Source organism: Tauraco erythrolophus, chromosome 10 (genome assembly GCF_009769465.1).
Source record: "Tauraco erythrolophus isolate bTauEry1 chromosome 10, bTauEry1.pri, whole genome shotgun sequence".
In the NCBI taxonomy this organism is placed as follows: domain Eukaryota; kingdom Metazoa; phylum Chordata; class Aves; order Musophagiformes; family Musophagidae; genus Tauraco; species Tauraco erythrolophus.
This window is the reverse complement of record NC_141474.1, coordinates 22,862,097-23,006,275: the sequence shown is the minus strand read 5'-3', so window position 1 is coordinate 23,006,275 and position 144,179 is coordinate 22,862,097. Positions and strand designations below refer to the sequence as shown.

The 144,179-nt window shown below is 38.6% G+C and overlaps 1 protein-coding gene across 1 annotated transcript; it reads left to right on the top strand.

Moving 5' to 3' along the window:
* The first annotated feature begins 61,212 nt into the window (after positions 1-61,212).
* On the top strand, positions 61,213-131,524 carry ST6GALNAC3 (ST6 N-acetylgalactosaminide alpha-2,6-sialyltransferase 3). Its single transcript, XM_086617571.1, has 3 exons — positions 61,213-61,571; positions 129,624-129,731; positions 131,338-131,524. The coding sequence occupies exons 1-3, from the start codon at positions 61,213-61,215 to the stop codon at positions 131,522-131,524; spliced, it is 654 nt and encodes a 217-aa protein (XP_086473697.1).
* The last annotated feature ends 12,655 nt before the right edge of the window (positions 131,525-144,179 follow it).

The following is a 144,179-nucleotide window of genomic DNA, read 5'->3' as shown; positions in this document are numbered from 1 at the left end:
CAAACCGTTTACCCCTGCGCAATAGAGGAACAACATTTCACGCTAGTCAGCAGCGCAGCCTGCTGCAGCGTGCTTTTGCTGGAGGTGGCAAAGGGTGTCTTTTAAGGTCTTTATTTTTTCCGTGGTGCAGAGGAGATTTCCTAACTGAGCTTGCATACCAGGACTGGTTGTTTAATTGCTGTATGTTTTTTTTTGCCACATAGCTGATTTGTCAAAGACTCTGATTCTCCTTTCTCTTAGGTCTCTGTGCAGTAAAATAGTCCAGTAATTTATCCATGATTTTTCTATGTATAAATATGTAGGCAATCTGTCATGTAGTCAGGGAAGACAGAGAAAGCTCTGAGATTTTTAACCAGTGCAGAACTCTCCTATAGATTTCAGTAGTCTTTGGATCACCAAAGGGAAATACTTAGGGTGTAAGAGAGGAAGCTGTGTTACTTCTCCATTTCTGTGAGCATCCAATAACAAGAAGAGACAAAAGTGAAAATGAGCAGCAAATGTCTTTCTGTACTATTGTTATTTACACTCATTTTATCATCCCCAGTTTTATGAGGTCACAAAATCTCTTTTTCCTTTCAGTTTAAAGGGATGTGTCAGCTGCTGTCTCTTTGAGGTGACAGTATGAGGCTTTTAGGAGATGACAAGCTCTGATGCTTAATAAAAAAAAACAGAAGGATGAAATAACGTGTGCATAACCCTAGTAGTTTATTTCATCCTCTAATGCTTTGTACACTTTCACCCTTCAGTGGACAACATATGGTGTTCCTTGGTAAAATCTTGGTCAAGATTTGAGAGGCTAAATCATTTAATGTGAAAATTCCTCTTAACTCTGTTTAAAAGCATAGTGAATAGCCTTATGTAAAGAGGCCTGACTGTGGCAGGTTTTCTGTCATGGTGCAGCCTGTGCACAATGTGTTTCCTTGGGTACTTCCTAAGTAATATGAGTTAAGGCTGGCCATTGCAAATTGCTTTTGAAGTACTGTCTAAAGACTTGAAAATAGATTGAGAAGCTGTTTTCAAGACCCGTTTGTATAACTTCTCTGTCAGAAAGGGGAGAGCACTTTACAAAAATCTGACCCTAAACCCAACAGCTCCTATTATTCTAGCTGCTGTGGCCTCTTCTGTCCTGCCTGGCATTACTGAGACCTGAGCTTTTTGTAAAAACTTTCTGGAGGTCGTTTGGCTCCTGTAGTTAATATTAAAGCTATAGTTACAGAAGACTCTAAGGTTGTTCTGCAATGTGGGGAAAAAAAAAAAAAAAAGAAAAAATTATCAATTAGTCCTAGAAAAACCAAGGAATCAAACAGCCTCTGCTCTTGATATACTGGCAGCTCATTAGATGGAAACAAATTATATAGGACTCATTATGGGTATGCTGATCACTTACAAAATGATCAGGAATCTAAATAAAATTGAACCATGAAATACCTTAGTTCAGGGAAGTTTTATGGCTGATACATGCACACTAGTGAGATCCTTTTTGAAAGACTGCGTGCAATACCTGTAGTCAAGGAAGATGACCTGAGAGCAGAAGAACAGGGGCTGAGAAGCTACTGTATTAGTAGAATGGAGAATCTGCTTATCAGAAGATGCAAGAAGAATTTGGTTAAACTGGCTTGCTAAAACTGGTTGAGAGGAGATACATGAAAGGTGAGTTTCTGAGAATGGCTAGAACTAATAAGATACGTTAAATGTGATCTGTTGTTTAGAAAACTGCTTCTTGTCTACTGGCCTTTTATTTAGAATAATACTTTCTAGGAAAACACGTTATGAAAAGGCGGTGTCCTCAGTAATCCCTCAAAGCCTATACCATTATATGCTTCCACCTGTGTACTTCTTGCTGTAGAGGGTGCTTCGTGGGGCCTAAGTGGAACAGTACTTTCTCTTTCTTAATACAGCACCTTTTTTCTTAATGCAGCACCAATCAAAACTTTTGGATCTCAGTAACAAAGGCTTAAGAATATTAACAGGGCTGAAATACAATTATGAAAGGAGAAACTGTCAGGAAGGTTTAAGACTTAAACAGGAGGCTGGGGCATAACTGCAGAAAAACTACGGGATTAGACAATTAAAGAAGGCAATTCATGAAGGTCAATAAAATAAGAGAATTTGAAAACAGTGTCATTGGGTATCAAGAAATTGCTGAAGCAGAGGTACTATCCAGCACAGCAAAATGGGGAGTACTGTATGACTTTTTTGAGGTTTAGAGTATTTAAGAATGGTCAGAGGGCATAAAATTAGATGTTGTGGCACTCAATGAGGTAATAAACTTTCAGGAAAATGGAGTAAGACCAGCTGAAACTTGACTGGTGATATTTGTGGTGAATGCTGAATAACTGAGAATGAGAAATTGAAAATACAGGATTTAATGTCTTGGAACGTTAACATGTGAAGTTAGATCTTCTAGCCAAAAAAGTTGTTGGAATCCCAAAAGACCTAGAGTTTACATCAATTAAATCTATTTTCTAGTACTATGGGGTTACTTACATGTGCAGAAACAAGAGAATTACAGAGAAATATTCTGATTGCTCGCCTACTCTGCTTCTGATTTAATGAAACAAAGTATAAAAAAAGAGATCTAATGAAAAAGGAAGGGCATCATAAATTTTGGCATCTAAAATCAAATGAAAAATGATCAGCTGATTAGTGATGTGCATTTTGTTCTTTTAATTTCTTCAGTAATGTGTGAATGTCACATTATATAGCACTTACAATGAATAAACCTGGCAATGAAATAAGTTAGGATGGATCTTTGTGTTCCTCCCCTGACTAGTGGACAACTTGTCTCATTAATCTGCGTAGCAGGGTTAAATTAAACAAGCAGCAAGATTTGTTGAGATTTATGGCTAAAAGACTTAGAGGTTCACTGAGAAAATCTTGTGCTGCTTTTTTCAGAGCACTGGAATAATTTTTAAGATTTGTAGAACAAATAATAAACTCTCATAACTTGTAATGACTGTACAAACTACTACAAACCCAAATACTGTGACAGAGAACGTGGGAATCATTTAAGGTGGTGGGATACATGTAGCCACAGGACAGTGGGGTACTCTTTTATTGGTGACTGCTGTTTAAGCAGCACTGAGGTAAAGCCAGAGATAAAAACGCGTAACTATTACCTAAAAAATTAAAACCTGTGAGAAAAATAATGGAAAATATTGAAAACAGACAAAACAGTAAATATAAGAGTAACACTGCCTTTATTATACATGCTTCTTGAATATCATAGATCCTAGGCACTCCAACAATAAAATACTGCTTCATTTTAGAAATAACTGAGTATGATTCTGATTCTAAATGAACTTTAGGAAACAGCTTTGTGTAGTACTTCCAAGGATTGTGGGGCACATTATTTAATCTCAATAGTGTCTCTGGCAACTACCCTGACAGAAAGGAAAACACCCTTTTGTAACCTCTGGGATGTTGTGATGAGATCATTAGGGTTAAGTGGCCTTATTCTACTGCTTTAGACCAGAATGATGTTAAAGAGAATTGAAAATAAATGGCCTCTGGGCTGTTAGTGTGTTGGAGACATTTATATCCTACAGAAAGCTCGTGGGCAGAAGCTGCTTCCTGCATTGACAGCAAAACTAAGGGCAAGAACTGATTTTTCATATCCAGGTCAAGGCTTGCATAGTTGACAAGTTTCATCAGGGCTGTAGGCTACAAAGATGCAGTATTTGGTCCCTCAGACCTCAACAAGAGTGTTCAGGATCTGGGTTTGGTGACACCAGACTTGACTCAAGTGCAAGTTGAGGGAGGGATTCAGAGTTTGCAAATTAAGTAACTGATACACAAAGTTTCTGGGAAGGAATAAAAGTAAAATTTTATAATTATGTTTTTCTCACTGTTCCTTTACAAGTTTAATTGTGCTTCTGGATTTCTCTTGCTCTCCTTTAAATCAATTAGATCTTTAAATGAAAGAGGAACAGGATTCAACAGTTGTTTTTGTTCAGTGCAAGTAGCTAGATATGGTGGCATAGAACCGAGTACCCAGACAGTAGGTTATGTCTTTGATTAAAATACTTGGTGAAAACACTTTTTTCTAATTGGATCAAGCTTTGCTGTCATTTCAAAACAATATGCCCTGCTGGATGCTAGGGTATTTTACAGACAATGAAAATGAGGAACAGAGAAGCAGTGACTTGCCCAAGGTCAGGCAGCAGAACAAGAACCATCTGTGTCTGTCCATAGCAGAAGTGCGTCCGTTATATCATGAACATACCGTGTCTTCTCTGCTAGAGAACAGTCTACAGACTGTATGAGGCAGTGTTGCCATTGTAATTTGCGTTTACAACCATACAAAAATTAAGCTCAATTTGAATGTTTTGGGATTTTTACTGCTTTTATTTCTTGCATGCAAATAAGTAAAATGTGCGTGAAGATAACAGAGGTTTGGAATAATTTCTGACACCTGACAGTCCCGCTGTATTTTGTGAACTTAAGGATGGAAGAGTCTCCTAGGTGCACTTTTGTGTCACTCTTACATCAGAATCTTCTGACAGAGAGGCTAGGAGTGTTTTCTTTTAAATTTAAGAAAGACGCAAAAAGGATATATTTGCCTTTTCATGTCTAGCACTTTTAGTTTTTAATATAGATTCATGTCCAAATGTATTTTTATCTAAGCTTTATTAGGCAGACATTGATAATCTTTTGTATTAATTTTCCATAAGGTTTTCCTTGTGTATGTGCTAGTTCAATGATGCATTTTCGTATGAAACACATGAAGCATTTTTAAGCAAAAATAAAAGCACAGAAAATCCAAATCAGTTCAATTACACTTGCAGATTAAAACAAACCTGTAATATATATCTATTGTATCGAAATGTTAACTCTATGTATTTTTGATCTGCTTTAAAAATGTAAATCTTGGATTTGATTAGATTAGCTCTGGAGTAATCTACACTGAATAAATCTGTCTTCCTTTCATGTGATTTGTCAGTGTTTATAGTAGGTTTGTACACAGCTTTCACCATTATTTTCTAGGCAATAAAAGCAGCCATGCAGAAAAGCCACCCATAAATGTCAAAAAACAGAGATATTTTGTTGCATTCCAAGGGCTTTGAAGGTCAAGTTCAATTCAGTTAGCTCACTCAGCGTGAGAGGAGTGTGATATGATGATAGAATGTGTGTTTGGGTAGGATATATATGTTACTGTCCCTCTACTATTCTATCAGGATAACAGATCAGTAAGAGATTAAACTTTATTGCTTGGAAGAATTTCTTTGGAAAACTATCAATGTTTATGATTTTCTCTAGCTCCTGTTGAGATGCTCTGCAGAAATAATGAATCCAAAGAATTTATAGCTTTTAGCACAATGGAGATTCGCTCCTGATTGTGGCTTTTGGGTGCTATTCCACTGCAGGTAGGTATACCATTCTGCTGTGTGTATTCACAAAATAGGTCTCAGATCATGGATTTTATTGTGAATGTGAAATTGTATTTTGCTTCCTTCTGATGAAAACTAGCTCACGTAAAATTATTTTTATAATTCCTAGAAGTAAGAAGTCAGCACAAAAGGTAAAGATTGTCCACTGTGGATTTATCAGAACAGCCAAGGAGTCTGTTCTGCAGTGTCCCACCAGGCCTTGCCACAAGCTCAGTGCTTTGTGGATGCCTTTTTTTTTCTTTTTTTTTTCTTTTTTTTTTTTAATAAAGAGAAGACATAATCAATAAAGCTCATAATTAAATTGAGGCCACTGTCTCGATCAGTGCTTGTATTGAATTTCAGTGCCCTGATTTAAGGAGCTCCCTCGTCAACTGAGGGATATGTCATCAACTTCTTGAGCAGGATGTGAGCAGTCATTATGTTCTCTAACTGTAATGCTGGATATTGCTTACTATCTGGGGAGTCTCCCTTGTGGCAACTTCTGATAACCTCTTGCTCATGTTATCTGAGGATGAATAATGAACAGACTCCTACATGTAGAAGGAATGCAATTGTACTCAACGGGCAAGAAATCTTGGTTAAGTTCCTGCTGGTTTGCGACATTTTCCTGTGATTGTACCAGTAGGAGTGAGTAAAGTGGAGTCAGATCATCCCAGTACTTGAAAGGAAAGTCTCTTTCAAAAATGTACAGGCCATTTGCCCCTCTGTGTGGATGTTGTGGTTTAAAGTAGCTGACCACTAAGCACCACACAGCCACTCGCTCACCCTCCCCTACCCTTGGGAAGTGGAGAAGAGAATTAAAGGGAAAAGAGAAGAGTTGTGGGTTGAGATAAGAACAATTTAATAATTGAAATAAAATTTAAAGTAATAATGATTAAAATTATATCAATATATGATAATATATAGCATTATCATAATATATACAAATGAGTGATGAACCTGCTGATCAATGCCCAACCCGTCCCCAGCTAGTGATCCCAAAGAAGAGAGATCCTGAAACCACAATTGTGGAAGAGCAAGAGCCCCAAATAATGATCTGAAGAGAGAGTGATCCAAAGAGAGAGCAAGCTAGCCCCCCAGCCAACCCTCATCTATATACTGAGTTTGATGGTGCATGATAGGGGAATATTCCACTGGCCAATTTAGGCCTCAATCCTAAAACTAAGCTCAAATCCTAAACTAGAAGTTGTGAGTTCTTTGCTCCAGTTATGCTCCCTCCCAGCTTGTGTGCATCTGCACGCTGGCAAAACATGGGAAGCTGAAAAGTCCTTGATTTCTTCAGCAAGAACTACAACCATCAGTATGTTATCAACATCCTTCTCGTACCAAATCCCATACTAGACCCGAAACACAACACTATTCTGTCTATTAAGAAAATTGACTCTATCCCAGCCAAAACCAGGACAGTCAGTACAGATGCTACATTGTTCAGTGCAGCCCTTCCTACAAATGAGTTTTAGGATGTAGGCCTGCTTGCTATTTTTCATTTGGATCATAACGTTGTTGAGTCTGCTGTTATGAGTGTACAGTGTTTAACACAGTTGATCTGTATCCTAGATGGAAAGCACTATGCTGTAGTGCTGTAATAATAGTATGATTGTTAATGTATACTATAAAAAGTGCCTTGCTGAGTTCAGCATACCATCATCCAGAAACAACCCCCTAAAAAACCCACCCCAGAAATTAATTCAATGTATATCCTACAGCTGGCATGTTGCTCTTGCACTGGAAAATGAACTCATTGGGTAGAATGAACCCTAGTGCAACCACCCTAACAAATACCACATCCTTCACATGCCTCTATTTGCTCAAAAGTTTGCTTCCCTGAAGGACTGTATGCTACAGAAGTAGCTTAACATCTACATCTAAATCTCGGCTTTGAAGATCTCTTCAGAGATGACACTGCCGTGCTGGTGTCTAGCTTCTTTATCAATCCTTTTTTTTATTATCCCTCCCACCCCATCCCCAAAGCCCATTTTTTCTAAGCTTCCAATAGGGAAAACAGCGTAAAGAAAAGAACAAAAATTAAAGAGGGGAAAGTGTGTTTTCCTCACTAAAAGTAGTTTGTTCCCAGCTATATGGCAGAAAATTTAAAATTCCTGTTATGAAATAGCTGGTCTCAGCCTAGACTTCTTTGTAATTAGGTCTTGCTATTTGTCAGCTATAAATGATTATGCCTGTTGAAACGTTACTCCATGTGCCAGAAGCAGACAATGCTCAGAGGCATTGAATAATATATTTTACTTTTCTGATGACATATGTGGCAACTATGTATGGAAGATGTAGGCTAGAGCAGGTTTATCCAACAAAAACAGGGAGATTTCTGCGTCTGATGAAGGGAAAGCACCTTGCCAAAACAATTTAGAGCCTGGTTTACTGGGTTTATGTAGAAGGCTGTCCATGGAGGCTGCTCTTGCCAACCCAGAACAACAAGGCTACAGCTGTGCTGGAGAGCCTCTTGATCAAATGCAAAAAAGAAGGAAAAAAAAAAAAAAAGAAAAAGAAAGAAGCTCCACAACTCAAGGAACAAAAGACCTCCTGCAGGCTGGCTGAAGAGCATCATCTCCTCTAAGAATAGCTCCTTTCTAATTCACAATGGTCCTCCTTTTTTGGGGGAAGACCAGTTTGAAAAAACTTTCTCTCTGCTCTCTGAATTTGGACCTTTGCCTGGTGGCTGTGACGGAGGTCTCTAACCCTCATATTCAGTACTTGTGTCTTCTTACGTTTCAGAGGAGAGCCAGCCGTTCTGCCAGACCTTGAAAGAGCCCATATGCCTCCTCACACCAAGCAGTGTTTGCATCCCTGCCGCTGGAACAAGACATTAATCTGCGTAGTGTTAGGGTGTGCTGGCTGTCTCAGGGTGCCCAACACAAGACTAAAATGAATAATGACCACCTGCTTCTGTTTTCCTTTTCATGCTTCTGAGTAGCAGGTGTGCTGCATACACTGTGGCAGAGACGGCACCCAGAGCAACTTTCCAAAAGTGCTGGCCTCCCAAAGAACAGTGTGGGATGAAGCTGGTGTGAAGGGCCAGAGCAAGAGTCCTGCCAAGTGACAGACTGGGCAGGATCTCTTTTGTCTTCCAGTGGTATCTGGCTTTTAGAAGGAAACTAAGGCATGGGGCCAATTTGTGTTAGCTTCGAGTCCAGTGTGGCAGTCAGGGATCTTTACAGAGAAAAATTCAATGGAGGAAGTTTGGGCTTGTCCAGATGGCAGTGAGCAATTACATTTCACTTGTGTGAATTTCTGGTTATGCAGTTCTTGCTCTGTAGCACAAACTTTCCCCTGCAGGTAGAAGTGAGCTGCAGGCAAGCAAAGGTTTCCAGCAAAAGGCGTTTTCTTCACAGATGTGCAGCCTAAGAATACTGAGAATATGGGATTGTTACAACATTTTATTTACTTTCCTTTCTTCTGCCTCTGGGCTGCTGTCATATGTTTAATTTTATTTGTTTGATTTTTTTTTTCTTATCTAGAAGTTAGTACTTCCGGCGGTTACATTCCAGTGTAGTGCTTGCTAAACACATAGGTGTGTGATTAACATCCATTCCTCCTGCTGCATACCAAACACACTGATGATTTTACTGCCAGGGGTAGAAATTGAATTTATCTTACTTTCACTTTAGAAGCCATCACATTCCCTTTCCTGTGAGTTTTTGAAACAAGGCATTGAGTATTTCTGGTATTTCGTATAAAATAACAAAGAGATGCAGTAGGCTTTTAATAACTACGTCTTTTTTCATATGTAGAGATCTGCAGACTAGAGATCTGCTGGTATTTTATTGTTTTCTAAGAATCTTTCTTGATGCATCTGTGGGGCTTTTTGCTGTTGCTTTTCTTCTGGTTTATGCATTTTTGAGTCTATTTCTGGTTGAAAGAATCAACTTTTTGAAAGGGATTTTTCGTGAAAATGCTGGCAGCTATAGAGTGTCTTTCAGAGTGCTTGTGAAAACTGCTCAATTAGGGATTCATTCTTATGATGTTGCTTATCGTGAATTTTTATATATTTCTATAGAGGAGAGAGAGAGAGGTCATCTATGTGAGGTGTGTCTGGCAGGGTAGGAGTTAATACTCACATATGGGTGGTTTTTTCTTTGAACTTTTTCTCGGCAGGTGAAAAATAGCTACAATCAGGTGGTACTTCAATAAGTAGTAACAACCAACTGCCAGGTTGAAAGATCACAAATTCTTGTACCAGCAGTTCTATTATAGGGAGGCGTGTGTCAGCTTGTGTGTGTGTCTGAAAGCTTGCCAAGCTATTGATAAGAAAAGCTGGGCAATAATCCAGAGTTAAAAAAAAAAAGAAAGCACCATTTGAGAGCTGTACTGCAGAGGCTTTTTTTCCTTTTTAATATAACTTTATTATGCAGAGACTATATTAGTATTTGTATAATTTGCATCTACAGCTACTGATGACATTCACCCTAGTAGTGAAGGACATCGATGAATCAGTAACAGCAGTTTTAGATTAACTATTCTTGATAGATCTTATAGAATGAAAAGTCGACAGCCTTATTTAAAGTGCGCTTCTCTGCCATGGGCATTTAAATAGGATAGATCTTTTAAGGTACTGGACAGCTTTTTTTTTTTTTTTAGAGTGTAAAATGAAGTAGCAGACTGGCAGAAGGCATGCCTTGCCCAGAAGTTGAGGTTGCCTTGGTGGTACTGTGACTTTGTGGTTTGTGAAGATTGAAGCTGTGCTAATGATGTGTTTGTGCCTTGTTGGGAACAGAGGCTGTTTGCATAGGGAGCTCTAGGCCAGAAATAGACTGCTGAAGGAAATACAAATTCAGCTTTGAGTAAGCAGGAAAGGAGTGAGAGAAACAATTGCTATAGGATATGGAGAACTTAAAGTGCTGGAAAGCCTAAAATCACTTTAAGGCATAAGAATATCTCCAGACAAAAATATCATAGAATGGCATAGGCTGGAAGGGACCTCAGAGATCACCTAATCCAACCTCCCTGTCACGGGCAGGGATGCCTCTCAACTAGACCAGGCTACTCAAGGCTCCATCCAACCTGGCCTTGAACACCTCCAGGGAGGGGCCGTCCACCACTTCTCTGGGCAATTTATTCCAAAGTCTTACCACCCTTGTACTGAAGAATTTCTTTCTGTGTTCTTTCTTATCAGGCTTTGAGTTGAGGGCAAGAGTGAATAGCAACACAGATTAATTCCTGAAATCTGACAACGCTTTGCAATTTGAAGGGCTCAGGATCACTGGCAGGTTCAAATGTAGTAACTTCTTATGCATGATAGCATATGGGAGACCTTCAAAATACTTCAGCAGTAACTCCTTGAACCTTTGAAGTTCTTCACCTTACATAATTTCTTATTGCTACCCAAATACGTGGGCTATTTCTGACGGGAATGGTGTATACAATAAAGTTATGCAGTTACCTGAAACTAAATGTCAGTAGCGATAACGCCGCTATATGTACGCGGTGAAGGCTTTTAATATGAGTGTTGCTGCTACATCAATTGTTTGGACAATACTGTGCTGACTCCTGATTTTGTTCATTGCACAGATCTTACCCCAGTAAGCTTGAGAGGTTTCTGCAGATTTTTGGCTTTAATGAAGGAGATGTTTGAATATGTTTTATTTGCTGTGAAAACACTATGTTGAGCTGTTACAAACCTAGATATACCACCATTTGTGTGGGACCACATTGTGAGTTATGGTGAAAACTGAATTATGTAACAAGTTTTCAATGAATAATAACAATAAAAGAGGTACAACGAGATACCTTGAGAGCTCTGCAGCTGACTTAGCTATAAAAAAAGGCCAGAGCTCCTGCAGAGGAGGCATGCAACAGGTAAGGTATCTTCTATTCATGCCTTCTTAAACATTATAAGCTATGAACACAGTCCTGATTCAGAGTATGTTCTTAGAAGAAATACTTTCCAGCCATACAGAAGGCTAAAAGTCATATGTTTCTTTCATTGTATTTCTTCTATCTGTTTTTGTGTATGCTGTATTTCTTGCCTTGGCTCTCCATCACTGACCTTTTTCTGCTCTTACTCCTCAGCTTCCTGGCTGTGTACACTCCAGTTTAGCAAAGGTGCCCTTTTTCCAGAAAAAAAAAAAAATTTCTTTAATCTTAATTTTACTGATTTTTGAACCCAAACCAGATCTTACTTGTGTTATAACCCCTTACCTGCTTTCTTCTCTTCTGAGAGAGAAACACTGACAGCCATCTCCTGTGGAGCCTTTGAACGTATTCAGGTTAACTTTCACCTCTGGAGGAGAAGAAAGAAAATCTTCAGCTACCGATTTTATGCAAATGTTGTTTGACACATGTCTGTTTCTAAAAGGGTCTTTGCCATATAGTCTTCTTCCCTCTTTGAAAACTTCTAGGACCCCTGCCTGAGTATCCCTCCAGCAGCCCTGTTAAAGGGAGGTTCAGGACAAAAGCAATAGCTGGCAGGCATATTTATTTCCAATACCAGTGAAATCAGTAAGGTATACTGAACTAGTATGCTGAAAGAATTTCATTTTATGCTCTGTTGTAAAAGAAAGCAATATTCGAAGAGGATGCTCAAGACTATAAAAGAGAAGATTAAATAAAACTATTCTTTACATATAGTGGTCTACAAAATGAAACAAATTCAGTAAGTGTTGCCATTATTGTTTTCAATTTGTATTATACTTGAGTAAAAAACCTGAAACCCTGCATCAGTCCTATAATAAAAGTAGTATAATGTGCAGAGATATTAAAAAAGTGATTGAGTTATTCAGTATGCTCATAAAGGTAGGTATTGTGAAACTAATACAATATAACTGCATATTGTGTCATCTAAGAGACTCAAAGCCCTCATGTAAGTCTTTACCTTTGATTTGTCCTTCCAAGTGCAGTGTTATCATGTATCCATGAAAATAACAGAAAAAATGAATACTGCAAAAAATAAATGTCTGAAAAAAGGTTTATTTTCAAACACTGTTTGGGGCATGGAACTTTACTGGTTCCAAGGGTTCTTTACTAGAGTCTTCCATAATATATTCAACTTTGTCACTTAGCAAATTCAGTCAGGCAGTTATAATAGAAACACCAAACTTGAGAAACAACATAGTTCTAGAATAAAAGTTTAGGAGTAGCTTCTGATGAGTTCTTTGTGATCTTAGGCAAGTTGCTTTCAGCCTCAGTTTATGCATCTGTGAAATGGTTTTTACTGTTAATGTCACTAAGATGAGGTTTTATTACTGCTTGTAAGGTGGTTAGATGGTCTTTACCATATAATACATTCTAAGTGGCAGGATGTTGCTCTTGGACTAAGAAGTAGAATAAGGATACTTAGTGCATACCTCAGTAAAATTTACAACTTATAAAATTCTCTTCTTATGCTGAAAATATTTCCTTTCTTCCTCCCTGCTAGACAACTGTATAGAACACAAAAAATGTTTGTCTTATTATTCTATCAGGCATTATTGAACTATAAAAAATGGTCCTGTCATCTCATACTTCTTAACAAATGATGAAAGAAAAATGACTAAAACTTGTTCTGAGTGTCAAGTTCTTCCCAAACTGAAGCTAACGAATCACCCTGGCACTGGTAAATAGCCAAAACAGATGATATGAAGGTTATAAATAGTGTTAGAGACTATGTTGCCAAATATATATATACACACACACCCATCCATGAAAGTACTGACGTTACTGTTTTATTTCCATGAAGTTTTTCTTGTAATCCTAGCCGGCATAGTAGTACAACACTCCTGTTTTTATGTCGATTCTTATTTTAACAATGTAAATATAAATTGAAGCCTTAGAGGTGTGAGTCATGCCTGCTGCTTATTTGATATACACACTAGGCAGAATGAGCCTGGTGTCTGAGAAAACTGAAACTGGGATTGTATTACTGTGGGGAATGAGTAAAAAGAGCCGAGAAGCAGCTGTTTAGTTTTAGTGTGTGCTTTCTGCCCAGCAGGGTCCCAGGTATTGCTCCACGTGTGTTCTGATCTGAAGTGTTTCCACTTTTATCTCTCTTATTTACTTATTTATTTTTTAAACCGTGAATGAGCAGCTACTTTGACTTAGTGTCATTAACAGATAGTAAACTCCATCACTCTTCTGTTATAGGATCCTGTATTCATAAGTATGGTAATCTTCTTGGAACTGTCGTCTAGACTAGTCATGTACTATAGTGAATGAAAGAAAATGTTACAAAAGCTAATATATCGTGCAAGTCGTCCAGCTAAGAGACTGTATAAAGTATGTCTCACTGTTTATTCCTCACTGAATATGTATAAAAATGTTTATAACTGAATATACATTTTTATTAAATATCAGCAGCATTAAAATATCTACATTAGATTAGCTAGAAAAATATAAAGATTGGTTGAGATTTATACTGGGGATATTTCCATGTTAGAGAAACATTTCTTTTGTCAAGAGACTATTTGCAACCACAAGAACTGAAAATTAAGAAGGAATAAGATTTGTTCTGTGCAGACTTGCTAATTAATGTTGGTTTAGCTTTCTCAAATGGTAGGTGGTGTAAGTATTTAAAATGTTGATGCAGAGAAATTTTGAGACAAATTAGGGTCTGGTATTCATCCCTGTATATAGCTTCATACTTCTCTGTCATATCCTAACATCATTTAGAATTCCTGGAGTCTCCAGTGCTAAATTTTAAGTTTTATCAGAGGAAAGACAACAAAATCCATTTGTCTGCAGAAAGGGAGATTTTCCAAGAAGCACTTACTGACAAAGAGCACCTGTATTTTTATTTTTTTTTTTTCCTTGAGCTGGTAAAGGAGGGAGAAACTTAAGGGGAACAAATTACTTTTAGAGGTGCCCTTTAGAATACTGTTGGCCACTGAGCAGACTGTCTTACCTGATGCTTAACAAGGCTAAAATTATGATAAGTAGGTGCTTTGTTGTTTTTCAATATTTTTACAGTGAAATTTATAGAACCACTGAAATTCCAATTTGCAATTGTCTTTCCTTCAGAGAATGCATAGTGTTGGATCTCATGCCTTTAACAAAAATTACAGGGGAACCGAAACCTCAACACAAGCTCCCTTTGTACAAGTTGATAAGTAGACACTGTGTTTGCATATAACTAGGTCTTTTTTTTTTTTCCAAAACAATAACAACAGATGCCTTGATTCCTTTCTGTTGTAAAAATTCCTTTCTCTCATTGCACTGTTCGAGTTAGTGCAGGTTCTTGCTGGCTAAGAACACAGAATAAAATCTGCTGTTTTCTTTTTCAGACAATATTTTCTTAAATAAGAAAGCAGAAGGTGGCCACACTTTTTTCTTTCCTCCTGTAGTACAGTGTACTTAGAGAGAAGGAATATAAAAATCAGATGGCATCCTAATAAAGGCCAAGAAATCTAGCTATGCAATCTGAATTCTTAGGGCAGAGGCTTTTCAGAACAGCTCTCTGTGAGAAGCACACAGTGATTGATTGCAATGTTTTAAAGTTCCAAACGTATCTGTGCAAGATAAAGGAAGTAAAAATGGTATTCAACAAACCAGGAATACAGAACATGTGGAAATCAGGTAGTGGCATCACAGAGGACAGTATTGCTGCTTCCTGCTGTGGATGTTTTGATTGAAGCATGCTCATGTAGTGGAATGTGACTCTAGATTTGCCTTTAAATATTTGCAATGTTTTAGTTCTGATTTGCAATAAATAATATGACTAATCCACGCTCCTTCTCGTTGCTTTATGATTATCACTTGCACTGCACATCTTGGCTGCTCTTAACACTTAAAAGGCCCTGATATATAGCTAAACATTTCTGACTCCATCTGGTACAAAGAGAAGTGACACAGAAGTGCTCCCCAGCCAGTTTACTGCAATTTAATGTAAATCTGTTATGATGCAGCTGATGAAAAGTTCAGTGGCTTCATGAATTCTGAAAGCTGTGATTGGCTTGCAGCTGCTGCGCTACCCTCTGAAGGTTTGCTGGGTTTAATTTTACATTGCACAGCCATTAGCTGACTCCGGTTCCTCACTGAATCGCATTGCCACAGTACTACTTCATCATTCTCTTCCCTTTCTTCTCACAGTGACCTCATTCACCCAAGTTTTCCATCTCAGTCTTTTGTTGCTTTTATCTTATAAATTGCAGCCTCCTAATACATCACAACAGATAGAGCCGTGCAACTGACTCCCATAACGTACTATTTTGTTAACGCCTGTGTGTGGGAATACAGTAATATCCCTTCAAATTTGCTGTGTGGTCTTTGTGATTCCTGCTGTTTTCTGTGCCCAGAAACTGAACTAGAGCATGGCAGCAGTGCATTGCAGGCCTTGTGTGCTTGTGTTCAGTAAACCTTTGTCTGTGTCTTTCCCAACGTGTTTGCTGTGTAAATATCGTTGTTTCTTCTGCTGAACATTTTGAATTTTAGTTTCCACAGACTGTCAAATGAACCTCCAGGCAAAGAACAGATTCATCTTACATGGCTGCAACTGGAGCTTGCCTTTCACCCCTCCATCGCCACTGCAGCATGTGTGATCTTATTCCCATCATACACAAAAGCTGTCTTAAATGTGTACTCTGCTGGTTCCAGTTAGTTGGTGATATTTGTAGACAGGAATCGGGGCGGTTAGATTCTGCCATCTAGCATTGTTACTATTTATTTCTGTAGACCCTTAGGCAAATAATTTTCTCCCCCCTCTATTTTTTGTGTACGTTGCTGTCTAGAAGGATAGAATTAGATTCAGTAGGGTGACTGTGACAAATTAGGTAAAGCTAGAATGTAATTCAAGTATAGTAAAAAGACCTGTAAATGATCATTGTCCTATTCCCTTGGTGCAAATTTTAAAATAACCTTTAGGGTAAAGATTCCAGGCATGATACTCTACATATGCTGACTAGCATGTTTTGTCCTTAACTAATTTGTCTAGAAGTAAGTGATTGCAATATTTTAAAAAATAGCTAAAAATGAGGGGAACATCATCTTTCTTAGCAGTTTTTTCTCCTGCAGACTGGGTAGTTACCCAGGGAAAAAGCTGATATCATTCTGTGGTTACGTTAACCAGTTCAACCACCTGGATAGGTTAGAGGTGTAAAGCAAAGGTTAATTAGGTACAGGCTTCAGATCTGTTACATTATTAACAATGGAGATCATCTTGTCCAAGATAATAATGCCTCACTTTTTAAATTCATGAACCTGGAATAAGGCAGAACGTTGTGCTGACTTCACATTTATCCTAAAATATTTAAGGTTAGAGTACGAGTTCTATTGTGCGGGAATGATTTAAAATTAATGCACAATAAATACAATCTGTAGTGATCATCTTCACAATCAGCTTTGTGTGGTATGGCTGCAAATGCCATTTTCACTTTGTGTATTCGTCGTGTCTAGAGCACTGATGATTTTGAATGGAGACTTTAGTGCGCATGTTTACATAAAAATCTTCTTTCTGAATACAAATAAAATTTAAACCTGTTCTAAAAGAAACTCTCAAAACCTCTGAAATGCAAATTTATGGAAACAAAATGGTCCAGTCACCTCTCTCCTTGTGCTCCAACAGCAAGGTGACTACTATAAAAATGATTTCACATGAAGCTTTCTAAAGTGTCTTTCCCTCATCCTACAATGAAGATACATATTTTTTGTTAAAAAGCAATTATTAATTTTAATAATTTATTTTCTTTCTTCTTTTCATTTCAGAGAAAGTCCATCGTTGCTGTGAGTTTCATTGCAGCATTCCTCTGTCTGATCATCGTTCGTCTCACAAATGAAGTAACTTTCCCTTTGATCCTGAACTGCTTTGGACAAACCAGTGTCAAATGGATACCGTTTTCCAATGGCCAAAGGCAGCCTCTGAGAACTCATTATGGATATATAAATGTGAAAACACAAGAGGTAAGACCTGGTATCAGGAGCACAGCAAAATGAACCAGTAGACTTCTCTTTCTTTGATCCCACATAACTGCTTTTCTACCAACCTACCTAGTGTGAAAACTAAAGCAAGCAAAGTTTCTGAGCAAAGTGTCTTTTAAATGAGTGCTACTGTTTAAATGACCGTTGCATTTTTTAAATTTCTGTCGTGTCTGCAGTGGAGAGTGCAGTGGCATCAAAATCATGTTTGATTGCAGTGAAAACTGATATTTATACAAGCAAGAGATTTTTTTCAGATTAATTTCAACCTTCAGTCCATTTAACTCAAAGGGAAATGGTCTTGTGTGTGTTTGTAGTAAAGTCCTAAAAATGTTTAATTTTGTAGTTTATTTATGCTTGTATGCACATGGAAGAGGAAAAGGGAATGATTTGTTAAATGAACACAGGTGAGTGTAGAAAAGTTACGGAGCCAGAGGTTTACTGGATTTTCCTGAAACTGATGTGTTAACGCTTGGTAGCTGTTTGAAACCCAAAACCACATTTCCAGTCTGTGTTGTGAAATGTTTTGGCTTGTATCTGCTTTGCAAAATACTTGCTGTGTGATAAAAATACTACGTGATAAAATTATATTTTACAGGGACTCCTGATTTAAATTGCCTTAGTTGGCAACATATCTAGTTGCATTGTTGGGTTTTGGTGGTAGTGGTTCTTTTTCACCAGACTCTTCCTCTCTCTTTCTCTGTGTGCTATTTATAACAGATGCAAACATGCAAAATAAGCTAACATAAAAAAAGTCACTTTCTCAAAGTTGTTTCTGATCAGTTATAGCACTTTCAGTCATGAAAAATACTATCAGCCTTCCGCTTACTACTACTTTTCTTTGTAAAATTGCAATTATTATATTCATGAATGAAATTCATTCACATAACAGCTTTTATAGAGAATGAAAATACCACTTCATGATATTCAGTCATGTAAGTGTTTTAAACAAGTTAGTTATTACTTTACATTTATGAAAATCAGAATGAGAGGTTATAGTTTTTAGGAGGCAGCTTCTTTTAAACTTCTTTATCTTTTAATTGTTGTCCATGTAAGGTGCAGCACTGAGTATGTTGAAGGCCAAAGTACTTTATCTACAGAGCAGAAAAAGGACAAGCACCCAAAAGGAAATCTGTTTGAGTCAGGGTGTGAATCCTAGTCCCAGTAAAATGAATGGGAGCTGCTGTTGAGTTCAAAAGGGCTAAGGCTCCATCCAGCATATCTTAAACACAGAAGGACCAGGATTCCACTAAAAATGAGAGCGCAGTGTGTTCTGCATGTCCCTGGGTTATTGCCACAGCAGCAGGTGTGGAATCTGAATGAGGTAGAGCTACCACGGTCACTTGATCACTATCAGTCTGAACTGATAACTGGAGAGGAGCATGCTAATCCATTTTTATTCACCATTGCCTTCATCAGAGACTAGAAGTAGCTTGTGGGAGCCTTAATTCATTCTTAAATTTGATAACACGCTCGGAAGTTCTAACAGTAAATGGAAAATGAATGTCCTGAAAGTTGGTGACCGGTATCGATTAGTAAGATGTTTGTCTCAGTTTCGCTTAGGTCATGAAGGACTCCTTAAACTTACTAATTTTAATTGTTTTCCCCCTTGTATTTGCAGATTACATTAATATTTGCTAATTAAAATGATAATGAAGAAACTGAACATGTCTTGCTAATTGTGAATGCACTATCTTCTGACTTAATTATTCCCTGTGTGAGAGAAGTTTTATTGTGCTGCCCATGTGAAAAAGCTTTTACACAGCCTGTGTTCCTAACTCGCACTCATAGCTTTCTCAGACTACAGTTTTTATAACACATATTGCATCATAAAATATGCATTTATATACTATTTGTATTAAAATGACCAGTGGTTCTCAATTGTTCACAGAGATTAAACCCACAAATCTCTCATTTCTTTAGGTGCCAAATACATTGGATTTCTGCTAATATCATAAAATCAAGATATTATTTTCTAGTTTTTTATGCTAGAAAGATATCTAGCATATCTTTCTATCATAGATATCTAGCAAGATATCTAGATATCTAGCAAGATATCTTATGTAAGATAAGCAGAAGGTCCAGTCTGTGAGTGCAGCTAATGCCGTAAATAAACGTGGCCAAGGCTTTTGCAAAATGAGACACATGCCATCTCATCAACGGGCAAGGACCAAAAGGTGAGGGAAGTATAACACAAGGAATTATCAGAAAATTATGTGATGGAAGGAAAGATAGGAGAGAAGGCTTTTAAAGACATGATTTTGGCTTTCTCTTTTATCTTTTGTTGAGAGTACCTATGCATACCTGTTGACTGTGTTCATAGTCTTCTAGGGAGTGCTTTGAAGCCTGTCACCCCACTGGGTCCTACGTGTCTCCTGCTGTGCAATAGCACTCCCTCCTGTTCATCAGCCACTTCCATCATTTTTCTCCTTTTCTTCACATTTGTTCTCTGTTCTCCTTTACCTGTTCCTCTCAGGCTCCACTCGGAGGCCTGGCTACATGCAGCATGCCAGGGCTCTCTAATCTCAACTTCTCAGTGTACTTACATAGTATGTATACAAGGTCAACAAAACAGAGTAATTTACCACCAACCCAGTCAGTCATCTGACGTGACAGGGGAGCTAGAAAACTACTAGATGAACTACTACTCTACCTTTCCTGTCCTTTCCTTGCATACTTACTTTCTGAGGGGGAAAAAAAAAAAAACACCCCAAAAAAAACCACCACAAATTAAAAAACCCAAGACACTCATTGATAGGAAAAAAAATTGAAGTTAGGAGGAGCTGATTTCTTTTGGAGTAAGACTGAGTGGGATGAGGCTCGAAAACCTTATGAGATGATGAAAATTCAAATATTTGGTGGTTACGGCTGAAGTGATTAATGATTTATATTAAAGATGGTCAGGAAATATGGTGATATGAACATCTGTGTTTATCTCAAGTAAAAAAAAGTGACATGAACATTAATAGGTATGATCAGAATCATGCAGTGGAGACATATTTCAAGGGTGTTGTTTATTTGACATGACACTGATACTATGGAATTTTTATTATTGAAAAGGCAGAAAAAAATTAAGATTACTATAACTACATCTATGGGTGTATTTAATATAAAATGCAGAGAGACATAACTTAATCCCTAATTAAGGCTGTACATAATACAGGGTTGTTGCTATGGTTTCCTTGATTTGTAGCTATAGCAACAGCTTTGGAAAAAATGACTTTATGTACAGTAAACATACTATATTTGAAATATAAGTAGATGTGAAGTGTCCATTATATCCATACTGGCCCATTATGTCTAGAAACATTTTAGTTTGACTTTTGAGATATTTCTGAATTAGATGATTCTTCACCCATAAAATTTGTATCCAGTTCCCACCCTCTCTCCCCTCAAGAGAACAGGATCCACAATGTCATCTCTTTTCCCTTCTCAGTGTCCACATCTGAGGGGATTCCCTGAGATTTGCAAGAGACTACAGCTGCCTGTTCAGCGATATTGCTCTCTTACTAAAGTACATAAATTTTAACCTCTCAGTGAAAAAGTATATGGGCAAGCTGATGTTTCTGTCCCTTATTTCCTCTACTTTGCACCTATGGATTTTCGGTGATAGGTCCCATGATATCAATCTTAAAGAAATGTAATGCCTATCATGTGTTAGTTAGTTTTATCCTATTCCCGGTATTTTTTCGTAGAAAACATTACTTTGATATAACTCCACAGTGGTTACCTAACTGAAATCTATTGTCATTTGAATGAACTTCACCCCTCACCTCAGGCTGATGTAATGATTCTTCTTGTGTATTAAAAATGGGCAAGCAGAGAAAAAGAAGCAGGTATAGAAAATATAACCTTCCTCCTTCTTTCGTACCACTCCTACTCTACGAAGAGTTCTGGCAAAATTAATGAACATCATGTATTTAAATTGCAGCATTATGACATCAATTTAAAACCCATTAGGAGTCTGAAACTTTATGCTAGGCAAGTGTAATAGTGTTCTTGGATATTTGATTGTGCTTCCTGAAAGGTGAATATTGAATATATTTTTACTCTACCGTCAGTATTAAAATAATATAGCATTTTCTTACATACGTAAAATCTGAAATATAGCTGCAATAACACTTGAAACATAATTATAAGAAGTATATCCAAGTACTACACAAAGATTAAAACTGTTCTCGGAAAAGGGTAAGTTCTGAGGTGACCTAAAGTCCCTACATTAAACTGTAACTGTGAGATCTAATGACTTCATCTGAAATGAATTCTGAGGGAGAGAAGAGCCTTTGTGTCATGAACATTGAAGAATCTCACAGTATAGTGATGAGCACTAGATAAAAGAAACATGCATTATAGAAGTGAAGATTTTTTTTTTTAAATCCTATTATAACAGAAAAACTCATCAATACTGTATTGATACTATCATCCAAATTTATTTCTTCAATATCACATACCATTTTGTCCCGTAACCTAAACAAACTATATACAAGCATTAACCCACACAGCCACATACATGTGTGTAAGCATACAGCCTAAGTCTAGTTTCTTTTTTTTCTTTTTGCCAGAAGTTCTGTGGTAGAGCTCAGCTGAAATGAGTGGAGGTTTCCACAAATGAAATGTCCCAGATATGGATAAAAATAGGAGGATGCTACAGACCTTAGACATTTTTGTGTAGTCCTTTTTCTTTTTCTTTTTTTTTTTTTTTAACAGAATAAAGTCATTGCATTAAAAAACAACAGCACCTGAAATATAGAGGAAAACTAGCATAACATGCAGAAATACAGACTATGTGATGCACTGTCTGACTGTAAGATAAGGCACGTACCATTTCAACAATAGCAAAAGCATAGCTGTCAAACATAGCTGTTAGGAGTAATCATAGGAAGGATCTGTACCAACCCTGAGAGACCATGTTCTTATAAAACTTGCATAACTAAGTTAAAAAATGCACAAGGAATACGTGATAGATGTTTTAATATTAGTGACTTTCCAGACATGGGAAATAAGAAAAAATTTTAAAAGGATAGAAATTTTTATATGAAATGCTAAAAGTAAGTAAAGCTAGTGATCAGCCTGGGAAAGTTTAAGTTTTGTCTCTGTTAGAGATGGATGCAGAATGACAAAGTGAAGAGAAACTCAGACAATTTCATTGAGCTTCATGTCAAAACAGAAGTACTGGACTGTGAACTTGCATGGTGTATTCAGCTAACTTCAGAGATGTTCGTTTCATGCTCTTGCTGGGAAGAACTAGGTCCTAAAGAGGCTAAAAAGCTACATCAACCGGAACTCACTGTGACAGAAAGTTGCTTTAGTATTTAATTTCTGACAAATTCATGACTTCCATCCTGTCTTTTCCTTTGGGATCTTATTCATTGCTACAGCTTAAGAATTCATAGGATATTTTGTTAAGAAAAGGTCATCTACTTCATAGTCATTTATCATTTATATCCCTTCTAAGACACAATTTTATATCAGTTGCTCCATTACATCATTTCAGCCTTACTAATCACGTAATAATAATAATAGAAGTAAAACTAAACATGCCATATATTCTGGGTATTTTTCTGGTTCTGTTATTTAAATTTTCAGGAACAACTTTTCTTGGAAGTATTATAGAAGGTTTGGCTACATAACGTTTTCGATGACAATCACATTGCTTGTTACACTTCTGAGAGAGATTTGTGTGGTGGGTTGTTGGTTCCCATCCCCTCACCTAATGGTTAGTGTTTGCTAACAATACCAGAACTCCCATTCCTGGCTCTGGGAGCCATAGGCACACACTTGAAAATAAAACCCGTTGAAGACTTTAACTACCATATGAGCAACTCTAGGAGCACATCTTATATTACAGAAATAAACCTCACTAAACAAATTAGCACCAGAGTCCCCACTGCCCTCTTCCTCTTTCCAATTCCGTTTTGCCTGGGAGAAGACAGAACCTGCAAAGTCCATTTGAAACCACTCAGACTGTTATGAACCTACAGGAGAGAAGGGAGCACAGATGATGTGTGTCCTCAGTAGAGTAAAACCTGCCAGCTCAGCCTTTTTCCTTCTGTATATATGGAATTAGCTTAGGTGTTTAAAGCTGTCACAACTCGGATGGTGTCTCATGAGGAAAAAGTCAAGTGCCAGGATAAACATATCGAGTATTCTATACAAAAGAATTAAATCTGCTCCACACAGAGCCTGAATGTGATGAGTCAAGCAGTGCTGCCTGTGTGGCAGCTCTGCATTTTTAAAAAAGACGTCTGAGGGACTTGAGAAGCGATTATTATCAGCCAGCAAGCTGTGCCATCAAGAATCAATCCCTAAAGAACCGGGGCTGGTAGAAATAAATGTCTACGATGCACAGTCATGGGCTGGATTGATCTGTTGAACAGATCTTACAGGTTATACTGGAAAAGATGTCTGGTGTCACAGATTTGCCATCCACCTTGGTTATATGTAATTTCCAGAGATTTTTTCCACCTTCTTGAGGATTTTTCTACTGCCAGCCAAGGCAAGATTTCTATTAGGTAATGTTAGGCTCCCTACAAGAAGGTGCCAGTTGTGTTTTCCATGTGAGAAGTGCGAATGATACCTCTCCAAACAAAATACATGACACTGAAAATTGACTTGAGACCATTTGGAAACCAGAGACATACCTAAGTTTTGCAGTTAGCCAGCTTGATAGACAAAATCCTATCAGTAAAGTTTTGTTCTAGTTAAATGGCTGATGGTCCAGACAAAGTGAATGGAGTATTCTTTGAATTGGTAAAGAAAAGAGCAGAGAGATTTGGTGTAATAGCTTCTCGAAGGAGACCAAAGCACTGGGGAAGATAGGAAAGGTGAGATTGCTAGTGTAATGGACAGATGAGGATGAGGCTTGTGGTCAAGGAGACAAAGGAGGAACTTACTGCTCTTACTCTGGATGACAACTGAATTCTGTACCATGCTGTGATTTCAGCTTTTGTCAGTAATAGTTGCTAAATGAAGGATGGGCTGGTTTGCATTAATAGCAAGCAAGATGTTGTCTTGGTGTTCCATTTCGTCAGCTGGGAGAGCGGTGCCCCTATCATTTACTCATGGAATATCCTCCTCCTACTGCTGTTTAAAAATTAAGATGCCTCCATCATAGAAGATCACCCTCCTGAGTTTATATTTGGGAGTCTATTTTTCATAGAGATTCAAGGTATCCTTTGCAGCAAAACGTTGCTAGTTTTGGATGCAGCGATGACAGCTAAGGTACACTGTGTACTGGTGTATAAAATACACCGCAGAGTAAAAAGAGCCAGTGAAAATGGAATTTTGCTCATATAATTGTTTCTACACACGGGGTTTCTGCTGGCTATGGCAATCAGCGATTTTAGCTCTTTGAGCTCTTGCCCAGCATAGCTATTCTGGCAGAGATGCGCAGCGCTGAGCTGACCTGAGGCTATTAATGCTTCCCTGCAGGGCAGCAGCGTGCCAGCCACACGCCCGCACACACACAGTCACACGTACGTGCAACGGTGCGCACATAAACACAGCAGCTAGAAGTTGCTCCAGAGACAGACTCCTAACACTGACAATCATGCCAATTACTGGCTAGTTTTAAAGCCACAGCCATCTTCCTTGAAAGCCTTTGCTTTCCAAGTTTGCTCCCATGGCCATCTGTCATAGCCTGCGTTTGGCAGCTTCAGGTTCTGCTGCAAGGCTCTGTGGATTGAATACATAGTTTTGCCTTTTTTATTGTTCTCTGAGTTGGTGGAAAGTTTCTGCCACGTGAGCCTTTTCTCTTAGGCTTTTTGTTAGATGAAAATGTGAAACTTAAATGCAGTTTTGAGCTATTAATCTGTGCTATCTGCTCGCAGATCAGGCTGGAACAGGTGGACTGGTGTAACTGCTGCATAGAGAGAAATGAGCTCAGAGACTCTCTTAGAGCAGATGCAGATTGCACCAGCAATAATTGCTTTTCTTGGGATAGTCTCTCTTGTCTGAGTGAATACATTAATCCATACTGCCAAATATGTGTTATTTGGTCTGTAAGAGGACCTGTATGACTGTCATATCAAAAACCTCATGACCCTTACTGGCATTACTATGCTGGCGGTATGTGCATCTTAGAACTCTACTTGATAAGAGTTGCAGTATCTGTAACAAGGAGCTACATCTTCTGTGGATGTATCTGTAAATTTTGTCTGCTCATCATAAATCATTTTTGAACTACCTCTGAACCAATAAGCGATATTACCACTAGCATTGAAAAGTTCATGGAAAATTGTGTCCATGGGACTGCACCCTAAAATGAAACCAATTCAATCTGGGGAGGGATGGGGAGAAAATGAAGTTCTGTGTTATTTACAGTACTTCTTTCCTCCATCTTTATTCTTCCTCCTCCCCATTTGATACATTTTTCATATTCAGCTAGTCAGAGATTACAGTAATCTGTTGTTTCCTGTCACTCAGAAAAGCAATTGGCATGCCTATTAGATGTATAAATACAGTGTTAAATGAAATTTCCAAAACGAGTGCAGAGAAATTAGTAGAGTGATTTTGGGATTGCCCACTTAATAACAAGTCATCCTCCATTTTGTCCCCAGCCCCAGGGGGGCACATTACTGCCTTTACCTTGTTCATACCAGTCAAGTCCTCTTTTCCACAAGCATCATTTTTCAAAGTACAGCTTCTTGAATTTGTCTTTAAGAGTCTCCCTGTAGTTAGGACCCAGAGTTTTGGATTTGAAATTGATGCCAATGCTGCAGTTCTTGATCAATATTTCTCCACGGGGCAGAACCTGCGTGCTCCACTTAGAGACTGCAAAGAATGCTCAAGGGCCTTGTATTAATATTACACCAGCCAAAGTGAAAGTTGGTTTGGGTTGATTTCCCTGGTTCTAGTTCAGTAATGCTACCATCCTGCCACCCTTCTACCTTTTTGAGCACTGGTGCCTAGGATTCATGTTTGTAAAAAGAAAATATAATTTCTAGAGTGCATCAAGTTGAAAAAGTGTTTTTCTAAGCTTTTCTTCAGATGCCTTCAGACTCCTGTGAAATGCCTGACTGCGTGCATAGGAGTCACCCCAAAGGATTTCCAGGGCAGTATTTCAGTACACTGAAATATTGGATCAGCACTGGCGAATATCCTACAATAGAAATTAAACACCAAGGTGAAGGATAACATTTGGCCTTTAGGTAAAAACAATAACCCTGTATTTGATGACACACAGTATATTATGGAATTGATCAATGACTGACAATTTTGTTCTCAGGTGTTTTTTGTGTAATTAATTTTATTGATTTATTAACATATTCTAGCTTACAATGCAGTTTCTCGTGTAATCTTATTTCTAGCATGTAAAAGATTTGTAATGCCTAGCCTATTTCCTGTTAGCTTTTCCTTTTTAGATCTAGTGCATGTTGTCCAAAACTGTTGATTTCTTTCCTCAGCCTCTGTCCTCTCTGATTTGGCTTGCCCTTCACTGCCCAAAATTTCTTTCACTAGATCATCATATTATCTCTTTTCCAAAAATATACTACCATTTAGGATGACTTCAAAGTCATAGCTTGGAGATTTAGGAGATAAGAGCTCTTCTTAAGGCAGCTACTGCTGCGTACTGCATGAGGTTTGGTTCCTGAATGGATTTAAGATGTAGCTCCAAAATAAATGCATTCTATTGATCCAGTCTTCAAGTGACAGGCTTCGGAAAAGCAACTGGGAATAGATTTCAAACCAGAAGAACCTATGGCAAAATTGTGTCTCCGGTCAGAGCTCACATTTGTTTTTAAGTTTCTTTCCAGTGTCTTTACTAGCATGACTTCTTTCTCAAATGGAGTGAGTCCCTGAAAAGTTTATTTGCAGCCATACCAGTGTCTCCCAAAGACTGAGTACAGGCACTTTTCAGTGTTTTCGAGGCTATGTAGGCTCTCTAGTTAGAAGCCAGAGAAATGTAATTTTCTCAAACACATAGAAAATAGTGTTCCTTCATTAATCCTCTCAATGACAGACCTTCAGGGAGTCCCACAGTAGAGTGTCTTGGAAGTAGAGGGACCATCCTGTGGGATTCCCCATTCCTGTGAGTCCACTCTGGAGCTGTCCTGTTCATTTCTGCTCCAGTTGGTCCTTGGTGTTGGATGCACCTTGTCATCACGGGGTATCAGTGACAACTGATGGAACTGATAACATTACTGTAAGGCAAATGAAGATTGGTGTTGATCTTTTACTCGGTAGAGAATGGGCAGAGGAACAGGCTGGAGCTCTTATGGACTAGCCTCAATTTCTGTCCTGCTGCTGGCGTGGACCAAAGTACTCTTCACTGCTTGAGGTTCATCATGTTTGCAAAGGATTCATGTTTATTAAGAGAAAGTAACATTTTTGGATCAAGTCACTTCTGGTCATGTTCAAAAAGTAAAATGGAAGCAGTCAGATTGACTGTCATAAAATGATTGGGCACCTACTATCCCTGATGGATTGTCACTTACTACCATTATATTACAGCTAGAACTTTATTGTCAGAACAACAAAAAAAATAGTCTTTGCACTACACTAGTGCTTTATTCTGACTGACAAATAACGAGGCAATCCAGGTCCCGTGGCAGCAGTGTTGGCACATGTTATATAATGATATATAGCAACTTCCATAGACTGCTGCTAATTTCTGCATGAATTCTGTCTGTCTTTGATAAGCATGTGTAACTCCTAATAAATTATTTTGAAGCTGAGCACAAGAATCAAGGAGAAATGGACTTTCGTGGGTATGGAGGCTGGTGATAGCTGAAAATGAGAAGGCAAAACTGACAGATAATTGTAGATGAGAAGTCATTTTCAAGCAATGGATGGCGTGATGTTGTTTCCTGTTTAAAATGTGTTACCACCTCTGCTGGCCACAACGCGAGGTAAATTCTGTTGTGAAATCGAAAACATTTGTTATGTTCAGACGGTTGATAATAACATAGGAACTGTTGTTGTGGAGCTCCTTCCACTTGCTCTTAAATGGCTTGCTCCCATTCTGATGGGTGTTATCCACTCTTCATTTCCTGGGGAAGAAATGACCTTCTGTGAGGTCATTTATCTGAATAGCACAGAAATCATTTTCTGCAAACCTAACTATTATCGTAACAGAATCCTTAAAAAAAAAAGGACACTCTGAGGTTTCTGAGATTAGTGTCTTCCTTTAAGGCCCCTATTTCCTCTGGGATTACTTCCAGTCCTGTTCACTGAAACGACGGTGCATGTCGACCACGAATAGCATGAATAATGCATATATTTCTCTGCTAGTTTCAGTGTATGCTAAGTAGTTGCATATACAAAAAGTAAAATCTAGAGTCGAAGAAAACCAATTGGCTGCTCATCTCCCTGCTAATATGTGATTGACCCATATTCCACATTAACTCAGGTTTTAACCTGTCTGCTTTTATATTTACAGTTCTTTGGCCTTTGCCCACATCCCTTGGAAGATCATACAGTTCACCACTTCAGACTGAGATGTGGAAAAATATTACAGCTGTTTATACCTCTTTATTTCCTGCTTCTTTAAAAATCTTAAATATTTCCACTTCTTATTCTCTTCTTTCTTCCAGTGTGAACAGACACTTGCAGTTCCACCTTTATCACCATGTTATCAAGCAAAACTCTTCCTCCTTTTTCCTAATTTGTCTATAGCAAAAGCCCACCCCCTTCTTACTTCTCAGTTTTCTAGAATTCAGCATGGGATTCAGCTGTAAGGGGCGAATGAGATGATGTAACATTTTACCTCTGCTTCTAGATATCACATTACCTGGGATTTATTTTTCATAAAATGTCTTAGATGTTTTTTCATGAGATGAATTGCCTCATTGTTTCCCAAGATGATGCCCAGTTTGTTACTTTCCTCCTGCTTTTCTGTTCTTTCTGCAAATACCAATTATTTTCTCCTGAAGATTGTCTGTAAAGATAAGGCAAATTTAATGAGAGAAAGATCACAGAGATGCGTGTTGGATGATGCCACTTAAAAAGGTTTAGAACTAAAAGGCAAAGTGGGTTTGTTGTTTTGGTTGGTTTTGGTTTTGTGTTTTTTGTTTTGTTTGTTTCGGTCCATGTGAGAAATCTCAGAGTGATTTGAGTTATTCTTGGAAATAGGATTTTTGGCCATCATTTCTTCCATTCAGTCTGCAGCAGTGTTCTTGCAGTTTAAATGTGTTTGTTCATTAGAGGAACAGCTTTCATAATGTTAGGAAATTAGCAGTTCATTTTACATTCAAAACACCTGATTTGTGTATACATTTGTTGTTCTCGTATGATCAGATTTATTGTTCAATTATCTAGGAAGTCGTATTCTGAATTCCTGAAAATCAATCTTTTTATCAGTCTTTACTAAACACAAAAATGACTTTAGTAACTTCACTCACTAAGCATGTCATTTTTCTTTGAAAAGTCTAGTTTATCTGGCAAGATCTTTATAAATGTAAATATAATTTTAGCAACTACGTATCACTAACAAGCATTTCTATCTTACATGTGAGTGAGTAGATATTATTGCATAATATGTCTTAAAATCTGTTTGAATTTGGAAAATCCATTCATGGATTCATGAATGTAGCATTTTTCTTTCTTTCCAGTACGAGTATCTCTCTATGTAAACATTAGTTATTTCTGGATGCAACGAAGTATTTTCCTACCTAAGGACGCCCTAGATTTCTACTGCTTTTTTTGTGTGTTTGAGATAGGATAATCTTTAAAAAGTGTTCTACACAGAGGTAGTGTCTTATTTAATGACCTAGAGGATTTGAGATGGCAAATGTGTTTCTAGATTGCTTGTTTGAGTTTGCTCCTGATATCGCTGTAAATGAAACCTCAGCTTCTTGTGCTTTGTGGAACTTGTGTTGTGTCTGCAACGCTCCCTTCCTGTTAAATAGATTTGGTGTTTTGTCAGCCCGAATTCTGCCGCCCTTTGCAAAGCACTGGTCACAGCTTCCTCCAATAGTTTAAGAGCAAAAGAAACTGAAAGAAGGTGAGGAAACATCCGTATATTGGCAGCTGTTGTACTTAGTCCTATGCTCAGTGACGTTTTAAAAAGCCGTGTTTTGCCCCATCGTAACTAAACTATGATAATCAGTAGTATTTGTGGCTGTAATATAAATTCTACTGTGAAAGGGTGCCCAGTTTCATTTTGCAGCAGAAAATGGACTTGACATGAGCTTTGGTCCATAGGTAATAGGTTCTTGAAGGCTCAGAGTGTTACTTTCAGCAAAATGCTCATCTGGCAAATTGGTACATTTAACAATCACCCACAAATGCACCCTTTTGTGTAATATGCAGTAGATTGTAACAATTATGGATGCTATTTAATGGTGCCGTCCTTAAACCTTCCAGTATGATACTGCCTAGAGAATTTGTTACTGATGAAATCGTTATAGCGTTATAGAAATGAAATAGGTTGCTACTGAAATCACTCTCAAAATCTAATTGTAACTTCACTGGAATTTTTCCCATGATGGATGTTAAGTATATGCGTATTTCTTATTTTTATAGAAGCAGCATTTTTATTTGTATGCTTAATTTTATTTCACCATCTACTATGTACATATTAGATTTCGCTTCTCATTTTCAGTTGTGGTCAAAGATAACTTTAGTCCAGTTTGCCTTTTAACTGATATTCCTCCATTCTTATTTTCCCTGTCACATGAATGAAAAAAGCAACATATTTCCTCTTTGAGACCTGCCTAAGATTGCTCAAATTAACACAAAGAAGAGTCCTATGTTATCAATGCCTGAAATGATGCAAGTCCTCTCAATTTTTTTTTGAGGGCATCCTTGGAAAGAAAAACATGTTTTATAATTTCTTGCCTGCAAATCAGTTCAGATTCTCTTTTTTTTTTTTTAACCAAATCTCTTGCTGTACCCAAAATTTCTTTATAGGCTTGTGATTCCCCTTCATCTTTGGTTCAAATAAAAAAAAAAAAAAAGGAAGACATCTTGCTTGATTATATTCCACAAAGAATAGATGAAATCCTTGATCAGAATGGGAGAATTCTGCACTGCCCGAGTTCCCCAAGTGCAATACGCCCTGCTTTCAGGCCATCCTGTTACGTTATCTCTCTATTGTTCTGGTTCTTATTAAAAGATGTGATATTTCACCACTTTCAGAGCAACAGCCTGACATCCATTGGTAGTTGCACTGTTCTTTCTTTCTGCTCTTGATCTTACCATATAGATTGATCCTATGAAAGCTAAAAAATGCCCATGTCTGTTCATCAGATTGTCTCCCTGTAGTCACAAAGCCGAGGCACAGAGGGGACAGATGGCCAACAACCACCACTTTTGTCATCAGTCGTAGAATAAACTTGACTGCAGGGCTCAGAGGAAAAGGTGCTTTTATGTCCCATACTCTTATGTTTCTTGGATTTTTCCTTTTTCCTAACGCAAAAGATCGACTGAATGATACTAACTTAATTTGATAATTATTGTTGCAAATTTATCTTCAGGAAACTGGAAATTCATGAATCTGTTTCTAAAAACTTACAAGTATATGCTACATCTATACAAAATATATTAATGTACTTGGACTCGGTGCTCTCATTGTGTTTGGAAGCAGGCTACCTTTCCTCCTAAACAGAGAAAGCTTTGCAAAGCCAGGAGGGCAATATCGTTGACACGGTTTAGATAGTCCCATGGATTTCTATTATTTTGCTTAACAATTGCTTCCAAAGAATATCAGATACCAGAAGCTATTTGTTAGGAGCAAATATTGTGAAGACCATTGTGCTTATGTCCTACTGTTGTGAAAATTGCCATGGGATTGTTACCTTTCACCCAGGTGGTCCTCACTGATGGGCAGAAATGACCTTGATTTAACGTCTCGTCTGAAGGCAAGCAGTTCGAACTGTGCGGTGACATCCCCCAAACACTCTGTTGCAGCGTCAGCATTGGATACAAGCCCACGTCTCAGTCAGAGATGTGCATCTCTGACCTTCCAGCGTAGAGGCAATAGTGCTGCCAGCTGTGTTATGCTGACAGGCAGAGAACTTGTTTTTAAAATCCAGAAGTAAAGAAATTGAGCTAAGCACAACACGGACTTCTACTGGGGGAAAAAAAAGTGGCAATAAACCCCAGCCAGTCTTACCTTCAGTTTCCAAATTATTTTGTTTTCTAGGTTGCTGGGAGTAATTTGCTTCATTAATGCAGTTCTGCAGCATGATCTATTCAAATTTTATCCCAGAACGAGCTCTTTTAGCTGAATAAAAGCCTTTTGAAAAAACTGATTTATGTCACAGTCCCAGCATTAAATAGGCTGATTCTGGTTCAGAGGCAAAGTGGTGGGGTCAAGGTCTGTGGTCTGCATTTTCTAAGTGCTGTGAGTGGATGTGCATGCGTGCAGCTTACATTAGCACTAACACAGTTTGTGCATGTGGCCCCTGTGCAGTACTTTGGAAATGGAGCCCTCAATAGAGGAGATATTTACAGCTTTGAAGCTCATATTGGGAAATGTGAACAGCTGTGTTCCAAACAGAAAACACACACCTGAAGACAACCATATTGCAAATTATGTCCTGGCAGTTCATGTTTTTATTTGTACACACTGCTATGCAAAAGTGAAAGGAAATACCATTCTTTCAGGATTATTATACTTTGTAGAGCTAATAGGAGAAAAAATCCTTCATCAGAAAATACTTTTGCTAATTATACATTTTTCTTTGCTGCAATTCCTGTAGTGTTGGTACAAGAGAAATATAATTAATAAGTAAAAGCCATGTCAACTCCGCTAATTATGTTTTACTAGCAGTGAGATGACCTCTTTATATTTTTGAATAGTCATTTGAAGTCATTCTTCCGGAACATACCTTTACATAGATTTTTAGACTTTACTATTTTTATTTTTTGATTCTAAAATCTGAGCACCTGCTGTGCACTGGAAGTGAGCACCTGAGAAAGGCTTTATCCATCATTCCACTGTAGAATCCTTGCATTTGCTTGCACCATGTCGAGAGCTTACTGGTAGCTAAATTCGTGTCAAGTTAAGAGGACTTTGCAAAAAGAAATTGTAGCTCATTTTAAATTTTATCGATGGAGTGCATGCCAGTGCCTCAGGTTTCCCCCACTGTGCTTCCCTGGAACTGATCTGCCCGTCTCCTCTCCAGTCCCTGCAGGGTGACGCCTGGCAGGTCAGAGGCACAACTCCACAGATCACCATGCGCAGGGAGCAAAAGGGTCTTTTGCAGGATACATGATAATTCTCTAAGTAAATGGACCATGCTAAATACTTCACCTTCACACACAGTTTGCATGTGAAGAGGTTTGAGGTAGGGAGGCTTTTTTTCAATAACACTAATATAACAAGTCCATGAAGTTCTTTTTGAGATCAAGTATCAGTCCCATTTTGCAAATTGGAAAAGTGAGACTTTGAGTTTGTCATTTACCTGAGACCACAAAGCAGGTCAGTACCAGGCCAGACCACAGCTTAGGCTTCCTGAGTCCAAGGCCACTGTTCTGACCTCTAGACTTTTATTTCACTATGCTTGTGGGGCAGTGGGCTTGTATGTCCACTGAATAATTTGTATTCCAAAAAGGAGAAGTGGTGGGTAAAAGACACGAAAAGCCATTTAGAACATTGTCTTGTTAAATACCTCTTAATTAGTTTACATAATTAATTTTGTGTCATAGCTGCCTGTTAGACTCAAAATTTGTTTCTTAATGACATATTTGTTGGTCAGCAGAAAATACGTTATTTTCACTTGAGCTGGTTGGAAAAATATTTTCCCAATAGCAGTCATGATGTTATAATTAAAAAAGAAAAATAGCATGTCTACTGAAGTAGAGGTTGATATTCTGCTACTGCAACTATTACTGTGTTAATTCAAGTGACTGAAATCTGTGTGGTGGATAGGAAGGTTCTGGCCCTGCCTTGGACAGCATAGGTGCGCCTTTGAAGCTGATATAATACTAGTAGGGTTGCAAAGTCAAGGTTCAGGGACTGGGAAATGCCATAATTGAAATCACCTCTCTACTTTTGATTCAGACTTCTTTGATGTATTCATGGCTGTGCATAGTGGGACAAGTTCAGCCTCATTCATTGTCCAGATTTTACCATTTCTGGTGCCAGCTGGAAATGTATAAAGAAGGCTGCTAGGACTGCTGCCTCGTTTGCTGAAGAAATGGCAAGATGTGGAAGAGTCAGGATGTTACAGGAATGGAAGGCAAGGCATGGTTAAGCATTAGTGCTAGCTGCTAAATTCTATTCCTGCCTCTGATATAGAATTTCTGTGAGATTCCAATCTAATCAATCCAAGTTTTTACTAATTGTGTGTTGTGTATTTTCTGAATGCTTAGTCTGAAACCCTTGGGTCTGATTTATGAAGCACAGATCTTTCACAGAGATAGCTTAAGTCAATGAAAATTATTTGAATATACAAATTACCAAAGAATTCTAATTGCTCCAGATTCTGTGTGCCAGTGAGTTTATACTTCTTAATGTAATTTATGACTTTCACCTTAGTTTCTCAGACCCCTTCAGCTGAAGAGGGCCACTACAATCTTTTCCTGTCTCTCTTTAGAATGGTATTTGAGAAGCGAGGAGCTACCAGACTATAAGTACTGTATGACAGCCCAGGCAGAAATTAATAAGTCTCAGAGCAGAGTGTGAATAGTGCTCAATAAATGAGGCATAGGGACACATTGACTAATAACAAGAAAACAAAGGCATTGAGTAGCTGCTCATTATGTCAGTCAGTGCAGGCAGGGGTCCAGTGGAAAAAATAGTAGGTGGTCGGGTAATTAAAGACAGTATCATAATGTGTGCACACAAGGTTGCCCAATTAGGGCTGCACAGCAACCTTAATTCTGACACTTCCCTAAATTTTCAATGCTTGATTTTACACGTTTAATGTTCCCTAGCATATTTTTTGTGTATTTACATATATATGCTCCCCATTGCCTCCTTCATGGCCAAACTGTTAATTAGGTAGAACTACTGAGAAATGCAGTTAGTTGGATAAACAGGGGTTTGCAATGAGCCTTGGATATCATGCTGCAGAGCAGGAAACTTCTGCCTGTCAGAGCTCTGAAGAGTTTACATCAGTGGTAATGATTTTGTTTTCTTTGGTTAAATATTTTTAAGAAGTTAGTTATGTTTTCATTGCAGTCTCTTTTCTTACACGATGTTACATTATTTCTAGTTCTGCTTTTGCATTTATTCTTCACAGCTTATTGTTGATGGTGTGGATGAAAATATTTTTAATGAGAATTCTGTTCCTAAGACTCTTCTCCCTTGAGTGTGAGCAGTCTTTAGCTATGGCCTTCATTTAGAAGATAAATTTATTTCATACATTTCTCCTTTTGGAAAAATATTATCTGGAGCCAGATATTTTGGTTCTAACATGCAGCTTTCTAATTGTCATTAACTTTTTGGGTGATTTGGAACTTTGAATATCAGTGAAGAAGAATAAACATAAAATAGGAAAAAAAGGAGAGACTGGAACAGCAGAACAATGAACAGGAAAGTAAAGAAGGTTTATTCAGACTTTTTGTCTTGTGGGTGCAAATAAATTGTTTCAACACTTCAGTGATGCTGCTCTCCTGAGCTGTGCCTCTACAATTGCACTGTAAGTGGTCTGCTTGAAGTAGGATGTTGTTACTCTGAAATATGCCCTCACCTGAATATGAATATGGCCAAGAGTTGAGCAAGGACTTTGTTCCCTGTGCTTCCTAGTTCAGGTGAGATGTCTGGATGTCTAAATTGCTGTTGTCAGAGGCTGGGTCCCCTTTACCTTCCTGTCAGAGCAAAGGGGTGAAAAAGGGGGAAATGGAATGTAAGGATGTCTGAGTTAGAGCCACCTTTGCCAGCAGGACACCTTCCACTAGATGAGGTTGCTCCAAGCCCCATCCAGCCTGACCTTGAACACTTCCAGGGATGGGATATCCACAGCTTCTCTAGGCAACCTGTTCCAGTGCCTCACCACCCTCAGAATGAAGAATTTCCTGCTTGTATCTAATGAAAATCTCCCCTCTTTCCGTTTAAAGCTGTTACCACTTGTCCTATCACTACATGCCCTCGTAAAAAGTCCCTCCCCAGCTTTCTTGTAGTTCCTCTTTAGGTACTGGAAGGCTGCTATAAGGTCTCCCCCGAACCTTTTCTTCTCCAGGCTGAACAACCCTTTTCTAAGATTTTACCTGAAATAAAAAGCCATTGTCATGCGGACAAGAAATCATGAATGGAGGTGTCAATATTAAGTATCAAGCCATGCAGACATCATCTTTAAAGCACTATTTGTGTTTTTTTCCAGAACCAGTAGTTCTTGGTGTTAGAGTCAAATGTGCTGTAATTAAACATTGTTGCACTGGAATGAAGCAATTTTTTTTTTCTCCTTTAAGGAAATGAATTTTAGTGGAGTAATGGAACAAAAGAAGCATATTATAACAACTTTTTTTTATGACAGAAAATAACCTGCAAGTGACCTTTCACTTGTAGTTAGTACCGAATATTTATTTTAGTTTTCTGTTGGAATTGTCTTTAGTTGCATCTTTTTCGATTGTTTAACATTCCGGAATGGTGCATTAAAAAATCTCTAAGACTGTGAAAGCCTTTTACAAAATACCTAAAGTGGCACTGAAAATAGATGGCTAACTCTGAAATTATATTGACTCTTTTATTGTCGTTTTTATATCGATTTTACCAGACTGTTACAAAGCTTTGTGTTCTTATAATGCTCTCTCTTTTAGAAACTGTATGGAAATAATTTGGCAAAGAATTACATAACAGCATAGACTAAAATCATTGTTTTATCTCATGTTGTGAAGTCCTTTGGAATCTTTTTTTAAGACTTAGGTTATGTGCTGTTTTTGGCTGAGATAGAGTTAATTTTTCTCACAGTAGCTAGTATGGCGCCATGTTTTGGATTTGTGCTGAAAACAGTGTTGGTAACACAGGGATGTTGTTATTGCCGAGCAGTGCTTACACAGGGTCAAGGCCTTTTCTCTCACCACCCTACCAGCGAGTGGGCTGGGGCTGCGCGAGAAGTTGGGAGGGGACAGAGCTGGGACAGCTGACCCCAACTGACCAAAGGGATATTCCATACCATATGATGTCATGCTCAGCGTATAAGATTGGGGAAGGAGAAAGGATGGAGATGTTCAGAGTGATGGTGTCTACCTTCCCAGGGAACCGTTAAGCATGATGGAGCCCTGCTTTCCTGGAGATGCCTGAACACCCGCCTGCTGACGGGAAGTGGTGAATGAATCCTGTGTTTTACTTTGCCTATTAAATTGTCTTTATCTCAACCCACGAGTTTTCTCACTTTTACCCTTCTGATTCTCTTCCCCATCCCACTAGGGATGGGGCTGCGTGGTGCTTAGCTGCTAGCTGGGGTTAAGCATGACAGACTGGTACAGGCTCTGACAGTCTTGGAATATATGTAAATTCAAGAAGCTTTTCAGATCCTTCCATATTTGAATTTTGTGACACGTTTTTCTCTTTTCTAGTTAAGTGTTTTTAGAGTCACATTTTCCTGTAACACCTTGCTCATGTGAATTAAAATCAGAAATGTGGAGAACATAGATGATCAGATAACAAGTAAGGATGACAGGTCAAGCCAAAGGATGTGCAAAGCTCAGTACTTGTCCAGAACTTGGAGTATCTCTGCTGCTACATTTAGGCTTCTTCAAGAAGCTGTTCTCGCAGTGTCCAAATGCTTTCACCTTACGTTGTTTAAAACTTGGTATCTCAGATAGACTAGTAGTATTGAAGTGTTTATATACAGATAGAAATGACCTCTGTGGGATTTTTCTTTCTCTCTGATACTTGTTTAGCAAAACACTTCAACTCATGCTTAGCGCCAGATATATTTAAAAGGGGGCCTCAACTAAAACCAGATAAAGACATTGATTCTTCATGTGTTTTGGAATGGATCCCAAAGCATTTAAGCACATGCTAAATTCTGTGTTGGCTGAATTACCACCAATTTGTAATACATAAAGTTTTAAAGAGATAGTCAATGGGTGTACCGCAAAGGCAGTGAAGCTAAGAGACACTTATGCTGCATGAGGATATTCCCTCAATTCTCTTTCTTTTCCTTTTTTCTTTTTTTTTTTTTTTTAACAACTTCTAACACAGAAACCCATGATTTTGGTTGGTTTCCTGCTATGTTTTTCATCCACAGTAAACTTCCTTCTTGCAAATAACAGAGCTCAGGCTGCTTACTAAAGTATTTCTAATGTGGTCCTGACAGTTTCAGAAAGTGGCATCAATTGAAAATATACTGCACAGGTGGCTTAGTGTGTAATTCATCATCACCTCCTAATCCTTTGCTGTTTCTGGGTGTTGTACTGTTCATTCCTTCCTCTTACAATTTAATCTATAGGATTTTTACTACCATTCCATCTCAGTAGCTCCCACTTCACCATGACGTTCTTTCTGAATGCCTTTGTAAAACATGGGTTTAATCTGTTAAAATGAACCTGGATATGTGTGGTCTTTACACATTTTAATTCCTGGAATGGTTACCGTTAGCATGGACTGGTACCTATACATAATTGTAAATTAAAAAACCAACAACAACTGAACAAAATAGTAGAAGTCAGTGTGTATAAACTGTTACTCCTCATTCTTCATTGTTTTGGTGTCATTATCTACACTGTGGATACAGAGAAGACCATACTGTTTGGGTTTTGGCACTATAGTACTTTGCCAGTGTTGCCTGGTGATTGCATAGGGCTTACTGATATTTTGTCCCAAAACTATGATTTCATTTCTCTGCAGTCTTACATTTAAAAGTAACCAACAGATCAGCTCCTGTGGACCTGAATCTTCCTCTCCACCTTTCTTTCTCGTTCTATGCAAACAACAAGAAGCAATAAAATACGTTTAGAAGAAACTGTAACATGTAGTGAAGACTTTTTCTTTTTTTCTTTCTTTTTTTCTATGTGCTATTTGCATATCTAAGATACATATTGCCCATCATTGACAGAAACTGTGTGTTAGACTGGAAATTACCTGCCATGTCTAAGAAAAGCCCACTGGCTAGCATAGCAGGTTGCCGTTCATTTGTTTCTTCTTAGCAGAAAATTTTTACTATCTTTTTCTATTTTTATATTTGACTTATGTTAGATGCCCTGATTCATTTTCTTTGTAATGGGGACAAATGGTATAAAAAAACCTTAAGTGGTTCTAGTAGGTACCCATATGGCACTACACATTCTCTACACTAAAACCTTGAAACGTTCCTTTTATAGACATCCTTGTTTTCTTCTCTATGGAAAGATTTATAACCTGCTCTGTTTTCTATCTTTCTCAATGCCATGCTTTCCCACTTTAGAAATCAATCTGTTGGACGAAGCAGTATCAAATCATTTTTTGAGATCCAGAAAAAATATGTCCAGCCTTACACCTTTTTCTTTGCTAACAGTGAGAGGATTTCAAGCAATTTTTTTTTACAAACAGCCTTCCTTTTTTTTTTTTTTTTAAAAAAAAAGCTCCCATGACTGATCTTTCCTGTAAACACACTCAGTTGGGGTGACAACTCCACAGCATCTCTGGGCAACATATCCAGTGTTCAACTATCCTCACAATATGTAAGTTTTTTATATGTTTCAAGAGAATTGCCTGTATTTTTTTTTCATGCCCATCGCATCTTGTCGCTGGGTTATCACTGAGAAGAGCCTAGTTCCACCTTCTTAATTCTCACCCACCCCAGTCAGGTATTTATACCAGATCCTTGAAGAGATCAAAGTCTTGGTCTTGCCAGTAAAAATTGTCAATTCAGATTTGCTCCCCTGGGCCAGGATCTACAGGGCATATACGGTTAACTGTCTTTTAGACTTTGGCTCCATATGGGCTCTGCTGTCCCTGCCTACCTTCTGCCTTGTTAAACTTCTGTTCCCATTTCTTCCTTCCTGCATCTGTCTGTGGAGTCTCCCCGTAGGAGAGAGCAAATGTTACACAGCGCAAACAAAACTGCATAAAAAAGAATGTTGCCTCAAACTGCAGTATTCTAGGGTCTGCTGAACATAAGCAGTAGCTCACTCCAGGAATAATGCTATTGATTATAGAAGGCCTGATCAGAAGGAAGTGCTACTTAAAGTGATACTATCAGGCTCAGAGTCCAGGGGAGTGTGAGTTATACGCCATTTGTCATGTGTTTACTCCAAGACAAGAAAAATCTATATTTCTTTGAAAAATAGCTTGATATCAGAAGTAGCCCTGATGGCCAGTCCACTAATTTACAGGTTCAGAATGGATATGGCTGCCAAAATTCAGACTTCTAAATTTGAAAATGCACCCACAGACAGACTCAACCTTTTCCACTCTGTGCTGTTTATTGCTTCTTCACAGGGGTTGTTTCATTACCCTCCTAATTACTCTTCATCTGTACTCTTATGTACTTCTTTAACAATAGCATCTCTTTATAACAAAGGTCTTTTAAACAAGTTGATCTTGGTTTAAAGGATACCTGTATTCATTAATATTTCTCCTGTATCATGCTTTTGTGGAACAGAATTGGTATTTTTTTGTGCCCAGCGAAAAGGACAAAAGTAAAAACTACAATTACAAACCAGAAGCAGTATCGTTCTTCAGCACAGCATTTTTTCAGCAGAAACTTGTGCAGTCTCTTTACCTTTCTTTGTTCAGATCTCTCTGTAGTGGCTTACAATTCACAGGGCAGGTTTTGTACTTCTGCCACTGGCATAAATGACTTACCCAGGATTTCAGGTTTATGTTAGTGTGAAAGGAGAACAAAGTCCTCTGTTCCGTTTCCCTGCAATGATATTGTATACATAAGCAGACTGATACAAAGTCAGGATTTTTTATGTTTTTTTAATTACGAGTCATATAAATCTAGCTCTTTCTGGTCATGTGAGTAATCCTGATGAAGTAATAAGTAAATAAATAAAATAGTGGTCCAAAGGTTGCATCTTAGAGAAAATCTCAGCATCATTGTGCTGAATAGAGTGACCTTGTGCTATCATGTTTAATATTTACAAGTGTAAAGTCAAAGACAGCACAAAAAAATCTTGAGAATCTGGCTCTCACATCCCAGTGCCAATAATTAGAGCACATCAGCTTTTACAGTCTGTCTTTCCCAAGCTTGTAGTATTTATTTGCCTTATAACCCTTCTTCCTGTTGTAGCAGAGCCCCTCCACTGGGTGGCCATGTGTAAGTGGTTCTATTTCCAGGGAGCTCTGGGTGACTGCAGTATTTGTTTGCCATACGGGAAACGGAGTAGACAGACTGATCTCTGTCGGAGTTGTTCAGTATTTAAACTGATTTTCATGTATTGAGGCTAGTCTGTAGTTCACTGGACAAGTTCAACTGTAGTGATGGATGTGGAAATGTATTGCAGCAGAATCCCTACATGTACGTTTCCACAAGTGCTGGGTTTTCTTTGATGGTAAACTGAATGTCACTGATTCACAATACCTCTCTGATGCAGGGGGCATCAGAGATTACACACAATGCACTCATGTTTTATCAAGTTATTGCCATTGGAACCTCATGATCTGTTTTTTCAAGTGAAATAGTGACCTGGTTAACAAATAAGCTCGTAAGAGCTTAGGACCAAGCAACACATAAAATGCAGATTTAGTCTGTTTTGTAGGTCAGTAGACTCAGTCACTTAGCAATGTTTTTAAAGCATTCATAACTACATTTTTCTTGAATAAATTATAGAAAATAGTAGTCACAATTCTTTACCATAGGACATTTATGCTGCCTCTGCAGTAAGCAAACGTATGTTCGCCTTTATGGGAGAACCCCGTGAATCCCACCAAGGAAATAAAGAGCACAGCAGGCTTAGACTCTGTGTTCAGAAACTTTCTGCAGAAGGTTTCTTCAAGGCTTCATTGCCCTTGAGCAATTTGTAGCATCTGATCCATTTTCTGCTGGCAGCTATATATGAAGATGATGCTGACAATATGGCAAAGATTTTGGAAAAGCAGCAGTGCAGTGAGGAGCTGATCAGAAACATGTGAAAATGCACACCCTCAAATTGACTTTAAAAACAACATTTTTTTTCACAGAAAGAAATTCTTGTACTTGAAATATGCACTTAACACCATAGTCAGTGTAGATATATCACTATTCCAGACTGTGGTATGTACATTAGGCAGTTTTCGAAAAGTAACTTGTAGAAAATACTATTTATTTAAGCAACCTTGAAAGCAGGGTCTAATTGCTTGTCATTTGACAGAACTTACAATAGAACAGAATTTGACATCCTTACTCACGATGAGTGATACTTTATTCTACAATTACTGCCATTCTTTCTACTGAAAAAAAAAAGATAGCAAGTCTAAAGCTATCATAAACTAAGAGGAAATACAGCTTTTACTCAAAGACAGCTTTATATCTACTGTTGTCAAGAAGCAGGGGTTTGCTAGGAATACTTCAGGTAACATTTGAATAGATTTAGAGGAAAGAAGGGTTGGTTGCAACTCTTCTGTTGCATTTAAGCAGGATTTTAGCAGAAATCTCAACAGGTGATCGGCTAGCAAATTCCTCCATTTCAGTTTCATTTTGCTGTAGCTTAAACTTGAAAGTCAGAAACACATGACAGTGCTTTAAAACAACCATCAATATTTAGCAAAATATTGTTGACTTTGTAAAATGTTGGAAGTTAATATTGCTGCTACTACATTGTGGAAAACTGGATTTGTTCTTATTTTACTGATTTCTCTATCTGGGGATTAGGGTTTGTCAAGTTGCAGGTTGCTTTACTAGTTCACGAGTTACACTCATACACATGCACGCACACACATACATCTGCCCAGCTGCCTTTTTGCTAAAGGATACCTGCATAGCTACCTTCCCAAGTAGGGCAGACACAGGGCTGAGCTGGAGGCTGTTACCAGAAAGCACAGAGTTTCACTTTCTTTAGCGTCACCTAAGAAGGCTGAATTGTGTAGTGCTGTATGTATATCAGCCTACTAAAACTCACTGAAACACAGAAAATAGAATAAGAAAGGATCTCAGGAGTTATCTAGTTCATACGTATGCCCTGGAAAAATTGTTTATAACTACGTTTTAGTGTATCACTTGCTAGAAAGCTGCTTAAAATCTAACTCAAATCTGTTTTGCTACCACCTTGCTCATGTAGAACAGACATGGAGAATCCTTTGCAGCATGTTTTACATATTTAGAAACATTTGTCACATCTTCTCCATTTTTTCTTCTCTTCTTCGCGCTAACCCAGTTCTTCCATTGCTGGTTAAGTTTTCTAGGGCATGGATTATTCTTTTTGCTTTTTCTGTCCTTTCAGCAGCTGATCCAAATCTGTACTGAAGTCAAATGCTCAGATTTAATTTACTATCATTGCTGCTGAATAGAGTGAAAAGATTATTTCAAAACCCTTTATGTATGTCTCAGGATTATATTTGCTTTTTTAGTTATTAAAAACTGTGTTGATGATTTTGCTGCCACTGAGCACACATTTGTGACTTGTAGCTCAGCAGATGACTGCCATTGTCAGTGAAGATTCCCCCACTTTAGAAGGCTAAGGCATCAATTAAATTAGCTAAATGTTTATATTGCTGTCATTTGGCCCACAGAACGGATGTATCTTTTTTGGAATAGAAATCCATAGAAATCAAAGGTCATGCTCAGAATAAGATTATAGCATCATAATCTCGTTATTTGAATTGGGAGAAGGGGAATGTTGAGATTAAGGAGAGAGAGAGAAACAGAATGAAGGATACCCCAAAACTGGTAATTGTTACAGAGCAAATGCAAAAGGAAGAAATTAGAGGAGACGTGTCTGATTTCAACATCAAAACAGTGAAAATAGCATTTCATTTCTATTTTTATTTCAAAACACATCTGAGAAAAGGAATAATGTAGATGGAGACAAAAAGACTTCTAAGTGCTTTTCTTTTCAGAATTTGTCCTAGTGAGAGATGAATGGCAGGAGATTTTATGCCCCAAACAGCACTTGTAAGTGCTTTTGCTTTTCAATACCATCTTTAGACTGAGAAAAGGAGAGGAAGATACAGACAAGGTGCCCTGACACATCACTTCTAAGTGATTTCTGTCCCAAAAGTATTCAAAAGACTGATAGAAGATTTTTTTTGTTGGATATTTATTTTGTATTTTGTTCTGTGACTTGGCAGAAATGAAATGGGAATGTGAAGGGAAGCTCAGTAAGTGTTTATTTCCCAAGGTCAGGAGAACAAAAGTCAGTTTTTTCTCCTCTTTTTTTTTTTTTGTTGTTTCATTTTGTCTTTTGGTTTGATAGAGATGCAGTAAGGCTACTTTTGAGGAGCTAAGGTAAAAGTAAAATGGAGTTATTTTCCTAATGTTTTGTAATGGTAGTGGCAGTGAAAAAGATACAAGAGTGGTCTCTTATTTTCAGCATAGAACAAAACTGTGAGCTTGCGATTGAGGCAAAATTAGTCCAATGGTATAAGAAAAAGAACAGCTGATCTTAAGTGTTTTGCAGCATCAGAACCTTAAACTAATGTGACTTGCTGTGAGATCACCCAAAAGTATTATGCAGAGACGGAGCATCCTCAGAGCTGAACTCAAACCTAAAGGTAACTGCATATAGAAAACCTCCCCAGCCCTGAAGAACGTAATTCTTCACCTACTTCTTCAAAAAGGGTTGTTTGCACTGTTCTAGAAGATGACCTAGCCGTCTGCCTTCTCCAAAGTGCAGGGACTGTCACTGTATAATGCAGTTACACTGTAGCTGTGCCTTTTCAAAACCACAAATCATTCTTTCATAAATTTGGAAAAAAAATTACTACTACCAGATTTTTCACTTCATGTTCAGGCAACAAAATTTTGTCATCCCTTTGGAATAAATGCATTGCATGTATATTCCTAGGCCAAGGACTTCACACAGCCCTCACTAATTGGATTCCCAATCCTCAGAAATCTTCAGAAATTAGGCTTCTGTTGAACTGTTCGATTTCCAGCTGAAGCTGGACCATTCTTTATCTGCAGCCAGGATTAGGAGTAGTTGGTTTACTCTCTTTGCTTCTCCCTTCAAGACAGTTGCAGATTTAGCTCTGTATTCCCGACTACTTTGTAAGAACACGAAGTCCCAGCATTGGGCTCTGAATTCCCTGTATCATAGCCGATGAGCTGTCACTGGAGAAACCACAGAATACTTCATGGTAAGAAAAACACACAGTCTGTAATAAGGTGGGAATAGTAAAAATAAAGCAGCATATCCTAAAGGTGCAAGAGCACATAAGTTTCTGTGTTGAGCAGTGAAGTTCTGGTGTCCACATTAAAAATGCAGCAAGACTGAAGCTCAGGTTGACATATTTACAGATATAAACATGTTTTCCTTTGACATCAATGTCAAATTACGTCTTATTCATCAGGTGACATGGCAAGGAATCCACTTTGCATCTTGAATGCTTCTGTAAGACTTGGAGATACCTATGGAGCTGTGTTCCTGAGCTCCAATATCAGCAGGTCTCCTGTGTTCACATGTGTCAGCTCTTATTCTTCAAACAGTGCTCTAAACAAGAATCAATATCCACATCAGAGGCTCAGAACAGTCATAGTCTGTTCTACCAAAACCCTCAACCCTCCAAAGAAAGTAATAACAGAAGGCATCTAAAACAAATGGATGAAAAATAAATACTCACTACAGTCAGAAGATTTTTAAGAATTCTAAAGATTCTGAAGAAAATTAAATGTCTTAGCATCATATGGAAGTTCGTCCTGCAAGTTAGCTGGTAATGTGATAGGAAATAAAAACTGAGGACATCAGTTATGATCGCCAAAACTGAGGATCCACTTAGAACTGGGGATCATAAGAGTTTGCAATTTTGGATTTCTGACCTAAAGAGCAGCTAATTTTTTTTTTCAGATTTGACATTAGATGTATCAACATTTTTGAGATGATGAGGCAATGCTCATGAGATAATGGAGGCCTCTACAAAGCTCATCTTGGCCCTCAAGTACAAACCAAAATGTTATCCAGCTCTTGCTTGAGAGCTGTTATTCTCTGTTCTTTGAAAAAAAATACCAAACAACCAAAACCAGAAGGAATTGGCTGCTAACAGACCTTGAAATTTTTAGCCAGTGGTCTCATGTTTACATGCTGACTACAAGCCAAAGAGGTCTTGTTTGTGGAACAGTATTAAATACCTGACTGTAGCTTTAGTTGTGAAAGTGATAGAAAGGGCAACCATCTCTATTTGGAATGACACGCTGCAGAAAATTATTGTTATGTTTTATGTATTTCTCATTGTGGTGCTCCTGTTGCAAAGTATGTAGCTAATCCTAGTCAGGTAGCAAATCCCAAGTCAAATTGTCTCATGCATAAAGAAAGACAGTTTAGAAGGCAGGAGTCATTAGAGGGAAAGGATTTTTCATTTCAGTTGTGAAAATTTCTTTTCACTGTCTTCCCTCCTTTGCCTCTGTGAAATATTGATATAGATTATAATTTCTGACAGTGATGTGGATTATAGCATGTAAGTAGTATCCAACAGTTGAAACAGATGGTGTAATATTGTGATAGAGCCTATCACATAGTGACAAGGTTGGAAGATGCAGCTGAAAGAGTATATAATTTGATATAAATGAGAATCTTGAGCCTGAACGCTCCTGAAATTGGAGAAAGTTCAGTTCTGAACACAAACTTCACAGCATCATCCCAGTTCTGAATTTCAACAGTGATTGTCCAAGTGGGGGAGACTGAGCAGCAGTGTGTGATCATAGAGATAGGAATGAGAAGGAAACCCTCCTCAGCAATATAGAAGAGTACTGAGCAAGCGCATGGATTTTAATCCTGCCAGAAAATGGTTTTGTCTCATGTTGCTTCATGGCAGATCCTACCTTTCCTATTTTGGAGTGCTTTCCACCTCTGTCATTAGTGATGACTACCATCGGAGACCTGTGGTCTCACTGTGATGGCTGATTGATCATGCATTCAAGACAAAGAAACAGCTTGGCAAACCTTTGTTTTTTGTCCTGAAGTTTATTATGGTTTAGATATTAAATTAAACTTTCATCAAGGTTTTTAGAATCATGGACTGGGGGTTACTTTAACAAACACTGGGGAAACTTTTTGTGCATCTCTATACTTTATTTGTGCATGTCTACGCTTTATTAGTTTGGGGTTTTTTCATAAACCTTTTTTTCCAAAACATTTTTTTTTTTCCTTAAAGTTTTTCCAGCTGCTGATAATGTTCAAAATAGCTCTGTGCTACTTGGAATCAAAACATTTTTGACAGCAAAATGAAGCAGAGCAGTAACTGTTTTGTTTCAGCAATAAAATGAAAAATAAATGAATTATTTTGGAAAATAATTAAATTATTGGATAGACAGGACTCTGGAATTAATTCATGAGGTGTATTGGTTATCTCCACAGTTAATTATGTTTTGATTTGAAATGTGTGTATGTGGGAGTAAATAACAATGTGTTTAATAGTTACTGTATCTGGGTCGCCCAAACAGCATTTAATCCACCCCAGGTCTAATGGTTTCTGAGTAAAAGGGTGGCCTGGGAATATCAAGGCCCAGCAAGATAACAGTGATGCTTTTTACATTTAACTTATTAATCAACAGATAAGGAGAAGAAATGGTTTGTGCCTGGTCAGCTACCCATGAGCAGCAGCCAGATGCTTTGCCCTTTCCAAATGTACTCTGAATAAGAATGAAACCATGCTACTTGTTTTGCCCATTAGATAGCATTATCTCTGTGGAATGCCAATTCATATCTCCTTGTGCTGTGTGTGGTTCTCACATATGGGATTTTAATAACCTTCACGCTGTGCTATGAATTCATAAACAGGACTGACAGAGGAAAAGCACCACAGGACTTTATTTTTTCATTCTTGCGCTTTTGAAAAACAGAATCTGTAGGATTTTTGCAAGGATCTTGTCACAGAACTAGCAATGGTTTTGCTGCTACAGTGAGGTTATTCCAAGGGGAGGGGAAAAGTATGGTATTCACTTGTGATATACTTTTTCAGAATTGATTTTCATCATCCTACGTTTCATAGCCACTATAATTCTGCTGTATTATAGTTGGAGCTTTGCAGATCTGATTGTATGGGAGTTTTCCCCATTTTTCTAGAATGCAATGTGCATTTGATTTCTTGCAACATACCTCTTCTTTTCCTCCCGTTTGTCCCAGCCTGGACTTTACAATCTCCACAGCTCTGTGGCTGTGAAGCTACAGCTCTCTGCTTAGTGGTCACTAGCACGTGACAGCAGTCTTGACTTCTGTTTTAGAAAAGATTTATTCATTCTGGATCAGTGGGTCTTTTATTTCTTTTTACACCTCTCCTAACCCCAGAGTCTATTTGAGCTAACACTTTTCCATCTCAGCCACGTTCCCGTACTGGTAGAGACACCGCTGTTAGAGCTAAAAGTAGTGACAAGAGCTCACAGCATCGTTCTCCGGGTGTGACGTGGTATATATCGCCTTGTATTCGTTGCTAACAGGCTTAGAAAGAAGACCTATGAGGAGGACTCAACTAAAATGTACAGTTTCTACAAATATCCTATGAAATAGTGAACCTAAACTGTTTGAAACAGCTGGTTTAGCAGTCCTGGAGCTAGTTCACATATGTTAGGAACAAAATTGCACTGTGTTGCCTGCCCATACCCTATGCTACACTGGCTGGAGTCCACCTGTGGTTATGATCTTAGGTCAATCTGGATTCCAGTCTTGTAGCTGTGCCTAATAATGTTTTATCAGGGATAAGATTTATTAGATGTAGGTTCTGTGCAGGATTGTGATATAACATGCATATCATATCTTATCCTCCCATTTTCATTTTAGGAATGTTTCTCTCTCCTGTTGTATTTTAGATGTGATTTTGTTTGTGACAGGCAGTAGAAAGAACCAAGAACAGACAAAGAAAAATAGTGTTTTTTAACTAATCATTCAACTTTCAATCTTTTGTTGTGGTTTTGGTTTTGGTTTTTGTGTTGTTTTTTTCCCCTCAGTCATGAACAATCCTCATTACTAAAAATATGTGTTGCCATTTTCATTAAAATTCATTCAACTTCCCTTGGCTCTTAAAGTGATAGAATTATAGAATTATTGAAAAGAATAGGTTGGAAAGAACCTCTGGAATCCATCTTGTTCAACATTGTCTAGAAATAGGACTAATGTCAAAGCCAGGTCAGGTCTGTGCCTCGTCAAGCTTTGGAAAACTCTAAGGATGGAGGCTTCAGAACTTCTGGGCACTTGTTCCAAAGCTTAATTGCTCTCTGTTACAAAGGTGCATTCCCTAAAGAAGGGATCTTTTTTTTATGGGGCATATGTAGCCCATCATTATTCTTTCCTCAGCTCATCTTCCTTGGTCCATTTTAGCCAAAAAAACACTGTGCGTGTCTGAGACCATGTATGATGGGGTAGCTGAACCCGCATGCACATACATACATTTTTCTTCCAACTGTATCTGTAATTCTGCAGTAGTATGACTCAGAGAGAGGAGATGCCAAAGCTTTCACATTTGCTTTGTAAATATTTTCTTATAATGAAATTATATCTAAGTTATCATCTCCATATATCGCTCTTTTGCTGCTTCTAATTTTGTTGATACATATATATAGATGTGCTTTTTTTAAAGTCACTAAGCAGACAAGAGAACACAGAACTAACATGACTACAGAAAAGTTTTCAAATATATACTGTTCATGGAAGTGAAGAAATGCTATTTCTGTGCAAGCCAAGATTCAGTGCTGTCCGCTGGGCTTTTCCCTCAACATCATCTATAACCTGGGTGGGCATTTCTTTTGGATGATTACTTTATAAGTTGATTACTTCAGTGGAATTATTATTATTTTTTTTTTTTATTTAGCTCCATGATATAGTCACTCAGACCTTCTTTGTGGCAGTGAGGTGGAACTTAGCTTCTCCAGTTCCCAATATGCAATTGTGAGGTGTTGGGAGAAAGGAGAGGAAAGGAGAGGTACGAGCTGTACACTGTAGAAGGCAATTGTCAGTCTTCCATTGTCTCTTCCTGGTGCTAGGCCACCAGCTGACATGTATTTCAGCATATTCATAGTGCCAAAGCTGCCAGTAGGCAGATGCTATCAGAGGGCACCAAGTTTCCCTCCTCATTGCTGTCTCCAAGAACCTGTTTTGTCAGATCCGTGGTAGTCGTTGCCATATCAGTTGGAGTTACAGAGCAGCTGGTGAGGTTTGATGTTGACCTTTAAGATTGCTTTTGAAGTCATCAAACAGTAAAGATCCTGCTGTCATTACAGTCCTTGGAAACATAAGGAATTGCAAGCTTCATTAAAGTCAACAAGTTAAAAAAAACAGCCGGGATACAGCTTTTGATACAGCCCGGGATACAGCTGGCTTTCTGGCCTGCCAGCGCACATTGCCGACTCATGTTGAGCTTCTCATCCACCAGCACTCCCAAGTCCTTCTCCTCAGGGCTGCTCTCAATCCATTTTCCGCCCAGCCTGTACTTATGCTTGGGATTGCCCCGACCCACATGCAGGACCTTGCACTTGGCCTTGTTGAACTTCATGAGGTTCTCACAGGCCCACCTCTCCAGCCTGTCAAGGTCCCTCTGGATGGCATCCCTTCCCTCCAGCATGCCCACAACACCACACAACTTGGTGTCATCTGCAGACTTGCTGAGGGTGCACTCAATCCCACTGTCCATGTCGCTGACAAAGATGTTAAATAGCACCGGCCCCAGTACTGACCCCTGAGGAACACCACTCGTCACTGGCCTCCACTTGGACATTGAAACTTGACCGCGACTCTTTGAGTGTGACCATCCAGCCGATTTCTTATCCACCGAGTGGTCCATCCATCAAAACCATGTCTTTCCAGTTTAGAGACAGGGATGTTGTGTGGGACAGTATCAAATGCTTTGGACAAGTTCAGGTAGACAGTATCAGCTATATCCATCAATGCTGTAACCTCATCATAGAAGGTCACCAAATTAGTCAGGCAGGATTTGCCCCTAGTAAAGCCATGTTGGCTGTCACCAGTCACCTCCTTACTTTCCATATGCCTTAGCATAGTCGCCAGGAGGATCTGCTCCATGATCTTGCTGGGCATGGAGGTGAGACTGACACACTGTGTGTGTGTGTTATTCAGCACCTCCTCAGGCCTTGTTCTGAGCTCCGTAGTGATGATGCACTGACCTGCACAAGGCTGTGTTGACTTCAGCAAGATTTGGCAAAGGCCACTGTGCTCAGGGGCTTTTTTTTAGCAAAGGCTTTTAAGTGAGGGGGAAATTGGGTTGGTGTGGGATGTGGAAGTGGCAGAAACTACACCTTCCAGCTTCCTGAGGAAGGAGAGCTGATACAGAATGATCTTTGAATTATTTACAAATCATTTAACCCAGTAGTTCCCACTTGAGGGTGCTTACCAAGTTATTGCAGGTAATGTTAGTCCATGAGACAAACTGGTGCCTGCAATGAAATCTGCACTGTTGAAAATTTAGTTAGTGGACGTACGCAGTGAGACAATGATGTAAAAGCAATCAGAAGAGAGTACATATACAATGATTTTTCCATTTGAAACAGACTTTTAGCTTCAGAGTTTTTAAATATGCAGCTGCGCTTCAACAGCTTCCATTAATGACTTAAAAGACCTTTAAATAAATCTTCCTAATTATTTAAGCAGAACTCTCCGATCCAGTTTAAATTTCTGTCCTTGTGCCCAGTGCTATAGTGTTTGGTAGTTCAGATATCTGAAAAATGGTGATTTAACCTTGTATCTTTCTGCAACTCAAATGATTCAAATATCTTGAAATAAGACATTTAAAACAATTTAATTTTTGGACTAAGACCTTGTAAGTGAAGTTTTAACTTGAAATGACATTTTTACAGAAGATTTTAAACATTCATAAAGCTGACAGCCATAAAGTGGTACAGCAAATATTCCCAATGTACCAATCAGACAAAAAGAAATTAATGTAGCCAGAAGCAAGTGTGTATTCTCTTTTAGATAAGGCATCCTGCAATTAAAAACACTGGACTCTGAAAGCTTCTTAAGGCTTATTTTGTCAAATGAAAAATGCTATTGGTTTTAATGCTATTGTAATAAAACTTATTGTTATTCCTGGCATGGATTTTTTTTTTTTAAATTTCAGAAAAATGGATAATTAGCATTTTAGCTTATCGCTTTCCTTCCATGCATACAAATAATTTGGTAGATAGACCACCAAGAGAGACAAAATTAAATAATAGGTCTAGACAGCATGGAATCAAAATAAATTAGAGGTTAGACTTCCAGCCTGTTAGGTGGGTTTTCATGAAATGTACAAAAAAGGAATGCAAGGGACTTTTTCTAATAGTTTTTGCTGCTAACCTCGATATCATTTCTCCCATCAGATCTCGGATAAATTGACCTGAAATAAGATATGGACTTCATATCAGAAGTCCCGTAATTTATTTGAGAGTGCATTTTTTTCGAATGTATTTAGATTAGAGGCCTACCAGGCTTTCCTGCATCTGTGGTTCAGCCAAATAAGTTCCTAGATAATGGCCCATGATTAATGGTGAGTGCTGATAATGAGAGGTTATTAGAGAAAGCAAACTTGGAACAAATCATCTGTATACATTATATACTTTACTGCCATCTGTGGGTATTTATAATAAATACAAATTAAAATCAACGGTTACAGAGTAACCAATGTTTTGCATATGTGATTATTCCTTAGAAATAGTCTTATAGTAGGCAACTTCATAGTGAAGAATTCTCATTAATTTTTTTTTGCACAGATACTTTTTAGAATTTGCAAAGAAAAACCCACTTTTGTGGAGAGAGTCCTTTTGGCCTTGGCTGCTTTGAAGGACGTCATTCTAAAGTCCACTCTGTAAGGAGGGATTTCATGTTAGTTACTTGTGCTCTTCTGCTATACATGGTATTGGATGTGAGAAATTGTTTTCGTCCTTTTCATACTGTGATTCATTTGTTATTCAGCCGATGTGCTAACAGTACGTTCCCCCCTTTTATGTCTCCTTGAGTTGTAAGTGACATTTTACCTCCTCGTGTTGTGTATTGTTTGCTGAGCAAATAAACCTGTATAGAGAAGAAACAAATTTTATCTTCCTTATTGCAACATACAAAAACCAGAAAATAAACAGAGAATTGCAGAAAATAAAGTAAACCTAAATATTATTATACCAATAACTTGCTGGATCAAGTGACAACGTTTTTCGCTGGTAACAAATATACTGTTGCAAATACATTTTGCAGTAGAGTGACAAAAGGGGTGCCATGATTAAAATCATCTGATTGTGTTGTGTTTTGAGTTGTTTTTGAAGTTTGATGGACAGCGTTTGGTTTAAATTGTGTTTGGCCGGTAACTTTTGTGCACAAAATTCAAGAGTCATCACATCCCGACGAGGGCAAGTGAGCGATGTGGTGAATGTTGAGATAAATGACTCATTGGATGCAGCGTTCAGCAAGCACCGTTTGGTTGGAAGAATTCCCGGCTTTTGAACTGTTACAAAACCATGATATTTCAAAGGCTGTATATTTGCAAATGAGTGATAGATGGAGTGTCACAAACATTCTAGTTATTTATGGTCGTCATCTAAAGAACTGGGATGAAGTTAGGCATACTCTAGAACTACTATAGTTTGCTTAGTTTTCCTTTTTGACCAAATGGAATTTTTTTAGTTTGCCTCACTCTCATAACAGTTAGGCATTCAATCCTCAACTGTATTTGACATGAACATTTCCACATATGTTCTTGGGCATATTTATATTTTTATCTTGATATTTTATATACCAAAGAAGGTTCTGCTTTTACACCGCCCCCGTCCCCCCCCCCATATCCCCACTCCCCAATTCAGAGGTGTTAATTAGGTGGATCTGGAAGTGTAGACTACAGACTACATCTGTATGTCTTCAGATGTCAGGGTTTGTGGTTACCTACAAGCTGTAGTACTGTATGCTGGAGTCAATGTATGTTCCCATCTGTTTTTTGCTTGAGTTTAAAGGAAAAAAGCTATTCTCTCTGCCTAATACTGAATTATTTGATTGACATGTCTGATAAAGCTGTCTTCACAACAGTTAGTTTATATCTTAACAAATATCTTTAGGTGTTTTGGTTCTTCTCTTTTGCTAGAATTCTTTCCCAAACATCATGGTTTATCTTACTGGATATATATCAGTATTTTTCTCAAATCCTTTCCCCTTAAATGTCTCTCTTCTAAACATTAAACCATATTCTACCTTTTCATAGTCTGTTTCAGTTCTTTGAATTTTTTCCTCTCTTCTCTTTTGATATCCTGCTTCCACTTATTTCCTTCCCCTTCTGCAACACAGTCATCCATGCTGATAAAAGCACGTCCCTTCTGTCATCATTCGTTGGGAGAGAATTTACCAACCACCTGAGACACAAACTAAAATGTGACTTCAACTGACTAAGAGCGCGCACACAGGACAGGTCCTCACACACCCTTCAGGCAATGCCTTAGGGCAAAACTTTCTTCACCTGCCACTCTCTCAGTGCTCAAAGTCCCACAGGGCTGTTGACCATCAGTCCTCCAGTGCTCTGCCTCTCCTGCGTCTTTCTATTGTACTTGAAACACTGAATCTGGCAGCTTCCTTTCTTCATTAACCCTCCATGCAGACACAGAACAATTTACTTTATTTACTCTTGCCACCTTTCTATTTTTGAGTCTTTTTTACCAATAGAGCTATCAGGAATCTTTCAATAGTTTGTTATTGCAGAAGAAAATACTAGTGTAGGCTTATTTAAAAGGTGTCAGTTTCAATAAAGTTTCAACTGGAAATCATTTTTTTCAGAAAGGAAAAAATGAAAGGAACTGTTCTGTTAATGTGAACTACCATGCTTCAACCTTCTCGTAATACAGAAAAATGTTCAATTGAAGGAGCATTTTAATTCCATTTTAGAAAACTATTTAAACATGATTTTTAAAAAATAGAAACTTAAAATATTTTTATCTATCTGGACCTGGATTTACTCAAATTTTATTTTATGAGATTATCAAGAGCGGTATTATCTTTGACTTTGTAATTTTTGCTTTATATTACAGTAGAGGAAAATACATAAAAAGACCTGTTTTTCTGTTCTGTTCTTTATGGGCCATATGCTTGACTCTGCTACGCGGAGTTTTCGCACGTATATTTGAGACGTTTATTTTTCAGATCTCAGTATCATGAGATGTATTTGATTCTTGCCTTTTTTCAGAGCTGCCTATATTGTTCCAAATAACAGCAGCAAAATCAACAACGTTCTGGTGAGCATTTGCTCTGCTATATCTTGAAAGAGGTACGAGCTGGCATGGAGTAACTGGAGCTGTCTTGAAAGTGAGAAAGATGACACTGCATCACTTTGCACTGTGGTTCATGTTCGGAAGGTTTGAGTTTGTGGTTATTTTTTTTGTTTCCTTTCCATGAGAAAGAAAGATTAAATGTTTCAAAAATACGCTTGCCAAATGGAAGTTTAGTTGGTGCTGGAGACTCTGGCATGCCATTTTCAACCTCTGCCCAAGGTCCAAGCTTCCCTTTTCTGTCTCTTTACCACTGACATCAGGAATCCACAAGATACCTGTTTGTGCAAAGGGCTGGTATAGTCCTTTTAAGGAGCTGTAACATGAGCTGCAAATCAAAGAATAGCAGTTCTGTAGGAACTGGGTCAGTGTATATAGAAAGAATTTCAATGATGGTTATTTATTCAGTCTCTTACTGCAAGATTAGTCCCATTATGTGGCTCCTGTGCATTCCCTTCCAATTCATTCAATTTAAATAAAAACTTCCCGCTAGCACTTATGTATGTATAAGTGACAGTCATCTAAATAAAATATCCCAGGCGCTCCAGTCTCAGGAACAGTCTTATGAAGAGGCACATCATATTCTATTTATTTGGAAATGAGATGCATGTTGACATAGGGCTTATTTCAAAATAATGTCAAAATGTTAAAATCTTTATGAAATCTTAACATTAAATTTTATGAAGACAGAGATGTTTGCTGAGATGTGATGCCGGGGGCTAGGACCAAAATCAACTGTTGAAGATTAAAAAGACACAACACTATCACAGGAGGGAAGGGGGTATAACCGCAAACTCAGGGTAATCAGACCTGTAGTTTTTTATAGTTTTTATTTTTATTGCTTAATGTTAGTTATATAATGTGATTTCTATACAGTGTTTCTAAGTGCTGTATTAAATTGTTAGCTCTTGCTGGGTGAACACACAAATACTATCATTCTTTTCTTTAAATGTGCTGAATTTTGTCTTAGAGAAGCCTGGCAAGTCTTTCCTCCCAGTCAAAGGTCTGCAGAAAGTGAGTAAGCCTAGGTAAAACCACCTTAGTTAATCATCGCTGAAACATAGGAAAAATTAAAATACATTTTTTGCTTGTAAAGTAGAGAAAAGCAATAAAAACAAAGCCAGACGGTTAATGCCTCTCTTTTACCTTTCATTTCAAAGACCTTGAAAGAACATCAAGAAGAATAAAGGCAAAATCTATTCCCTATTGGCATCATTATAAATGTTGTATCCTCTAAAACTCTAAAGACATCCTAGAAGAGTAAAAGAATAAATGGCATTGAAATAAAGAAAGTCTCTCTGGAGCTTTGTTCAATCGGCTTTGTTAGAATTCACTCAAATAGGATGATTATAAGAAAAGATCTCATTTGTTTCAACATTAAAGGAGCAAATTAATATGTGGTGAGCTGCTAATAATTGCCTCATTATTCAGTGAATGGGCATTGCGTCCAATTTACAAAATTACAGTCATATTGTTAAAGTAACGATTGGGAAAGTTTAATCCGAGTTTCCTAACTATCTGTGCGATTAGTTGTGGGATTTACAGAGTGAAGCAGAGTTGGTGGTTGGAGTGAGCTCTCCAGTGCACCACCAGCCTATAGCGTTAAGAAGTCACAAGAGAAATTCAGCTTTTCATTAGCGTAAATTACATCTGCATAGGTCCTGAGCTAAATTTGGTCCAACCGAGGAGTGAATCTGGAAGTCTGCTAAGACGGCAGCTTGGCACATGGCTGGTCTGTCAAGGCATTGTTTTGTTGGACTCTGCTGACTTGTGCTGAAGTTTTGGCCAAGAAGTTGAGATCGGGCCTGAGATCATCCCTGCTTGGGACTTCAGCAGATCTACAGGTCTGTGTCTGGGAATCTCGGAGATGCAGGATCTGTGCCATTGGGAAACCAACCCGTAGAAATGGTCCTGTAGCTGGAATTTCTCTTGGTGGAGACATTTGAAATGATGGGGGAGTTGTTTCAAATTGGAAAGCAGCCAATTTTCCAAATATCAGAATACTCTGTGGAAGAGAATCATGTTTTGTGACCTACTTCTAGTTAGATTTGCTTGTGACCTTTTCTAATTCTGGCTGTTTTTGTTATTTAATGATTTGACCTTTGATTCTGTGAAGCCACTTCAGTGCTAAATGCAAAGATTTAATAACTAGAACTGTTTGATAAGTGACCTTTATTACACAGCTATTTCTCTTTGCTGGAGAAACAGCACTGTTTTGCAAGTCCTAATTCACAGTTTTAATTATCTTTTCTATTGTCTGTAAGCTTGCACAGGAAATGGAAAGGTCAGACATTTCATTTTCTTTACTGATTAAAATATAAGTGCTCCTCAACAGTTACTATGTATCATTCAGGAAAAAGATGGCACAATTTGTCAGAATCATGCCCAGATGCTTTGCTGAGGACTTCTACATCCTTCTGGTCAGCAACAAAATGAATAATTGTCTAGAAGCAATAGCTCAGCCTCCTTGGTGTGTAGAGGTGAAATATGTGTCTGAACACATGAAAAGAGAAGAAAAGGTGAATGGTTCTCTATTTATTTTTCTTTAGCTCATATATCTACAATGCAAGTGAATGAAGGTCTTGTGAAAGGTACAGGTAAACCCTTAACTGATGTTCTCAGTCCAGAGAGCATAAACAGTGACAGCATAGGTTTCTGTATGGTCCTACCAGTCTATATCAATCCCTTTGCTGCTGGATCGTCTCTACAGATGAGAGGGCAGCCTGGACTGCCTGCCAGAACCATTTTTGGTTTCTCTAATAAGGCTGCTGATTAGTGTTTCTTCACAATCCTGGTGTTTGTGATGTGGACACCTGTAAACAGTTACTGTTAACTGCAAAACAGATCACAAAGAAGGCATGTTTTCTCTAATTCTACAGTGTCCATCTCTCAGTATTCCAGTTTGTGTAAGAATTATCTCTCTGCTTCTGTTCATCCTTAGTACAAACAATACAGCAAGTTAAATGAAAAAGTGGTAGCTTCTCATACAGGTTAGGGCTATGCTGGGCAACCTTGCAGCCAAAAATCTGCATATGGGAAAAGGGTGGTGTGAGTGATGTAGGATCCCAGGGTACAGGGCAAAGGGGACAACAGCACATCACTCCAGCTCAAGGGTCATAGGGAGCTGTCAGCTGAGTCCTAGTTCAGTAGCAGAAGTAACAGCCACAACTGCCCAGGTGCTTCCTAATTCTGGCCTCTGGGGCACCCAGATTCCTGTGCCTGAATAGCTCCTGAGGGAGCTACCTGGCAGAGGAGTTACATTTGGGCAGCTTTTGAGTCTTAAAGTAATGGGACAGCCATACTTGAGCTAGGGTGTAATAACAAACAGAAATGTCGTGTTAAATGAGGACAATGGGAAAGCTGTTGTATGCAAATTACTGAAACTGCCCCTTTTGTCTGTGACACTTCTAAACCAACACCACAAGCTGCCAACCTGTCTCCATATGGGGATTCAACGAATGAATATTGGTGTGTGTTTTCTCATGTGTTGAGGAAGATACCCTGCAAAAAGACACTGAAGTCAGTGGATGATTCTGGAATCAGTGGAATGTCTGTCATGGGTCAGCCTCCTAACTCTCTCTGGGATCTCTGTTGGGAAATACACATGTTAGGGCATGTAAAATTTCTCTGCATTGTAAAAATTATTTATTCTGAGGTAGGACTGGGAGGGGTTAAGCCTCTGCCTCTATTGAAGGAGAGCAGATTATATGTTGACCTAGTGCAGGCATTCAATATTATGAAAGCGCTTTATAAATTGGAACAAGATAAATGAATCACAACAAAGGAGCTAGAAAACCGGGGGACACAATTTTAGGAGTGAGTATACTCAGTTTATTCAAGCAGAACAGTTACAGTCAGTGAATAGAAAATGTGCCATGCATTTCTAACTAAGGTCAGAAAATCAAACAATTCTGAATTTAAGAGAGCAGCTTCATTTTAATGGAGAAGGAAGAATATTGGGGGGGGGGAGCAACAAACCAAAATACAACACTGAGGTTGAGACAAATTTAAACAGGACCAGATTCTTGACCAAATTGGCTTTTCCTATCTAACAGTTTCATATTCAGCATTTGTTAGTTTGAAAGTTCTCCCTGAAAGCTCTAAATTAATCTACTGGGACTTTAACAATTCACTTCGTGTTAGGATGTTAGTTTTGCTTATGTATTTGTTTAGGTCACCCAGCCATGTCATCATAATGTATCTTAGAGAGGATTTCTGTAACTGAGTGGTAAACAGAAAGACTGTTGCATTCAGCTGCATCTCCTGGGATTTCACTCCTGTTGTCAGAGCGCTGTGCAGGACAGCTCTCTAAAACTACAACAGCTATAAAAAAATGCATGGTGTTCTGTAAAGGAAGCATTGCCAATACTTTTGCATGCAGTCAGGCATCTTTATTTCCTGATGAAATGAGGAAAGAATGTTTTCATGAACCACTCGCATAGAGAAATCAAACCAATCACAATAGAGACATCAAACCTTTGCAATTGTGAGATTTATTGCAGAAGTCTTGCAGGATGTACCTTAGTTCTGTACAATATTTGTCACCCAAAGATAAGATATTTTAGCTGTTAGAATTTGGCTGTCTTCAGATGCTTATCTCTTGTCCTTATATTATGCACCATTATCAAAGGAATTTGATAGTTCGTCAGCCACCATGTCCTAAGGTTATAGTGGTCAAATGTAGCCAGGATATTCATCCACATCAACTAAATGAGGTGTGATTTTGAAGGGAAACAACCACAAGTCTGATCGGAAAAGCACTTAGCATCCTGTCAGCCTAAATATCCAAAGAACATGAAGGGAAATATTCCTAAGAAACAGTAAACCAAAGTCACTGGCTCCCAGTTGGGAGCATGATAGAAGAGATGAAGTCTGTGACCGTACAAAAAACTGTAGATGATCTGTGGCCTGGACTGCCTTCTCTAGGTTTTTTGATGGATCTAGCTTTCATTTGATTTAGATTTCAAACCAAACTTTTCATACAATTCAACTTAAATACAGGGCATTTCCTTTTAGTCTGTTGGTTCAAAAGGACCAAAAGACAGTTACTATTTATACTCGGACAAACAGAACATCAGATAGATCCCTATAACTCTGCCAGACAGATAACTGTTCTGATTTTCAATTCATACTGGAGAAATAATACCCTAGAACATGCTCAGGAAATACTGTCTTTTACTTCAGTTTGTCCAGGATTAAGTTCCTAGTTCACATGCCACCAGTCCATCTGCCTCTCATTTTTCATGGGTCATAACGGTTCTCTGGAGAGAAGAACATATTCCTCTGTCTACATCTGCTTTCCAACTGCAGGATTTTCATGCCACTAGATTGCTTTTTAGAGTTACATCTCATGTTTGACTTCAATCACAAATTCGGGAACTATTAATTCAGGCACATAAACACAGTGTATAGTTAAATTTCCAGCATTACTTTTTCTGTATTTTTTTCCTATTGCTGGCAACACCTTGTTGAAAGAGGAAAAGGCATTGATCTAAATATTGTTTTCTGCTGCTTTCTTTCGTTGTTTTCTAGTGGAAAAAGTAATGTTTAGAGTTAAAAAAGGAATGATTATTTTTCTAGTTGACTTTGCGAGGTGGAGAACAAAGGAAAAGATTGGAACTGCCACCTTTTTCACTAAAAAGGACTGTATTCAGAGCTTTCAGGGTTTTCTTACCAGCTTTACCACATGGGGATTGTTAGTTTTTTCCAAAGACGAGCATTGCTATCAATTTGTTGGACTGTTCTTGTCTTTCTTTTAACTGAATTTTCAGTCTTCATGTTTTAAAGAGAAATAATGGCCAATATTTTTGTTTTCTTTCTTCCAGCCTCTACAACTTGACTGTGATCTCTGTGCCATTGTTTCCAACTCGGGACAGATGGCTGGCCAGAAGGTGGGAGCCGAGATAGACAAGTCTTCCTGCATATGGAGGATGAACAATGCTCCCACAAAGGGCTATGAGGAGGATGTTGGGAAGAGGACAACCGTAAGAGTGGTCTCTCACACAAGCGTGCCTCTCCTACTCAAGAATCCCGAGTACTTTTTCAAAGAAACCAACACCACTGTTTATGTGATCTGGGGGCCTTTTCGAAACATGAGGAAGGATGGAAGTGGGATTGTGTACAACATGCTGAAGAAAACTGTTGACAGCTACCCAACTGCCAAAATCTATGTGACAACGGAAAAACGCATGAGTTACTGTGATGCAGTGTTTAAGAAGGAGACAGGAAAAGACCGGTAAGTCCTAAATGTGAAGAACAAATATAATGTTTGACAAAAGATACGTGAGAGAAGTCCATGCCGGATGCCAGCTACTAAATGTGTCCCCAGATATGTTTTTAATGGATTGTTATATGGTTTTGACTGTTATAAGCACTTGATGAGGCAGCAGCTAGGCCCCCTTTACCCCACCTACGCTACCTTCTGTTCTTTCCATTTCTGTTGGCTTGAGTCCCAAAAATATTGGATGTCTTCCTGAAACGTTTTCAAAGCTGTGTGTTGTTTTCAGCTCAATTTACTATTGATTAAATTGACATTTTATTTGAAGAGGATAATCCTACACAAACATTTCCAAATGCACAACCTCAGAATAACTCTGGATGTTGTATTTTCTTCTCTGTTGAGATTCACTGTAGCTTTTCTTCAAACATAAACCTCAGGGTTATCCATTATTTCTATTTCTTGGTGAAAATGGATTATCAGTGATACTGTAGTAGATTTCGGTTTTTACCAGAATTATGCTGAAATTCCATTTTCCATGCCTGAGAATGTGTGTTTACGCTGCTCAAGTGGGGACTATAAGGAGATGAAAATGTGAAGGCCGCTGTTTTGGCTAGCATGTTCAGAGCAGAAATTAGATTTGTGGAATTAAGACCACAAATTACAGGATTTTGTAACCGAGCTGCAAAAATTCTGATCGTCTGTGTTTTGGCATGGAAGAGCACCTGTCATGCATACTCACTGGAGCTAACTAGGAAGGAGTTTCCAGATCGCTGCTGTGCCTTAGTGTTAATTTTTCAGTTTGCACATCATGAATTTGCAGTTGTGAAGGACTGCAGCTATTCTGACCAAATTAAAACAGTTGAACTTAGTGTGAACTTTTGACTTAGCTTTTAAAGCAGAAGAGCTTGTTCTCTCAAACTTCTTTGATTCACTTTGTAACTAAACTGTCAAAATTTAGAGTTGATATTTTGTTTTTTAAAAACTATTGAAACATAAGGAAGAGCTTACCCCTCAGCTTGTTCACCATGTGCACATGTTGCTGCTGCTGAGTCGGAAGGAGCTCATATATTTCATAGAGGTGTCAAAGTTATCATGGCTTCTTTAGTTTAATTGAACAAGCTGAAGAACAGAGGCTAGTAGAGAAAATACACAAGATCTGTTCTTCAAAAAAACTCTTTAACTATCCAAGTAATCCAGTTTACATAATAATTGAGCTAAACATAATAATGGATACATTATTGCATTGCTAAACATAAATTTGTTTATATTTATGACTCTTCCATGTTAGCAGTCTGTCGGGTCACAGTGACTTTACAATACTTTCTCAAAATCCTTATTGTGAGAACAGACCTTAGTATATCCTGTCAAAAAAAATCTCATCATCCAGTGTCAAAGTATCCTCATCTCCAGCCTAATCCATTCCTCTTCAACAAATTAACACATCTCAAGGTTTTATTATTATGCGATTAGCCGATACAACTGCTTCTTTCCATGTCAAAGGCAGATTGAACTTCTGTTCTCCCGGTGCCTATGAAGGAAGCTCTCAAGCAGCCTAATGTCAAAGCGGCCCAATTTCTTCCTCTTTAATCTATGACAACAACTAAAATTTTCACATTGCAAACAGGGGCAAATTGTAAAGAGCCTGCCTCATGACCCACATCACGTGTCATTTGCACGTGCCTCCCCTTAACGCTGTGGGAAAAAAACCCACCAGTCTCACAGTGGCAATCGGATAACATCCTTGTATCTACTGCAACTTTCATTTTTAGCCCTACTTTTCCACATCAAATACTAAGTGGTGTTTCTAAAATCCTTTAGTGCACTTGTCAGCCAGAAACAAGGGAAACGATCAACGCGTCACCAGCCAACACCTTCTATATCTGAAGAAAACATCCTGCAGTTTTCTACTTATCAGGGGACCTCCGTTTGAAACTGTTTCATTTTCTGTAACAGCTTCAATTCGCAGGACCCCTGTGCTGTTTCTAGGGAGGGTCATGAGGCTGTTAGAGGTATGTGGCATTTGTGGAACAGGTAAAGGGAGAGCACAAGAGATCTGTGGGTGATGAAAATAGTTTTTGCACGTTGTGCCAGACTATTGCAATACTGAGACAGACTCAGGTTCCTCAGCCAAATATTCTTTCAGTTCCTCAGAGAAACATCAACTCTTTCTTGCAATATTAAATTGAACAGAGGTCTGTTTCAACATGTTCCCAGCAAAAATTCTGGAAAGAAACCAAGTTCAACTCATATTGTAAAATGTACTGAGCGGATTGTAACCACATCTATTTTAGTTTAATCCTAAAATACCGTCCTTATGTACAGTGTTTGCTACTAATGCACAGTAAGTTTGCAACAGATTTCTAGTCTGTCAAGCCTTTAATGAGCTTTCTATTTCTACTCTTTGATGTACTGTCTTTTCAGGTAATTAGTAAGACTTTTCAGTAGTTTCATCTTAGTGGTGCTCAAGTTTTATAGGATGTTATGAGAAGGAGCTAACAGGTATGTGCTGCAGTCACTTCTCCACTGCAGAAAAGCTCTGGTCCTGCATCGCTAATGTGAGAGCTTCATCCCTGACTTCACTGAGTGCAGGTTCAAAACCCATGGCTTTGGTATTGACAAATGGTTTATTATTGGTTCATGGAAGAAACAAGTATTGCCTCTAAACAATGTCCAACAAACAAGTTTGTTTATTTCACAATGAAGCATTTTTTAATTCTAAAACAGTACAAAATACCCTCTGATATGGGCTATCCATGCTGGAGAATTAACCTTGCATGCAGCGTTATGAATCTGGGGGACATATGTTCTTTCTGAGAGTCTTCATTAATGAAGCATTTGAGTTCAAGGCGGTGAATGCTCATCCACTTTGAATAATTGTTGTACATAAATAATATTCATTACCAGACATTCACAATTTTTCATTAATGCATTTTACTTGGTACTTCCCTAGAGGGAGCATAAAGCTGGCAGCTGCTTCCAGTACTTCACTAATGTTTTGGTGTATCATATGTATTGAGTCAAGTGAAAGGCTTTAAAGAAACATTAGGTAATTACTAAATGTTGCATCTTTGTATGTACCTCAATCCAGGTAAGTGGTTCTAAAGCCATCTATATCTTTGCCATGCATTAGAAACATAATGCAATATGATAAAACAACATTTAATTGGCAATAACAGAGAAAACTGTAGTCTTCATTAAAGCAGCAGAGCTAATTCTGGTCTGATAAAGTGCACTGAACAGCCCTAAATAGGTTTTAATTAGCTGGCACCAAAGCTGCACCACCCTTAGGGAGGGTAAAATTAATGAAAAGTAGCAGCAAATAGATCAATGCTACTGAATGTTATTGCCTTAGGTGAAGGTGAAGAGGAAGAAAGGAGTATCTTTTAAGGATCATTTAGAAAACAGTCTGCGTTAAAAGTCACTTTCAAAAAGCAATGATAGAATAGATCTGTGTTAGTATCAGTGAAACAGTCCAATGTCATGCAGATTGCAGACTCCATTTGTGTTTATACTGCGAACATCTCAGACTAACCACTCAGCACAGTCCTTCTGAGTAGTGCCTCTGATGACAAAGCTTCACATCCTCTCTTGAGGCTGACAGTGTGACCAGACCACTCCTGTCCCATCGCATGTGGAGGACGTTGAGCCCCAGCAAACAGCCAGTAATGCCTGTGCCGAAACCACCCAAAGTTCAGCTTAACTTGGCGTTTCTAGTCACACTTCTTATAAATAACTACCAAGAAGAGCCTGCTGAGCTTTGCCGAGGAGACGTATTCTGAGCTCCTAAAGTTCCCATTAAGAGACATGAGATAATGTTCTGAAACCCAGCCAGTTTGGTAGACAATTGACTTTCCACACGCTCTGTCTTAACTCTGACAACACCCATCCCATCCCCAAATATTTCAGTTCAATTCAACAACATTTTACTGAGATTATTAGCTATACAAGCATGTCTACAGGAGGCAGGTTCACTGAGCCACATTTGCAGTCAGATGGCTATTTCTGAAGGGGTTTTGTTAGTATAGAATCATAGAATGGTTAGAGTTGGACAATTCTGAAGAAATTAAATTGCTTTTGTGCTTGCCTTCCTGAAGTTCTTAGTTTCCTCTGTTCGTGCCAGATGGTGCTGTGTGTTAGGTTGTGAGAAAGCTGTTTTATCATTCGAGGCAGAAAGATGGATCATTCTGATCACTGACTTCTGCGTCAAGATTCAGATTTTGGGGGTGTACTCAACCTGCTATTTTACTCAGTTCTGCTCACTAATTATTTATTACTTTGGTGACATACCATATCTATATTATATCTCTGTCACTTAGAGCTAACAAATTATATTCATCTAAAGTTCGAATTGAAACTGTTAGACAACTGCAGTCATCACAGCTTCACCTCAGCTAATATGTGGTTTTTGATGTGTCTGACTAATCTACATGAAGCTGTAGTCTAGTAAAAATGTCATTGAAATAAATGAAATTACATTTTCTGAGGTTCAAGTTGCTGCAACTTTTGTTGTTTGGCGGTATTCTCTGTGAATTGAGGTAGTAGAGCTGTCAGTGGCCAGAACGTCAGAGTTTTATGACATATTTCTGGTTGTTGGCTTGAAAGAAATATTATAGTAATGCTATTTCCACTTTTGCACTTGCCTACATATACGTATTAGTTTCCCTGTCAAGGCCATTTGGATAAAATATAAAATCTTAGCTAGCGTTAGGTAATATTTGCAGAAAGCAGTTTTTCATTGGGAAGTTATGAACATTGGCACTGAATCTGGCTCAGAGTTAGATTTTGGGACTTGGGAAGTACTTCCCATTTGTGCTTTTCCATTAACTTGGTTTTCCAAAAAAAATAAATTCTGGCAGATAAGTAAAATTCATTTCATTTTGAAAGGAAAATGAGCAGAGTTAGGGAACATCAACATCTTTAAATTACAGAACTCCTGGAAGAAAATGACGGAAAATCTGATTCAGACTGACAGAGGAAATGTATAATGCCTATTGAAACATTTTAAGGACAAGTTGTAGTTTACATTTTGATACAGTCTTTATCATGATGATGTAGTGTTTGCTGCTGCACCAATAAAGTCAGCAAAAAGTTCTCAACTACCTGTGAGCAACACAGCAAACTGCAAAATATATATTTGATATAGTGACCATCTTTCAAGTGCTTGATGGTGGATCTTTCTTGAACCATCGCTTGGCATTCCTTTCTTTCTTTTTATAAAATAATTCCTTCAAAAAATCCTAATGGCTTTGTCCATCTTTATTCATAGAGGGTTTAAATAGTTTCTTTGTCAGCTAAGACTGCTTTATTACCTGAAAAACAAGGGTCTAAAGCAGGAAGCCTTAATGAAATAAATAGATTTTGCATTATAAAACACTTAAAACCGCAACATCTATTGCTATTTGTGGTCAATCACTGGATTGCTAACAACTGTTTTGGGGTTTATATTCACTCTTCCACTTCCTGGTAAAACACCAGTTGTGCTGAGTGTCCTAGATTTATTCCCTGCAGCCCATTAGTAACTGCGTTTATATTTCTTTATGAAGATTTTCCTCATTAAGATTAACATTTTTCTCTATTAGGCAGATGGAACTCAATAGAAGTCCGTTTTTTCTAACATGCCAGTAAGTGCTGCACAGAGCATCAGCACTTTTGTTAAGAAACACAGCTCCTACTACATTACGCTAATTACCTAGTGAAGTGAAACTGTATTAAAAAATATCAATATTAGCTAACATTTTGTGATAAAACAGTGGCTGCATATAGATTGGTATGGGCTCAGAGACCTATTGATTCTGTGGTAGTTGCTGACTTTCGCTGTGGAGTCATTTCTTTTTATCTAATGATTTAAGTCAAGAAATACATAATCAGGATCTACTTTATCTTTGTGCATCTTCACATGTTCTTTGAATTAATCCAACATCTATTGCTTTTACTTCATCACATCTTTAAGTGCTGCTGAATCTGTTTTCTGCTCCTGACAAGCCATATGTTAAATCTTTATGCAGTGTTTGGTATTGTCCTAATCACATGCACACCTTTTTCATCCTGTCCTTTAAATATTCTGCAGCTTTTATGGTCATGAGAGTATTACTGGTATCTCTCATGAGCAACGCTGGGATTGTACGTATAGATGAGATTCTGCTTTGAATTTTCTCACGTCTCATGAACATATGCCTTTTGAAAGGATTAGGCAAGTCAGTGATTCATATGCTAGCAATCCTGGTAACAGAAGTCTTGGAGGTAAAAAAATAGTGAAAGCGTAGATTTTGAATGAAGCCTTTGGTCTTCATAGAAGCTTCACTGGATAGTCTTCCGTAGTTCAACACTTTAGGTTTTTGAGATCACAGTGTTTAAAATAGACGTTGTTTTTCCCAAAGGAGTTTTAAATTTTAAAGAAACAGAAATAATTTTAAAAAATCAAGAAATTAATCTATTTTTGTAATCAACCTTGCTGCCAGCTGAAATAGTTGTCTTTAAAAACACAGAGTGATTACCATTGGAGTCTGTACTTATCACCAGTTGTCACACAGCAATACTTTTCTATGATATATCGATTAGCTTAGCAAATAAATGCAATGTGGCTATTATTTTAGTATGATACCTGTTGATTACTGATAACTGGGGATTTTCTGAGAGAAGCTCCTTAAAGTGCACTGAGGTGTGTTTACAGAGTTTAGCAAAAGACAACATACTAAATCAAACTGCATGAGATGCACTGGGAGATTTTGTGTTATAGAGTTGCTGCTCAAGTGAGGATAGCAACTTTAGGAGATAGGGAATAGAACACTACAGTGAGTTGTTGCTTCAGATAGAGAAGAATTTCTGTACGTCTGTCCTCTCACTAGCTAGTAAAACTTAGTAGAAAAGGCTTTTATAAGAAAAGGTGTATGAAAACTGTTTTCAAATATCTCACTGAATGACGTGTAGAAAAGATTACCTTCTCAAAGCTTTGAATGAGTAGGAAACACAGGAAAAGCAAAACTGTTTAAAAGCAGAAACAGTTTAGCTTGAACTGATGTTTACCTTAAAATGTAGAAAGATTAGGAAACAAATACTGCACTGAAAATTTACTTGGTAAAATATCAAGCCTGTATGAGGCTTCATACATATAGGTGGGAGGAAAACTGGGAGAAAACAATGACCTTTTTTTGTCTCGTTAAATTAATTTAGAACTCGGTGTTAACTAGGTGCTTGCTTATGCACATCTTCAATGTGTATTTTTACCTATGTAAAAACAAAACAGATATTCTAAACTGTTTTATTTATACTTCTGTTATCATGTATCCCATATAACGAATTCAGGCTGCCATTTCGGAACAGTGAAACAGTGTAGATATATATGTGTGTGCATATGGATTTATAGCGCACATCTGTAGTGGTTTTAGGCTGATCCAGCAACTAAAACTCACACAGTCTCTCCTTCTCCAGTAAAGTAGAGAGGAGAGAAAAAAAAAAACCAAAGGGACTGAGGGTTGAGACAAGAACAGAGGGAGCACCCACCAACCATGGTCCTGGGCAAAACAGGCAGAGCTTTTCTCAAAGCAAAACAGTTTATTAATGATTACTTAGAAGGACAAAGGGAAACAAAAACCGATTACTTGAGAGGACAGAAAGAAACAAAACCAGATCTTAAAACCGACACCTTCCCCCCCCCCCCTTCCTTTTCCTCCCGGCTCTACCTCCTCCCCCCAGCAGCACAGGGGGCAGGGACTGGGGGAGTGCAGGTCAGTTCATTCCGTGCTGTTACTGCTGCTTCTTTCTTAAAGGAGGAGTCCTTACACCCTTTTCCCCTGCTCCAATGGATCCCCTACCCACGAGGAAAAATCCACAAACTTCTCCAGCGTGAGTCCAGCCCACTGGAAACAATCCTTCCCCACAGATTGCTCCGGTGTGGGCTTTACCACAGTCTCGGGTACTTAGGGAGCTGTAGCCACTCGCTCCGGCGTGGGTCGTCACGAAGACTCCAGATGCCTCTCTGCCTTGCCGTGCACCCCAACACGACCATCCTCGGGCTCAGGCATCTTCCCCCCACGAGCTGCGAGTGGGTCTCTGCTCCACCGAGGCCGTCCTGGTTGCAGGGGGGCAGCCTGCCATCTCACCATCAGCCGCAGGGGAAACTGGGCTCCAGCACACCTCCTCCCACTCCATCCTCACTGACCTGCTGTCGATGCAGCTGTTTCTCTCAGATCTCAGTCCTCTCCAGGTGAACTCAGCCCAGTGGGCACCCCGGGAGTGGGGTGCCCCCGAGTTCCCCAGCTGGCTCCGCCGCCGCCATTCTCCGTGGGCGGCGCCGGCCCGACGCAGGCAGCTGCCCGGCCGGGAGCCAGGGAGCGGGGGCAGTGCCCTCCTCCCTTCTCTGCTCGATCCTGGGCGAAGCACACCTTCCGGTCCCTTTGTCCTGACTTAAATAGGGCAATTCGCAGAGGCGCCCTATTGGCTCAATCCCGAGGGGGATGGCAGTCTGATCTGGTGGCCGGAACCAAACCTAACCCAGTTCCAAAACCGGGGAGGTCGCAGGGAGCAAAACCCCTCTCCTGCCACCAGAACCACCCCCCCCTCCACATCAAACCATGACAACATCTTTGAAGGAAACTCAGGATTCACAGCCACACTTCTCAGAGAGCTTGATGTGCCATTGGGATACGCTACAACCTGCATTTAGAAAACAATCATTGACTACATCCTATACAGTTCCTGTGATGCTCAAATTCTCTGAGCTTTTAACAGTGAGGCAGCTGCGCATTTAAAGAGTAGTATGTGCAAGAGCAGCATGTACAATTTTTCTCAGGCATTCACATCCTAAGTAGGTTTTGGAAGCTGTAACAGCTTGGAAAAACAACTGCAACTGTGGGGATTTATTATGAATCTTGAGGAGGGTCCTCAAATAATTTGTCTGACATCTTGGGATGTTGATCAGCATGTAGCTTAGTTTGGGTGTGAAGGGGAGTGCTTTCTGATGCAGATGTTCAAAGATTCAACCATTCTATTTTCAAAATTTTGTAAGCAATTCTTGTTTGTCATAGCATTCAGCACAGTTGGGACCACATACCAGAGACACCACTCATCTCAGAACCCGAGCAATCCTATCCAGTGCATTAGTATTCAGTAAACATACAACTGGAATAGAAGAAAAGGTTTCTAAATGCCCATATTTGTTCTTTGCAAGTTTGCTGCTACTATGCCATCCTGGTCTTTGGAGACTTCTTTTTCTTTGTTTTTATTTTTTAAAGTCAGACATCCCTGGAGGCATATCCTCTGTGCTATAGCCATACTGGTTACAGAAAGGAGGCGTGAACTCCCTGCCTAATAACATTCTCTACACAACTCGTTAAAATTCCAAAGCACAGGATTTACTGAAAAACTTTAAAAATTGCTGCACATGATGTCACTAGTGTAGAATAAGACACAGAGAAAGGAATGAAAGCAACAGCAAATGAAATCCTAAGAAACAAACAGCATGCTTTTATCTTAGCAATAAAACCAAAGATAAATGTCAGAAATATGTGCTCTGTGTTCAGTTTGCTTTCCATATGTTGTTTCAGAGTTTTCCATTCTTTAGAGATGCTAGTGCTCCTGCCTCTGAAGAGCATCCCAAACATTTTCCATGAGAGCATTTCTGAAAAGATTGCAGATATCACTTAAGCTTCAAAATGCCTTTGTGAGGCAAGGAATATTTATCCCCTTTTTACAATTTGATTTCTCTGAGAAAAGGACGATGGGGGAAAGCAGGAGATACTGCTGTGCAGATATTCATGTCCGTAGGTCTTTTTGAATGTTCTGTGCTTACTATGAAGACATTTCAATCTCTTACAGTGCTAATTTTGGGTTGGAATGGTCTGGAAGGGCAAAATGGAACCAATTTCTGCTGCTCTATAACCTGTTTTCAGCCAAACACGGTAACGTTCTGGTGCTTCCTTCCAGGTGAAATTAGCAGTAGTCAGTTGACATTTTACAATCAATCAGAATATTAGGGAAAGAAAATAATCTGAATGGTATTGTGAAGGAGTATTCCTCTAAAAGAAGAATTTTAGTTTCAATTTGTTCGAGTATTATTTGCTTTCCTATCCTGTGTCCATCCATCTTAGCAATGTCTCCACACCTTCCTCTGGTCTATTAAGAAATGTGAGTAGTGTTTGTCATGTGTAGCTTTTTCTTTTATCAAGGGAGAATGGTGTCTTTGCTGAAGCTTAGTGGGTTGGGTTTTTTGTGCTCTTTCTCTCTGTGCTGCTCTGGTTTTATATTAGTGATGACACTGTTGAAATACGTTTCATATTTGGAATAGAAGAAAGCAGTGGTCCTTAACTCCTCCGGGCTTATTTCATGGTCTTAAATTGCCTTTACCTCCTCTTCCAGGAAAGCACAGTGTTCAACAGAGTTGGATTTCAGCAACAATGTACAGATCCTTCCAGAGACTCTCAGCTGCAGTGACATCCTAGAATCTTCTCACTCCTAGAAGTATTCTGGATGTCGCTTATGGAGTGCCCTACAGATACATTTATATAGGATATCCTCAGGATATACTCAAGCTTTATGTACTGCTTAGACCTGTGTAAGCACCAGTGGCTTTCTGCCAAACTGTGCTGCTTTGCTTGATGAGGAGAAAGACAATGAATGGATGAGTAACTAAGGCCAATTCATCGTATATCAGTGGGAATAAAGTATTTCAGGCAATATTTCTGGGTATGGTTTAGGATGGTACTTGGGGTGATGTATTCAGGGAAGGCTTATTCCAGTTTCTCTTCCAAACTTTTAATTCTGGATCACTTAAAAGTTTTCCCCTCTTTTTGAAATAATAACCACTGGTTTCATATGTATTTGACCAGTTTCAGGATAGCAGTGCTACTGCAAGAGCAGCTCCACATGTTTCCCTTAAACTTCTGTCTGTGTACCAGGACTGAGACTGGCATATTATATAAATATTTTCTTTGTTATTACTTTACATTTTTCCCTGAGGCTATCATATTGATTTCAAAACCATGGTCATCATTATACTAAAATGGTGGCATTAATACATTGGTCTCTGTGGGTAGATTATAATAGAAAGTTTCAAAATAATTGCCCACTAATATGAGAGGTGGAAGTATGATAGCATTATATGGCTTGTAATGTAACCATTAAAATAACAATTATGTGATAATGAAAGACTCATTATGCTTTAGTTTATCTTTACATAATGTTCATAGCTGATGAAAACAGGGAAGATTATATCTAATTACATTTTACAATACTATTGCACTCCCTGTAAAGAGAACATTTTGCATAGAATTGTAGATTTGCATGCTTCAGTAAAGTTTGTGCCCACTCTCTACGTAAATCAAAATATGACCATTTTAAAACCAATGGTTGCAAGTTCTCTTTTGTCAAATGGTATGAATAGTCTTCCCAAAGAACATTTTTGAAATTAAGTTATCAGAGGTAGTCAAATCTTGCATCATTGCTGCGTTGAACAAAAATTTTAAAATAATTTTAAGTCCTTCACCTTTGATGTATTAGAAAAATGAAAGTAGCTTGACACTGTGTCAGTCAGTAGAATACCGTCGCTCTTTTGGTGAATGAGAAATGTTAAGTGTATGCATTGTCATCTGTGGCAGTTTTGAGTAGTAGTGTCTACTACTGAGTAGTATTGTCAGCCACATGAGCAAGTTCCTTTTCTATTGTATCCAGAGGTGGAACATGCAAGAACAAATTGGAAAACAGTGCTTTGACATGGATGGACAAGCCTCTCATTTTGTGTGTTGGAATATTGAGTTCAAAGTTGCAAGTGCTTAGTCCGGGAATGCATAGCTAGAGCTCCCAAACTATCTTAATGGCAAGAACATTAATTAGAATAAAACATTTGGGTATTTGTATATGCAGATCAAACTATGCTGATTTTTAAGGATGCAGTAAGATTGTCCCCAAGTTATCAATAGTTTGAGTATTTTCTGAATATCATGTTATGATTGAATGTTACCTTTAAATGCTGAGCTCATGGAAGTGGGAATTATATCATCTAATCCATTTCACTCCAAACCAGAATTAAGATATATGAATTAAGCATTTATGAACTAGGCATTAAAAATATAATTGCATTGATTTTTCTACATTTTATACCAAGTGACATCAATAGAAAATGTCTTTAGTCTAGCAGTGTGATATTTAATTAGTTTATGTTAATCGCTTGCTTTTCAGAAACAAATGGCTTGATTTCTTTATTCAATGAATGAATTAATGACTTGGCCTTTTGCCATTCCCTCACTGTCCAGTGTCCTATCCCCTATATACCCAGGAAGCACTCTAGACCTGTCTGGGAAGTAAAGATGGTGATAGAAGGGAGTGAGGAGAGCCATAGATACAACTGGTAGCCTCACCACTGCCACAAGTCCATGGCAGCTTGGCCTCCCGCCAAGGAGGTAGAGAAACCTTCCGTGTTGAGGCGAGGGGATTATGAACTTCCACCTTTCTACCATATTCCCTGCTGCTCTTGTCTGTAGCCGATGGGAAGGCTAGGGCATCTCCAGGCTGTCGGGGTGTGAATGCAACAGAAGGGAGGGAGGCCGGAGGCCAGTTGAGTTATTTGATACGTTCAACTACAGGATTGTCTCCTTGGAGGCAGCAGTTCTTGTGTCTTTGCAAGTGCAGGGTTTAATTTTCTCTTCCAGTGAGATAAATGGTGGGTTGAATTTGTGAGCCACAGTGTACATGGCTGTATGGTGGTGTTCAGAGCCCGGTTACTGTCTGAGTCTTCGTTTGGATGCCATGAGACCTCAGTACGTACTGAGGCATATGTTGTCTGCGAGGCCTGAGGCCCAGCCCCAAGCAATTCCTGAAGCATTTCAACTTTTGTGGCCTCTCCTTACGCCCATTCAGACTCTTCCGTCTCAAATCATAGGCTGTAATGTTGGCACTGTACTTAAGTCACAAACTCTTCCTTGTTCATGTTTCTCTTTAAGGGGACACTCCTTTCCGTTTGGCATGCTTCTTGCTTTCCTTCAAATAGTTTTTCCTTCTCTATCATTATTTACTGATATTTTCCACATTTTTTCCTCTTCGATTTCCTGCCTTGTTGTTTCTAGCTATGTCATCTATATAGCTTTCTTCTTTCAGCCTTTTGTCCTTTTGTTGTGAAACATATTGCCTCAAACACACCTCCTGTTTTCAGCACAATCTCTTTAAAACAGCTCACAGATCTGCAAGGTATCTGATGAAGAACCGCTCTCCTCTCTGTGCCCTTACCCTTGCTCTTTCACATTAATTCTGGAGCAGAACACCTGAAAGTCTGGTCTGGAATTGCAGATCCCAACTCAGTACATCCAGTACAAAAACAAAATATCACAGTGGGATGTAGAAGCTGTGCATGATTATTTATTGATGATTGTTGGTTGCAGGAATTAGAACAGCAGGGAGCTCAGATTTTGATCAGAAACCAAGTGATTTTTCTGTACAATTTTTATTGTAAAATGAGAACATGGTATAAACCCGTCGCGCTCGTGCTGTTAAATGCTAAGCTCTGGCTTGACCTGCTGTATGAACAGTGCATGTTCTCTGTTACAGGAGTATATAGGTCTATATATGCAAGTATTGATAAAGGTTTGGAGCTGTTGTACAGCAATTTATCCATTTGTATATGTAGAAATTATCACAAATGCCTCATGTCCGTGCTCAAGTGTACCAAACACCCAGCACAACGATTTCAGTGTGAAAAGGAAAGAGATCTGGTACGTGGCTGTCCGACTGGAGCTAGGACAGCCTTTCTGTGAGCTTCCAGCACAAGAGATGTTCACACAGAGGCTCACTTCATGTGTTCCATAGTGTTAGCAGTGAGCGAGGTCCATCTGATTTGTTTTGGCCTTTTGTAAGTACTTTTCAATTGTGACAGTACAAGATAGCCAGACTGGCAGTGACTTTTAGGTCTTTATGTGCTACAGATATAATTTATTTGCTTTTAGTTTTTGTAACATTACCAACTGCTAAGGGAATTGATGTTTAATATGTTTCTAAATAAGTAAAACTAAAGTATAAATAAATAATGTGTGGTTTATTAGTCCAGGTGTTTTCAGCATTGCTGAAAGTGGTTTGATGACAGCCATCAGCACTAGCAGTGGAAAAAAAACTGATTTCTCAGTGATTATTATCATTATAATAAACCATAATTGAAAGATTACAAAATTGATTCTTTTAAAAATTAATGTTGCATGAGTGAGCAGGCTCTGTGGCATTCAGATTTTTTCAGTGTTACTTGGAAGGAAAATGGCTTGTTTTATTTGCTGGCAGAAAACTGCTGATTTACAAACAATCACATTAGAGAAGACAGTCCCGGAGGGTTACAGGAGACAACAGACCTATGTCATTATGCTTTACCCCTTCTTGATGGATTCGGAGAAGAGCCAGAAACAAAAGAAAGTTACATTCATTATTGAGAGAGCCTTGGGAAAAACTGTTTGGCCAAGCAATTTTGCATGAAACGAGTGAGGAAATATTTGACTGCAAAGAACATAAACTCCTTCCATCAATATGCAATTTTCTGGATCCATTTGTCCAAATGATTATTAAGAACAGTTTCTAAATTTGCAGTGCTTTACAACTTCAAAGGGCTGTGAAAGCATGAACTGGTTAAATGGATGGACATGTTATTTAATAAATAAATAAGAAAAAAGACCAAAGTCAGTTGTAAGACAGTTTAAAGTGCAAAGTATTGAAAACAGCAGGAAACCTGAGGACCTGGAATAGCAATCACACAGTACCATCCGCCCCAATCAGGAAAGTGGAAACCACAAATTTATCTTTGATGATTTCCTGTAAATATGCCCTTTGAGGACAGATTGCCCTGCCCAGTCTTGTGGAAAAAGCTCAGAGTTACATCTCTTCTCACCACAACACATGGATCTCAGCAAGACTTGCTTCTCCATTTCCGAAGTCATTCCTCAGGCAGAAGTCTGAGCAAAAGAGTAGTGAAATATTGTTGCAAAAATGCTGGTTAGCATCCTTCAAACCTGGCCAGTTTAACTGGAAAACAACTTTCTGAGGGCTTTTTTCTGGGCTCTGTTCTTCAGTAAGCTCTGCCCAGTCTTCCAGACCTTCTGCTGTCCTAGTGGAGGTGGTTTTCTTGATGTTTTCATTTACTTCAGAACACCATGTCTCACTTTTCCCTAGGATGCAGCAGTATAAATAGCTTTGCTCCCCCAAAGTGTGCAGCAATGTCTGCTAAGGGTTGGGGAAGGTATGTTTGAGTTTCTTTCTGAGTGTCCCCAGCTGCACATGCTATGAAGGACTACATGTGCTTTGTGATGCTGTTAGCAGGATGGCTGTTCTGTGTTTTGAGTGTGGCTAGTGCGGACATGGAGGTCTGATGTGTCTTCCTCACTGACTCTTTGCAACACTTTGCCTCTTCTGATATTGCATTATTGGGTCTGAAGGTCTGGGATCTGGGCTGCAGCCAGCAGTGTTGCATCTTGGTAGCTTCACAGTCAGTGCCATGTCCCACATTCATGAAACACAAACATCAAAGAAGCTCAAGAAGTTGAGGTTAGCTGTGCTTTATTCTTTTCCCTACGTAACCTGAAGAAAGCCCATGCTATTCCATTGTAAAGGGGGTGTTTATTCACCATTTCACATTGTCCAGATAGTTTGCAGTCTCTGAACAAGTTTTCTGTGCTTGAATTTACAGTGGACATAAAAGCTACCACTTTTCATGTGTGTGCTCTTACTTATGACAGCCTCCTACTGGCCTATGCAATTAAATAGAGGGACAGCTTCCCAGCCTATCTTCCTTCCCAGGATTGAAGTCAGAGTTCTTCTTCCAGTTAAATTTCATTAATAATATTTAGCATTTCATAATGCATATCATCCACAGACCTTAAAGCACTGCAGGACATTAAATCAACTTTAATTTCCCCATTTTCCTGATTGTAAAACTCATGCAGGGAGTCATTTGTCAAGTTGTGCACAAGTATCATCCTGCAAGTATATGGCAGAGCTATGAAGCTATCCTTCAGTCAGGGTACCCAAATGGCCCCTGATGCACTACCCTGGGATTCAGTAAACACAAGAGTGTATTCTTGCCTTTGTAAGTTCATGCTTACCTGGGAGGGAGTCCTGGATGACCAAGTGGTGTTCAAATCCATATCAAATGCATTTTTATAAACAGGCAGAAGTGGAAATTCCTAAGTGAATTCACTAGAAATCACACGTTTCCTAAAATTCTGTATGACTAGATCCAGCTCTTGTGTCTTGGCTTCTGTGCAAACATAGGCTTGTGTTGCTCATCTGAGCCTCAGTTAAAGATCACACTTTGCGGGAGGGAATGATCAATTACATTTGGGTAGGAACCTTACAAGACGTGTTGGAGCACTCCACATCTGAGCAGTTGCATTTCTGCCACTTTCCAGCAGTCAGCACTGCCCATCAAAGAAAATTGCTAAATAGCTCTGCTACATCATTCTTCATTTGCATTAGAAATGGCTCTAAGCAATAACAGGATTACAGCCAAAAGTGCCAGCACTTTATCATTCATCTGTTTGATTTAATATATAGAGGTACCTATTTGAAACAGCATTTACTTTTCTTGAGCTCATCATAAAACCCTCTCTGAATGGAAGTGTTTAAGGTAATGATGACTCCGATTAATTCCCTTAGAACAGCATGACTGGAATCAGATACACTATTTCTCTTTTCATTAGGCATTTCTGAGCTGCTATGAGTGATCTCATAGCATGAGAGGAATTAAATTAGCTGAAGAAAACCTAATGAAAACAGTCCACAATATGCTGCTATTTTTCTTACTCAGCATGGTAAACTGTGAGCTCAGATGCCTTTGCAGTGACATCCATATTGCATTAATAGAACCTGATGCAAACTTTCGTTTCAGGAAAGGTGGAAAAGCCATTTGCTTTCTGTTTGCTTCAGATTTCCCTTCGCCTGCACTGGGAGCCGAACAGTGTTACAGCTTTCTCAGCCAGCCATTATAACACCTTCTTCCTCTCTCCTCACTGCCACCAAATCCCTGTAAACCCAAGCTTGGTCGTAGCAGCAGATCTTTAAGCTGGTTTTCAACGTGCGCATCCCCCACCAAAGTCGGGAGGTCAGATGTTGTGTTGCACTTTTGTTCACAGACAGGATTGCTACATGAGATGCTGCATCAGGAGCTGCTTTCTCTCTTGAAAGTGAGGAAGATATTTCAATTCATTCCAGGAAATTTGAGAGCTGGCAGCTAAGTTCTGCCAGTATTTTATTCCTGTTTACATTTCTTGATCATCGATAACTACTGTTTATAACCAGTGGTCATGGCATAAATCTAGGGAAAAACATTTTCCAAAGCACTTCCTCGACCAAATAGTCTGTATTACGTCTGAAAATGAACAGTTCCTTGAGTAATTTAGGCATCTTGATTTTTTTTTTTTTATACTGACGTATCTGGAATTCCCATTAAATACCTAGAAAGCAGAACTGGGAACTCTACTGTAGGATGTTTTCATTATTTGAAGAAGCAGAGAATTTCTGGCAATATTTGTCTAAATCTCTTGATGCTGTTTTTCCTAAACATGATTATGAAGTTCTGCATGATTGCTGGTGTTGCAGGTGTCTTAGTATTATAAAATGCTAGTAGTAGTAAATAAAAGATGGATATACTGGGAACATATTGAAGATTGATGTTTTGCAGTGTGTCCTGTCTATGTCTAAAAGTAATGTACTCCAATATCACAGCAGAGCAATGCATTTAAATATCTAGATACTATATTTTAAGCAGAAAACATTGTCTTTAATGTCTTGGTCTCTCTGCCCATTCATTCCTTTTCAGGCTATCACAAAGTGTACTTTGAACAGCATGATAATTTTGTTATATCAATATTCTCTGCCTTCTGCAACTACAGACAACAGTTCATCTTGCACGCAGTCGGCCATTCAGCAATACTGACTGTCTCTGTAAACTGGGATCAGATTCCTGATCTGCTTTGACAAGTTGTATCCTTCTTACTCTCTGAAGATCTGAGCTTATGTGTAAATAGCTTGAATTATTTGAGTGCTTGTAAAAGCAGTGGACTGATGTCATGCACCAGAACCTGGTAAAACCTTTTGGGTTCTGTGAGTTTACGTCAGACCCGGTTCACTGTACTGCTGCTGTCCCAGGCTTCGGCTTCTCTCCTGAGCAAAGAATGCTGATCCAACTAGTGTGACCTGGCCTTTTACTATGTACATGAAGCGCGGCCACAGACTGATGAAACTATCAGGTTACACCAGTTTGTTTAATCTAGATTTGACCTTAAGTATCTGAGGTAAAAGACTGGTATAATAAACCAATATAGAGGTTTATTGTTTAGAAATATTATAAACATTTTGAAGAAATCTGCAGTGGCAATGTATACAGTTCAATCATTGCTTTACAAGTGAAAGACTCCAAAGTTTAAGTCAGTCTCTGATGTGCAGAAGCAGTGAATTGAAAGAAGTGGGTAGGAAGGCAATGTGATACAGAAAATCTCAGTTGAAAAACTGAGAAAATGCTGTTTAAAGTCAAACTTACAAAAGGCATACTTTCCTACTGAGGACTAAATCTATTGGTTTTAAATTAAAGGCTCACACAAAAGTTATATCTGCTGTGTGTAATATGCAGTAATTGATTCTTCTAATTCCTAGGGGAGCCCTCTCTACTTAAAGTACAATTGAACTCCAAATTACCTTATGATGCTACAGTTTAAGAAGACATATCAGCCTAGCACTGAGTAGTACCAAGTGGGCTGCAGATGCATGCAGAACGTTTAGACCCTTTTCACTTCTTTGTTTCATGCCCTTTGGGTGCTAAGTAGTCCAGTCAGTAGCCTTTTCCACCTTGTACTTAACAGATGCTTTCCTTTCTTGCCTTCCTGTGCATGACAGCAGAACAGGAGAATTCAAAATTATATGGTTTGCTTTCATTCAGACTGGCTTATAGGTTGGTTTCTCTTTTCTGCTTTCTTGTCTCATTCTTTAAAAAAATGACCTGTAATTACCCATGTAATATCAAGGCTAATGCAATAGCCTGATTTTCATAATTGTTTCAATAAATTTTGGGGAAAACGTTAGAATTCTGCTGGACCGTTACCTTATCTATCAGAGGAAAATGTATTTATAAGCCTCTGTGTGGAAGACTACATGAAGATAAGTTGTATCTCGTCATGTGATCTGCACTGTTACGGATTATAGAAGTACTGGCCCTACAGAATGAGTTTTTAGCATTATTAGCGGCCGTAACTTTAGTTGTCAGTTCTAGAAAAGAATCTGTCTATAACTAACAAAGTGTGTGTATCTGTATTTGTAATGACTGTCTTGATAGTTTCACATATCAGTTCAATAAAACATCTTTCACTCAGGGGAGATATTTAGGCAGGAATATCTCAGTGACATCCTTGCCATTCCCATTACCATCACTACACACTCAGAGCAATATATGTTTTAAAAATTGATTGAGTGTGTATTTACAACATAGATCGTGAGACATGTATTTTTAATGGTGAGAAACTCCCTGTGATGCATTCTGTGATCTGTAGCATTGATTTGGATTCTTTGATTTTAGTGCTACAGAATGCAGTCATAAAACTTTTAGACCCTTAATGTCATAGGGTGCAGCTTCTTGACACAGAATGCTAATGTAAAAGGAGATGGCTACTTCAGGCAGGAGCTCCCAACCCAGTGTAAACCAAAGGCTTGCATTAAACATAGTTAGCTGACTCAATTTGTATTCTTAACGTATGAAATATAAAATATAGAGAACTTCATTGAAATTACATAAGGTTGAGATGTAAAATCACTCATGCGGGTAGACTTTCAGTGGGTTGCTTTGGCAGTGTGGAGGACAGGTATTTGGTTTAAGTGGTTCCCTCACCTCCCTTCTGGCAGTTTTCAGTAAGCATCTCTGGAAAGTATTTTTCTGAAATAATTGTCTAAAGGCAGGTGAGGCAAATTTTCTGCCCCTTCTCTACTGACTAAAGACAGTCTAGATGCCTGACCTAGACACTTAACTCTTCATTAGTGAAGGAAGATTAGGTAAATAGTGGTTAAATGTCTTCTGGTTATGTGTTATGTCTTCTAATAGGTATGTGCAGTCATTTAGCGTGCTGTTGTACTTAGTTCAAGGTTTTGGTAAAGGCGTGACAGAGATGGTATCTTTCATGTTCTTAGTACAGCAGAAAGTGCATGTGCTGTATCATACTCTTTCGATCTGCTTGCCATCCTGGTTCTTAAGAATTACTTAATTCTGGCAACATAAAACTGGGTCTGAAAATGAATTCCACCCTGGGACAGAGGAAGAAAATTACATGGAAAAGTAAGTGAAGGAGGTACCAAAAAAGTAGAAGTTTGGCCAGATAGCTGGCGTGCCTTTTTGCAAGCGTAGAATGATAACTGTTAGGTATTTTTCCATGGAAGTGGTTATAGTGACCAATATCAGGAAGCTTTTGGTTGTTATACAGAAGTCCTACAAACATGCTAGATGTATGAGAGTCCACTTGGATATAGAAAAGTCTTGACAGATCTCACTTCAGTGAGATTACTGTCCAAATTTATCTGGAATCCTTCCAGTGCAAATATTGAGTTTAGAAATGGCTGAAATTGCTTTGTTCTAGTTCTGCAGTGACTAAACTCAGCTGGGACGTTCTCGCAAACAGTCCTGTGGACTTCAGTGTGTGAGTATGGTTGGCAGTTTTAGTTGACTGCCTTTTCTTCTGAAATTCATTCCTCCCATTGGCACAATAACATTTGATCTTCTCAGTTTTTAGAGCATTGGTTGGACACAGACTAAATTTGCATTTTCTTTTTTAAGAGAAGGTGGAAAGCTAATTGTGTTTGTTTGGGAGAATGCTTTTTCTTTGTGACAGGTAGACTGAAGACTGAATTATCTGCGCTGAGCGGTGCATGTTTGCTTAGGAACTCACATTGTAAGCCTTTAGTGCACCAGTAGGTTGATAATTGGGCAACATGAGTGTAGACAGAGCTTACCTTCTCTGTAGCACATTCTCTCCTGACCTTGTATTCTTACCCTGTGGGACCTATAGAGCTGTAGCTGGGTCAGACTTGTCTGTAGGCTGTTGTGTGACTCTACCTGACACTTAACACTGTTACCTGTTCCTCCGTGGGATGTGGGACCAAGGGCAAAGCAGTCAACCTACTGAAGGGAGCGATAGGAAGGAAACTCTCTTTGCAGAGGAGTAAGATAACCTTCAGCTGATGCTCGACTGTATTTACAGTGCCAGTTCAGCCCTATGGCTCTGTGACTAGCCTTTCATGGCATCTGCAGTCCAGGAGTGAATTAACTTTCCCATCTGTTGTGAGCAGATTTCAGCTCTGAATGTTACCATTCCAAACATTTCCTGCTGCTCACCAGCGCTAAAGCTGTTAATAAGAATGTGCCCACTGGCCAGTCTGGGGCCTCAGGAAAGGCATGCAGTAAACCCTCGTGCCACTGCTGTCTTCTCGGCATGTGGGCCTGGGGCCTCCTGCCACCCACCCGCTCACAATGGAGGGCTGTTCCTGGGCTGCTACAGCTGCCCCACAGTAGTTGGGAATACTTGAATCTCCATCACTTTCCTGTGCTTTTGGGAGCTTCAGGTGTTGCCACAGTGGTGGGACAGTTGAATGGAGGGGATCCAGGTCTAGCAGGCTGACTTTTATCGTTCCAGCTGTTCACAACTGCTCTACAGCTGATTGAAGAGGCATTTACTCCCCTTATGGGAACAACTTTGAGGGATCAGAAAGCCAGTTGTGCAAAGCACATGCAGTCAGTGCAAGATGTGTGTCCAGGAGCCACTGCGAGGGTGCTGTCATTGAGAAGAGCTTCTTGGTGGTATTTTAGGGACTGGCAGGTAGCTACAGTAACTCAGGAGAATTTAGAGCTGGTGAGAGAGGTTCAGAGGTTACCTAGCATACAATTATTTGGATTTTAAAAGCTCTGTTTGCACCTCCGTTTCAGAACAATACTGAGCAAACATCCCCTGTAGTTTTTAGTCTGTCAGTTCATCTGTGAATGGAGCAAACGTTACTGTAATTGTAGTTCATTAGTTCCATCTGGTGCCAGGGTGGGGAATGGAGACCCTTTCTTACCTTACAAAACATTATGTACCTTCCCTGCCAAGCTGCTCTACTGAAAATAGATTGTAAAGATTTGGAATTGTTTCTCCATTGGTCTTCCCACAGATGCATGCTTGGCTCCCTGGATCTGGCCACTGTCTAAAGAAATAAAGACCAAGAGTATTTTAAAGCAGCAGTACACCATATGCAAGGCCAGAGATGTTCTCTGTGATACCCACAAAACTGGGTATCTGTCTGCTTTTTTTTGTTTCCTTTAATCGATAAAAATATGATTTCCCCCTAGTTCAAAGGAAATTGACTTTTCACATAGCAGGGGAAAACAAATGCCCTTCAGCATCGCTATCAGTGAATTGGGGCACCAGATGTCTTTTAAACAGGTCCAGCATATTGTCTCTCCATTTCCAAGTCACTCTTTTATGCTTCTATTTATTGTAAGCAATTATGCTTTGACCCAAAGACGTAATCCTAGTGGAATTAAAAAATCATGTGCCCTCTTTGTATAAAAAAGCTGAGTCCGATTTTATGGAAAAAAGAAGTGTAGAGAATGAATCTAATGGGAAATTAGGCAGTAGTATTTGATGACTGTAAATGTATTTATTTATAACAGCTAATCTTGGTGGAAATGAAGAAATAAGATGAAATAATTAACTTTACTATTTATAAAACACTCTCTTTTATCCACTGTGAAATGCAGCCACCTCTGGGATGAAATGCAATGGCTGCTAAACAGTGTATAAACATCTAAGAATGAAAGGAAAGAACAAATGTGTATTTGACACAGTGGGGGAAATGCAGCATGGAAGGAAAATGTTTTCATGAAAATGTTGCCCTTTTTTGTTGAAAAAGTATTTTTAACTGGCTCTTGTAATTATTTAAACTGGAATTTGTTCATAAAAGTAATATGTCTGGCTTTGCAAGATGCACTCTGACATTTTTCATAGCTTCAATACAGAAAAATCGCTTGCTTTACAGTGAGAAAGAACACTTGCTCTCTGAAAGATAAAGGGCTTCATTTTCCTCTCACAAAAAACAGTTTTACTGATGATTTCACTGGAGTTATTGCAGACTTAGAACAGCGCAAGTGCGGGAGGAATCGGGGCCATCACTCCAGCAGCACCAGGACAGAGGTAAGAGTGCTGCCTACTGAATTAACAGCCCTTTCCATAAACCCAGGGAATGAAGGAGTAATAAAGAGGTTGACTGGCTGTTGATGAATTCTCTGACCGTGTGCAGTGTATCCTGGAGCTCCAGTTAAACCTTTATATATCTCAAGAGAGAAAGAGAGCGCATGATATTATAAAGAGCACTTTGCCAAATAAAATAGAAAGATCCGTAGGATTGCTGCACTATTACAAATGTCAGCACACAATTAGGAGTCAGTTTATATATATAAAATGTTTTACTGAGCTTGTTGAATGAAGTTCACAGTTTATAACAGGAGACCTATTGGCAGATAAACTACTGTGCCATCTGTGATACACGTACTAAAAAATTCCTCTGCTTCAATCAGGTCACTAAATTTAAATACAATATATGCTATTTCACATATAACTATTACCCTCAAATCAATCCACATTCAACCAGTATTATTTAACTTACAAGCTGACTGGAAGCTGGAGGGAGACTGAGTCTTGATAAATTGAAAAAAGGCAGCAAAGTAATTTTAGTATCTTAACATTGTTGATTAAATATGTGAAGCTAACTAAGAAAATAATCTGCAAGGAGAGATGTTGTGATAGCGGTCACGTTGTGTCATCGATTTCTATTAAATGCTAGGGAAGAGAGAGAGAGACAACTTTGAAGATTTGCTTTTCATTATGATATGAATTGATGTTCAGCTACTAAAGTGAAATAGGTTTGCATAAGAGTTACGACTGTCAAAAACCATTTGGATTTCATTCTGTGCAGAGAAATTAAAATTTTGAGTGATTATGTGAAAGACTTTCTCTTCTGAAGCAAGGTTATAAAACCACAGCTTTCCCTTGTTACTGGATCTTTAGATTAGGTGAAATTCTTACTGCTTGTTTTATCTCATCTCAAATGGTTTTTAAGTGACTTACTGAATTAATATCATATTAAATTCAAGAACCTATGGCAATGGAACAGTATGCTTGAAATTTTAACTGCATGTAAAATATTCAAAGTTATAGGTCTTACAGTTAATGTAAGTCAGCCATCTGGGTGTATACATACAGGAAATATTTATTTCAGTTTGTAAAAGAAGTGTAATTGAGTACACTGGGCAGATTCATCATTAATTACATATTACAGTACAGTCTGATCTGATCTCAGGAGCAGAACACTCGAAATTCAGACTCTCTTGATATTTTTAATTCATTTCCATAACAATCAACCACTCAAACCACTCAGTTTTGGAGGAAATAATAACACTGGAAAAGGACTGAGTTTTACAGCATCCTTTCAACATCCTAGGTTCAATTAAAATGGAAGAATATATTCTGAAATCATAAGAATTGTCCTTTGAACTAGCATTCTGCAGATGAACACATATGATTCCCATTGGCATAAATTTCCCAGATAAGCTTAACTAAATCTTGGAAAGAAGAGCAATTTTGAGGGGTCTCAAAGTTATAACTGTTAGATTTCACAGCTATGGTATTTTACAGCATTTGAATGTTGCTAAGTGGTTGCTGTAGGAGTTACGGTCCTATTATTATAACTGCATTCTGGAAATAGAGGATTTGGCCACACTGCTTTATCCTCTTAGAACAGTTAGAATGATCAGACAGTTGAATTCACTGCAAGGTCCTAATGGACACTGTAAATGTGCATCTGAATGACCCGATCAGTGAAGAGCTGTCAGATAGTGATGCACCATAGAAAACACATAGGTAAGCTTTTGTGCATTTAAAGCTTTCAGCCTGACTTTGCGCTGTTTGCAGCTATCATCTATTTTAAAAGAAACAATAAAATAACAAAATTACCCACTTGATGACAGAATCAAATATTGTTTTGCATGTGTATAATCAGATGTTGAGATAAAAGCACGAAATGTGTGCACTCTTTTGAATGAATGCCCACTGAAATAATGGCACTTGTGTTTTCCTTTCAGAAAGCGTTTCTAGACATGTAGCAACAAGCCTTACATTTTTTCGCCGGCATGCAAGGTCACAGATTCAGTCGGCTGTCTTACCTTCAAGTTCCAAAGTGTGTTGGTTTTCTTGCTTTTTGAACTTTGGCTCGTTGGTGCAGTGGAACAGTGCTGTTGGAAAAAAACATCAGATGCTGCAGGAAGGTGTCTCTTTGGAAATGGCACATCTGCTCATCATCACATGTGCATTGACACATACTGTAGAGCTTCTCCTCTGAGTCCCTGTGTAGATTTTGGGCCAGGAACAGGAGCTTGTTTGAGGTGTCAGTGTCTTAATGCCATCATTCCCAGTCATTCAAGGCTGCAGCTGAGCATCCCAAGATGATGAGATTTCAGAAGAATAAACATGGAAGTCTATTAATTTGTGCTTTTGTTCTTGGGCTTCCAGAGTGTATGTTTTCCAGCTGTTCTCTGAAATTATGATGGCTAGAAAATGTCTTCTGTTTTGGCAAAAGTGTCACCTTCCATCTAGTCAGCTGATTCCAGAAAGCGGGGCTCAAAGAATGGTAGATATTGTAAAACTTACAGTAGAGTTGTGAAATCTCCCAGCCCCAGGGTCTTGCCATTGAAGAAAAAGATTTGGATCAAGTTTGGATCAAATTTTCCTGTGTTTATGTGGATGATTTACTGCGCTGTAGAGGATAAGACATCCTGGACAATGGTCTTGCTACATTTTTAACGTAACAGCCCATATTTGATTAAATTTTCTGCTGGCTTTTCCCCTGGTCTTTCAGCAGAGGCAATGAGTGAGGCAGACATAGGCCTGTTGAGAGATCCTTGAACTGTGCCAAAGGTTCAGCTCCCCATGCTATTCAGGCATGACTATGCTGATAAATTTGCATTTCCTTCCCCAAGCTCACATCCCTTTCATCTTAACCGTAGCCTTTTGTGCAATTTGCTTTATTGGCTTGCAGCCAGGGTCATGTCCTGTGAGGCTGAGGAAGGTGTTACAAAGACAATACAGCAAAGCGAAACACTTCAATCCAAACAGTGCAAACTTCCTTGGAAAAAAATGGACGTCTAATGGCTCCAACACCACAGTGCCCTCTCCACTCTGCCATGCCACTTACTAGTGGTAATACATTGTAGAAGAGACTGATAAATTTGTCACAGAGCTCAGTCATCAATACATTTCACCAGTAGTAGCTTCCTTCCTTTTCTTGGCTCAGCTGTGTTTAATATGGCAATTTAAGTGATACTAGACCATTGCTTTTGGATTATGATCCAGTGACCTGATGAAAGAGAAGCTGAAGTGTTAAATCTTAGGAAGGGCAAATGCATATGTGTATGCAGTCAAAAATACATTACTGCATCACATCCAGATGACAAAAGTAACCATAAACAAATGGGAAGCAGACCGTATTATTTTTCACAGGCTTTGCCATGCAAAACTTAGAGGCCTGTACAAGAGGCTTTTTAAAAATCCTGTTATTTTCTGGAAATCTTCAGGTGCTCACTCTGGGACTGTGCTGCTGAAATACTGAATCGGCAGTGTCACCTTGGCATTGCTAGGGAACCTTAGGGTAATTTTCCTTTCATACGTACCTTCTAGTATGAATTGGTCCTTTCTGATGACACTGGAGACCAGCTGAGACTGAAGACCAGCCTCACATTGTTTGAAAGCAGAGCCTTAGATGGACAGCATCTCAGTGGCTTACAGTGCTGTGTTATGACACTTACTTGAATTTCAGCTAAGACAACCTACTGTAATTTTTATGTGTCTGTTTACAGCAAGGTACCTAAAAAAGGCTATCTGAAGTTGGCATCTTATGTCTCCATATAGAAACCTAAAATATAGCTCAGTTTTTCAAAGTACACATGCAGCAGTTCCTATATTTTAAAAATATGCTTTTTTTCCCTTTTAGTGGCATTCAAAAATAAGATGAAAATTAGGATGATAATTATACAGTAGAATGCATTGATTACCAGTGCCTGGTGCTGGGTACTGAGCAGAAATACACTTTTAAACATCCAAGCAATTAATTTGGAGATAACGTTTATTGATTGTGTAAAAAGTTCCTACAAGTCGATCTAAAAACGTGTCATCCAAAGATGTATTGTTATAAATACAATAGTGAACTTTGCACTGGATGTGCAGTGAATGTAATGGTTTTAGAGTGATCCCAATTGCATTATTTATGGATCAAGTCACCTCAGATTCTACAAAGATATTTTCCCTGGAGGATTGAAACCATGGCAAATGAAAGCCTGGCAAACCTAGCCTTCGATAAGGTAACATGATGGGGAGATCACTAGAGGTTTCCTCCTCTCCTGTGTAGCTCTTTCATCTCCAGCTATGGGTGTCTGAACCCCTCTCCCTACGTGGGTTGGTACCATTCTACCCCAGCTGCCCCCTTTCTAGAGTAATCTTCACTTTCATGCCTGTCAGACATGGTTTAGAGAAGAGTGACTGCACCTGTGGTGCAAAGAGATGGTGTGCAAATACCAGTTAAAGTCTCCAGGCGCTGACTGACAGTGTTGGAGAGTTGCCACACTAAGTTTGCATTCAATGCACCCAAACCTCAAGATTTGCTGTTGTGCCCCCAAGGTAAGGACCATTCTGCAGCAGGCATTGCCATGGCAGAGTTGTGGTTCAGGAGTCCTTCAGGAAAGTCAGGTTTAGATTTCGACCCTTTCCTCCCAGAAGTATTCCTGAGGGTTTGGCTGTGGATATTTATTTCTCTTACCTCTGTTATAGCTAGCTGCATTCCTATACTGAAGAATTTCTAGTTTTGCGGATATCCATGTGTAGTGCAGCCCTTCTTGTTAAACCCTAGGTGCACATCTAGCCGAGAGCAAAGTAACAGCATTAATCTCCACAAGGAAAAAGTAGTTTTGGACATTAGTGCACATATGGTGAGGATTTTTTAACCTACATTACTGTATGTAACTTTGCAGCTTAATTAATCAATTAGGATTAGTGCAGTTTGTAATCAAGTCCAAGAGTGATTGATGCATGCCGTATTAATTGCAACATTCACATGAAGCATGTCATATACACAGTCATTTTACAGCTGGATTTCACATTGGGTTGCTCATAAGCACTTAATGGCAGGAATATTTTAGACTTGCAATCAGGGAAATTGTATTGCACAATATGCTTTATATGTTGTACACCCTGCTTAGATAATAACTCCTCCATCGCTGATGTATCCTCTTGCTCCTCCCTCCTGGTTCGATAGTTGGCAAAGTAGTCCGTTTACAAAGGCTTTCCTTTGCTGTGGAACAAGAGGTATAATTAAATTGTATCCCAGTAGTGAAGGTTTCTAATGATGATGAGCCAAAACTAATTGTATTGATTTGTTTATTACTGGCTTAGGAAGCTCATCAAACAAATGAACTGAAACTATTTCCATATTCTTATCTGTTTGGTAAATGAGAAACAAATAACACTTCCATATGTCTGTTCCATGGTGTCACGGCATTAATACTAATTCTGAAGATAGGCTCAAGCACAGGAAAGGGAGGTTATCTCAGTGCAATGTTCCTACAGCTAAGAAATGCCACATTTTTTTTCCACACTTGTGTCTTGGGATAAGGAAATTATTTTTTTTCTTTTTTGATATAAATATTATTACTAATGAAGGCTTGCTGACTGCTAGCACTGGAGAGTAGCAGACTATGCCCAGAAAGTGTAAAAGATTGGGGTAAAAGAGAGGAGACTGGTATTACATTCTTGTCTCCATTCACTTGTGTTCCTTGGCCTCTGTATTAAACAAAGCTGGATGACTAATGTGAACTAAAAACTTCTATGAATATTCATTTTAATTTTTAAATTAATTTACTTTGCACTCTTACATTAACTCCGCAAACAGTCAAGCAATCACATCTGGCATAAATGTTTGCAGAAAGTAAATTTTGATATTTCATGTATGAGTTTTTGTAGGAATAGAGGTTTAATTTTGAATGCAAAAAAATTCATGTTAATGCTCATCCAGCTGTGGGCCAGACACAAGTTTCTCTGACCTATGTGAAAAATCACTTTTGTTACATAACAACTTAAAAATGCTGGGCTTTTTAGTGGCAAATATTTGTAATTAATTCTTGGAGTAAGACTGTCCAAGATCATTTAAATGTGCTGATCTAAAACTATTGAAGCCAGCGGTGGTTATTCCTTGGCTTGGGTGTGGTTTAGATCAGTCTCCTCATGGACGCAGTTGAGAAAATCCCGAGCTAGTTAAAAAGACCAAGTTAATCGAATAAATTGTTACTTTAATTGAATTTGGGGGACTGATTGTGTTGATGCTGTGAGAATGTGAATTCCTCCACAGTGTCATGTTGACTTAGGCCGTGTTTTGCTCTTACAGTAATCCAAGAAAAGTGGGTATCCTGATCAATTTAGAACCTGAATCTCCTTCTAATGGAAGCAAAAGCAAGCCTTTTATTCTTAGGAGCTGGATAACTGCTATTTATACATGCAGAACCCTCCCATTCATTTTCTGAAATACAGCTACTTTCCTCTTGCACTCAACTGTGTGTTTTCAATTACAAATGTTCACCACATCTCACATCTCTTGTATGCTGTAGCACATGACACATGGTGGCAATTTTTGTTCAACTAGCAGGTTTTGGTCCAAAGAGGATTCAGTAAAGTTGGAGGGTGAATTACCCTTACATCCCTTGAGAAGCTGATCCTGTCAGCTTGGCAGAGCATTGCTCAAACTGCTGCACTGCATATTATGTCTAGACTGTGGATAAGTTAATAACACTAGAAGTAGAGCTAAAGGTAGAGGGAATTATACACCACAGTTATTAAACTTTGACCTTTATGATGCTTTAAAATCATAAAACATTTTAAAATAGCTATGCTACATCCAGGATAGCACTACTGTAGGGAAAACTGCCTCTCAATACAATGCACAGCATTTGTATCAGCATCTCTCTCCATATTCCAATTTCTGTAAGTGGCAGTTAAGAACTGGTAGCGCCGCCTTCCTTCTAGTTAGGTTATCTAACTAGAGGGTGGTGAGGCACTGGAACAGGTTGCCCAGAGAACTTGTAGATGTCCCATCCCTGGAAGTGTTCAAGGCCAGGTTGGATGAGGCTTTGGGCAACCTGGTGTAGTGGAGGGTGTCCCTGCCCATGGTAGGGGAGTTGGAACTAGATGATCTCTGAGGTCCCTTTCAACCTGAACCATTCTATGATTCTATCTGTGGAGATTTGCCATTAGAGATGGAATCCGGTGTGCTGTGATGTGAAGGATCACATCCTGTCTGTTCTGCCTCTTGTACTCCCATTGCACAGCTGTGGTTTTACAGGCTTCAACATTAGCATCTCAGCCCTGGAGCCAGCAGATAGAAAGGGCACCAGCTCTCCCATTTTGCAGATAAGAAAACTGAGGCACCTGCTCTTTGTCAGGCACAGAGTCTTGCTGAGTAAGCAAAAACAGAACTGAAGGGATTTAAACTCCTACTTGGAAACCTGCCTTAGGAGATTTGGCTTTCTTTCTCCTTCTGTATACATTGGTGAGAAAGTCTCTTTTCACAGCTATTGGAGTCCTTTTGAGAGTCATCGGAGAGAGCGGCGATTACAAAGAGAGGCCTGCTTGGGGGCCCTGAGTTGCCTTGTGAAGTTCTCTCTCTTCAATGGCTGCAGAAAGCCTGGGGAAACGTGTCTCAATTAAGCCGTGTGAATATCCTCTCTCCCCATGCTGTATCTTGTGCTCTAATTATAAGGCAGCCTTTCTTCCCTATTTGTTGCATTGTTATGCACAGGAAGAAACACAGTTATGAGGGAACAAAGAAATTCAAACTCTAGACCTCTGATCTGAGCCTATCTGTTAACAAATATCTCAAAGGTAAATGTTTTTCAGAGTCAGGATTTGGATTTGGCTCATTTTAAAGATTCAAGACCCTTTGCAAAATGTGAATGTTTCCTGGTTTAGATGTCATATGTTGCTGTCTTTCCTCATCCCCACAGGGCTGCCTAAGTACATGCTGGTCTCTGGGTATCAGGATTCACCAACACCCGTAACAAGTTGACATTGACAGAGGAAAAAAGGTGCTTTTTTGTGGCAACAAACAGAGTGCTTTTTCCCAAGCTATCTGAAAACCTGCTCGTACATTGTGTGCACACAATTATTGTGTACAATATTTACAAGACTTGTGGAAGTTTTTGCATTTAAGATGGTAGGTGAATCAGAGGTCTAAAGAGCACTGATGAGCCAATCCTGAAGGAGCCATTTCCATATGTCATGTCATTTGACTGAAGTTTGAGTTCAAGAAAAAACAAGCTCTCAGCCACTTAGTATGCAGACATTCGCACGTGCCCTCCAGTTGCTAAGCTTTGCTCCAAAAGTCAGCTCTGCAGCCATTCCACGCATTAACAATACGAACTCTGAGAGTTCCGTTTTTTCTTTCACCTTGCAGTAGTAAAGATATAAACGGTGAGATTGGTCCCACAGGTAGGAAGCACGTGCATTGAGCGCCAGAGTTCTAAAGCAACAGGAGAAGTGCTCAGCACCAGGAGAGGAGCAGCCAGCAGTTGCAAGATCAGATTTTCTGCACGCAGTTAAAAAGATCCAGTGTCGTTTCATTTCAGAGCTATTAGAAGAGCATAAAGCAAAAACTTCAAGCCTTTGAATAACACGTTTTGATTTTTTGCTTTCACTGTTTTTATGCCTTTGCGTTGCTTTCATGTTGCACAGCTGTGAGTGTTAGAGTGCAAAGCAGCTCTCAGAAGTATACGTGGATATTCTCTTTGCCCACTGTACGTTGGAACAGAAGAAAGCTACTGGCAGCATCTCCTTGTAATACTGAGGAGCAAGAGAGAGAGAAGTTTGTCACCTGCCAAGGCTGTGTAGCAGAAATGACCTTCTCTGTGGTTCACTGGAGAGCGGCAGATATTCCAGGGAGAATCTATCCTGTAGAGCAGACATGCTTGTGGCTAAGATTTGAGCTTCTTATGGTACTTACTCCACAAACATTCTTGGAAAGAAAAAACTTGGAGATGGGATTTACTATCAGCAAAGGCTTATCAGAGCTGCCATTAGGTAAGGGGCACTTTTACCTCCTATTGCACTAGCAGCAAAGTAAACAATCACCTGAATGCTTTTGAAAATCCCATCTTTTGATGCTGGGATGTTTGTAAATATGCAAACAAAGAGGGATGAGAGTAGGAGCAGGAGTATCAAGGGATTTTATTCATGAAGCTATTGACAAATACCTTTTGTTCTGTTTACTCACCTTTTCCCTTAAGGAGAAAGTAGATAATGTCAAGGATCTTTATGAAACCAACTGAAATTCTAATATAGCACCAAAGCCTAGAATTTTCTCTCTTAAATTTCACTGAGATTGATATGCTGAGCATGGGGTGGTGGAGGAGACATGAGAAAGCAACAGAAAAAAAAACCCTGAACACAAGGGCAATTACAGATGGCAGATAGTTTTTTATAGATTAGTTGGTTGAAAAATAAAACACTTCACGTTCATGGAAACCTGTGAAATGAAAGAATCAAAAGCCAATATTTTTCCATGCTTACTGTTATAAAAATGAATCTTCCTCTGCCCATATTATAGCTACTGTCAGTGGGAATTAAAATTCCTGTACCCTGCAAATGAAGAACTCCAAATTGCCTCTTCCTAGATATATCCTCATGGATAGCTCAAAAGCTGAATAGCCTCTGTGAGGCTCGCAGGTGCAGTTTGCACAGTCACAGCCACTGTACCAAGACCAGTAATGTTTCAGCGTGCTTGAGTGCCCATTCCCTGGGAGATTACAGTGAGTCTTGATGCAGACTGGGTAGCAAGGTGCATGAGGACGAGCCTGGTTTGGAGGTGACCTGTCCTCTTACAAACTCACTTTCTTAGTGAATCAGCCAGTGGTAATTCTTTCCTCATGTAGCTTTCACAGACTTTTGTTGCAAAAGAGCAACGCTAATGCTTTCTTTACCTTCCTGTCACAGAGGAGAAATCTTGACCTCAAGTCACAGCTGCCTGACTCTTCCTCTTTATTTTTGTTCTTATCCAGCCTTCTCCTGACAATTATCCAGCTTTGGTGTTGTAGGTTGAATAATTCAGGTGGAATGAACTGTGAGTTGAAACAAGTAGACAGCGTTCCACCACTTGTCCACTTAAGTTATTCACAAATTGTCTTGAAATAGGACCTTTGCTCTGAATCTTAAATGATTACAGGGTTTCAGGTAGAGTTATGACTATGTAGTAAGCAGCTGTGTTGAGTTTCAAATACTCAGGCATGAAATACATTAACATTTTTTCCTTGCCATATAACTGAACATGTATTCTTTAATTTTAAATGCTATTTTGGCTGACACTAATGAGTCATGTCATTGTACTAGATTCTCTTAAGCTCTTTTTTTGAAATGTTTCTTCAGTGCACTTCATATTATTAGCTGCTCCCGTTAGTTCCACCTGCAGTTCGTTACCAAATTCATGTTAAGCCAAGTTACGCGTTTGAGTGTCATAGAGTCAATGTCTTATTTTCTAAAAATCTTAATTTCCCCGAAACTTCCATCAATAACATCTTTAAAATCCATTTGCAATGTAAATGACTCAAAGTATAATCCATCCTGCTGTGTTCCAGAACACTTCCTTCTTATTTAATTGCCATAGACACTTTAGTTACTAATTAAACTTTATTGTTTATGATGTTGCATTTCATTAATAGTTGTGATAAAAATTGCATGTTCCAGCACATTTTTTGCATGTTAATGCCCCTAGTGAGGTAGAATTCAGAATTGATGGGAAAGAGTTCATCTCAGAGGTTTCAAGTTTACACTGCTATAACCACGTAGTGCAACTGCCTCACAAACATGGTCTTGAAAAAAGTGGGTATATGTTTGGAGTGTGATGGAATGAATTTCCATTCAGTGTTTCCTTTCTTGTGTGATGAAATAAATTAAAGCTTCTTTAATTGTAATGAAAATACTGGAAATGTCATCACAGTCATTTGCAGAAGAAATGTTTCCAATTACATACTCATATATATGTTTATATGTATTTGAATGACAAAGTGAATAGTTAGGAAAATTTGGGACACAGTTTGAACTAAGAATTTTTTAGGCTCAGGAGTTACTAAGCCCATTCACCCAAAAACTGTAATTAAAGATATTACGGAAAATGTAAGGCTGAAGCATCAGCACTAGGTACAGGAAGAGAACAGGAAGTGCCTTTGATGGAGGACAGCCGAGAAGTGACTGAAGAGATAGCATATAACTCAGTTCTGTGATAAGGAAGGTACCTTAATTTCTGAATAGATGAGTTTTGCACCTTCCAGTCCCGTTGGTTCAGGGAAAGGATCATTTAGGTCCAGAAGGTCTGAAGCCACTCATCACGAGGCCTCCCTGTCCCCACTGTTTCACGTCCCTCCACAATACCAGTATGGTCCAGTTCTGAAATAGCGTCTGCCCCGAGCTGGGTCACTCAGAGAAAGTGGTGCAATGCAGTACTGCTGGTGTTTGACAGCACAGAAAGCCACACTGATCCAAGTTACTTACTACAGCAGAGCATGTTTATACCAGGATTTGGTCCTAGTGGAGCTCTGTTTGCTTCTCTGTGCAGAACAGAGACCCTGTCCCTTCTCAGACTCCTGTGCAAAAATCCTCAGGAATGAGAGCAATGAGAATCACTCATCTCTGCTGCTTCCTGCTCTTGAAGGAGGAGCACAGCAGAGGTTTCCCTGGAAGACCCGCCCTCGATGCTGGGTGCAATTACAGCACATTCTCTCATTTCCAAATTTCAGTTTTGCCAGTCTCAAACATTATTTCTTAATGGAAACTGATCCTTTCTTGAAAATACAACAGGTAGACTCTCCTCTAACTGGCCTGGGCTGAGTAAAGGTAAAGAATACAGTTAAGTGAGACAACTACTTTTGTATCCGCCTTCACACACTGTTACAGCAGACCTCCAGTACTCACTGGTGGCACATTCGGTACCATTGGCAAGATGCTAAACAATTGGCACAGTCTTAACAAGTTTCTTTTTCTGGGTCCAGAATAATTCTTTCAGGTTGAAGCTGTACTGAACTGATCGTGTGAGCAGAGCAGCCCAGTGCTGGGCACTCTGCCAATCTGCAGTGTGTGGAGTACAGGATTTGTCCTGCAGCTAAACAATAGCTCTCCTTCACCTCCGCCTATCTCACGATGCAGCCCTTTCAGCTCAGAAGGAAACTTTGGTGTCCTAATGACTCGCAAGTCTAAGCTGGCTGTGTGATTAAGAATTATTTCTATTGTGCTGTAGCAGAAAAAGAATTCAAATAGATGTGATAATGGTATTGCATTCAGCATGTAAAGATCATTGAATGTAAACGAGGAACAGAATGTACTTCTGTCTTACAGAAAATTGCATTTAGAACTTGCTGCTACTTTGCTGCTTTTGTAATAATGCTTCAACCTCAGACCCTGGATCTCAACATAAATATGTTGTCGTTTCACACAAAGGAGTCAGAGAACATCTATTATCTCTCAAAAGCTGAGAAATTCTGGAAGGTGTATTAAGACATGATGGGATTTTTCCCCTCGTGACTCCCAGAAAGTCACAGAAGAGGTTGTTTTGGAAGAACTAATTTTTAAAGAACACTTTATGTAACAGGATTATGTCATGATGTTTTTTGCACATACTGTCAGGGTCACAGATCTCCTGCAAGAGGGAGAACTGGGGAGAGAATAAATGCTGGATTAGCAGTTCTGACTTCAATGCTGCCCAAAAGAGTTACTACGTGTCACCATAAATTAATAATTACTTTTCATTTGTCAGCCATTGTGTATAAAACAGTGAAAATATAACCAAGATTTGCACACTTAGGTACCAAAAGTTAGATGTTCGCTCCAGAGTTTGACAGTGATAAGATTTCCCAAGGTACAGCTGGCATTTCTGTTCCCATGACTGCATGTTTTCCTTGGGAAAATCTTCCCCTTAATAAATAGCTTTAGTTTAAATGAATTCTGAAGTACAGCAACTTCACTGGTAGCTGCTGGGTATTCATTACTTCAGAAGGTCAGGCCACTTGGATGGACGTTTCTTGCAATGTTTTATTACTGTGCAGACAGGAGACATGGAACTTGTTTGCACTTCAATCCTCTAGCTAAAGTTGAATATCTGTATTTTGCAGACATATAATATTTTGCAGACATTTTGCATATATATATAATATTTTGCAGACATTTAATCCACCATATCCATTTTCTGAATATAGTATGATTCTTAGAGGTCATATTTGCAGTACGCTCAAAATAATGCGTAACAGAGATTACTGCTGTTTTACTGGAAAAATAATAAATGAAAATCAAAAACTAGTTTTGAAATGGAAATTTAAGGATAAAAAATAGCTGACAACACAGCTTTTAGAGTTCTGCTTTGGAAATTATCTTGATTAGTTTGCAGCTAAATGGAATTTTGGACTGTCAAAAATTCCCATAAAATGGAAATCAAGTTCTCGCCTTGTCTTTTTATTCCAGCACATTCTCATCACTCCCAGAAAGACACCTTGTGGGATATGAGCTGTTCTGACCATAGCCCTTCTCTTTCTTCTGGAAACTAAGTGTTCTACATCACTGCTGATGCTCCACAAAATTAGGGTGCTTGGCAGTTTGTCTTGTCCAGACTGGAGTGTCACTCTGAAGTAGAGTTACAATCTTTGCTTGGCTTTGTAGATTTCAGCAGATTTTTAGTGAATATTTAGAGGGATAAAAAATCCCAAACCTATTTTTGTCTTAATTCAGCTACTCTGATAGCTACAGAGTAAGATGTGTTTTAAAGACACCAGATGTGTCGCACGCATATTTTGTAAAGTTATTCTTTCAGGTATAGAAATATCCAACAAAATAGTGAGTTGTAACAGAGAGAATTTAAGCTCAGATACCAGTGTGTGGATCTCATTATCCATGCATTTACCAAACATGGTCTTTTTTCCTTGAAGATGTATTCTGCATCAGCTTGAGCTGAGGCCGTTTCCTAATCTGAAATCCTGTTCTCATCAATTCAAACCCCTTGCCTATGCACGAGCTAGTTCCAGCCATTCTCTGTCACCTCTCCTTGATGATAGTCACGCTTCCAGCGTATTCTAATAACTTCTAGAAGAAGATCCTGTGGGATACGGGCTGTCCTGACAGTAGCTTTTCTCTTTCTTTAGGGAAGAAAGTGCCTCATCTTCTTCATGCCTCAAGCTACCAGTATCCAGAGTCCCCTGATGCCTCCCAAAGGCAGTTCGGATTGGGTTAGCGGCTGAGCCATTAGACTGACAGCAGAAAACAGGCTTTTGTTTAGGCAGCGTGAGAAGTGTGCAGTGATACACAGTAACCTCCGGAATGCAAATGTGTGTGACATTTTCATTTTTGCAGTTTTCTAAGGAAGTAGCAAGCCAGGTCATTGTAATGAATTGGTAAACATCACACTGTATTATATATGGAATTCATCTCCTAGAGCTCAGAAGCGGGATGTTAATGCAATACTCCCCACTATGATGTTTGCTTTGTGATATTGGTATGATGCTGTGTTCTTAAATATTCGTATCCCAGTCATACCATACCACTGCATTATTAGCCTAAATCTATGAAGACAAAAAAGACCAGGAAGAAAGTTAATTTCTTTTTTGGTTTTCAATTCTTATGGGCTGTAACAGAATGTGAATAACCTGATTACCATACAATTTTTGTGTGTCACATAATGACCTCTATACTAAAGACCAAAGTTTGCATAATTGAGGAGAGGCTCACCTACAACAGTGTTAGAATTCATTAGCATAAGGCTGAAATAATGCTAAGAAAATAGCATTTGGTGCCATCTATTTAAACTGAAGAATTATGTGTTTTCTTTCCTTTGGACTTCTTAAAGGCATATGCTCATGATGGGGAACATAACTTGTCTTACTGAATCTAGCGAATAGTGAGAGGTGGTCCTGTAACTCATCGTCCATTTACACAACAAATGGAAAAGGTCTATTCTCATGTAGCTTTGCAGTTTCCTGCAAATATCAGTGAAGATATTGTTACTTACTGGATTTATTTTTATAGGCGATGGATTCATATATTTAATCTTGACTTTTAAGCATTCATCCTTCATGCTAGGCTGTCTGTGGTAATTAAAATATACCATAAATCATATCCACTGTAATTACCAAAATACACTGTAATTATCTGTTGATCTTTGCGCCTATTAAATAACTACTGGGATGTTTCAAAGCTGAGTTATTTTTGTATTCCTGGAGACAAACCTACTACAAAATGTTGGTAATTCACTTAATATTGCAGCATAGATCAGCTTTGGAGTGTTTCATATCTTCTCCCTCTCCCCACTGTAATGTTATGGCAATTCTATTGACTATCATTTTGTTAAAAATCACGTTTATGAATGACACCTGAATCCTGAATGCTATTCCAGCTGGCGACAATATCCTGTGGTACACAGTTGTTGAGGATCACTCTGCAGGCAGCTATTCCTTTCATCTTTCACTTTGTCTTTACCATGACTGCAAACAGAAATTTTACATGAGTTGAGGGAATTCAAATCTGAGTTAGAAAAAGGAACAACTCTTATCTGAAACCTGCAGGTAGTTAAACCTACTTCGACGCATCTGCTCAGAATGAGAGTTGTGAGCCCAATGGTAATAAGCACAAGTATACAAAAACAATCTGGAAAACAGCAAACCAGTTCTGCTTACCTTCATTGAAATTATAAGTATCCATGTATGAATGTGTGTAAGGTAGTTTTCGTGAGCCTTGGGACAAATTCACCTGCCATTGTTTATTGCAACATTTCCCAAGCTTTTCCCTTTTCACCAGTATTAAAAATTCTAGCTAAAACACAGGCATCTTACCAGACTTTTTAATATTACCAATTCCATGATTGTGTAAGAAGTGTGAGGATGCAATTTGCTGTAGTGTTATATCAGAAATGGAGATAAGCACAAGTGAAATCATATAGGTGTCAGGGTTAATTTTCTTACTCTTCATGGAAAAATCTTACATCAGTTTCCTGCAAACTTGAATTTCCACTGGTAGTAATATCTTGCAGCCGTGGTTGTGTGTAATGTAGCAGTGGTAAATTCTTGTCTTCAGAGATTTATGCAAGTCATTACTTAAAAATAGAGATCTAGGAGTCACAGCTGGGTAATTAATCTGTACCAAGGAAAGTTAAGTGCCTGGCCTTTCAGGCATTCCAGTGATAGCTGAGTAAGCTTGCAATCCCATCAAATTGTCACTTCTATGTTTTTTCTTTTTTTCACCCCTTTTTTTTTGCTGTATAAGAAATAGGTGCTGAAACAATCAGCTTATTGAAGACATAATTTTCAAATAATTACATGAATCTAGTTCAGAATTAGAAATAACCAGTGTACCTCTCTTCACCGTGGACTGAAGATTTGTTATGCATAAGCCTGCAGGAAAGCAGCCAGCCAGATGTCACTTTCAAATTATATATAGTACAAATCTACTACAATAATTCAACCTTATTACCTGATATTACCGTGTTTTGCCTTTGGTCTTGTCATGCCATTCCATGACATCTATTGTCATATTGCAGTTAATTTTAACAGCCCTACGGCCAAACCTGAAAGCTGCCCAATTGTTCAAATAAATTGTTAATATATATATTCTATTTATGTAATTATTATAGTAATTCATACTATCAAGAAATAGAAAAGGTATAACAATGCAACCATAATAGCTTGATTGGAAAAAATAATTTTCTCATAATGATTGATAGGGTGAGTAGCGGTAGTCTCCAATTCCCTATAAACAGAAGTAGTAAGTAACCAAATGGCTCAAGTTCAACTAGCAGAATCTTAGTGGTTTGAGATAATTCTTTGTAGGTTAATAAGCAATTAATTATTTTTACAGTCATAACAGCAAGCGTGGGAATACTCCAGTCTTCATCTGGTTGTAACCTGAATGAAATATATTTCCTGCTATGCCAAACTGGGGATATGCAGTTCACAGAAGTGGATGGTTTTCATGATATCCCTCACAGCCCAGAATACAGCCTCTTTACCCCAAATGCACTATTACCCATTATTTGTTTGGTTATCAGTAACTCCAGTAAGGAATTAAATGAATTATGTTATTTAAAATGCATGTATCTATAAATGGAGAGTATCAATCTATATGTAGGCAGGAATTACAGTCTTTAGCAGAATATTATGTATAAGTTTTGAACATCTATGCTAAGGTTTGAATTTTTAAAACAGCTGCAGGGAGGTTTAGATTTAATTGTAACCACATAAAAAAAGTAGGTATGAAAAGGAGGTTCATGTCAGATCGCAATTCACGATTCCCTTCAGTGAAAACAGGTGCCAGATCCATAATCTTGCTGAATCCCACCCAGGGAAGCTGAGCTTGCTAGCCAGATGATGGAACTGAACTGAAACATGGGTAACAAAACATGTTTTGGTGTACTACAGTAAATACGTGTCTAAACTTAGTAAAAATTCGGTGCTTTTTGAGCCTCTTTCTTCTATATGTTTACACAAAGTCTCTTCTTTCCTGTAACCTCTTCCTCCCGCCAGCAGAACTGGCATAACCTCTGTAATAGCCTTACATGTTTAACATACTCCAGTACATTCACCTTCCAGATGAAGGCAAATGTATTTTCTGGCCTCTATTCCCACAACTGTTTGGAAATACTGTATCCCTGGATCAGTAGGTAAGAAACTACAGAGATCTTAAACCAGTCAGCTTCTATGATGCAGAAAAGAAAGCTGGTAATGCTCTTTCTTAATCAGTTTTATGGGTAGCAAACTCAAATGACAGCTTCTCAATAACCGCCAGTTTTCATTCTTTATCTGAGCATCGTGTCTTCAGCTCACGCATTGCCAGTCTTTCCAGTAAAAGAGTGAGACGCTGTTATCTTAGTCAATTCAAATGATTCAAATTATACAAATGGCTTATTCTGACACAGAACTACGTGAAGACTGCTGTCTTTTACCCATGCTGTATGACTGGGCAGTGCCAAGTGCAAACCATAACCAACTACTCCATTTAAAGATAATTTTGATCGTGTGATTAGATGCAATTGTTCTTATGGTTTTTCTTAGTTAATGCATAGTCTTAACTATTTTTAAGGTGAAGTGTAGTACGTAGGGTTTTCCTGGATTTGAAATCAAAATTTTTGAGGGCTTTCTTCCGTTCTGTCAGCAAGAGTTGTCACTTGATCCAAAGTAGGTTTTTTAACTTACTATTCCTTAGTGTCAGATGAAAGGAAGAAAATATTTCTGTAAAGGTATTTATGGATCTGTAAGGTAGAAGTGAGAACAATGTTTGGTTTTGCAGAGTCATTTGAGGAGTATTGATAGACATCGTGCTAATTACAGTGTGACTGTAACTGTCTGTAGGGAGGAAAGAACTGATGGGTAATGCTAACAGTGGGTGTGAATAGTTTCCTTCTCTATCTGCTTATGGTGGATTTAGCCTTGTGCGTCAAAGTTGATGGAAGGAGACTCCTTAACTCGTATGGGAGTTGGATTAGACTGTCCTTGCGATCCAAGGCAAAATTATCTCAAACTGTGCTTCTAGTGTTCTACATTAGCATTTGTGAAGATTTCACTCCCTCACCTATCTGCATACCTTAATGACATTTTTACAATATCCTTTTCATCTAGCCTCCTGTGGGAAATGCTGCGTGGATATTGGCTAACGCTGATATCTAGGTTTATTTAATGAATTCAACTGTAATAACACATTTTCTAAAAAAACCCCGTGGAGCAAACTGAGATGCTTGTCTTTTCTAAAGTGCTACAGGAATACTGATATGCTGCTAGCTGCCCAACATAGGCAGATATATTGCTTTTTTTGATAGTAAATCGTAATTTTACCATTTCGTGAAATTTAGTTTTTATCTAATATAACTGATCCTTCTGGTGGAAGCCCAGTCCACAGTGGCCTCGTAGGGAGAAATGCTTAGCTCAGTAATTATGACTAAGAAGACTGACCTACAATATATACATTCCTTCCATTCTTCTTTTTTACTTCACTGTTTGCTCTGCACCTTTTGTGACAAGTCTTATGTAGCCCAATGTAAACAATTCTGAGCCCAAAAGAGCAAGAAACACCTACAAATACTAGCGAGAAATTCTTTTACCAGAAGTAAACATGTGCATAAATATTATTCAAATTCATAAAATAAATCATGATGTGTCTGAATCTGTTAGTTTCAAACCATCTTGTGAAATTAAAATGTTTAAATTCATCTTCATGGAGAGATATGCTGCAACTCCCAGAACTTTACCTGCCAGTGGATACAGAGAGCTTAGAATGACCTCCGGTTACATTTGTTTACTTTTTATTTGTGAAAAATGCAGGGAGGAGTGATACAAAACTCTCAGGAGTTCACTCCATGATTAACCATGACGTAACTGACAGAGGAAAACAGCAACAATTCATACAGCCAGTAATTAATCTCTACCTTTATGGCCTACATTTACCAACTGTCTCCATATTTGACAGAGAGAATGACTTGCTGAATGTTTAATTTCCTCAGTGACAGCGAAGGTATGAAATCAGATTTGAAGATAAACATCTTCTGTGCCTTCTGCTTACAGAAAGAGTAGCCAATTAAGTATGCTTGCTTAGTCCTTGCAAATATTTGCCATGGGATTGACATAGGAAATAGAACGTTTTCTCCCTTTCTAGGTAGGAGCTCCACTTCACTAGCTGCTCACCCTCTGCAGTATGTGTTCAGGAGGATTCCTTGTTTCATGCACGTGAACCATGCAAGTCTTTTATTTTGGGTTTTTTTTTCTTCTTTTCTTGCCTCTGTGTGTTAAGGGTTAAATCACGTGAGATGCTGAATATCTCCCGTGAGGAGCTGCATACCCTAGCAGGACCTGAGGAGTTCGACATATCCCAGGAGACAATTTGCACCTCTTGGGATTGGTAAAACAAGTAACTCAGAGATCAGGCAGTGAGTGATTGCAGTGAATTCTTTCCAGAAAGATTTTCTCTGTGTAGTGAGGGGAAAGATTTTTATTTGCATGGTTTTCATGAACAGGCAAACTTGTCTATCTGACCCGGACCACATACTGCTGATCTGCAGGAGAAAACTTCTCCCCTCTGCTCTCCCCTGAAAAATTGAGATTCTGTCTGCATTCTGTGTCCTCTGGACAAGTCAAACAATCTGCAAACAAACTGACAGCTGCAGCCTAGAAATGAGAGAGGAATTTTACCATAGAAAAAGAAATTAAACTAGTGTCCTGCTCACCTGCATTTCATTTTTAAAGTAAATACACTTGAGATGTCTCCCATTTAGTACTATTGAAAGGGTAGTTTCTTGACACCATTTCACATAAAACAATCAGGAATGTGGACTCAGGCAGCTGTATACGTAACAGCACTGTGCTTGTCAGAATCTTCTTTATTAAGTTGGAGTTGGTAAAGCAAATAGAACTATTTTTATTCTTTAAGCTTTAATGTGCTTTTGTTTTGAACTTGTCATTTTGATTTGCCTCTGAGCTTCGTTTTGATTTTCCTTGAAGATTTCTGGTAACAATAATTGTTTGCAACAGCAAGATTCATGTGAACTGACTTCCATTTTAGACTTCAATTCCTGTAAAATGAGAGGGGATTGCAATGTGGATGTGAGCAGAGAGGACTGATGCTTCTGTACAATGCGCTTCTGCTCCAACTGTAAATATATTTTCATGATTAATAAAAAGAGAGTAGAAGTCATTGTGCTCTGTTAGAGTTTTATTGATGGCTGCTCCCCAGAATACTGAGAAGATGCTATCAATACTCTTGACACTCTGCTTAATCAAGATGTGACCCTCCAATGCAACCAGACAGTGTGCTCGCTTCAGAGATAGAACAATACTACAGGTTAGGGAAGCGGTGGTGGTTGCTATTTTTGGTTGAGGTTTTTTTTGTAATTTCGTTAAAATGTAATCAGTGCCATTAAATAATATTTAATGCCACTAAAGTGCTATTGGACGTAAATAGGAAATCAATCAGCTTGTTCTCTAGTTCAGTGGCCTTCAGCCGTGTGAACTGCATAGGTACCTTGGGGGAAAGGCTGCACCTTGCACAGCAGACAAAATCAGATCAATAATAGTATGTTAGGTTTAGGTTTTAAAATTGCTCTTGCTTGGAATGTGCCAACGGGCGCATTCAATATCAGATATCTGGGCTTGGAACAAGAATTTTTCAAGTGCACCCTTAATGTTTGCAACTTGCTAAGTATTTTTGTTCTGTAGGTGCTGCACATCAAAAGCCAAAATGATAAAAGTGGAGGTTCCCCTGGGCAGGCTGGAAAGACTGTGCTTACTGTCAAATATACAGCATGATCTTAGCCCAGTGGTGAGATTAGTCAGGCATGCTCCTTGATGTGCTTTACAGTTTTAACAGTAGGTAATCTTCATTGGTTCAGTGCCTTCAGCCTCATTCGTGTGCAAAGATGCGTTGGTAAATGGCGCCCTAAGAAATACTGTGGCAATTGAGATAGGTTAGGAATTGAGCCACACTCTGGCCTCTGTTACAACCGGTCCCCGGTGGGTTAATGGAGTAGGAGAGTTGCCTCTGAAGGATTTAAGATGATCCCATTAACTGCAGTGGATATTTGTTCACATTCCCTACCTGTGGGGGCATGGGAAAGAGATTGCAATCAGTAGCCACTAGCAAAGGAGAGCTCTGCTAACTGTTAGTAATGTCTTCACAGGACTGGGGAAAACTGAGCAGTTCTGTAAAATTTCAAAAAATCCTGACCGGAGACCTGTATATTCCTTCAAAAAGCCTGTGTGAGGTGAGTTTTCACACGAACTCGAACTATTTCAAACACTCCCGCTGGGTCTGGCCAGAATCCATTTGACAATTCTTTGCAATTGTTTAATTCCAACATAATTGCCTTTGAGATTTCCTTCTTGATTTTTCTGTGTAAGATGTAGATAAGTATGTAGATAAGAAGCAATCTATACATTCTGTGTATAGGAGTAAATCAAAGAATATAATGCAGATGGACGACAGCAAGCAAAAGACTCAGTTCTTGTAATTTAAAATACATTGCAATGTGAATCCCACTGAGTTGAAATAGCTCATTTCCAAGAATTTCCTGGGGCAGGAAGCATGAGGTCACTTTATTCTGCACCAGTCACATCAGCCTACAAATTAAAATCTAATGAAACATGTTTGAAACAATTACACACACCTTTTCTGAGTTCTTCACACCATAAATTTATATAAGCCATCCAATGACTAGCAATTCTTGTTGACAAATAGGATAATAGTTAAACATGATGCTACATAATTGTGCCGAAAATATATTTTCCCCTCTCATAGCACAAAGATGGCTTAATCAACTTTCTGTCATCTATAGGTGACAGATGAAAGGAATTACTAAGTCTGTCCCTTTTGGCTGTCATTCCCCTTGATATTGAATCCTCCTCTACCCCGTGTGCACTTTAAAACCTTGCCTTACCACTGTACCAATTCCAATTGTCTTTTTCACATAGATCCTGAATCCTAAATGGTACATTAAAATATTTTTGCCAGGGCCTTTGAGCACTCACCCTGTTGGAACAGAGCCATGGGCTCTCCAAACCGTTTTATTAGACATTTGGTCCCTAACAGGTAGATGTGGGAACTGTTGAATATGATTTAAAAAAAGAAGAGGGAAGGAAGGATGGTGAAAGCTCTGTTCAGAAGGGGAAGGATCGTGTTAGTGAAGGGAAAGAGCTGAATACCTCGCATTCTCAGCTCAGCCATATCTAATCTCTGCACTTCTCCAAAGAAAACCAATATGTGTGCTGCGTGCAGCTGGAAGAGCTATTAAAACTGTGCAGTATGAGCACGTTGCTCTGTTTTGAGAATTTAGTTCTTCACACCATCTCTATCCCAGCATGAGAGAAGTCTGTAAGCTCAGTGCAATCGTATCATAATTTTGATCTCTACAGGAGACTGAACTCGCATCACCAGAATGCATCAAGCCAATGCCTGTGTCAATGCACAGTTACATACACACACACCAGTTACAGGCCCATGGTAACGTTTTTCAAACTAATATATTGACAAGAGTGCCAGGATATTTTTTAAGCATATCCAGGAGGAAAAAGAGCATTACAATGAGAAAGAAAACCCAGCAGAATGCTGGCACCCAAGTACATTACTTAGTGTGCAGTTGCATTAATGAACCATTACTTCAAATCCCAGGTTTGCCAATAGTGTCACTGTTCGTTTATCAAGGCAGAATCATCCTGGATGTGAACAGAATGCCTATATAATAGATAACTTCTCAGTCCTCCCATACCATACGTTTCCTTGAGCCCATTAGAAAAGATTTATTTTTAAATTGGAATTTATTTTTTTTTTACAGTTGGACAGAATGAGACTGTTGAACAAATAGTGTTAAAATCCCCAAGAGTCTGAATTACTTCAGTAACAACCAAGAGTACTGCTTGAGCCAGCTGATGCTCTTTTAATGAGCGCTGCTTGTCAGAGGATCATATCTGCAAGTTGCTGTCTGAAATAGCCGTTTTCCATCAGTTCATAAAGCAGTCTCTCTTTTGAAATGGATGAGGTGTTGTACCAATCTCTGCAGCACAAAACAGACACTTGTTTGAACTGAAAGAGAGAGAAAAAAAACAACCCAAAGTATATGACAGGGGTTTTTTTCTTCTTTTTTTTTTTCAAGTTGTTTTCCCTTTCTATGACAGACAGCTTTGTGTTTGTACACAACTAACTCAACAGATTCAAGAAGAAAAATGCTGAAATATGAGCTTCAAAATGAATTTCAGCTTTGACCTGAGTGAATTAATACAAATGTGACAGGTTGCTTATTTAGCAAACTGAGTGGACAGTAAGATAAAGCCTTTCCCTCTGACAAGATATCTCAAAAAGTTCTCTTTGTCCCTCGTCAGGTTTTTCAAGGCAAATCAAGAAGAGACTCCCAGACAAATCAAAACGACAAGTTCAAAACGAAACATATGAGTCCTTTTTGTAAAGGAAGACCATTCCCATGCTAAGCCCAAGCTTATTAATGTTGCTTTCTGACAAGCACAACCACTTTACTATTTTGCTGAGTCTGTGAACCTGATTGCTTTTAAATAAAACTGCGCCATGTAACTACTGTGCTACTGTTACTACTGATGGATTCAAAGCTAAGATCACACAGTAAAAGAACAGCATTTAGTAGCCCTGCCTTCAGCCTGTTCTTTTTAATATATGTGTTATTTGTGGCCGCAGGTTAGCTTATACCCTTGAATCTCACGTTTCTCACCAGAAACAGCAATGAGTAATTGGGTACTGCAGGGTTTAATGTTCAATACTGAGTCATTTTGGTTAGACCAGTATTTTATCTCTTGTGCTATTAACATCAAAGATTTTTTAAACTACAATACTCTCTACTTTTGGTTTTAATGTAAATTAAGGAAATCAAGTTCTAATATGCTCAAGTACCTTAGGGTTTTTTGTCCTGTGCGTATCAAACCAGCCTAAGTCACTGATAAAATTCAGATTGCACTTGTATACAAACTAATTCTGTCCTATGAAAATGAAACACTGAAGTTAATTCAGATTTGTTCAGAGCCTTGAACTATGTAAGTAATGGATCTTTCAGACAGTTAATTCAAGCAGAACAGAAATAGAATCCACTTAAATGTTGCTACTGCTTGGATTGAATCTCACCAGCCTAGACAGGTCTGAAGATCCAAGTCTCAGTGGATGAGGTCTGCAAATCCCAACTTTGACCACAGCAGAGAGAGGTGGTGACTTGGTCTTTGTTTATTCAGGGAAATGACTGCGCTGGCTTACTTTCTGACCAGAAACATAAATACATAATTCTATTTTGCTCTAAAAGTCGTTTTTCATTTTGTAAACCTTTCTCCGTTTTGCAAATCTTATGTCCAGGCTGATAAAATCATGAAGTGGGAATAATAATGATTTCTTGCACGGAAAAATGTGTGTGTTAGAGATGTTGGTTGAATGTTTCACCTCTATTAACCTCTCTTCCAAACCTGCAGAGAAGTGGGAATATTTACTTATCATATAAATTCAAACTAAGATGTTTTTCCTGTGAACAAAAATGCTCCCAAACTTCGTTTGCAAGGGTAAAGCCTTGTGTGGTTTGCTGCATGTATTACCCTCACTGTAGTTCTACAAATGATTTAGTGTTCTTAATATTGGGAACATAGTAAGAAAAATTCTCTCTGGTATTTAACTTTTTACTTCAAAACTGGTTAAACTTTTATTCCTGTTCAACTGTCTCAAATTGTCACAGATATTCCTAGGGTGTCTAAGCTGCTCTGTTATGGTGCAGGCTCTATATATGATACTTAGCATGCTGCTTCACTTGAGGCTTCCAGGCTACACAGAAAACAGCCTCTAGCATATTAACTGCCTGTTTCACCTGAAGTAAAACAGGAAAGCGTTTTAAAAGATAAGTTTTCCCTTGTCACCTTTCCTGCTTATACTGTAGATTATCAGAGCCTTTTCCCCCTTGCATGTAAGCAGAGAGAGATATAGAGAAAAATGTGTTCTTTAAACCACAGGAACATTTTTCTTTGCTGTTCTATTAATATCTGACTGAAATAAAAAGGAAAAATTCTGAATAAATGACTACAGGCTTCTTAAAACCTGTAAAATTATTTTTTAAACAGGGCTTTGGCTAACAAAAATGGGATCTGAACATGTGTGTAATGGAGCCAGACTCACAGAGCAAAATGGTAATTTCTTATGTCTGGCACCCGTCAGGTTTCTTTAAGAGTCTAAATGCAAGTGTTATCCCTGATAACCAGCCTTACTCCCAAACAGACCAATCAAAGCCTAATTTTCAGAGGTAAATCTTCGAGTCCTTTCCAAGTCCAGTTTCCAAACACGATCCTGTGTTATCCAACAGGGGCCATTATCAACTAATTTGTTTGCACCAAATGGAGTTTTGAAGGATAGTAGTGGTAAGGAATCAGAGAGAATCTCTCCTCCAACTCTGAACAAGGAACAGTAACAGCATAAGAAGCAGTACTAGTCCTAAAACTTCCCTCTCTGCTCCAGTGGTTTTACACCAGAGACAATACACACAGCCACACAGCTGTGATTCTGCTGAAACCTATGGTAAGATACTAGGAGCAGCATTCAGAGCAGGTAGCAATCATATTGCTCCATATATCATGATTAGTCCAGGACAAAGAACAGATGGCGTGAGAAGGAGATGGATTCCATGAATATAGAGTGGGTGGCAATTGTAGCTGGTCCAAGCTCTGAGACCTGAGAGAGTGGGATTAGTAAATAGTGATAAATGTGAAGGGGTGGTTTCCTGGGTATTACAAGCTACAGGAAGACAGAATGGAGTTGTCAGCTATCTGACAACTAATTTTTATACATGAGGGTTTTTTTATAGTTGCTTTTATTCTGTGATGTGTTGTTTCATTTGTTTGTTTGCTGCCAGGCATTTGCTGTGAGATTTTAGAATTCCCAATTTATGAAGAGATGACTTTGTGTGTGGAAAGCCTGTGAGACCAACCAGAGAAGCTGTGGTTTCACAGTTAGAGAAGATGAATTCACAACTAGTAGTAAATGTTTAAACTCTGGTTTTCGGGTAGATGAATATGAGCATATACATTTCACTTTCCTTTGAGCTGTGTCCCACAAAGTTAGTTGTTTGATGTTGATTTTTTCTTGATGCTTCCTTTTCTGCTCTGTAGTTACTGTATTGGGAAAAGCGGTGCTCTGAAAGCCAGACAGAAGAGGGAAATACTCCAAAGGATGTTGGACTATTAGTCTCCTGAGAAACCCCGTGTATAGATTTCTTTGGCTTATAAAAGGCACATCAGTCACACTTCCATTCAAGATCAAGTCTAGCCTGTTGCTGAGACTTAGTGTCGTAGGCAGCAAGTAATAACTCTACAGTGGAGAGATGACATGTTTCAATGGAGATGCCAGGGTGAAAGCACGGATTAGTTCAACTGACCTTTTGGCAGATGCCTCAGAAGGTGTAAAATGGCTCAGCAAAATCCATGGGAATACATCTAGGATTTTAAGGATTTTGTTCCTCTGCCCTTACAAATGAATTTATTAATTGGTGGTTTTCATCTGTTTAATCACTGTGATACTAATTTTTTATTCCAGAAGAAACCAGTAAGGTAATATTGTACAGTTTTATGATTAGAAACTTTTTGCTAGATTTTTTCTTACTGTTTTCTTAGGAGAGTTTACCTCTGTGCCTGAGTTATTTTATAGTGTAATAGTTATAGGCTCTCAGAATACTTTTCTTTGCAAGAAGAGAAAATGGATTTCACAGTTCCTCACTGGAAAGCTATAAAATAATTTCTGCTTCATCTCAAAGAAATATTTGCAATATTTACAATACTTGCACTGTTTTTCTTCTAAATAATTCCTGTCTTTTGTTAGACGTTGGAAGAAGGCTATGGGTTCAGTTTTTCTTTCAGCAAGATTTTGTTTATTTCAGGGGAAACTCAAGCTCATTTGTAAATGCCATATAGGTTAAATTTAAGATACAATTTCTGAATGATACATAAATTCTGTAATGAAAAATGGTTATTTTCTTTTGGCTTCAAAAATGATTGCACGCCCTTTCCAGACCAGCTCATTTAAATTTTTGAAGATTTCTTCAAACTTTATTGAAAACGACATTTTGGAAAAGAGGGAGAACAAGAAATATAAAACCACCAGGATCATCAGGTCAATTTATTGATGGGAATTCTGCACCATTTTGGGAGATGAGGTTGAACAATATTTGTCTTTTTCCTATTTCTTTTTGTAGGAGCCTGGATTCTGTGGCATGGCAGGTGTTTTGATGTCGGTTTTGTAGTACAGTTGCACTTGTTAGTGGGAAGAATGTGCAGGATTGGCTGAGAAAACAAATCTCTGTGAGAATTTGAGCCAATGAAGGATGGCACTCTGGAAAATCAACTTCCCCATGTTTCAAACCTGAGTTCAGTGAAAGGACAGTCTGTACAGTGAGGCACAATGCAAGGGGCTTTACTGGGGTTTAATCTTGTTTGAAACTCTGTACTTCCAAAAATTCTCCATGTAGTCAATCTCGGATGAAGGTTTTTTCTTTGCTTGCAAACACTAAGCATACATCCCACTTAGTTGTTTATGACAATCTGTGGAATAGGTTTTTCCTAATAGGGAGCCATCAGGTTTATCAGGTCTGCTTGAGATTCAGGGGCAGGAGCAGACAGGGATTTTTACTTTTTAAGTGGGCCTCCGACGGCTTTTCGGTCACAATTGCATGATTACTGGCACATTGCCCACCTGTAAGGGAGGCATTCAAGAACTGCTGGGACAGATTGCATGCAGGTAGTCATGTTGCAAATGCCTGCGTACCCCTTGTGGGATATGCTGTGTTAGCTGTCGCTTTGTGCAACTTGTGTTTGCCAAGCACATTGTCTTCCTGTGTCCTATAGTCTACTATACATCATTAATGCAACTGACTGAGAATTAAATTTATCTTTTGTCGATTTGCTGCTTACTCTGAGCTTCATCCTCTGACTCTGAAGACAGTGAGAATACTGCTGGTGTTTCAATGGGAGCAAGAGCAAGCCGTTTGGATATCTCACATAGCTTCTGTGTGCTTTGGTTAGTAAGTCAGAATACGTACTTAGTTTAGAGGCATGCTAATAGTTTTTGCATTCAGGAAGTACTTGTAACAGAAACTAAAAAATTGCTGTTTATTTTGGAGGACTCCAAAATGTGAAGGCAACTTAATACTTCAGTACAACTTTGTGCAAATGCTAATTCTTAGCACTTGGGCAGCTGAGGCCCTCTATCCACAAAGTCATTTGGATATGGGCACAGTACGGTGTACTGTCAGACCCCAAACCAAAAGAAATCACAAAGAACATAAATAATTTTACACCATTTTTATGGCATTTTGGAAAAAAATAATTTAGAGTGAAAGTCTTTTTTTTTTGTAAATAGGAAGAAACAAAAGGATAGATTGTTTTCTAGAAGGTGCATTGAACTCATCTTCTACCTGCTGCTACTGAATAAAAATCCATATTAATGTAAGCCTCCACCTAGCCACTCTGTCAAATATCTTTTCTGCCTCTCCTCATGATTATATTTGAACAAAGTTAAGCACCTAAGGCAAAGTACGGAAAAGCTCTCACCATTATTTGCTTAGGGAAGAGTGCTTTACTAGTGGTCTTGTCTCAAATTGGCAATACTCTGTTGCATTGTATAATATTTGAACTGTGGGGGTTTATAACCACTGTTCAGGTAAATAGCAATGTGGTGCCAGGTGAAAGATATAAAGAGGTGAACTGAGTTCTATTGAATCATAGCTGTGTCTGCTACTCAGGCGTCTGGAGTGGGCTCCTGGAGAGGCAACGCAATTACCGTTACGACGGTGATCTTTGTATGTGGATATTTGGCATACTTCAATCCAGGCTTGAAAAAGACGTGGTTCCAGTAATTGTCTTTATAGGCATAAAGTCTTTCTGAAGCTATTTATTTGTCCATAATCAAAATATCAGATATTATACTCTTCTTAGATGTGTTTATTTTCCCAGTTTCCTGTTAATAGAAAATTCTAGGGAGCCGCTCTATCAAGGCTCATGAGTGCAAATTCCCGGAGCATCAAGATACATATTCCTCACTGGATTGATTTAAGACACAGCCACTTCCTAACTGCCCAGTGCAAAGTCACCTGTCTGGTGTTGTGCTTCCAATGTACATGAGTTGGTCTAGTCTGGTTATTTTGCTTGAAGCAGGTTGGAGACCTGCATCATGTCCTGCCAGAACTGTGGGATCAGTAACCTCCAGTTGTTTGGTGGTGATAAACACTTGAAGCAGCAACATCATCTACCACACAGCTCGGTTCAGGTGGTGCCTGACAGGCTGCCAAGCATAAAGTGAGGATGGTACGTAAGCTCAGCATAGATTTAACTGAGCTACGTGGACCTAGCTTAGTCCACCCAAGTCTTAGCTTTTCTGCTTGTTGGTAATGTTTGTCCTTGCATAACTGTGAGGTCTCACTTGCAGTATTACACTGCTTAGAAAGAAGCGTGTTGGCAATGTATATTTCAGTTCTGATTGCAGTGTAAAAAGCATTTTCCCCATGGTTAATTTTCACACATTCATGCAATGCAGAATTGCATTTCATGCAGTTTATGCAGTAGTGAAATAAGTTATCAAGAGGAGATAATTTTATATTTGTTATGCCTTCATCCCAGACTGTCTTCAAAAAGAGAAACTCTAGAAATCTTTAGGAATATAAGTTAAAAAAAACCCTTCCTGGGAGAAATGAGGTTTGTCTTATGTGTTCATATGTTGTGATACTTGAAGATTGAGGGAGAAAATATCTAGCATCTTTTCAAACACTGCTCTGTACAAAACACTTCCACTCCAGCTGCTTTTACAGCCCCAGTAAACTCTGTTCAGATGTTACGGAGGCTGTCTAGTCTACGTTGTAGTTTGGAAGTGAGAAATTGCTGACTCATTCCACAGAGTGTGAAAACAAACATCATTTCAAACTAATCCTGTGCATGCACTTAAAGAAACCAAATGAAAATACAAAGGTAAAACAACAAAGTATCACTCAGGGCCCAGAGAGAAGTGACGGCTCCCTGTTTGAAGAACAGCTCTCTGGTTATGCTTCTGTAAGTAAATGGCAAACTGGAATGATCTCAATTGGAGATGTTCTCTCTTCTTCCTCCACCTGTATTGTTGTTCTCATTTTTTTTTCTCACAAAAGCTTTTGCTCTTGAACAATTGTTGAAATTTATTGTTTGAGTCATTTTAAGGAATGGTCCTTATAAAATATTTTAATTTATATTCCTTCTTCCCCTACCAGTAAATTTTTATTTCTTACATCCTCTTAGGAACAAATAGAAGGAAAACAAAGTCATAATGTCACCATAAAATCATTCAACGTTTACAAAGAGTGATCCTCTAGTATATAAAAGATAACTCATTTGCTTTGTCTTGTAAGCATAAGGAATGCCTGTGATAGATGGAGGTGCAATGTATGTCTGCATATCAGTAAATCGGTTAGCTTAATCTGTGCAAATTACGTACATCTGCAGAGGTGCATAACAAAGTGTGTGATAATGAGTACTGCACAACGGAGGACAATGCTCCACAGCATAAAGATAAAGGATAATGACATTATGCTAAAATAGCGAAGCCCTGAGCAATGCTACTAAACCTATGAGGAGATGTTAGATGTCTGCGTTGTTTCATATGGTAATAATCTGTGTATCCGTGTAGTTTTCGTAACGATAGATGGATATAGACTATTATATGAGCAGTTCAAGAAGAAATTACCTGTTTGTATTGAATAATTTCCATATGAGGTTGCGGGTTTTCTTGCTTTGCTTTTCTGTGATCTGCAGTCTATTTCTAACACTGGCTTCTTATCACAAACTGCAGCCATACAGCCTGATCTCATCAGATCAAACAAGTTAAACGTAGCCAGATCCAGTCAATACTTAGATGGGCGATTTCCAAGGTAATTCAAGAATGCATTAGGAAACTGCTCCATTCAGTATTCCTCTCCTGCCAGCATTGAACAAGCATGTCCCATGCTGTTGGGGAGTTTCCTTGATACATGGTTCTTCATCCTCATCCCAAATTGTCCTTTGTCATTGCCATGCTGTTACACACCTTCCACATTCCCTTACAAGTGGCTGGGTTTGTCGGTGTGTATGTAGTCTACCAAGAACCTTTTGGGATGAAGGGTACTACGTAAGCAATGGTGCCAGCTCAGACACTGTATTTTATATTAGCTTTCTGCAGCCCTGGTTTTAGTGTATCCCAACAGAGTGTTAATTTTGAAGCACCATTTACATCAGCCTTTGACTGGAGAGTACAGGGCACGGTTTCCTTGTCAAAAGTTCTTACGCAGAATCAGAAGTGCTGCCATATGACAGGCAAAATAAACCAGCATTTCTGTTACCATCTTGTGTGAGATAAAACAGAATGATCTTGGCTATGTTTATTCCTTTCTAAGCTGTGATTTCATTGAGAGCTGGACCTGTACATTGCATCTTGAGGTTTCTGGTTGCTGTTACTCTAACGTAATAGTTGATGTAACGTTTCTGGACCTGACTGATCACATAAGGTGAAATCTCACACTGTGTAGACTTGTGTTTCTTCTCAGTTTTGTGTAACAGCTACAATTCTACCTCTCTTGGAGAAAATCTATGGGAAATCCAAACATGAAGACTGAATATTGTACTAGCTAAGAGCTGTGATGAAAAATACCAACTCACTTGTAATCATCAAGCTATAAGACAGCATCAGCACAAAATGAAACAAGAGGCTATCAAACCTATTGCCAGAGGAAAATACAAATTAAATACAAATAAACACAAAATACAAAGGAAAGATATGAGTAGGCTTGAATAATGAGAAAGAGGGAGCCCAACAAGCCGAGTAGCTTCTTTATTGTTTAATGCCATACTCCAAAGACAAATATTAAAGCTAATGTTTCAAAGAAGAAAAAGTCATGCTTTCTTCTGTGTTTTTTCCTGAATAAAAAGCAAAATCATGGAACAATTTCCTTAACTGAATGCACGGAACAAGACATGCAGCAGAAAAACACTATTAGTGTGATCATAATTGTGATTAGGTAATCACAATTGATTTTCTTGCTCTAAGACAATCAGCATCCACCATTTTGAAGGAAAACAGTGCGTGGCATTATACAGGAACTGTGCATATAGTAAAGAAATCTCTGAGCCACGAAGCTAGAATCTAGGTGTATCCTTTCCACAGGTTTAAGGTGGGCCCCGTGTTAGGGTGCCTTATCTCCAAAAGGTACTCTGCCTGTGTAACAGACAACATACCAGTCTCCTAGAGGTATTCAGCTCTGGCAGAAGTGGTTCCAGTGGCTTCAGTGAAGTTCTGCCTGACCACACCAGAAGTGAATTGTACTCACTGCTATCAGTTTGGGGTTTCAGTCTGTGTACTGTGTCAAAATGCTGAGGCACGTGGTCTGAGAGCTTCCAGTGAACATATCTCGTTAGAACAAACAGCAAAGTGAAGTCAGGTGTCAATATTCATAAATCTCTTGTATTTACATATCAAGCTGGATAGGAAATCTAATACATATCAAAAGTATGTACACTTACAGAAGCAATAAAGGAATGAAATCTCTCTTTGTTGATGATCTTTCTTTCAGTTTGGAAAAAGAAATATTTTCATAAACATTCTGAATACTTTGTCATATGCAGTTTTGCACTATTTTCTTCCTCTGATCCTGAATGAGAATGCTCATTTCCAAAACCTTTAAAGCATATACAAGTTTGCCTATGACTTTTAAAGTCAGATTTAGGTAAGAAAGTCCAATTTATACAAGGTTGGGGAGGATTTGTTAATACCAAGCATATCTGAATATGCCTGTCTTTGTACCTTTGCAGGATTTCATATTGCCTAATATAATATTTGTCATGGTTTTAATTTTTCCTCAAAATGGATCTCTTTTATGTCTACTATTTACCGTCCTTGCCAGAGTCATTGAGCACAAGAAATAGAGTATCTACAAGATGCAGAAACCGCTTTCTTCCTCGCACTCATGTAATAGGTAATGGCTGGTTTTAAGAAAGGATCTTTGCTCTGTGCTTTACCTATTCATGTGTAGGATTTTGATTTCATTTGAAATGAAAGGCGTAAACCTCAGGTCTGAAAACTAATAGAATTTCTGCATTTACCTGCTGATCCATAGCCTTTAGGTTAGATTGTGTGTCAGGCAGCAGTCGGCTTGTTGAATGAAGCAATACGTTAAAACTAAAATGAAAAGATTTCTGTTATATGTAGCCTGACACCAGATATGAAGGCAGATTTCTGGTGGCTTATTATTGGAAATATTTTCCAGTGTGTCTGATAAGCGAGACTGAACAAGCCGTAGGAAGTAGACCTGATCAGATAATGCTGACTTGCAGACCAGAAAAAAAAAAAAAGAAGAAATGTATTCTGCTTAAGTGCTGTGCCTTGTCAAGACTGAGGACAAAATGGCCAGTATAGTGGCAAAAGACACTGTAGAGATCAGGGAGTAAACCTGCTGGTTTTTGAGTGGGGCTGTTGCGTTTAGGCAGAAATACTTGTGCGTAATCATTGTCTGTACTAGGGAAAGTTTATGTGTAAGTGCTGGAGTGAGTTTGAGCTCTGCAGATGAGGCATATAAAAAGGACTGGGAGAACATCAAACTGGATCAGCTCTTCATTTTTCAGGAAGTCTAGGTATTTTTTTGGAACTTAAAGGATTTTAAGATACAGATTTTTGAGGAGGGTCCCCATGAAGGATCAAGCGCTGTATTCTGCTCAGACTCTCTGTTCATGCACATCCTTCATGGAAATACGTTTGAACATTGGGAGTATTCACACAATGAGAAAATTCCTAGTGTGATTTGAGGAGCATTCATGATGTTGCAGGACGGAGGACAAAAGAAAGTCTTGTAGAAATGCTCAGAATGAGTTCCAGAAGAACTGAAGCAAAAAGATTCATTCGTTATTTCCATGCCTAGACATTAAGTGGTAGTTACCACAGATTAATATTTAACACAGAAAGGTATTTAGCACAGCTTCATATTCTTTCATTTCTTCAGACTGCGTGTAGGTAATACGTTATATCAAATGCAAACGTAGTCAGTGCTACATTAATATTGCATGACAAACGTGTATGCTTTTATTTGTATGCCTGGACATTGTTTTTTTAAACTATTATTGGAATATCCTCTTACTTCTGAGTTTTTTCTAAAACAGCTTAGATCTTGGCTTTGTACCTTAAATGTCTCTCTGCTCAGGGGAAAAGAAATTTAATTGCATAAAACCTAGTCTGTACTGATTTTTCCAAACAACTGCTGTAAGATTAAAGTTTTAAATGAATCGAGTGTCTCTGTAAGTATATTCCCATTCGCACGTCTGAAGAAAACATGCCATCTGGGGCTTCTGGTTTATTTTTCTTATTGTATATTTGGAATTCAGAATAAGGTTTATTTTGTGAGGAAAAATCAATAAATCATTTCAGTTGTCCTACACTTTGTATAACTAATTGTAATTAGTATAATGTCTTTGTTGGCAAGGGCTTATCAGGCGAATAGCATGAAGAGGCAAAGAAAAAGCCTGGTAAAGAATGATGTTGTTTTGTAAAGCTAATTGTGATGCTACCTCCGGTATTGTGTGTGATTGAACTCTTAATCTGGTATGCCTCCCAGCGATGTATCTACTAGCATTACCTGAGGTTCTCTGCAATGCAACTATAGAACAGATTTTTGGCATTTTTAAATTTTAAAATTTGTTGTCAAAAAGATGTAGTCTTGAGTCATCTACATTGTAACAAGTGGACTGTAGTTTCTAGTTGTAATGAATTAGCTTGTTTTAATGTTTGTTATGCAAATCATATAGATAAGAATTACTGTGATGCCTGGGGAGCAGCAACAGCCTCCTCTGATGCTATCAGAGGAGTGTGGCCTTCAGGTGTGTGGCCTTCTGAGTGCTGTCAGGTGTGTGGCCTTCTAAAGAGCCACTTGCCTGCGGAGCTTCATTGGCAACATATCCAAGCCTTAACTAGCTGATACTGGAATCACTGAAAAGGTGAGGGCACTGAGAGCTGTGTGGAGGAGAGATCAGAGCACTTGTTTATAAGCAAAGGACCACTGTCCCGCTTCATGAATGTGTTCTGTTAACTTTAGTTCACTGGAAATATCACATCCCTGAAGCTGATTGAATTCTTTGCCATACTTGGTAACAGGGCATTAGTTTACACTGACAGTGAGCTGGCTCGATGGTTAGTCCGATAATTCTTGAGTTTATTATTCTCAAAAAGCCGGATTGTGAAAGACTCGGAGAATTAACTAATTTGCTACTTCAATTGATAGCAGGGAAGCCATAAAAATTCTCTTTTAGAGCATTTCACTGCCATTCTAATAAGTATGGAGATTTTTCTCTCAGCTTCCATTTGTACAATTACCCTCCTGCAGTCTATTCAATAAATGTGGGAATAAAACAGTCTGAAATGGTCGTGTTGAAGAAACTGTGCAGTGGGCTGGAAGGGAATCTGCTCTGATCCATAGTTCCTCTTCCTATGAGCTTCTCTGTGGCAGTCTTCTAGTTTCTAAATTGTTTGCTGTATCACGCTTTTTTCTAAAGGCCGCCATCTGAGAGAAAAAAATTCACCATACTTTGTTCTGCCGAATATGTCTCTCTGCAATCAAGGCACTGCCTTCAGTGTAAATATTTGTGCCAGTGGCTGCAGGCATCTGGCCTTCAGAAGACCCTGCTGCATAAATGTAGTGGGTCTTGGTGAGCAAAAGGGGAAAGACGAAAGCTAATATTGCATGTCTTGAGGATTTGAGACCCTATATTTCAAGTAGGGCTTTAATTAGACCTCAACCTCTTCTGTCCACAATGTACATCAGTGACAGGTGCCCATCAGAAATCCAGCTACTGTGTAAACAGAGCAATGAAGAAGATGGGGGCGGTTTCCATAGCTCAGAGGCTGGTGTTATTTGCTTCTTTGTAGATATTTGGGCAGAGGTGAGTTAATGAAGAAAGCAGTGAAAGACTAGAAAAATTTGGATGGGATATAGAGAGTAAGCAAGACCCTAATATTGATACTAAATCGTAATATGATATCTGTATTTGTGTGTGTGTTTCATTAAATTTTATGTCAAAAAAAAAAAAGGAAAGAGAAATATTTTGTTCCTTTTTTGCTTTAAGGAAAAGTTTAATCTGGATAAAGTTACAGTGGTAAAAGAGAAGGCAACATCTCTGTTAATTAGCAGTTCATCTTCAAAGCTTGACTGATGGGTTACATTATGGCCTCTTGCATTTGAATTAAAATTCAGACCCACGCAAGTTCTGATTTTACCTCCTTTTTTCCACATCAGAATAATTTGTCTGGATTTAAGATTTCATTTTTGCTAAAAATAATCAATGTTCCATAATCTAAAATGATCTGTGGTTTATGCAAATAGGTGGTATGGAGAAGAGCACTGTGGCTCCAGATTCAATTTCAGAGAATATGGCTTTATAACACAATGCAGTACTTCTATCCAGTAGAAGTCTGGAAACTTCCATCCAGTTTCTATGGAACAGTACTAGAAGGTCTTGCATTTTTTTTTATTCCATTCTACCCTACTTGGTGCAGAGACTTTCACAAGTTAAATTACTACTTATATACATGCCTTAAATGTATGGGAGGAAATCTCAATATGCATCAGCTCCCTGTGAGAACTAGAGATAAGGAGATGTACATTCTCCAGAGAATCTGTTTCTCTGTATTATTTGACAGTTAAGCTCTTTGGGTCAAGACTGTCACATGTGGGTGTACGGTGCTTCGCACAGTGAGGATTCACAGTGCTACTGTAATGTAAATAACCAGTGAGTAATTTAGCAACAAATTAGGAATTAATTTTAAAATACCTGGAAACACTCTTATGAACACCACACTTGGGGAGAAACAAGTTATTGATAGAGGGATATGCACCAATGAAGGCCCTATCTGTGAGTTTATCTTTTTTTCTGTGAAGATATTCCTTTCAGAAATGAAACTTCCCATTAATATTATGGCTAGCCCTCCATAAGCTTTTTATGGATGAGCATCCATCCTGGTGAAAGGCAAAGTTTTCAGATAAATGTGAAATGTAGGGAGAAAAATGTAACACTGCCTTCCCTTCCATGTTAACATCAAAGAAGTGGCGATTGAACTAACACAATGACTGCAGATTGTAGAAAATTTAAAAGGATATCAGCTGATGTACACCAGTGTGGTTTCTATCAGCTGAGTGTCTGGTCCAGTGTTCACTCAAACGGATAGAGTTAGGGGACAGTCTCATGCTAGCTGTTCTTTCATTTTCACCGTAGTAGTAAAAGAAAGATGTTTATAAAAGCCTCTACTCACATCCCAATGTCACAGACGTACAATGTGCACCTTTAGAAAGTTGTCTCATATTTTTTGCTTTAAACATAAAAAAAAAGAGAGAACTAATGGAAAATGTTTTTATGAAAAATTTGAGCTGCTTTCAGCCAAGGTTAGATGAACTCCCTTCAGTATCTTGTCTTGACAAGGTAATAGCTAATCAAGAAATTTCTTCTGTATTCACTTACAATAGATTTCACTAAAATATGCAGCTGGGAGTGGTAAGTGCCCTTTAATACCAAAAGAAAAGGGTGAAAACACCTGCTTAATTAATTCTCTTTGGCGTTCCTGGATTAACTGCAGCTCTGTTTAGTTTACATCCTCCCTGGAGAACAATGTGCAGACCCAAAACAGCAAGTATTGATTTAATTCTAGATGCAGGAAAAAGTCACTGTTGTCTTTTTTTCTTCCCCTTGGTAAACTTTTGAGTTTTGTTTCATTTTTGATTACAAAGAATGAAAATCTGCATCCTTCTCTACTGCCTTTTATGCTGTGGGAAGATGTTGAACCAGCGCTCAGCAAACTAGTTGCAGCTACTGGTGAAAACAACAGCACACAAAGCTGCCCTGGAGAGGCCCGTGGCACAAGTCATGAAACCTGTGTCAAGGTTTCAACCATCTCTCCCTTTGTCGCAGCTGTCAGGGATTGCAGTAAGTCTTTGACCTGGCATAGGCCAATGGAAAGGGGAGAACAGTGGGACAGGAGTACACCATGGTGCCACAACTAACCTCCAGGCTTGAGTACTGTCCAGGGAAAGCAGATTTGGCATTACCTCCCATTTGCTTCAACCACTGCAAGCGTAAGGAATTACCCTGTGGAGCAAGTGCTATGCTGGCATAGTCCAGAAGAGTTGCATTTCCTGAGAAGCTCAGTCTTCCTAAGAGTAGAGTGAATTTTACTCAGGTGATTTTTGAAGAGAAAAATGGCTGTGTAAAGGTGCCAACCATTTAGCCCTCAAATCTGCTTAGGTGAATTTAGTTTCCCTTCATTCCAAAAGTAATTGCATGGTTGTAATGGTCCACACTCCTGTGGATCGCCTTCTGATTTAAACATCCATTTGCTCATCAATGAAATCCAAGTGCAAACGGAGATGTGTGACGCCATGCACGTCTCTTTCTGCACGGTACACCTCCAGTGGGCCAAGGTTATTGGTAATCACGCATGAGCTGCTTGACTTCAGATCTCGGGTGGCAACTGCAACCGGGGCACTTATAAAAGGCGTCTTATATGAATAACTTGAGCACGTGCAATAGCAGGAGCTGTGCCTCAGACCACGTTTGTGCTTAAGAGAGGGAAAAAAGGAATTCATGATTCAAGAGAAATCAAGAGAATGTGTACTTCTGGAAACAGGTTTGGGGAAGAAAAAAAGATTGAGATTAGGATTTACTGTGCTGTAAACAGTTTGCACCAAGAGCGCGGTTTGTATCTGAAGGGTCAGCACAAGCTGCAGAAGCCCAACAGCTGTAAGAAATTTAGCTAGAAACTCTTGCTCTCTAAAGCGGATGTCATTCAACTTGAAAAGATGAGCACAGGTTTTCCTGCACGAGAATCACCTCCAAATAATACACACACATATATATATGTGTATCTTGGCTGGAAGGTAGGGTTTACAATTATGATTCTTCAGTCTTGTTTCTTTTCTGTGTGCTTTGCAACAAGCTGGACCTCTATGATTGCCCTTGATAAACAGGAATTCTCCTTTTCTTCTCAGAGCTCAGCAGCACAGGCATCTGAAGGAGCCCTCTCTGCCTGGATGAAATACCTTCCTGCTCTTGTTGCCTGAGTTCATGACCGAGTTGAGATGCATCAAAGTCAGGTCAAGGAATTAGAAATAAGGAAACTATAGAAACCTGGGCAGCAGAATTCAATTTCTTTAAGCTGCTTTCTGCCCCTCCCCACCCCCCCCCCCGCCTCTTTTTTTCAGGTTTCCATGTGTATATTGAATAGAGCAGAGGAAAAGAGGAAAGAAGTAAAAAAATACGTACACAACACAGAGATTGAAACTATGTGCATGAATTACATACCCAAGCAGATACCACATGAATTTCAGTAATTGCAGTAACAGATTCTTTCTTATTTCTAATAGTGTTTTTGCCTGTCTTGGAAAAAAATTGTAAATAGTACGTGAAATAGTTGTATTTTTATTTTAAAGTAGATGCAGTTAAATACAAAGCCATCATTTCTCTCTTCCCTTTTGTGATCATTCAGAAGTATCCTTTCTGTCTTTTCTTCAAGGCCATTTTGACATAGAATTTATTAATTGTTTAATTGTTAAATTTCTTTTTAAATCACGCTCTGAGAGGAGATTCTCATGGGCTAGTTTGTGACCTAGGAATAGCCTTTACTGCAGTTTTGTATTCAAATTCAACTGAAATGGACTCTTGTCCTCTGTGTTCCGTAGGTACAGTATTGATATAGATAAAAACCCTATATTTCTGGAGATTAATTGGACAGTGTGCCACCTGATTGGAGTTTATTTTCAGGATTCACAGTAAGGATCATCTACCAAGAGTTTGGGCTGGCAGGAGTGCATCACTTCTCCATTCTCAGGTGCATCTTGCTGGGCACAGCCGCTCTCTGAGTCTGGAATGTGGTCTGTGCCATTCGTAATGCATTCCACTTGTTTAAGCTTTGCATAAACCCATACGTGATGGATAATAAAACATCTGTCCATACATAAATGTTTCACTTTTCAGAATGACCTGAAGCACCATGTAGGCTTTTGAATGTGTGAGACAGTCTGCTCGCTGCTAGAGGGACGTGGGTGTTTATTATTAGATGTCCTGCATCGTGATGGAATGCAAGGCAAGCGCATGTGTGCACACACAGATGTACAAAAGAATGAATAATTATGATAAACAACTGCCTAACAGGTATCTTTATAATGCAGAAATAGCAACCATTTTCGCCGGGTGAAATCAATTCTCTGTGCTTGTGTCTTCATCGCTCTTTTTGTGCTATTTTTTTCTGCAGAAAGTATATAATGAAATTATTAGCAACAAAACACCAGTTCTTACAGAAAACAGAATTAAATCTAGGCTAGTGCCAATACTCTTCTGCATTTAGAGTCTTACCCTTCTCCTGTACCAAATATACTTCCTCTTTTCCTCTCAAGAAAACAGCTTTCTAGCATGAGAAGTATATGTGCTCCTCAAATGAGAGGTGCTAGGAAAACGAGCCTTGCTGTTCTCTAAAGGTGGGGGCATTTCTTCTATCAGCTCATTCTAATCTGTCATTTACAAATCTACTTTTGATGTGAAGAGGAAGGCATAGACCAAACCTGTGACTTGGGGAATGTGGGCGTTTGATTTGGCGAAGAAGAGTTGTTCGTCAGCTATATTCAGAAATGCTTCCTCAGGAAAAGAGAGAAATCTCAGGCAATATAGGTACAATGGTAGCATTAATTTGGTTAGTATAGAATTAAATAATGGGTCACCAGTTTGTGTTGGTAGATACATTTTCCATGTTTTTAGTTATAAGGAAACATACCATCATTCATTAATACAAAACCCTACAGTAACCCAGGGAGAAAAAGAGCTGATTAACAAAGGAGTGCAGAAGGGACATGGACTTTCTACCCTCGTTTCCAAGGGTCAGTCACAGATGAGGCTGACACAGGGCAAGTGGCAGAGAGGCAGCTGAAACCAGGGTATATTGACCCCCTTCCAGAAGATTAACGGCATCTTGGTGCACTGAGGATACAAATTCATAAGCGCCAGAAACACATCTACCTGAACACAGTCTACGCTAATATTGACACAGTTCTTGAAAGTATTTCTGTTTGTTTCGAATCATTTTTACAAATCTTTCAGCATATTGGACGGACATGTCACATTATGCAGCCTCCACTTTGTGGATTATAGGTCTCTCAGTTTGCTCAGACCAATACCCTTATTTATACTTACTTATTAATCAAGGGGCCTGACAAGCTGCTGCAAATAAAGCTGCTGATGATTCAGTAGTTTGGTAGGAGGGTCATCTAAGGATTAGAGTCTAGAAACAGCCTTTATGAAAAGATAAAATTTTTTATCAATTAATTGACCTAGAGAATCTTGTCATTTCAATCTGTCATTGTTGAGTTTTATTTTACTGCAATATTTTGAAATGAAGCAAAAAAAGGAAAACTGTCTAGTTAATGCTTTTGGGAAGCTCTTTGCTACTTAATAGCTTCTTGAAGTCCTACATTTCTTCGTTTTTCATCTTAATTAACACTCTTAATTGACCTTCTGTGCTATCTAATTTCTCCCAGTAAAGAATTAAAAAATAGGCTTCTAAATTTTTTTTTTGCAATTGGATTGACATGCAATTGCCTGTCTGCAGAACATCTTTGCCTTAACAAACTTTTTTTTTTTTAATTTTTATTTTTTTATCACTGAAGTCCCCACTGGAAATCACGGTTCATTGAACCATAGAGCTAGAATTGATTTTGCACACAAAAAAATCCTGCAGCAATTGAGCAAAGAAAAGAACTTCCTAGAATTCTATGGTAAAATCAGAACTCGAGTGACAACAAAACTTTTACCTGATTTGAACTCACCTGCCCTTGATCATGAAGAAAATATTTTATGTTCCTCTTTTCCCTGATGAGAGAAGAAACCAGTTTTTCCTTCAGTTAGCCTGCATCAGGCCATGGCTATAGATGTCAAAGAAGACGAATTTCAGTCACCAACATTTTTATGGAGCACTCTCTATCCCATCTTCTTTATATCAATTTTTTACGCTTTTTGTGGAAATTGGAAAGCTAAGGCTAAAGAATTCTATCTAACTGCTTTTATTTTAAATTATTTTTTAATTAAATCTTTATGTATTGCACATTACAATGTATACTCTAGCAATCCTAGATGTGTTTTTTACCATTTCCTTATAAAATATAGAAGGCAAGTCTCTTTACTACGGTGTTGTGAGAAACTATAGTCAGTTCTTTCTACTGCAGTTTATGGAAAGCATTACAGAAAATGCAAGTTCTATGTTTTGAGACTTGAAACTCGCAAATAACTATTAATCTCGGAGCTTAGATAGTATATGCTTGCAAGATAGGCAAGCATATACTTTGTTTCAAGCATCTCAACTAAGTTGTTTCCATTGTTTCTTTCCTGTGCTTAATGTTAAGCATATGCCCATGTACTTTTCTGAAATGCTGGATGGTATTTAGCAGAGTGAATTATATCCCAATAACTAACATTTCTTTAAGAATCCTAATAATGTCGGAAGCAAGCAAAACAAACTTTCATTTTCAAGATACACAGACAAAGTAACTCTTTGTGAGCATTGCCTTTTTATTGCTGCATCCAGCTGTAAATCATGTCTTGAAAGCAAAACCATCTTCTTTTTAAATGCATTTGTTGAAAAATAGTGCATTATTTTCTCCTGAGCTGTTGAGACGATTTCCTGCCTAGATTTGGTGCCCCATTAATTTTAGACTATAAGAAAAAGTCACTGTGAGCCATAGGGAACAATTTTGGATTTGCTGCAAACACATATATCACAATTGATTTGCCTATAGTAGTTCCATGGATGATGTTTAACAAACTCCTGTTTTCCCTGTTTGGGGATTAGTATCCTCCATCCCTCAGATTTGTGCGGTAACACAGTCTTATACTACACATAAATGGAGGATTCTTTTCTATTCGTTGTATAAAATTTGAAATTTGAATGCAATTACAGTAAGGAGAAGAACTCTTTCTAATGAGTCTCAAAAAGCCCTGGCCAAAAACATGTAAAACTCTCCTGTAGAGAAAGAAATTGAGTGCACAGTGTTAGCATAATAGCAAGGGCTGAGGCATTGCTTTGCACTACAGTTTTATGGGATGATATTTTAAAAGGTATTCAGAGATTTATGACTTTTTAGGGACAGCTAAAATTGTTTTCACATTTCTAATATTGCTTTCATTAGAAGGCTGAAAGTATGTTTACGGTATCAGATTGAATTCTAAGGCGTTACCAAATCATCCAGAATCCCCACTGCTTAAGTATATTCCCTTGTATCCCTATGTATCTTCAGGGAAAGAAATGTGAGGAATGTAAGTGCTTTGTTTTAAAGTATATAATCTGTATTCTGTCATGTACTTCATCTCCCAGGGAAGGTATCTGGGAACTCACTCTGCTGTTTTTATTTATCCTGCCAGTGTAGTATATAGATGAGAGGACTAAGGTCCAATGGTGTTAAAGCAAGACATGAAATATTGATTAATTCTTTTTTAAAATTCCTTTTTCCTCCTGAGTACAGCAAATTTCAGACGCTACTGTCAATATAGTACTCCCCAATAAACCTCCATCATCAGAAGGGTCCTGATCTTCATGGTGTTCTTATGAACGGTTATTATGATTCTAAATGGCATTAAAAGCTCAAGGCTAGTGTTCTTCTGGTGCAAGAGCAGAAAGCAAGTTAGAAGCGATGCAGCTTTTTGTCATGGCAGAATGTGACTCTGAAGTAACATGAATCGGATTGGGAATTCTCTCTGCTATACAGTAGCAGAACATTCTGTTTGAAGAAAGGAAGATCCTAACGGGACAAATAAACAGATGTACAGTTTCATAGCTCTAAAGGTGCCAAGTAAAGCAGCACAGTCATGGTTGCTGTCCACCTAGTGAAATGCAGGTATTTGACACCCTGCCTTTTGTTCCCACTTGTCATTCTTCAGTGCTAAGCTAACCCTTTTAAAGGGACATGCACAGAATTTTGTTTTTCAAAGCTTCATATTAGATGGTTTTCTACCAAAATGTCTTTAAAGGTTTCATTACTATGTGAATTTTCAAGCTGACGATAGCCCACTGCAGATTAAGGTTTTGCTTGTGGAAGAGGACCGTGCATACTCACATGCACGCAGCACAAACTCTGCCAGTATGTTTTCTGGTGTACTTTGTCTCATTATACACACTTTACTAATTGCTGTCTTTCAGATGTAAAAATAAATTATTTTCTGTCTTACGGGAGATACATTGTTTGACTTCAGATATTTAACATGCTATTTTTTCTGTGGACAACAGCTCGAGGCCCAAGCTGGCAAGAATGAGAGCATATCTATAAATAATTCAAAATAATTGTATGGTTTTGACAGATTGTCAAGTTGCTTAATGCCTATTGTCCCACGTAATAGATTATATTTTTTTGATAAAGTGTTGATAATTTCTCATTGCAGTTTGTTTTGTGTATGTTGTATTTTTACAGAGTCCAGTCAGGTTCATATCTCAGTACGGGCTGGTTTACCTTAATTTTGGCTATGGATGCCTGCTATGGGATTCACGTCTATGGGATGATAAATGACACCTACTGCAAGTAAGATCACAGGAAATTATTTTCATACAATTCTCATGCCTTGTCAAAATTTCACGATTGATTTTAATATGATAAATCTAAAAAATGGATCAGGGAGTCATTTCCCAGTGTTTTGCATTGATGTGCCACTATTGTTAGCATATTTAGTCCTGATATGGCATTTGTTGTTGCTAAAATAAAAACACTTACGAAATCTAACATCTGATGTCATAAGGAACTATTTTTAATCAAAGATCTTTTGCAGTTTCTGAGTTAGCTCAAGACAAAGTATGTTCATATTCTTCTGGCAAAATGTACTTACTTCTACTGCTGAAACAAATCTATAGAGGAAATGCTAATATATTAGTTCTCTGAAGAGCAAATACACCTGGAAGTGGGAGAAACTGATTAGCCCAGGATAGTTACCTGAAATTACATTTCACCACCATTGAGCAACCTGCTTGAACTTTCTACGTTATATATGGCTTGTTTTCAGTAGTAGGGGGTTTCTAATGAGATAATAAAACAAGTCCTATGAGCTTTATCACAGTAAAGTGACATAAATTCCAACCAACTACTGTTAGTGACCTCACAGTGACAACAGATTAATCCTATTGTCTGAAGTATAACTCTAAACACAATTTTTAAAAGTCCAAGTTAAATGTTTTAATCTACAGTATATGGTAGTAAAATATAAATTGAAACTATTCCTCATTCAAAAAAGCAGGAAATGCCATAAAAAATGTATGATACTAGTAGAAATCTCTTCTTCTGTACCTAGTCTGGTTCAAGTCTTCCATGTAACCAATCCAGTGGGTCCTCAACTAGAACACTCTTTCTGCAGACCCTCACTCCACATTCTGTGTTACTCCAGTTACTTATTCCTGGCAGACCCTAAAAAAAAAAAAAAAAAAAAAAAAAAAAAAGTGGAATTTGAGTCACAGCTGTTTAATTAGGATATCTTAACATTAGAGACTGACTTTTTAGAACTTGCAGATCTCACTGATTGAGTGAGTCATCCAGATGGAATGAACATATGTTGTTCTTTGTTTATGAAAACACAGTGGGCGCCCTGAGATGAGGGGTGACAGGACTAAAGTTGTCCTCACAGAGTTCAGCCAAGCTGGCACTGCACAGTCCTGATGTAAAACCAGTTAACAGCATGATAGCACTTCAGTCTCTTGGCAGCAGAGAAGAATGGTTTTCCTTAAAGCTGCAATTCTGACTGCATTACCTACTTGTAATTTCTATTATTCTTAAAACTGCTTTATTCAGCCAGTTCAAGAACCAGTTTCGAGATCTGAGACTGCCCAATAAGAAGACTTTGCTTAGGGACAGATCCTTATGGACAGAGTTCTCCAAGGCTAAATAAAATGTGCGGTGCCCATAAGAGCCAGCCCATCAGATTCTTACTGACTGATGACATCAGTGTATGTTGGAGAGATACACTTAGCTTCATTTTCCATAGGAAAAGTCATACAAATCATGCTGTAATGAAAGCCCTTATACAATTTAGCAAAGTAGTTTGGGTGCTGACACATGGAAAGGGTTTCATATAGTTCAGGTGCAGTATATATTAATGTTTTTCTTGGAAATAATACTTAAGTGTATCTTTTTTTTCCCCTAGGTCAGAAGGCTTTCGTAAAGTTCCCTACCACTATTATGAGCCAGGAAGAGATGAGTGTGAGGAATACTTTCTGCATGAAAACGCTCCATATGGAGGCCATAGATTTATCACAGAAAAGAAAGTGTTTGCTAAATGGGCCAAGAAGCACACAATAATATTTACACACCCCAACTGGACAGTGTCTTGATACTGGTTTTCTTAACTCTCCCTTAACAACATATTACAAAAATGTCTCAGTTTACAATAATTTTGCTTACATCTGGCTGGCCTTTCTCAGCCCAGGTAACACTAAATTAAAAACTAGAAGACAAAGAGGGTGATGGTTCAGCTGTCAAGCAAAATTCATCATCTGTGGATGGCAGACACATGGTTTGTTATTTCTTAGGGTTTTACTTCACACAATGCACTTTATACTTTGACTGGATTTTACTTCAAGGCAGTTAAAGACAGATGAAATTTCCTGTATAAGCAGGTGCACACAGGGAACATGGTGGTCCTTTAAAACCTGTCCATCGCCTTAGTTAATTAAAATTAGTACTTGCAGCTCATTTGCAGTACTGCAGGACTAGTTCCATTTGTGGTACTGGTAGAAATTTTCCACAAAAGAAATATGAGGATAAATACAGACCTCCAAGGTCTATGAGTGAGTAAATTTTAAACAACACCTGAATACAGTGACACATGTGAGCACTTGTGTATATGGTGAAATTAGGGATGAGCTGAACATGGTTCTTCAACTGCACACAACTCTCGCATGAGAAGATACTATTTACTCAAGGCTCCTGATCAATTAATGACTTCTGAAATGCATCTTCCTTCCACCCTGGTCAGGCTGCACCATCTTGAATAATGTATTTTGTACTTTTTGAGGCTGTTGTCCCACAGTTTAGCTCCAGCATCATGGCACTTAGCAAAGACTGTGTTTTGCAACCCGTGATGAACCTTTGGCTGTTGTACCACGCCTGCTGTCAGTACCCAAGCTGGTTAGTGTAAAGTTGTCTCATTAACGTCTCCATTTACTCCAGTTGTGCCTTTGAGTTTTTCCAACATCCAAATACCAGTGTTTTGACAGTATTTCCCATGCAGCCATCATAACTTATTCTAAATCTCCAGTTTCTCCATCTTTAAAAAGAGATAGTATCTATCTACCTCACAAGGGAGTTGTGAAGGTTAATTTAAGTCCATAAAGCACTTTCCCAATGAAGAATGCTACAGAGCGTTTATTCTCAACACAAAAACAATGGTACCTGTCATTTATTCTTGTCTGCTGGATATCTGAAGAAAGTCACAGCATGTCTGGATCTGATGGCGAATTGTTCTGTGCATCTGCTTTCCTACTGACAATAATTTGTAATACTGAGTTCTCTCAGCTTGCATTGCTTCAGATGAAGTTGAAAGAACTCACCATCTCACAGTACTATCTGCACATCAAGAGGCAGTTCAAGAATTTTAAAATATACTCATCTCTAGTTGAAATACCTATTTCCAAGCTTACTTTCATGGAAAGTTTTCAACTGCAGCAGACTCATTTGTAATATTATGACCATAATTCAACTACACACGTGAGCTTTATTTAAACTGTATTTAAATTAATGCTTTAAGTTCAGAATGTGTCCTATGAATATTTTAACATCTGGAATGTCAGATTCAACACTGTAATAGCCAATACTGTGAACACTTGAAAGAATTTTGTGTGGAACATGACACACAGAGTTTACTCACACTACTTAAATGTTAACAACAGGAAACTTTGTATGCTTTTGTAAATCATGAAAAGTGGAAAGTAAAAAGCTATTTTTACATGTAAGTATTTGTATACTATTTCCTATTGTGTATTTGTATATATAAATCTATATTTTATATGTTCATGGCATATATATTCTCTCATCAGCAGCTGCAGCTGGTAGGATGAGGAGGAAATCTCTTCACCAGTGTTCCTCCTCCTGATCATTGGTTTCTTGTTCCTGTTGGTAGGTGGTGCCAAGGTATCATCTCTCCTGCCCCTTCTGTTTTCTACTGCAAATGCAGATTTCTGATTTTATTTTTAATACAGCTCAGCTTTCATTGCTTACTTTAGTGCTGTAAGCGTTCGTGCTGATTGTCAGACAAAGGCTGGGGCCATGCTTATGATTCAGGATAGACATCTATATTAAAATACAGGCTCTATCCCAGACTTCTTGAATGACTTGGTGTTTCACCTTCGTGTTTGGAAAAGGAGAATATTTTCCTACTCTCGGTGTTGACTGACTTTCCTGTAAGCTCTTCAGATGGATATTCTCATTTGCAATGTGTTTGTATAATGCCTTGCAGAAGAGGTGCCTAGAGGGTCTGAAGGCTACAGGCAATGCTATAATATACAGATAATTTAAAGTGGCTGCTTCATGTCCCTGGAGTTTAAAATCAATTGTAGAATAATATAGCATGGGATGAAGTCAAGAGGGGGAATGGATGGATGAAGAGTTGTAGTAGCAAAAGACAGTGAGCTAGATTTATCACCATATGCATATGCATCTTTTCAGTTCAGATGGATGGCTGGATGTATGGAAAGCTAATAAAAAATTTATAATGCAGGATTTGAAGAATACAGGACATGCAGAACTAGGGAGAATGTTTCACACGTATCATACAGGGCAGCCTGGGAAAACCTGTAGCTCTCTGTGGAAAGAGGAGCTGAAAAGAACATCAGTCAAATTGAATTTGTATTTAGAAGGTCTTTGGGTTAATAAGAAGTTACTATGAAGGTGCCACACATGGAACTGCAATTGGGCTGGGCAGTCCCATGTGAGAAGTGTCCTCACGAAGCATGGTCTTTCTCCCCAGTGAGCACAGCATAAGGAGCCTGAGTTGTGTTCACACACAAAGCAGTTTTTAAGCCTGAGAAAGTTTTAAAGACAATTAAGACTTGCCAAATAGCCATAAATCTGTTGTAAAATATGTGCTACATACTGAAGCTCCTTGTAGAGTGCTTGTATGCTGTATGAAACAGTATCTCATGCAAAGGCTAGCTAAGAAATATACAGTTAAACAGAGAACAGCTAAATGTACAGCAAAATTGAGTACATCATTAGAGTGCAGTTATCACAGAGCAAAGTAGAAGTGTTGCTCTCTGCTTGGACTTGCAGTAAGAGCAGATCCGCTTTTAGAAAAATTGCAGCAGGCTTCATTCACACTAGAGGAAATGAACATCAGTTCACTTATTTCAATGAGCCTGTCTTTTGCATAAACTACACACATATTTGCATGATTTTTATTATATGAGTAAGGAACTGTGACCACTGTGTTAAAGGTGATTCTACAAAGAAATTACTTCGTAGAATTCTGTTAAAAATTAGCACTGTGGCACTGAAGAAAGAATCTCAGTACTTGGTTGTGTAGTAAGAGACCTTGATGATTCGCCTTCTGAGAGTAGTTAAGACATCAGCTGAGATTCATTTATTATTTCTTTAAAATAAGGCCTACTACAGTTTACCTGAATGTAATCAGATCCTAATTGCTTATTCATTCAAGCAGTCCTATTTTAATCAACTACTCGTGTATAAAACAAGCAGGGAGTTTACCTGAAGTTTTCAAAATACATCTTCACGTTGCTGCTAATAGAGGAACACTCACAAATAGTTTGGCATTTTTTTTTGCCATCAGTCAGCTGAGTAGTCACCAAATTTATTTTTTTTTAAATTTAGTTAGCTTTTTTAAATACACTTTTTGAAGGGAAAAAAAAGGCATTTATTCTTTGGCCTGCGATAGGCTTGGTTTTAATAATCATTTAAATTTTAATATACTTTATGTTTTATGTTGCATTAACTTCTGATTTAATTTTTTTTAAAGGAGAAAAAGTTTTAAACAGGAGCAGAAGTTTTCCTAGGGAAAAAAAAAAATCTTCTTGACTGGCTAATTACTAATTCACAGGTAATTAACTGAATAACATAAAAAACTGGGTTTTGTTCTTTCTAAGCAGACATGATCCCCACCTTCTCATTTCCACTAGATGTCTAGATCACATCCCTCTGCTTACAGCAAGGCCTCTTCACAGGAAGAAAAAAAGTAATCTGTGTATCCAGCCAAATTTCCTTTCCAGCTGGAATGGGAGGCTCCATCTGCAGACTGCTCGTATCAGTTACATTAGTAAGTGGGAAGGACTGAGGAAGAGCTCTACTTAGGAGCAGATGGTGTTCCAAATTCTTAAAAATGGCCCTAAAGTGCTTTAAGAGAGGAGTATCCACTGATCTCCTGGAAATACTTTTCTGAAGTATTCTGTTTCTTCAAATTCTTCAAATTCTTTAGGTCTTGTGTAGAGCTATTGTCCTACTCTCTCCAGTGGGAATTACCAGCAATGGGAAAACATGCCCTTTTCAGGAAAATGTAGAGAGGCAAATTCCATGTTGTTACAGATTTCTATGCAAACACCACCAGGGATGAAAAAGGCAGCCTGATACAGATTATCTGAAGATTCACTGATTTAGGAATCTCTGAGGACTCAAATGAAAACTAATGGAAATCACGTTGGCAAGTTCATGAATACAGCACTCCCCCCAGTAAAATCTTTGCATTCCTGGGCACTAAGGTGAGCAGTGTTTTGTCTGAGAAGTACCATGTGCTCATAATGCATTGCATAGTTAATGAAGAGGAGCCCATCCAGTGCTTGGAGGGCAGGTGCAGATGGACTTTATTCACCTGCTTGTGGGCTGGACAAAAGTGGGACCCCACACAAAAATAGCTGGCAGCAGAGCACAGATGGTCAACCAAAGGACATGTCCAGGTAAGTAAGAATTAAATAAGTAATCACTCATGAGTTATAACCGGATGCTACCCTAGGTAAGTAGAAAGCTAGAAGCACTTTACATATTGATGCTTATATTTTGCTTACATTTTTCTTCTGCATGTATCTCAGAAATAGCATATGTCTTTAGTTGTGCTTGAGCAAGTCTGGGGTTGGTTTATGATAGACCTCAGCGTACCCACAGGAGTGAAACTCTATGTTAGTGCCAAGTGATCACACAGGAGCTGGCTGTGGGCATTGTGATGTACTGCGTACAACAGAGTCATGTGTTCACTAAAAAAGGCCTGTTTTTCCTTACTAGGCATAGTTCGTTTGAGAAAGTGTTTCATTTTCAGCAGATGTGTCTCATTCTGTTCTTTCTTTCTGGGAAGGATGCAGAGGAATGTGACTTAACCATGGGGAAGTGAAGAATGATATGGTAAATAGCCAACCACCAGATTCATATATATATTTCTGGCTATTGCTGTGATGTATGGCTAATGACACAGAGAAAAGCAAGCTTTTTCTAAACCTTGTATTGCACAATCTACGGAAGTCTCAGATGTCTGTTCTGGATTGGAGTTCCCTAGGCAAACTCTCCAGAAAGGGCTGAAGGAAAAAGAGAGAGTCTCTTTCAGTTGAAAGACAGGGTTTCTGTGGACGCTATAATAAACTGTGTGGCATCCCTGGGGCATCTGCCCCAGCTTTCACAGGATCCACAGGCAGCCACAGCTTTGGGCCCTTTCCAGCCCTGCTGGATGAAGTACATTGTCCAGCTGACTTACGCAGCCTGTGAGCTGCACAAAGTCTGCCCTGTCCTCCGCTTTGCGGGGCCAGCGGAGCAGTGATGCTAAGTCAGGGCTGAGGAGAGACGGGTGTCAGAGCGGTGATGCTCCCTCAAGTCAGCAACATGGTCTTGCTTGGGGCACAGTCGCACCCGTTTTCTGGGGTTTTCACCTCGGCTTCTTTGAATGTAGTGGGAAAGATGTCCCGGGGTTTTGTTTTTGTTTGTAGGATTAACTCACAAAGAGTCACCATTTTATGGGTGTCTTAAACAGCTGATTTTGCGTCTTTTTTGCATTGCTTGCTGCTATTTCTGGGATTCCTCAAGATATGCAGCTGTCAGCATCTGCCACTGCTGTTCTGATTTACTGACCGTAAAGAAACCGTAAACTTGAACTAATGCCTGTTCTTACCATGTATTATGCATGATAGCGTGTTACACATTTTATTCGTGCACTATAATAAATAATGTAAGTTGTGTGTAAACTCAGTTTAAGCAGCGGAAGTAGTGCTTTTTCTTTCTCTCATATCATGTGTTGCCCAGAGCACTTTGCTGGAGCTCTGTAAGTGCCATTAGCAGCTGGCAGCAAATAAACTGTTGAAACCAGTCAGGACACATTTACTAAATTTGACATTTTTCACTAGAATATCAGAAACGGTTAAAACTTTCTTTTGTGAACCTACTCCAGTGCTCACAGTCACAATTCTGTGTTATCTGTTATAAGGAAGTCTCACTTCTGATTGTAATATCCGGAATGACTTTACTGGCTCGGATAGCGCCAAGATGTTCGGTGATCACAGATTTTTGACATTTATGGGAGTATCTTTTTAACAGCAATTGCACATGTAGAAGATTGGCTAAGGTGTCTCTAGTTTTTCCATATTGTTGCTGCTGCAAATAGTATTTCTGAGGATAGCTGAAGAAAAAAATAATTGTTTGCTCACTGCTCTCTTGGCTGTTCACCTATCCCCTCCTCGCACACAGACACACGCACACCCGTCTGCAAACACAAAGAGTGTCTGTAGGGAAAGTCTTTTTTTCCAGATAGTGGCAAGTAAGAACAAATAAGACTAATCTCTTACATAGTAAATATAGGTTATAGTACTTGTTGATTCATGTTTATTCTGTATATTTGCAAAGCTTATGTCTACATTAGCGAGGAATTAGCTCAGCTGGATCAGGTCTGTAGCCTGAAATTGTTGGTGCTAAGGACCGGATCTCCACACCACGCACAGTCTCTAGTTCAGTCCTGGGGGCTGAATGCCAGTAGCGATTGGAGCATATCTTTTCATTTCATCCAAAAGGAATCTAGTTCACATCTTCAGACCACTCCATCACTCAAACTAAAGCTTTTTAAGTGAAGCCACTATACTGGACTGCCCCACAGGAAAGTGAAATTCCTGTTAGTCTATCTTTTGGCTGAATAGAAGTGTTTTTTTTCCTTTTTCAGGCTTTGCATGGGTATTTTTTTGCATAGGTATTTTTCTTTCTGAGATCTGAGTCCTCCTGTCAGATCATGGGAACCAAGGGCTCCTGACTCCTCCTCCTAAGGGCATCCAAATCATAAATCGGGAATGTGGTGTAGGACAGAGTAATCCAGCATGGGTACAGCATGGCAAGTGCTTCTTAAGGTGAAGAGGTAACTGTGATTCCACTTGTGGATGTGATTTGATCATGAACATGCTAGTTGTTTGCTAATGCACGCGTTGTTTTTATATACTGCATCGCATATAAAAATTCCTGTCATCGTTTCCCAGGGTATTTTGGTTCTTGTGGCCTTCCAGTGGTATCTGTATATGTGTGCATATGTGCATGTATATGCAGCGTACAAGCATTCTTCTGTTCTTAGGTGGTTGCTACTATACGCTGCTAACATAAGCTGACTTAGAACGTTCATGTTATGCTATTTATTACATGTATTCTTTGGTTGCCTTTTTGTAATGCTGACAAGTGTATTCATAGTAGATATCACTGTAGGCTTAGAAAACTTTCATACTATTTATACTTATTTTAGATGTTCTGCCATGTGTTTTCTTGCTATATGCTACTTAAGTTTTGCTCCCATTTGGAGAACGTGCTTCTATGTACTTGCAAAATTGCGCCTGGGTTATTTTAAAAATATAAATAAATAAATATATATGATTTTCCAATTGTCTGACAATAATTGATACATGGTTTTGTGCTAAGCACTTTTATTCTTGGTTATGTATACGCCACTATAATAATACCTGACAGTTCACTGAACTCAAAGATAGATCTCTGTTCCAGAAAGTGTTATAATCTGCTACACGCAAACATGAACTATGCCTAAATTATTTCTTAATTGGCTTTAAAGGTGTTTTAAGGCATCTATCCTAAACATATCCAGTAACATTGGGTAAACTCAGCCACAAAATCTACACTTACGAGAACTCATGTTTTTATTTCTATGTGTTAAAATACATGTTGTGCGCACACATGCACACAGAAATGGACATTCGTAGGAAAGGTCTGTTGGATCCTATCAATAAAGGGTCCAATCCTTCAAGTGTTCTGTCAAGGCATAGCGGTCTCAGAAGTCAAATCATTGGAACCCGTAGGAGTGGACATTCAGCACATGCTTGAGAGCTGTGTAAGACTGAGGGGCTGTGGGAGAGATCACATCTCATGAAAAGGTGAGAACCTCTACTTGCAGAAACAATGTTGACAAGACTATGAAGAGGACAAGAGCATAACTGCTCTTCCATCACGCGGTAAACCCCATGGTGCTAGGAGAGGAAAGGAACTAGAACTCCTCTAGTCTCTAACGAGCCTCTAATTTTCCTGTTTTATTGCCTAGCTAAGAACATGATTAAAAAGCAACAAGCTTCAATGGGTAAATTTTAACTTGGTCTGTATGTGCTGAATTTACATGTGTAGACTATCTGGATTTGTGAAAGGATTGAAGATTCCAGGTGTGGTTGTCAACACTGGCATATATAATGCAGCACTGTTACCATCTGGTTTAGGGCCAGGTTCTGGTACTCCAGTACTCATGGCACAGAGATTTGTTTCCTTTACAAACTGGGCTATTTTGTCAGCCACTGTGATGAGGGGAAGGAAAAGAAGAATTTCTGTGGTAAGACTAAAACTAAATAAAGGGAAAAAATGCCGTTCACATGCTCAGCTTTGAGGGTCCTTCAAATTTGATATGCTGCCAAGGGGCTTGTTAAGAATTTATGTGTTATTTTTCAGACATACTCTCTGAATATACAGTAATGTTCCCTTCAGAACCATTACAGCATGAGCTGTGAATGCATACTAATAGCGTGATGTAGTATGGATTCATGTCATCCTTTTTCCATGCAGGACAGTTGGGTTTGTATATTGCTCTTGAAGTACATTCATACTTAATAGTACGGGATGTGAGTGCAAATTTGTTTGATTATTTGTCCTAGAACCAGATACTCATGTAAAAAAACAGTTTAATTATTGAATTATCCCCCTTAGACCTTTTCAAACCCTTACAGAATAGCCAGCCTATCCTCCCTGAAGTTTTTGTTCCTGTGCTTTACATGTGGATCTTATTTTATTAGTTTGCACCAGATGACCCAGTAATCCTTGTCAACTAGTCTCAGTGATCTTTTCTTTTTACTACCAACTTCTCCCTTAATGAGTGAGTCTTCTGCAAACCTTTGGGATTTCTTCCAAATTGTTGATAAAAATGTTAACTAGAGTATGCCCAGGAAGCTATCCCAGCAAAATAACTACTCTGTGATTATTCTCCATTTAAATTCACGTTTTGAAATGTCAGTTAACCAGTTTTCAATTCATTTAATGTGCGACATGTCAGTTTTGTATTATCATGGTTTCTTAACTCACGTCATGAATACCACATCAAATGTCATGCAGCATCAAAGTATATCAACAGTGTTGTGCTTTGCTTGTAGTCACCATTGGAAAAAAAAGCCAGGAGATGAATTTGACAGTATCGATTTTCCATATTGCACTTACATTGGCATTTACCATATTTCTCCTCTTTAATTAGTTAGTAATTGAGTCCCCTGTCAGCTGTTCCATTACTTTTCTCCAGATCAATTTCAGACTGACAGGACTGTAATTATCTAGGTCATTAAGCTTATCCTTCTTAAATATTAGCGCAACATAAGTTTTCTTCCCGCTTTCTGTAACTTTCCCAGTTGTTCTGAGACTTAGCAAGAAGCAGTAATAATAGAAATTCTTCTGTCAGCTCTTTAACAGCTCTTGTATACGAGTTATCTGAAGTTTTCTATGCAAATATTTCTTACTTCAGTAGCTTTCATTTAATGTTTTTCTTTCGTTTTTTGGCCTCATAGTTCATCGTCTTCATAGAGCATAACTAATTTTCTGTCTTTTCCTTAAATACTGAACACAAATACTTATTGAACAGTTCTTTCTTGTCTTCATTACTTTTAACAAAGCTTCCACTTCCATCTGATAAGGAACTGGTACCATAATCAGGATTCCTAACATGTTTGAAAAATATTGTCCTTAATTCTCTGGCCGTAAATTTCTCCTTACAACTTGGCTACACTTGTTGGAGGAATTAGTTTTGTAATTCCTTACTTCTGCTCTATATTCAGTGTTATCAACTTCATTTCATTGATTTACAGTTATGTAGAGTCTTTCATTAAGCCTTTGAGCTAAATTTTTTTAAACACATACAGCTTCCTTTCCTAATTTTGCAGCTATTAAATAAAATGTTGGTATTTTCCAATAATTGATCAGTTCTCTCTCCTGTCTGACTCTCCTTTACAATAATTTCCAGTCTGCTAAAAAGCCTGCACTGTCCATGTTACTGTTTGGGCTTCATTCTCTTTATGCTCATAAAGAGCAATCAAGCTACCATCATAGCCACTAATATTTAGTTCTCTTATCAAGTCCTCTGATCTCTTTCATTATTTGTGAGATGAGATCTCACATAAAATTCTCATTTTTGGAGAGTTTCGCTTTTTGGTTTAAAAAGTGTTCACATATAATGTGCAAAAATTCGGCAGTGGTTTTACCACCAGCATCATGAAACTTTAAGCATATGTCAGGCAGACTGAAATCTCAGATGATAGCGCAGCTTTTTTGCTCCTAGACATTACAGAAGGTGCAAAGGCATCTAGTCATCCTGCTCTCTCCTTTGATGTGATGATTTGCAGACAGCAACTACTATTCCATCTAGTGTTTTATCTGTTAGAATATTGATCCATTACATTCAAGATCATTTGCTTCTGAGCTGCCAGTGTCCTGAAAACAATGTCTTTTTTACCATAGAATTCTGCTCTTCTTCCCCTTTGCTCTACTTGATCTTTCAAAAATAGGTTATAACCATTGATTTTAATATTCCAGTTATGCAATTCTTCCCATCTAGTGTCAGCAATACCAGCTATATTGAGTTCATAAATAGGTAATTCTGATTCCTTTTCTTTTATGCCTAGACTCTTTAGTATTGGTTTATTAAAAATCTACTACTTTAATATCCTTGATTAATTTTGGTTTTGCCATCTTTATTTCATACTGAATGAAGACTGGTTTGGTTTTATTGTTTGTTTTATTTTTTTTTTTATCAATTCCCCTTTAGAACTCATTTTCAGCCTCTTCCCTAGCAAGCTGTTTGCCTTGCTGCTGAACAAGTTACCGTCCAAACTGTGCCGTTCTTTCACCTGCATCAAAAGTCAGATGCTTCATGCTCAGAATCTTTTTTTCCTGACTTCCTTCATTTGCCAGCCAGGGATAACATCCTAGAGGACATGCAGATGTTCTTCTCCTTCAGCAAAGTTTAGGATTCCCTGAACTTGTCTAAGATCTGTGAGGCAACGCCCTATGAAGCAGAGTCACTGACGCTTAAGGTGTGATCACTGATGATCCTTGCTCTCTGACACTGGATGTCTGTTCACTCTTAAAGACATACCTTGAGTCCAGGCTGTGCAGGAACACTGTACTGTTATCTACTTTTCCTTTGCAAAACATTCTTTCCAATCATCTTTGTATTCCAGCCTTTTCCACAGATTGGTTTGGCTATATATGATCCCTGTCGTTTTTCGAAAAACACTTCAGCCTCTGGAGGATTCTGAAATTGGGGTGGGAGTGAGTGGGAGATGGGGGAAAGCTGTCTGTTTTCAAATGAAAATGTAGGCTGTTCTAACACATCTGCTTGGGCCCTTCTTTTTATTGTTACACAGAGAAACCAGAGCTCTGCAGGCAGCTCAGTCCCTGGGCTAGCAGCTCCCATCTCTCCTCTGGATCAGCAGGATTTAGGAACTACAGAGTCTAGGTTCTGAGACAGTATGTAAAGTGAGCAGAGGAACTGTCAAAAAAAAATTAAACAGATTAAGAACTGGCTTGTTTTGTCAGAAGATTGATCAAAATCTGCACCTTTCTATGGGAGATTCAAATGACAACCAACTAGCATTCTTCACTGGAAAAAGCGAAACATTCTACCAGAGAATTTCCCATTAACTCTGCTCCTGTCCAGAGGAGAGCTATCTAAATTAATTGTCTTTGACAGGTGAGGTCTGTCCTCGTCTTGGCACAGCAGATAAGGTACTGGTTACAACACATCTGGGTAGACTTGCACAGCTTTTTAATTACAACAAAAGCACTTATCACAAATGTCTTGTAAACTGAGTGTCAATAGTGTTTGGATTGCAGCTGCCTGGCCATGGAGTTTGATGACTTACCTGTTTTATAGATATGACAAGACATTATCCTGCTTTCTGTGACCAACTTTGCCTTCAACCTATTCTTACAGTGCCTATTGTTCATCAAGCACCACTGCTCAGGCCTTGAACTAAGGCTAATCAAATTCATTGGTCTCACATTGCCCTTTTTTGTCAGCAGTTCAGAAAAGGTGTTTAAGTCATTGTTCTGATGCACTACAAGTTGCATTGCTTCATCATCTTAGTGACTTGATTGATGAAAGACACTTGATGTATGGTGATGTCACCTTGCAAAAAAGTCTGATTGCTTCCTTGTCCTATGTATTCTGCAGAACTAGGAAGACAGATATGCAAATGTTTCCCCTGAAGATACTGTATAGAAACTGAAAATCTTCCAGCACCTGACTTTGCCAGATACGTCCACATGGTCCATTATAAGCCCATGCCATGCAGAGATGCTCTTGCTGGCTCTGAATGAACAAAAAATGTCTGCACACAAATGGCATAGAATTTGTTAGGTTTTTGCAAGGAAAAACATGAAAAAATTTTGACAGAACACAGTCTTAGCCTTACAGCTTTTCTTAAATACCTAGTTTCTATGGTGTGTGCTGTGAACAACAGGTTGAGTTACCTGGAATTGTGAATCGCTTTTGGTATT

Bases quoted from the DNA above. Each gene is read 5' to 3' on its own strand.
- ST6GALNAC3 (XM_086617571.1), top strand. From the start codon at position 61,213: ATGGCTGGCCAGAAGGTGGGAGCCGAGATAGACAAGTCTTCCTGCATA. The intron at 61,572-129,623 runs GTAAGTCCTAAA...GTATTTTTACAG, and splicing joins AAGGAGACAGGAAAAGACCG to AGTCCAGTCAGGTTCATATC. The intron at 129,732-131,337 runs GTAAGATCACAG...TTTTTCCCCTAG, and splicing joins ATAAATGACACCTACTGCAA to GTCAGAAGGCTTTCGTAAAG.